At 46.8% G+C, this 116,735-nt stretch overlaps 8 protein-coding genes across 8 annotated transcripts; 2 read left to right on the forward strand and 6 right to left on the reverse strand.

Annotated features, from left to right (window-relative positions):
• Positions 1 to 1,116: 1,116 nt before the first annotated feature.
• LOC126028741 (histone-lysine N-methyltransferase PRDM9-like) lies at positions 1,117 to 11,519 on the reverse strand. The gene is given in 8 exon segments (XM_049787667.1): positions 1,117 to 1,238; positions 8,887 to 8,946; positions 9,099 to 9,304; positions 9,376 to 9,459; positions 9,544 to 9,622; positions 9,832 to 10,088; positions 10,422 to 10,512; positions 11,285 to 11,519. Coding segments are annotated over 8 exon segments (1,134 nt in total).
• A 21,620-nt stretch (positions 11,520 to 33,139) lies between these two features.
• Positions 33,140 to 34,066, reverse strand: LOC126028743 (olfactory receptor 10C1-like). The gene has a single exon (XM_049787668.1). The coding sequence runs from the start codon at positions 34,064 to 34,066 to the stop codon at positions 33,140 to 33,142; it is 927 nt and encodes a 308-aa protein (XP_049643625.1).
• Positions 34,067 to 36,060: 1,994 nt separating this feature from the next.
• LOC126028744 (ubiquitin-conjugating enzyme E2 variant 2-like) lies at positions 36,061 to 53,291 on the reverse strand. Its single transcript, XM_049787669.1, has 4 exons — positions 53,233 to 53,291; positions 42,492 to 42,913; positions 41,202 to 41,324; positions 36,061 to 36,110 (listed from the first exon to the last, which is right to left on the reverse strand). The coding sequence occupies exons 1-4, from the start codon at positions 53,289 to 53,291 to the stop codon at positions 36,061 to 36,063; spliced, it is 654 nt and encodes a 217-aa protein (XP_049643626.1).
• A 5,183-nt stretch (positions 53,292 to 58,474) lies between these two features.
• Positions 58,475 to 59,413, forward strand: LOC126028024 (olfactory receptor 5-like). The gene has a single exon (XM_049787066.1). It carries the CDS (start codon positions 58,475 to 58,477, stop codon positions 59,411 to 59,413), a length of 939 nt encoding a protein of 312 aa, XP_049643023.1.
• Positions 59,414 to 68,009: 8,596 nt separating this feature from the next.
• Positions 68,010 to 83,248, forward strand: LOC126028745 (olfactory receptor 5-like). The gene is made up of 6 exons (XM_049787670.1): positions 68,010 to 68,923; positions 75,338 to 75,381; positions 77,310 to 77,442; positions 78,075 to 78,177; positions 82,017 to 82,082; positions 83,183 to 83,248. Exons 1-6 carry the CDS (start codon positions 68,010 to 68,012, stop codon positions 83,246 to 83,248), a joined length of 1,326 nt encoding a protein of 441 aa, XP_049643627.1.
• On the reverse strand, positions 73,073 to 74,011 carry LOC126028025 (olfactory receptor 5-like). Its single transcript, XM_049787068.1, has one exon. It carries the CDS (start codon positions 74,009 to 74,011, stop codon positions 73,073 to 73,075), a length of 939 nt encoding a protein of 312 aa, XP_049643025.1.
• A 1,541-nt stretch (positions 83,249 to 84,789) lies between the features above and the next one.
• LOC126028746 (bifunctional phosphoribosylaminoimidazole carboxylase/phosphoribosylaminoimidazole succinocarboxamide synthetase-like) lies at positions 84,790 to 88,745 on the reverse strand. The gene is made up of 2 exons (XM_049787671.1): positions 88,539 to 88,745; positions 84,790 to 85,982 (listed from the first exon to the last, which is right to left on the reverse strand). The coding sequence occupies exons 1-2, from the start codon at positions 88,743 to 88,745 to the stop codon at positions 85,137 to 85,139; spliced, it is 1,053 nt and encodes a 350-aa protein (XP_049643628.1). The 3' UTR covers positions 84,790 to 85,136.
• Positions 88,746 to 91,543: 2,798 nt separating this feature from the next.
• SMIM17 (small integral membrane protein 17) lies at positions 91,544 to 93,732 on the reverse strand. The gene is made up of 3 exons (XM_049787117.1): positions 93,571 to 93,732; positions 93,082 to 93,185; positions 91,544 to 92,063 (listed from the first exon to the last, which is right to left on the reverse strand). Exons 1-3 carry the CDS (start codon positions 93,725 to 93,727, stop codon positions 91,953 to 91,955), a joined length of 372 nt encoding a protein of 123 aa, XP_049643074.1. The 5' UTR covers positions 93,728 to 93,732; the 3' UTR covers positions 91,544 to 91,952.
• Between the last annotated feature and the right edge of the window lie 23,003 nt (positions 93,733 to 116,735).

Below are 116,735 nucleotides of genomic sequence, written 5' to 3' on the forward strand. Positions count from 1 at the left end.
CCTCCCGTCGGTCGCAGTGCGCAGGCGCATCCTGCCCGGCTCGCCACTGCGCCTGCGCCCTGGGCCCGCAGCAGCTTCGCGCGAGCCTCCCCGTGGAGCTCAGTCCGGGAAGTGGAGCCGCCCAGGTGAGTGTCGCAGAATGTCGCAGCGGCCCTCAGGGCGCCATGTGATGGCGCCGCCCGCCGCGAGGGCCCCAGAAGCCGCGGCCGAAGGTGGAGCGACGCGGTTCTGAGGGAGCTGCGGCGGTTGGTCCCCCTCGCCCCGCACGGCCGCCATGGGCCCCAACATGGCCGCCGGAGCCGCCGCGTGCGTGCGCCGCCATCTTGAAGCTGGCCCCATTGGCCCTCGGCCGTGGTGGCCGCCTCCCTCGCGCGTCTCGTCTGGGCGCCTTGGCCCCGCCAGCCGGGCGGCCACCCCCGCAGCTGGCCTGGCACGCAGGGGAGCCTCCTGGCAGGCCTCCAGGCGCCACCAGGCTGGACGTCCGCTGCGTCGCAGCCCCCCAAGCCTGTGCCCCGTTTCCACACAGCAGGCGCCCTCAGCCAGGCGCACACCAGCCGCGTGGCTCCACCGGCCTCTCCTGGGACGCCGGCCCCTCGGGCTGCTCCTGGGCCGGGACCGTCGCCCTCGTCCGATGGCCCGCGTCTCGCCCATCCCGCTAGGCCGCTCCTCACAACTCCTGTCAGGCCCCTCAGCCCTCTCCGTTGCCCCTCTTGGCCTTCTCCTGTCGTAGGCCCTACCTGACTTCTCCTGCTTCTCTTGCGCCCCGACCCCACTCTCCACTTGCCTCGGGCCCTCCCAGCTGCTTGACCTGAGCTCAGGCAGGGGCCTCAAACTCAACTTACCTGGCAAAGTCGGGGGATCCTTGAGTGCAGAGTCAGTAGGAAGCCTGGAACGTTGGGGGGTGGACCCAGACAACTCAAACAAAACAAAAAAGATTGCTCTAGGGCAGGGCCACAAAACGTTGTGCGGGGGGCCGCGAGTTTGAGACCCCTGCCTGAGCTTCATTCGGGTCCGCTCCCTAGTCCTAGTACCTCGGCAAGCCCAGGACTGGCGAACCTGCTTTGGCAAGAAGAGACGCTTATGCTGCAGATGTGCAGGGCAGGCAGAAGCAGGTCTTCAATCGACTTTGCTGTCCCCGAGTCGTAGGAAATAGTGATGCAGGAAGAAGGGGGGATCTGAAACGTCTATCTTCGTTTTCTGAAAGTCGAAGTTCAGTTTTGGAACCAACAGCAAAGGGACTTTGAGGAAAAGCGACAGTTCTCGAGATATCCAGGATGATGTTGATGACAAACGGGATGCGTACTTATTTTTAAATTACAGTTGTATGTTGAGATGCCTGTCACTGGTTGAGAGTGAAAGGGAAGCAGGAAGGAAGGCATCTGTATGTGTGTGCAATCTATCTGTCTCTTTTTCCAACATCAAGTTGTACTGTAAAACACAAGCTATCGTTACTGCCATGTTTTGTTTTGTTTTTGTTTTTTTTTTTTTGGCCACACCGGTGGAGCTCAGTGGTTACTCCTGGTACTCCTGGCCGTATACTCCGTCATCGCTCCTGGCTTGGGGGACCATATGGGATGCCGGGGATCCAACCGCGGTCCATCCTATCAGCCTCGTGCAAGGCAAACGCTCTACTGCTGTGGCATGCTCTGGCCCCTACTGTAACGTTTTTAAACAAAGAACTGGGGATTGTTTGTTGTGATTTGGTGAGTTGGAGGGGTGAAAAAGCTGTTAATATTTGAAGTGTTTAAAAAGAGACCAAATGTTTCCTGAAATAATGTCAGTGGCGATAGGTTTCTTGATTTCAAAGTAGGAGGAAATTCCCAGAGAAATAGCCCTGGAACTCATTTGTTCCTGAAATGTTGCTGGGACTTACAGTGATTACAGGCTTCATACAATTATCAGGAAATTATGATTGTGGTCATGTACGTAAGCAATATTTCCTTTATGGAAGTATGGAAGTACGACTTCACTTCATATTACCCTGTAACTCCACTTATGTAACCTTATTTCCCCACAATTGTCTTCACCCAGTGACAGGAAGTATCCATGTGAGCTGTGTGAGGTGTGAGCATACATAGTTGTGCAGTTTAAGAAATGGGGGCTGGGCCTCCTGAGATGGTGGAAGACAACTAAATATAATGAATTTACCTTTTGAAATGAAATTCTTTTCAGATTCCTCAGATTATTTCATTCTAATATGTCGGAGTTAGTCTTTCTTCCCTTATGCCATTTCCGAACTACTTCTAGCTCAGGCCTTTGGGTTTCCAGACCTGGAAGTGTAACTAAGACACATCATAGGGAAAGATGGGGTATTTAGGCCTTTGTATGAGATGAGCCAATTTTTCTTGCTTCAGATGACTTTTGCCATCCTATCCAGTACTAACTGTGCAAGCCATTTGTTAGAATCTTGATGTTTCTTTTTCTGTATCATCTCTTCATCTGATATTGTTGTTTATCATCTTCTGTAACAGTGTGTCCTGGAGCAGTCTGCCTTGTATAGTGTCACCATTCTACAAGGCACTAAGCTGCAAAGATGCTAAACATAGCAGAGGTTTGGACTGTCTTAAGAAATCCCCAGTTCTTCTGTGCAAATGATGAAGAGAAGAACCCACAAGTAATCTAGAGGCTCCAAAATTTTCTCATCACAACTTTTCTAAAGCATTTTCAGTTCCTTTCAGTTACAGGGCCCCCCCAGTCTGTGGATCAAATCCAGGAGCTCTGCTGACTGTGGCTGCAGCCAGAAATCCTCACCAAGGAGCAGATCATAGAGCAACTGGTGATGGAGCAGTTTCTCAACTCCCTGCCTCAGCACGTTCGTGAGTTGGTTAGATCGAAACTACCCAAGAACAGCAAGGAGAATGGAATCCTGATGGTAGACTTGATCAAAGCATGTGCGATTGAAGGTGAGAGGAAGGAAACAATGGCTGTTATACTTACTGATAATTTTCTGTTTCTGACATACAATGGAAGCTGCATTAGAAGTCTTTAAAGAATGAACCAGTTTGATAAGCCTAATTTTGGGTGAGATAGAAGAAATATGGGATGTCGCATTTTCTGTTCATTATTTCTCTGAGAGAACCCCTTCTCTAATATTGTCCTCAAATCCTACATTTTAAAAAATTCATTCTAAACTTTAGTATTAATGTCATACAACACCAGTCCTTCAAAAAATAGTTTATAAAATGTGGGAATTAGGGGGCTTGCACATGTTTTTCTTCACCCTCTAAACCAGTTATTTTCTGTCATGCACCCCTAGGAAAAAGAAAACATTTTTTCATGCCCCTCCCAGCACGACTGTAAATAGTATCTTTATTAAAAAAAAACTTTAACCTGCAAAACAAAAATATATAAATAATTTGAGCTGATTTTTTAATCAGAGGTGATGTCTGGACTAATGGCTACAAGAGCACGTTTTGCAATGCATAGCTTTTCGAAGCAGGGTTTGAAGCAGGACACAGCAACTCTCAGCTCCAGAGACATAAACATGGGGCTTAGCTTGTTATGACAGTGTTTGCCGAGGTCAAACCCTTGCACCCCCTATTTGAGAAGCATTGCTTTAGACTCAGCCTCCTAATGCCAAGAGGCATGGAAATTTATCTATGCCAAAATGTTATTAATCGGGGCTGGGAAGGTGGCGCTAGAGGTAAGGTGTCTGCCTTGCAAGTGGACGGACCACGGTTCGATCCCCCGGTGTCCCATATGGTCCCCCCAAGCCAGGAGCGATTTCTGACTGCATAGCCAGGAGTAACCCCTGAGCGTCAAATGGGTGTGGCCCAAAAACCAAAAAAAAAATGTTATTAATCTTAAAAACTTGAGTTACTAGATTTGAACTAAGGAAATTTTAGTGACGAGGGAAGAGAGTAATGCATTTTTTAAACTTTATTTATTTATATTGATTGATTGGTTTTTGGGCCACTCCTGGCTGGGGGACCATATGGGTTGCCAGGATTCAAACTGGGTCCCTCCTGGGTCGGCCGCATGCAAGGCAAATGTCCCACCGCCGTGCCATCTCTCCGGCCCAAGAAAGTAATTCATAGTCCTTTGAATAAAAATGATACTGCAGATGGGCCGGAGCTATAGCACAGCAGTAGGACATTTGCCTTGCATGTAGCCGACCTGGGACGAACTTGGGTTCTATCCCTGGCATCCCATATGGTCCCCCAAGCCTGCCAGGAGTGATTTTTGAGTGCAGAACCAGAAATAACCCCTGAGCACCATCGGGTGTGGCCCAAAAAACAAAAAAAAATGATACTGCAAACAGCATTGTTTGAGTATATCTATGTATATACAGTAATCTTTATCTACATACAGATATATATGCACAAAATATATATAACAGTAAGGCAGAAAGATGAGAGAACAACAAATATGAATCAAAGCCCATAGTTCTTTCTGGAGAGAAGACAAATTTATGATAGATTTAAATATCTTGGAAGTGGGTAGTGAGTTCAGAGCTCTTAACTACACTTTAAAATGAAAATTAATAGGATATCTTAGCTTAATGGACTGAAGGGCTATGTTCAACCTCCTGGTATCACTTGATTCCTTGAGTACTACTTGGATTGACTTCAAACATTCTGCCAGAAATACCACCCAAGTAATGCTGAATAAGTCCTCCTCCCAATCGCCCAAATAAACAAATGAGTAAAAAACAAGATGGTCATGTATAAATCAATGTCAATAGCATAAATTAAAGAGTCTGAATAATCTAGTTCTAGTTCTTTTTTTTTTAATTTTGTTGCTCTTACATAGAATCTATTTATTTATTTATTTATTTATTTATTTTGGATTTTTGGGCCACACCCAGTGACTCCCAGGGGTTAATCCTGGCTATGCGCTCAGAAATCGCTCCTGGCTTGGGGAACCATATGGGACACTGGGGATCGAACTGAGGTCCATCCTGAGTCAGCCGAGTGCAAGGCAAATGCCATCCACTGCACCATTGCTTTGGCCCCCTAACTCAATACTTTTGAAATAGGTCTTTCTTTTATTCTATAGATAGGAGGCACATGAGGTTAAGGATTTTACCTCTGGTATAACAGTTAGTAATTGATCATCAGAACTGGGTAGCTGACTTCAGCAACTGTGCTCTCATTGTAGTAGTCTTCTGCCTCAGTAGTTCTAGAGGGGTTGAAAACTTAGTCAATGGCTCAGAGCTATTAATAGAGATGTGTAGAAAAACAGCCCTTAGGATGGCCTTGGATGGTGGATGGAGGCCTTTGACCTTAGGCCCCGGCCACGTGGCTCAATCCCCCATTAACTGGCGGGTCTGGGTTCAGGAAAGCGAGGGGTATTGAACTCACTCACAGGCAGGCTTCCAGAGAGATAACATCTTTATTGCCCTGGCCAACAGATGTGGCTGCTAACCATCTATGCATGCCATTCTTAGCTAGCCCTGCATCTTCTTTCATCCATGTCTCCTCCAACCTCCATCCTGGCAAGAGACCAAAAGCCCTTAATCCCCTGGGTCAAAGGCTTTATATAACCTTCCCAAGACCACTCCCAGGAATGGGAGGGTCTTGCATTACATAATTAAGGATGGGGCTGGATGGCGGTGGATGGCAATGGATTTCTTTCTGCCATTCCAGGCCACGTGGCTCAGCAGCCCCATCTAGCCAGCGAGTTCCAGGCCCAGGTAATCGGCGTAATCACTCACTCACAGGCAGGCGTCAGGAAGCAACAACTTTATTCATGCCCTATCCACCACATGTGTGTGGCCTACTCATAACCTTTCAAGCATTCAGTCATTCTTAACTCACTTCAGCCATCTTCAGGGCCAAAGGAAACGGCCAAAAAGCCCCGAATTCCCTCAGTCCCAGCCTTATCTAACTTTTCCAAGACCCCTCCCAGGAATGGGAGGGTCTTGCAGGTAAGGTTACACCTAATATTCAGTTCCCAAGACCCCTCCCAGAAATGGGTGGGTCTCAGGTACACTACAGGAGGGGTCTTGCAGGTAAGGTTACAAGTAATATCTGGTTCCCAAGACCCCTCCCAGGAATGAACGGGTCTCAGGTAGATACACCTAAATCCAGGGTGGAGTCACAGAGATGGACTTCAGAGGAAAAGAAAGAGAATACCCAGGAACAGGAGCAGTAGTATAAAAGGTAGTATGTTTGCCTTGCATGTGGCCAACTTTGGTTCAATCCTTGGCGACCCATATTGTCCCCTGTACATGCTAGGAGTGAGCAATGAGCCAGTAATAAGCCCTGAACACAACTGGGTGTGCCCCTCCCCCAAAGAAAATGCCCTAGGATAGAATAAATAAATGTGCTAAGGTTCAAGTTTCTCTAGAAAAGAAGGCTGTTGCCTTCTAGATCAGTGAATAAAAATAAATGTATGAGAGGTTTAATAACTCAAGTTACCATTATTTTTTTTTGTCAGCGAGGTTGGAAACCTCTGATATAATAGGAATTTGCGCTTTATTTAGAAAGTGGGGAGATCTTGAAATGACCAGAATGTTCTTCAGGAACATGCTTTGTTGAGCTAGTCTTTTTCTTAGGAAATGTAGGACTTCTGCTAATTCTCTTGATAGGATGGTGAATTCTGAGGGAAGCAGCCTGGACTCACCTGGCCATTCCTTTCTCTCTCTAGATTTCCCTATTCAGAACTTTACCCTTTCAGAAAACAGTAATATCCAGGAAGATGAAAGGGAGAGCACCAAGATGGCTGCAACTCTGCCTCCTGCCACATCCCCTGTGAGTTGGGTTGTCTTCTGACATGGGACCTTTACCGTCTTGATTTTTAGATCTTCTCAATCTAATTAAACTATGTCCTTATGTTTTTGACCATTCCCTAATTACCCTATTCTTTCTTCTGGATCTTGCTTTATTTTTCTGTTACATTTAACACTATCCCATATAAGATGGATATTTTCCTTTTGACTTGAATGAATCTTTGTTTAGTATCCCATTTTATCTCAACTCTTGGCTATTGAAACCCTCCCTCCTTTGGCTTGCTCTATTATGCTTGTTTTTATGTCTATAGTAAAGGATAATTACTATATGAGTATGAAACTCTTGTGCTCCTTATTCTTGTTTGAGCACATTTTGCAATATAAATGATAATTGTGAAATTCATTTTCTCTGTGTCCTTTAGAATCAGAAAAAAATTATTTGGGGAGACAATTAGGAAAAAATGTCTTAGGACCTCTGAAAGAAAAATTATGGGGTAAGAGGATGAGAAATACTGTATAGAAGATCTCCTAAGAATAGTTTTCTGTCCCTACAGAATCCATGTCAAGGGCTCCAGTCAGGTAACAGGAACAGGAATTCATGAATGGGTGGGTCTAACAGACTGCAGAGAGCCTGCTCCATCTAAGTAAGGGACAGTTGACTCCAGTTCACTCTGGTCCCCAAACCTTATGATTCGTTTTCCTTCCCATCCTTTCCCTTCCCCTTCTTTCCACTTCCCAGCCCAAAAGAGGCTGGGAAGATAGATAGTACAGTAGGAAGGTCACTTCCCTTGCAGGTTTGGTCCCCAGGACCACATATGATCTGAACCCTCCAGGAATGCTCCCTGATCACAGAGCCAGAAATAACCTCAGTGCACCATTGGATGTGTCCAAATCCCCACCCCAAAAGAAAGAAAACCAAAATCCCAAATCCAGTTAATAATATGAAACACCTGCATTTGGGAGCATTGGTAACTAATAGGAATTTTTTTTTTTTTTTGGTTTTTGGGCCACACCCGGCAGTGCTCAGGGGTTACTCCTGGCTGTTTGCTCAGAAATAGCTCCTGGCAGGCACGGGGGACCCTATGGGACACCGGGATTCAAACCAACCACCTTTGGTCCTGGATCGGCTGCTTGCAAGGCAAACACCACTGTGCTATCTCTTCGGGCCCCTCTCCTGTACTTCTTAAGGAGGCCTTGTAGGTTCATGTTTTATATAAGATTTAATAGGCCCCAATGAGACTTCCTGTTATTTTTTGTCAATTGAATAAGTATAGTATGTTGTCATTTTGATATGCATTTCTGTGTTTACTAAGAAGATAGACATGATTCTGTTTATCATCTCTTCGAGTTTTATAGATGACGCATGAATCTTAGTTGATTCAGACCTTTTTGTTTCTGATTTTTGCAGGGCTTAAGCCTGACTCTGCTTAGGAATCACTTCTGGTGGTACTTTAGGGGACCATCATTGGGACTGATTCTGGATCAGCCAGAAGCTGTACTGTCTGTGTCTCTGTTTCCTTTGAAAGTGGCATCAAAGACTTTCTCCTCCAGCCCAAATCTCTAGTAGTAGGTAGTTTGAACTATTTCAGGAACAATGCTGCTTCTCATAGGCTGCAAGACAAAGATGCATTGCTGGATCTCTGGATCCTCTAGATTTGATTACTTGGAGGTTTTCTGCCAGTGAACATTTACTTTTATGTTCATTCCTTTTATCTTTTGTTTTGGGGTGCTACATCCAACAGTTCTTTTTTTTTTCTGCCTAAGCCTAGGAATCAATTTATTAAGACTGTAACATGCTGATCAGAAATACTTAATCAGCGACACATTCTTTGTTTACAATTGTTGATAGTATGAGCATATCCACTACATTCAGGGGGAAGGAAATATTGTGGATGACAAATATACAGAGATAAAGTTTATTAGTGAATAAGGCAAAATATAAAGGTATTTCCTTTCGATTTCTCATACATGTCATGCTGTTGTGTTGGCTGATTAGTTATTTGTAGATGAAGATATGTGACTGTTCATTAGACATTTTTGCTTCAAACATAGGGATTCTCCAGTGTGACCTCTGGAATTTAGTCTGAAGCGTCTCTGAAACTCTCTGCAATCATGAGGTATCTCTCCAATATGTCTTCTCGAGTATGATGAGACTGAACCTCTCACTCCCCGCAAACATCTGGTTTCTCCTCTTGTGTGTGATGATACCTCACCTATCTGTGAAGCCTCGCCCAAACTCCCCACAAACATGGGGCTTCTCTCCTCTGTGTCCTCTGGTGTTGGATGAGACATGACGTTATCTCTGAAACCTCGCCCACACTCCCGACAAGCATGGGGCTTCTCTCCTGTGTGTATCTTTTGGTGTGTGATAAGACGTGCCTTGCGACGAAAGCCTCGCCCACATTTCCCACAAACATGGGCTTCTCCCCTGAATGTGTCCTCTGGTGTTTGATGAGACTTGACCTCTGACTGAAGCCTCAGCCACACTCCCCACAAACATGGGGCTTCTCTCCTGTGTGTATCCTTTGGTGTCTGATGAGACCTGACATATCTCTGAAACCTCGCCCACACTCCCGAAAAACATGGGGCTTCTCTCCTATGTGTATCCTTTGGTGTGTGATAAGATGTGACCTGCAACTAACGCATCGCCCACATGGGGCTTCTCTCCTGTGTGTATTCTTCAGTGTGTGATGAGACTTGACCTACGATTAAAGCCTCGCCCACATTCCCTACAAACATGGGGCTTCTCCCCTGTATGTGTCCTATGGTTTTTGATAAGACTTAAGCTATCTCTGAAGCTTCGCTCACACTCCCCACAAACATGGGGCATCTCTCCTGTATGTGTACTCTGGTGTGCGATGAGATTTGACATCTGACTATAGCCTCGCCCACATTCCCTACAAATATGGGGCTTCTCTCCTGTGTGTGTCCTCTGGTGTGTGATGAGACCTGAGCTATCCTCCAACCAGGAGATCAGCAAAGGTTTCACCTTGCAATGCCCTAAGGCCCGTAGATGCTCGTAGGTCTCCAGCATCACGTCCCTATAGAGCTTCCTCTGAGAGGCGTCCAGAAATGGCCACTCCTTGGGTCAAAACCTTGCCCACAATCCCCACAAACATGGGGATTCTCTGTATGTATCCTTTGGTGTGTGATGAGACTTGACCTCTGAGTAAATCCTCGCCCACATTCCTTACAAACATGGGGCATCTCTCCTGTATGTGTACTCTGGTGTGCGATGAGATTTGACCTCTGACTAAAGCCTCGTCCACATTCCCTACAAACATGGGGCTTCTCTCCTGTGTGTGTCCTCTGGTGTTTGGCAAGATTTGACTTGTGACTAAAGCCTCGCCCACACTCCCCACAAACATGGGGCTTCTCTCCTGTGTGTGTCCTCTGGTGTGTGATGAGACCTGAGCTATCTCTGAAGCCTTGCCCACACTCCCCACAAACATGAGGCTTCTCTGTATGTATCCTTTGGTGTGTGATGAGACTTGACCTCTGAGTAAATCCTCGCCCACATTTCCTACAAACATGAGGCTTCTCTCCTGTATGTGTCCTCTTGTGTCTGATGAGATTTGACTTCTGACTAAAGCCACGCCCACATTCCCTATAAATATGGGGCTTCTCTCCTGTGTGTATTCTTTGGTGTGTTATGAGAATTGACCTATGACTGAAGCCTCGCCCACATTCCCTACAAACATGGGGCATCTCTCCTGTATGTGTACTCTGGTGTGCGATGAGATTTGACCTCAGACTAAAGCCTCGCCCACATTCCCTACAAACATGGGGCTTCTCTCCTGTGTGTGTCCTCTGGTGTTTGGCGAGATTTGACCTCTGACTAAAGCCTCACCCACACTCCCCACAAACATGGGGCTTCTCTCCTGTGTGTGTCCTCTGGTGTGTGATGAGACCTGAGCTATCTCTGAAGCCTCGCCCACACTCCCCACAAACATGGGGCTTCTCTCCTCTGTGTATCCTTTGGTGTATGATGAGATTTGACCTATGACTGAAGCCTCGCCCACATTCCCTACAAACATGGGACTTCTCTACATTGTGTGTCTTCTGCTGTGTGATAAGTTTTAACTTTTGACTAAAGCCTTGCCCACACTCCCTCAAAACATGAGGCTTCTCTTCTGTGTGTGTCTTCTGGTGTATCACATTGGATACAAGAGTGAAATCTTTTCTAGGCCTCACATTCTTTTCTCTTAAAAATCTTTTTATTCCTAATCCTTGACCTACTTTACCTGTGTCCTCTGGATTTAATATATGCCAGGTGTTATTTTTTTCCACATTTGAATTCTCATGTTTATTAGAGCTCCCAATTTGACTGTAACATAATCTAGATAAGGCTGTTGAAATATTTTTATCTAAAGGTATGGAGCTTTCTTTGTGCTTTTGACTGTCAAGTATGTCATTTCTAGTTTTGTCATTGTAAGTATTAGAAGGTTTTTGCCATTGGTTCTGATGAAGCTTGCTCTCTTGGCAATGCTCCTGGGACTATCCAAGAGGGATGAATTGGGTTCATGTGATGATTAAGGAAGTTCTGATTGGAGAAAGTCCGTGACCAGAAGGGACATGGGTAGATTTTTGGCTTTGGTTCTGCAAACATGCCTCTTGGCAGCCTCTCCAGGATTCCATCCTCCAACCAGGAGATCAGCAAAGGTTTCACCTTGCAATGCCCCAAGGTCCGTAGATGCTCGTAGGTCTCCAGCATCACGTCCCTATAGAGCTTCCTCTGAGAGGCGTCCAGAAATGGCCACTCCTTGGGCGAAAACCTTATGACCACATCAGGGAAAGTCACTGTGTCCTGGGGACAGGACATCACACTTTGAGACTCCATCGTCATGGCCTGGATTATTTCAAAGAGCAGCAGCAAGGCACCTGGCACAATTCCTAGATCAATATCAGAGCCTGGCGAACCGCAGTCCGGGACGCTCAGCGGCGCCCCAAGACGGACGGTGGAGTGAACATCGTCCTTCCAGAACCCCTGCGCCCGAGAGGAACCCCGGAATTATTCAGTCTGGGCAGCGATAGCAGCGGATGGCGACGGATGGCGCTTCTCCCCTCATGGTACCGCCACGGAGAGAGGAAGATGGCGGTTGCGTGTCCATCCAACAGTTCTTATGGCTTAATCCTGCCTCTGCACTCAGGGACCATTCTCATCAGGGAGGATGGGGGACCATATGAGGAACAAGGTATGCGCTCTACCCACTGTACACTCTATTCAACCTCTTCATTTCTTTTTAATTGTCCTTTTCACCCCCTTCCTGAGGCAATTTCTGTACTTTGACCACTCAGAAGTATTTCTGTTTTTTAGGAGTTGTTGACTTTTGAGGACGTGGCTGTGAACTTCAGCTCAGAGGAATTAAAGTGCTTCAGTGCTTCACAGAGAAACCTATACCGGGAGGTGATGCTAGAGAACTACAGGAATCTGGTCTTTGTAGGTGAGTTGGCCTTCTGCGTCTGCCAGCCTAGTGGTTTCTGTGTTGTTAAGTCTGAACCTAGATCAGAAACAGTATCTTTATATCCATCTAACTCTTAGAACACAGCTAATATTTATGAATTGCTTAGTTTTTGTCAGACAACACATAGTATGTTTTACTTCCTTTCACCTTAGGTTTTACAGATGAGGAAACATGACTGCAGCTGGGCTTCAGTCACTAAATGAATACACCCCTATTCCCACCATCAGTGCTCCCTATCTCCCTTCTCCCATACCCCATGCCTGTATTCAAAACAGGCATTTTACTTCTCTCATTCATTAACATTGTGATGGTAGTTGATAGTGTATTATTTCTCTAACTGCACTCACCCCTCTTTGAGGTAAGTTACATGTCGTGAGCCAGTCCTTCCAACCTTCATCTCTGGGGATTATTTTAAGAATGTCTTTAATTTTTCTTAAAACCCATAGATGAGTGATACTATTCTGTGTCTATCTCTCTCCCTCTGACTTATTTTACTGAGCATAATAGTTTGTATGTCCATCCATGTATAGAAAAATATACATCTCTCCTGACAGCTACATAATATTCCATTGTTGTATATGTACCACAATTTCTTTAGCCATTTATTTGTTGAAGGGCATCTTGGTTATTTCCAGAGTCTTGCTATTGTAAATAGTGCTGTGATGAATAAAGGTGTGAGGAAGGGATTTTTATTGCATTTTTGGTGTTCCTAGGGAATATCCCTAGAAGTGGGTATAGCTGGATCAAATGATTTGCATCTCCCTGATAATTAGTGATGTGGAACATTTTTTCATGTGCCTTTTGGCCATTTGTATTTCTTCTTGGAGAAATTATCTGTTAATTTCTTCTCCCCATTTTTTTGATGGGGTTAGATTTTTTTTCTTGTTAAGTTCTGTCAGTAACTTATATATCTTAGATATTAGCCCTTGTCTGATGGGTGTTGGGTGAATAATTTCTCTCATTCTGTGGGTGGCTTTTGTATCCTAGGCACTACTTTTTTTATTTTTTGAGGTGCAGAAGCTTCTCAGTTTAATACAGTCCCATCTGTTTATCTCTGTTTCCACTTGTATGGAGAGTGCTGTTTCTGCCTTGAAGATTCCTTTCGTCTCCATGTCATGCAGTGTTTTTACGTACGTGTTGTTCGATATACCTTCTGGTTTCAGGTCTGATATCCAGATCCTTAATCCATTTGGATTTGACCTTTGTGCATGTTGTTAGATGGAGGTCTGAGTTCGCTTTTTTGCAAGCAGCTGACCAGTTGCCCCAACACCACTTGTTGAAGAGGCTCCGTTTTGCATTTCTTGCCCCTTTATCAAAGATTAATTGATTGTATGTCTGGGGAACATTTTCTGAAACTCAAGTCTATTACACTGGTCTGAGGGTCTGTCTTTATTCCAATAACATGCTGTTTTCATGATTATAGCGTTGTGGTACAGTTTTGGGAAAGGTGATGTCTCCCAACCCCATTCCCAAAAGTTGCGCTAGCTATTCGTGGGTGTTTATTGTTCAAAATGAAGTTCAGAAGTGTTTGATTCACTTCTTTGAAGAATGTCCTGGGTATCTTTAGAGGGGATTGCATTAAATCTGTACAATGCTTTGGGGAGTATTGCCATTTTAATTATGTTAATCCTGCCAATTCATGAGCAGGGTATGTGTCTCAATTTCCTTGTGTCTTCTTTTGTTTCTTGAAGCAGTGTTTTGTAGTTTTCTTTATGTAGGTCCTTAATGTCTTTAGTTAAGTTGACTCCAAGATATTTGAGTTTGTGTGACACTAATGTGGACGGGGTTGTTTTTTTTAATGTCCATTTCTTTTCTATCATTATTGTAGAAGAAGGCCATTGATTTTTTTGTGCATTAATTTTGTAGCCTGTCACTTTGCTATATGAATTTATTGTTTCTAGAAGCTTTTTGGTAGAATCTTTAGGGGTTTCTAGATAAATTACATCATCTGCAAACAGTGAGAGCTTGACTTCTTTCTTTCCTATCTGGATGCCCTGGATATCTTTTTCTTGCCTAATCGCTATGGCAAAAACCTTCAGCACTATGTTGAGTAGGAGTGGTGAGAGAGGGCAGCCTTGTCTTGTACCATATTTTAGAGGAAAAGCTTTTAATTTATCACCATTAATAATAATATTTGCCATTGGCTGTGGTAAATGGCCTTGACTATATTGAGAAAAGTTCCTTCCATTCCCATCTTGATGAGAATTTTTTTTATCAAGAATAGGTGTGGGACCTTATCAAATGCTTTCTCTGCATCTATTGACATGATCATATGGTTTTTATTTCTCTTTTTGTTGATATGGTGTATTATTTACTCATGTTAAATCATCCTTGCATTCCTGGAATGAATCCTACTTGGTCGTGGTGTATGATCTTCTTGAGGAGACATTGGATCCTATTTGCCAGAATTTTGTTGAGGATCTTTGCATCTGTGTTCATAAGGGATATTGGTCTGTAGTTTTCTTTTCTTGAAACATCTCTGTCTGGTTTTTGGTATCAGGGTGATGTTAGCTTCATAAAAACTATTAGGGAGTGTTCCTGATTTTTCAATTTCATAAAAGAGCCTGAAAAGCGTTGGTAGTAGTTTGTCTAGAAAGGTTTGAAAGAATTCGTTAGTGAATCCATCTTGGCTTGAGCTATTGTTTTTGGGAAGACTTTAGATTACTCTCTTAATTTCCTCATTAGTGATGGATCTACTTAGATATGCTAGATAATCCTGGTTTAACCGTGGAAGGTTGTAGGAGTCCAAGAATGTATTAATTTCTGCCTGGTTCTCGTGTTTTGTGGCATAGAGCTTCTCAAAGTAGTCTCTGATTACCTTTTCAATCTCTGCAGTATCTGTAGTGATCTCACCCTTTTGATTTCTAGTCCGATTTATTATGCTTCTCTATTTATTTGTGAGTTTTGTTGGTAGTTTATCAATCTTGTCTTTTTTTTCCAAAGAACCAACTTTTGCTTTTGTTCATCTTTTGAATTTTTTTATTTCCATTTCATTGATTTCTGCTCTAAGCTTTATTATTTCCTTCTGCCTATCTATTTTTGGCTTCTTTTGCTGGCAATTTTCTAATTTTAAATGTTTTATTAAGCTATTTGTGTAGGTCCCTTCTTCCTTTCTGATACGTGCTTGTAAAGCTATGAATTTTCCTCTTAGTACTGCTTTTGTTGTGTCCCATAAATTCTGATAGCTTGTGTCTTCATTGTTTCCAGAAATATTTTGATTTCCTCTTTGATTTCATCTCTGACACACTGGTTGTTCACCAGTGTGCTGTTTAATTTCCAGGTGTTAAAGTTTTTCTTCGATGACACTTTGTAGTTCACTTCTAATTGTGATCTGAGACGGTAGACTGTACAATTTCTATCCTCTTGACTTTATGGAGATATGTTTTATGGCCCAGCATGTGGTCTATCCTGGAGAATGACCCATGTGCATTGGAGAAGAATGTGTTCCAGGTTTCTGGGGATGGAATGCCCTATATATATTTACTAGCCCACTTTCTTCCATGTCTCTTTTCAGAGCTAGTATATTCTTGTTGGGTTTCACCTGGTTGAACTATCAAGGGGTTCCAGGGCAGTGTTGAGGTCTCCTACTATTATTGCTATTGATATCTTCTTTCAGATTTGTCAACAACTGTATTAAATATTTTGCTGGTCCCTCATAGGGTGTGTATATGTTTAGGAGAGTGATTTATTCCTGCTGTAAATATCCTTATTTAGTACATAATGACCATCTTTGTCCCTTATAACTTTTCCGAGTCTAAAGTTTGTGTCATCTGATATGGCCACTCCAGCTTTTGTTTTGTTTTGTTTTTGTTTTTGATCACACCCAGCGGTGCTCAGGGGTTACTCCTGGCTCTATGCTCAGAAATCACTCCTGGCATGCTTGGGGGACCATATGAGATGCCGGGATTCGAACCACTATCCTTCTGCATGCAAGGCAAATGCTTTACCTCCATGCTCTCTCTCCAGCCCCTAACACTCCAGCTTTTTTAAGGAAGTTGTTTGTTTGGATGATTTTCCTCTAGCCTTTTATTTTGAGTCTGCTTGTTCTGAATATTTAGATGTGTTTCTTGTAAACAGCAGAATGTTGGCTTCAGCTTTTTTTTATCCATTTTACCACTCTTTGTCTCTTAACTGGTACATTTAGTCCATTGACATTGAGAGAGATTAATAATCATGGGATTTGATGTCATCTTTGTATAGAAGTTTATTGTGTCTGTTGGTCTGTCTTGTCTTAAAGAAGACATTTCAGTTTTTCTTTTAAGACTGATTTTGAGTCTGAGCTGCTGTTTATCCATGAAACTATACTTTCTTCAAACCTGAAAGTGAGTCTGGATAGGTGCAGTGTTCATTTCATTGCATTCTGTCACTATATCCCACCACTTGCTTCTGGCCTTGAGGGTTTCTTCTGACAGGTCTGCTGTAAATCTTAAGGATGCTCCTTTGAATGTAATTTCCCCTTTTTGATCTTGTTGCTTTCAGTATTCTATCCCTATCTGTGGGATTTGTCATTGTGACACATTAGGATGTGTCACATCCTAATTAGGGTGCTTTTCTTTGGGTCTCTTTTAGCTCGTACTCTTCAGGCATGTAGGATTTGGTTGCATGCCATCTTTAGCTCGGGAGTTTCTCTGTAATGATGCCCTTAACTATTGATTCTACCTGGGGACTTTCCTCCTGAGTCTCTGAGACTCCAATGATTCTTAACATTTTTTTCTGGTGAACTTGTCAAGGACTTCTATTTTTATCTGTTCATATTTTTGAGTATTTTTCCATTTGTTTGATCATTTGCTTTAAGGTTCTTTTTCAGTCTCTTCTGCTGTATGGAGTTGCATCTCATCTTCCAGTTTGCTGATTCTGTCCTCAGCTGCTCTTACTCTGTTGGAGAGGCTTTCCATTTTAATTTCATCTACTGGGGTTCTCAGCTCTGTTATTTCACTTTGGAGTTTTCTGATTTCTATCTTTGTGCTCTGTTCAACTTGATCTATTCTTTCTTTGAGTTCTGTGAGCATCCTCCATTTTACTACTCTAAACTCCTTGTCTGAGAGCTAATTATGTGGTTGGTTCTTTCTGAGTCATCAGAGCTGCCATCTTCATTCTCTATGCATGCTGTTGTCCTGCGTTGTTTCCTCGTTGACACACTTGTAGTGTGGCTTTTACTGCATGTTGTGGTGGGGTTCGTGGACTAGGAGATGCATGCGGCTGTGTAGGGAAGTGGAACTGTTGCACTCCTCCCTGCTTCTCTGTTTCAGGGCTGGTGAACCTTGATGGGATTGAGTTCCCTGAGGTCTTCCTTCGCAGCCTCATGCAGAGGGTCAGGAAGCCAAGAGTGGAGGAATGCAGAGGAATGCTTTTAAAAGCACCGGGAAGGATTCTGGTACCATCCTATGGGCTGGGACTGTCTACCTGGCCAGTGAACCTTGATGGGATTAAGTTCACTGGGGTTTTCCTTAGCAGCCTCACGCAGGAGATCAGGAAGCCAAAATTTTTTTTATTTTTAAGTATATTTTTTATTCAAGTAACATGATTATAGTTGGGTTACAGTCATAACCAGAACACCCCCTTCACCAGTGCAACATTACCCCTCCCCCTTCCTATCCCCTGCCTGTATTTGAAACAGGCATTCTACTACAGTTATTTGTTTTTTTTTTTTTTTTTGGTTTTTGGGCCACACCCATTTCACGCTCAGGGGTTACTCCTGGCTATGCGCTCAGAAGTCGCTCCTGGCTTGGGGGACCATATGGGACACCGGGGGATCGAACCGCGGTCCGTCCTAGGCTAGTGCTGGCAAGGCAGACACCTTACCTTTAGCGCCACCGCCCGGCCCCACAGTTATTTGTTTTTAAGTTCAGTAAGTTGTATTTTTTTCTTTAAAGGATAAGAGTAAAAAAAATATAGTAAAGGTGTGATAGTGGCAATCGACATTGTTTGCATAGGTCCAGAAAAATGGGGAAAATGGAAAAAATTCTTGACCTGATTACAAAAAGGCCTCACCCCAGAAGTTTATTGGCATAAGACCGACTCTGGGTTCCAGGCATACCAGTCCGTCCAACCTGAGTCATTCTCCATGGTCCCGGTGAAACTTTTTCACACTTTAGCTATTGTTGGTATCAGATTCTTATATTTAAAGACTTTGGATTCTGTGCATTTCTTTCATCGATGTCAGGCTGATGTGGAGCATCCTCTAGTTTCAGCATACCATTAAATGCGGAGCGATCCACCCTACATGCAGACTGTTGCTGAGTCACCTGGGTGTTGGGAGCACTCTTTGGAGTAAGTCACTGCCAAAGCAGTGGTAGGTCTTCCTTGGTAGAGGCTTGGATCCTGGTAATTTTATAGACAATTGTGGTTGTTTCCATAGATGGTATCCATTGTTCAGGTGTGTGTGGGTGATGCCCATTCTTCTGAGGCCTAAGCCAAATCATTATGCCAATGTTCAGGGTAAGAGGCCTAATTACATTACCAAATTTGTGTTCCCATCTCTATTAGATAAGAACTTGTTTGCATATGTATTACTTTCCCATTTTAATGTGCCTATTCAAAAGAGAAGCAATGCCACAAGATATTGTTGGTACATCTGGGGGCTAACGAATAAAGTCCAACATTCCCCGTAACTTGGTTCAAACATGAAATCTCTACAGAGATTCTCTTCTAACAGTATTGCTTATAAAACAGATCTCAAAGGAGGAAAAGCAAACAATCAAATAACAAATTCAGTGGGCAAAATTGTCACTATATGAGGATGTTTGAAAAGAGTTATAGATGTTAAGGGAATACATCTGAGATATACAAAGGAGATACATGTGTCCCAATATTTACTGTGCCTGTGCAGGAGGGAGGAAAAAAGAAAGAAAAAGGCAAAAAGCACAATTTTTTTTATTTATTTATCTAGTTTTTGCCGATTTATTTGTTTTGGTGTGGTTAACGAAGTTGTTGTCTTTTCTTTTCTTCCTTTATGTGCTCTGCCAGGTTTTTTATCTCAAGACCATGGCCTTTAAGTAGTGCTTATCTTTATTGTTGAAGTGTTCACTGGATGTTTTATTTAACACTTCTTTTTGTACTGTTGTGGTGTTCTACCTCGAGAGCTTCCAGAAGGACTCTGCCCATTTTCGGCGTATTTGATTTTTCCCCCCAGTTTATTACTTTTCTCTTCTTCAGACAAAACCACATAACTTGAACACTCTAGTCCCGCCTCCCAAATAGAGCGGGAAATAAGGGAGGTACCAAGACCAAACAGGTGTAGGACTACTAAAGTAGTTAGCTAGGCACAGAGGGGACCACTTATTCTGGCAGCCCTGGGGGTGAGGGAGGAGGATATGGGAGGTAGGACGGGAACGGAGGTGGAGGGAGGACAATTTGGTGATGGGAATTCCCCTGATTTTATGTTAATATGTACCTAAAATATTATTGTCAATGCTATGTAGGCTACTATGATTAAAATAAAATTATATTAAAAAAAAAGAAATAGTCAAGAGGGAGGGGTGGTGTTTCCGAGACACCACTTTGGTCTGTGATCTGGACAAGAGAAGAGCACATGGAGCCATGTCCTCCCCTTGTTGCCTGCTGAAGAGGAAGCCAAAATTTTAAACATTTTGTCTAAAACCACACGACTCTCATGACAGATGGAATTTGGCCCTGAGTAGCTTGGCCCCCAAATTAGTTGCTTTAAATGCTGCTGTGCTTTTAATGGTTTTGACCTGGCTTGACTAGGAATGCCTGTAGGCTCTGACTGATGCTTTTGGAGCAGAGGAAGGAATTGCTAAACATTCCCAAAGCTCCACTGACTTCTTTCAGAGATTTACAATCTCTCTTGGTGCTGAGAGGCAGGGTTGTTTACCTAACCCCAAATCCTAAACCCTAATCCTAACCCTAACCCTAACCCTAAATCCAATGTTTTGTGCCAATTCCAGAATCCTCTGTTTAAGTGATGCTCAAAGTATGGAGAAGTCTCCTGGGAGACACAATCAAAACTAAACGCCCATTGTGCTGGTGGCCGTAAGCAGGAGCTCTTAATTTTGTTAATGCCAGAGTGGGCATGGTGAGATGGAAGCGCCTAAATGCCAGTCTGCTCCAGGATATGTGCTTTGAATTGTTCCAGGATATGTGCTTTGAATTGTCACTTTTATTGGTTATAAAGTACAATGGAGTGATTTTCACACCTGATGTCTTTTCAGTTACCTCACTGGTGACCCATAAAAGAATGAATAAACCAGTTTTATCTTTGAAGTGCTCAGAGTGACTGACAGCACTACTTTCTTCTTGTGAGCTCTTGACTGAAGGTTTGGGGTCAGTAGAGATCTTTTGTATTACCCATGACATTGTCTTCCCAAGTATGGAATGGGTGGGATTCATAGGAAGTCATTCTGGGGAAGCATGAAATGACAACCCTTCAGTTGGTGAACAAAACAATCTTCTCACATCTTCCAAACCTCCTGGTTATGTCAGTTTGGTGTCTAGCATGTTTCTGCGTCTCCCTGACACTCATTTTAGAAAGGAGAGAAAACACCAGGCTTTGAACCTTAAGAGAGAGAGCTCAAGCTAGCTGCCACTCAGTATCTCTCATAGCTGTTTTATCTATTGTGTTCCTCCATTAAGGTTAGTGCTTTCCTTTTTTAAATGATTATAGTTTCCATTTACATGGCTGATATAATGTGAATTTGAGTTAGAACATGATCTAAAGAAAACAAGTAATCCAGGATATAGCTCTCAGCACTTGCCTTGCATGTGTGAGTGCCTTGGGTTTGTTACCTGGCACCACAAAATAAAAAATTTTAAATTCTACTACAAATGGTACATAGATATGACCGAAATGTCAGTAGTTTTCATTAATTTTTCAGTGAACAATGTGCCAAGAGTAATAGTATAGGCACTTGGATTATAACTGAATAGGAAATTGCTCTTCTTGTGTGTTACTTTCTACTGAGGTAAAAAGACAATTACTAAGTAAGTTAAGATGTCGTACTGATCTGTTTCAACTGAGTCAACAGAAAACCATAGACTGGTAGCTTCTAACCACCAGAACTGTGTTTTCACAGTTTTGAAGACTAGAAATCCAACACGACAGTTCCAGTAGTGTCTGGTGTCATTTTTCAGGTCTCAGACTTTCCCTGTGTCCTCAAAGGCACAAAGGATAAGGGTGTCACTGGCATCCTTTAACAGAGCTGTCATTCCTGTCCAGGGAGATGTCAGTTGCATGACCAGAGCATCTTCCTAAGGCCCTGAATCCTCTGTGCATTGCATAGGCATACGGCTTTGAACATGGAGAAGGGGGAGCAAATAGTCAGAATGTAGAAATTTGGTGCAGACATTTGGGACATAGGAATTTAGAAAAGAAATATAAACATTTAACCATAGCAGGTAAGCACATGATTGAAATTTAGGAAACACTGAACTAAGGGAGGCAGGAAGCATTTTAAGACCAAAAAATGAAGTTTATCACAGTAAAGAAAAGAAATGTATGTTTTCCCTATTTGAGCAGCTCCAATATCAGGTCCTGCATGTTGAGGCAGAGAACTGGACTGCACCCAGTGTTTGCTTTCTCTCTCACTAAAGTGGGGCTTTCCCACTTCTGTTACTGATGTTTGTACCAAGTCATTCTTCATCATGTGGTCATCCTAGGGATAGACTATGGCAGCATCCACGACTACATTCTACCTTCCTCTGCAATGTGATGACCAAAAATGCCCCCAGATGGTATCCATTTCCCCAGGGGCAAAATAATTGGGATGAGGCTTTATTTTTCTCCAGTGTGAAATTGCATCTTATTATCTCAGACTTTTTAGGTCTCAGCTTGGGAGACACTGTGGGTGAGTGACAGAATCCCAAGTTAGGAGTGTTGTTTTCCCACAGGACACCAATTCCCGAAACCTGGCATTATCTCACAGCTGGAAGAGGAGGAGTCACATGTAATGGCGGGAGACAGTGATGAGGTGGCAGGTCAAGGTGAGTGGCCGGGAAGTCTCATGGAGTCGGGAGTCATGAGGGAGGGGGCACCAGGAGCTGTCTAGGAGAGGCCTGGCTGGTGTTCTCCTCAGGCGCACATAGCTTCTTATCCTTAGAACGTCTTTCCAGTCCTCTGCGAGGCTCCCCTTCTCTTGCACTTTCCTTCCTTGGAGGCTAGTTTCTTTCTCTCTAGCATATCATACATCACTTTCTCTAGCACCTTACCTCCTGCAACTACAAATCCCAGTTCTTCCCTATGAATGAAAGAAGCAAAACCTGTCCTTCTGATACTGTTTTTATTTCCACCTACTTCACATTTGCCTCAGACCAGCTTCTCTCAGTGCTTTTGTTATGGTACATACTGCCTGTATGCACACTTTGTTTTTATTTTTTATTTCTTTTTTTTATAAACATTGTGATTACAAACATTATTGTAGTTTGGTTTCAGTTATACAAAGAACACACCCCCTTCACCAGTGCAACATTCCTACCACCAATACCCCCACACTCCCTCCTCCCCTATCCCCTGCCTATATTCAAGACAGGCATTTTACTACTTCTCCTACTCATTAGCATTGTCATGTGTATTTTTCTAACTGCAGTCACCACTTTTTGTGGTATGCTTCATATCATGAGGCAGTCCTTCCAGCCCTCATCTCTGGTGATTATAACAATAATGTCTTTCTTTTTTTCTTAAAACCCATAGATCAATGAGATTATTATATGTCTCTTTCCCTCTGGCTTATTTCACTCAGCACCATGTACATCCCTGTATAGGAAAATTTCATGATTTTATTTCTCCTGACGACTGCATAATAGTCCATTGTGTATATGTACCACAGTTTCTTTAGCCATTCATCTATTGAAGGGCATCTCAGTTGTTTCCAGAGTCTGACTATTGTAAATAGTGCTGCAATGAATATATAGGTGTGAGGAAGGAATTTTTGTATTGCATCTTTGTGTTCCTAGAGTATATCCCTACGAGGAGTGGTATAGTTGGATCATATGGGAGCTCAATTTCCAGCTTTTTGAGGTATCTCCATACTGTTTTCCATAAAAGCTGGACTAGACGGCATTCCCACCAACAGTAAAAGAGAGTTCCTTTCTCCCCACATCTCCACCAGCACTTATTGTTCTTGTTCTTTGTGATGTGTGCCAGTCTCTGTGGCATGAGATGGTACCTCATTGTTGTTTTGATTTGCATCTCCCTGATGATTAGTGATGTGGAACATTTTTTCCTGTGCCTTTTAAAGGCCATTTGTATTTCTTCTTGGAGAAATTTTCTGCTTGTTTCTTTTCTGCATTTTTTGATGGGGTTAGATGATTTTTCTTAAGTTCTGTCAGTACCTTATATATTTTTTATATTAGCCCCTTGTCTGATGGGTTTTGGGTGAATAGTTTCTCCCATTCTGTGGCTATCCTAGGGACTATTTCCATAGATCTACAGAAGCTTCTCAGCTTGATATAGTTGCATCTGTTTATCTCTGCTTCCACTTGTTTGGAGAGTGCTGTTTCCTTCTTAAAGATTTAATGTACACTTTGAAATGTAGTCCTTTAATCATACCAGTCATATCGAAGCATTATGACTACTGAATTGGACAGCAAAATGTAAACATTTCCATTATCACAGGGTGTTCTGTTCGGAAACACTGTCCCAGGAAGATGGAGCTCTAGGGGGGTTGGAAAGATCAGGAGCTTACCCTGCACATAGCTGACTCCAGCTGTATTCCTGCATACACATTATAGATCCCCAAATACTGTCAGGTGTGGTTCAAAAAGAAAAAGGAAGAAAGGGGAGAGAGAGAAGAGAAGAGGAGACAGAGAAGAGATAGAGGAGGGGGGGGGGCACTCTTGGTAGGCCAGCAGAGAAACCAGTTATGAAACTATTAGAGTCCAACAAGCTAACAGTGAGATAATCTGACCATCTTTTGGTCAGGTTTGAGATACTCTCTGAAAATAGGACTGAAGAACAGGCTGAAACATCGGCCACAAGGCACTTGAAGGAAAACACAAACCAGTTAGGAGGACTGGGTTGTCTCCTAGTCTTCCATGCTGAGTCTTTCTTCTAAAATACCTAATCCGTTCTGGTAATCCAGTGGTCCATCTTCTTGGACCTATTCTGTCCCCTATGCTCTACTCATGGATTCTGTGAGTTGACCAAAGTGGTGGTCACTGTACTAATAAATATCTCTTCCAAATCACAATCTTATAGTTGATTTTGCTTGACTCCCATTTCTTTGCCACCCATGGAACTGATTTTGTAAAGCACAAACTTTTAACTTGCTACTACCTACACTTAAAATACAAATTTTCAGCAAACCATCTAAAGTCCTCCCTATTTGGTCTGAAATCTTTCACAGATACCCCAAATTAAAAAAAATGTGTTTCTAGAACTGGTTACTTTTACAGTTCATGTCTTTGCTCAGGTTGCTTTATAAATGTGACACTACCTTTTCACTTACTGAATCCAAATTCCATCCCCTTCCCTAAGCCTTTTCTTTTCCTTAAGTAGAATAGATTCTACCATTTCATCTCTGGTAGTCCTTTGTAGTATTATGTGCATACTTTACCAGTGATCCTCAAACTACGGCCCCTGGGCCACATATTGTACTTGTTCCCATTTTATTTCTTCACCTCAAAATAAGGCATATGCAGTGTGCATAGGAATTTCTTCAGTCCAACGGTCTGAGGGACAGTGAACTGACCCCTTGTTTAAAAAGTTTGAGGCCTGGGATGAAGAGATAGCATGGAGGTAAGGCGTTTGCCTTTCATGCAGAAGGATGGTGGTTCGAATCCTGGCATCCCATATGGTCCCCTGTGCCTGCCAGAGGTGATTTCTGAGCATAGAGCCAGGAGAACCCCTGAGGGCTGCCGGGTGCCAAAATACAAAAAAAAAAGTTTGAGGACCACTGTAGTTTATACAGTCACATTGACCATCTGCTTATATGATGCCTTGCACAAAATAGGCATTTATAAATGCTGCCATCTTAAATTGGGATATGATGAGAGACTGAGAACTAAGAAAAAATTAGGGTAATTTTCTTTTATATTGAGAAAGATGGTTTGTTGACTTAGAAATTGAAGACACATGTCAGTTGTGCCTTTGCCTTTGGGATCCAATATTCTTCTTATGGATTCTGAAGCATCCCAGAGAACCAAATCCTGCTTATAGCATTATCTAGGATTTCTGAAGTTCCATGACTATGGAACCCTTCTATGTCCACAGCTATTCTTTTTATAGAGTACCAGTGAACTACAGGTATGACCTTCTAGCTTTCTCTGATTTCCTCCTGATCATCCTCTCTGTTTTATGGTGTCAAGATGGTGTCTTTGCTGCCTCTACCTCACCAGTTCTTGCTTACTGTTCTTTGTTTTCATCCTTCATCGATTCTTTTCTTAGCTTCCTTAAAACTCTTAAGCCTCAGTAAAGTCTGCCCTGTTCTTTTTTGGTCTCATTTTTTCTGTTTATGCTATAATGATCCCTTTCAGAATGAAAACAGTAGATGAATTTCTACGTTTCTTTTAGATTGGGAGCAAAGGCCTGAACTCAGAGACCAACTATCAGAGATCCGAGGAAAGGCCTCCCAGGCTCACATTGTTACAGGAATGGGCACAGCCCCTCCACCAGTGAAGAACAAGCTATTTCTCCATGGTGAAAGGCACCACAGATGCGCATTTTGTGAAAGAACCTTTAATACTAGATATGCCTGTGAGAAACACAAGCAGGTCCACACTGGGAAAAAGTCCTTTGAGTGCAAACATTGCGGAGAAGCTTTCTACCTCATGCCGCACCTTATCAAACACCAGAAAGCCAGGTGCAGCCGGAACTTTCCTGGAGGCAGTGCACGTGGAAAGCAAGTAGGCCCCCGTGGCCCCAGAGGGATTCCCAGGAAGGAGAAGCACCACAATGAGCAGCTTGTTCAACATCTCAGAACCTGTGAGGCAGCTACAGCCCTCGTCCCAAGGCTGCCCCACAGCAATACTTATATCATTCGCTATACGCAGTCACACAACTATGTTGGCAGGAGAGCCTGCGAGTGTTGTCACTGCGGAAGAACCTTCACTCAGAAGTCCTACCTCATCCAGCACTACCGTGTTCACAGTCAGGAGAAGCCATCCCAGTGCCAGCTGTGTGGCAAATGCTACAGCCAGCCTTCACGCCTTTTGAAGCATTATCAGTTCCACTTCTCAAAGGAAACTTGATGAAACAGTGACTGTTCAAAAACCTCTCAGGACAGTTGGAGAGTGACAAAGCATTCATTTAGCATGTATGTCTCTTCGACTTCTCAGAATCCTTGAAGCAGCTGCAACGCATGTGCCAGGACTGCCCTGAAACAAGACACATTTCATTGTTCTCAGCCTTCTAATCTTATTCACAACTTGAAAAGTTCAGCTCAGGGTGGTGAGAAAATACCTGCAAGTGCGCACAAAAGACTTCGCCAAAGGAAATTCAGCTCCTGTGTGAGCCACATCAGTCAAAACCCCAACACAGAAGAATTTTGTTGCTAAGGAAAGAAACATAACAGATTTAGCCATCAGCATTCTGACATGCCTGGCAATTAGGCTCTAGATAAGTGTTCTGTTTTCTGAATTTTCAAAAATTTACACACAATATCTTCACCACCTAATGGTGTCAGCACAGTTGGTATAAAACAGTTTTTGAGATGTACCTATATTGATTCATACATGGTACCTCATAGTTGACAAAGCTGGGTGTATTATGTATTATTCTTGTGGATCCTTGAAGAAATGATCCATTGTACCTAGTGAGGATAATCTGATTTTGCAGGTAATAGTTATCAGTTGACCTGATTTAGGCTAGGAGCGATGAAGCAGGAACTAAAGCCTTATTTTGTATTCCTGCCTTCTTTCTGGAGGAAAGATACCATAGGCTCTTGTTTGCAGTTACCTTCCCTTTAATAATAGCAACGTTATTTCACATTAGATCAAGTCTCATAGTATCACATTCAGAAAGCATGCTCAGGAAGTGCCATTTCTTTTCAAATAGGAATTAGAGAACCCTTTTTGAGAGCTTAAAATCCTACATTTTTGCTACTAAACAATTTTCTTGAAAATGTTGGGCTAGTGTTATAGTACAGTGGATAAAATGCATGCGCGCCTAATAATGAGAATGTATGAGGGAAATGGAGAGCCTGTTTAGAGTACAGGCGGGGGTCGGGTGGGGAGGGGGGAGACTTGGGACATTGGTGATGGGAATGTTGCACTGGTGATGGGTGGTGTTCTTTACATGACTGAAACCCAAACACAATCATGTATGTAATCAAGGTGTTTAAATAAAAAAAAAAAGAAAAAGAAAAAAATGCATGCGTGCGCGTGCGTGCATTGTGTGTGTGTGTGTGTGTGTGTGTGTGTGTGTGTGTACCCAATCTGAATTTGCTCTTCTATACCATATATGGTCCCCTAAACCCTGCCAGGAGTAACCCCTGAGCGCAGAGCCAGGAGTAAGCTCTAAGAATCACCAGGTGTGGTTCTCTTCCCTAAACAACAGCAGCAACAACAAAAAATGTTCTTGAAAGTTCTAAGACTGTGAATGACCAAATCGATTTTGATGTTTTCTGTAGTTGTTTTTGAGGATCAGGGATTTTTTATTTCCCCCTTCCAGTTTTTCTTTTGAATTTTGGGGCCATATCCAATAAACTTAGGACTTACTCCTGGCTCTGTACTCAGGGATCACTCCTGAGTGGGCTCAGGGATCAAAACTGGGTCAGTCACATGGAAGATAACTGCCTGACCTGCTGACCTATCTCTCTGGCCCCTCTGCTCCCCTTTGACAAAAAATGCCATTTGAAAGCAATATTTCTTCTTTCTTTAAATGCTGGTAGAAGCACCATAGACAGTTTTACCTCAAAATCCTAATTCTCCACTGGGAACATTTACTCTTGACCCTTCATCAGGGGCTCTCTAGGAAGAGGCATGGCCAGGCCTTCAGGCTTCTCTCCTGCCTTGTAGATGTATCTAACTTGACTTTGTTCTTGTTATACTTCTGTGATGCTCCTGATAGCAGCCAGTGCACTGTGAATTCTGTCTGCAATCCCAGGGCAGTTTGGGACTTTTGTCATGTGCACAAGCCATGGCCTGTTTCAGAATATAATCTTGACTCACTGGCTTTCAGCTCTTACTTTTCCTACCACCGTCCTGGGGCCCTGGCCTAATGCTTAGCTCGTAGATGTTTCCTGCCCTTCCAAAAGCTGACAGATGGGCACTGCTCTAATAGGCCACTTAATTTTATATTTTTTTTGGGGGGGTGGTCACACCCAGCGTCGCTCAGGGGTTACTCCTGGCTCTATGCTCAGAAACTGCTCCTGGCAGGCATGGGGGGACCATATGGGATACCGGGATTCGAACCATCATCCTTCTGCATGAAAGGCTAACGCCTTACCGCCATGCTATCTCTCTGGCCCCAATCTTAACTTACAATTACACATGCTATAAACTTTGTGGTTATGTCGTTGAGAATTAGAAAATAATATGTTTCTAAATTTGTAGTTGGTCAGAACCCAGATGTTAGCATCGCTTTAGTAAGTGGGCAGTCCTCACTAAGCAGGTTGTATAGAGCATATTGATAGCGCTTTCGGGAAGCAGCTAAGTTTTAATAAAGTCCCATTCAGCCAGAACACAGAACGCAGTTCAGGAGTAGTGATGATTTGAAGCAGAAAAACCTGCAGCAGAGAAGGGAGCTATGAGTGCTTTGGAGCCAGGCCAGCCTGAAGTCAAATCTCAGACCCTCCGCAGAATCATCTGAAGCCTCATTTCCTTTGGGGTAATACCTCTGCCAGGAACCTGGTGATAAGCCCCTCCTGGTGAAAGACCTGATTGAGTCTTGGCCTCACTGACACTCAGTGATTTCCCTGTATTTTCGTTTACTTTAAAAAATGTTATTAGTGACAATTTATAAACTACATAAGTAGTTTATAAAACAAAACAACCACACCATCATTTGCTAATAGTCAAAAAATGAAGGTTTTCTACGTGAAGAGTTTTTTGATATGAAGGCTTAGCAGGACATTGGTGTTGTAATCACAGTTGTTTTCTTTTTTTTTTTTTTTGTGGTTTTTGGGTCACACCCGGCAGTGCTCAGGGGTTACTCCTGGCTCCATGCTCAGAAATTGCTCCTGGCAGGCACGGGGGACCATATGGGACGCTGGGATTCGAACCGATGACCTCTTGCATGAAAGGCAAACGCCTTACCTCCATGCTATCTCTCCAGCCCCCACAGTTGTTTTCTTCGGAGAGATTCCAGAAAGCAGTCACCAAGACGAGATAGGATAAGTCACAGTCACCAAGATGAGATAGGATAAGTCACAGTCACCAAGATGAGATAGGATAAGTATCTGTCACTCTCACAAGAGATTGCACTCTTGGTTTCTACAGGAGCCATTGCAGCCGAGAGAGGGCACTGGACATGAAGCAGGCGACAGACTATGCTCCCTCCTGGTTCACTTAGTCAGTTCCATGCCCTCTCGGCCACTGTTCTGAAGACAGCCCATGAGATCTTCATCCAGCTCTGCAGTAAACAGCCACACGGGACCCTGCTGGGCTAGGCACCTGTCTGCCATGTCTGGTACAGACCCTACCAGCGATTGACATTAAAAATCCCAGGGTATTATTCCAAGAGAACCACAGTGAAAATCGCATAAATTGGAGGAAAAGAAAGATCAGCCAGTAGGACAGACGTTAGATCACGATTGGATAGAAGTTGAGCAACACTGCCATAAACCAATTAAAAAGTGACTATTTGGGGCCCGGAGAGATAGCACATCGGCTTTTGCCTTGCAAGCAGCCGATCCAGGACCAAAGGTGGTTGGTTTGAATCCCGGTGTCCCATATGGTCCCCTGTGCCTGCCAGGAGCTTTTTCTGAGCAGACAGCCAGGAATAACCCCTGAGTACTGCCGGGTGTGGCCCAAAAACCAAAAAAACAAACAAAACAAAACAAAACAAAAGTGACTATTTGATACCCTCCCACAGGGTCTCTTGCTAATGACATTTTCTTATATGCTTTTAGATTTATTGTGTCACTAATGTTTTCATGTGCTTTTTTACTTATTTGTATGAACTCCTTTTTTTCCCCCTGTAATGTCTACATCTCTAAAGCATTTTTCTTATAGATAATGTGTTTATAAATGGAGAGTGAGGCAGGCAGGTCGATGGGGATGAGCTCTTGGGGCAAAATATAACCAAGATGGGATTTCAAGAAGTTAGTCCGTCATTCGCACTAAAGCAGCTCACTGCATTCTGGCCACCTGGAACATCGAGGTCTGATCACATTCCACTGGCATCAGCACAGGCCTAGAAAGACACTCCGGCAGAATCAAAGGCTTGAGATAAGGACTCGAAGGAGACACCAAATGTTCCCACCTCTACTCTCTGATGTTGTAGCAGTAGACTTGTGTCTAGGTAGAAAGCTCACTTGGAGACAGACAGCCTGGGAGAAACCTCAAAGACCAGTGCTGCTAAGACAAGACACTTCTCATTGTTCAGCGGGTGGCCTGTACCACTGCCTCGGATGTGGACTCTCAGTTTATACACCTCATGTTCTCTCTCCTTCCTCATATCTAAATAAAGCTGTTTCGCTTCCTATTCATCTCTGGAAATTCTTTCCTATGAGGGAGGGTGTCAAATCAAAAAATCAGTCAAAATAAAAAAATCTGGGTAAAATTTAGGACCAACGCAGGCCTCGATATACGCACAGTGAGGAGGACCCTTGCCTTGCACATGGCTGACCCGGGTTTTATCCTCGGCTTCCGATATGGATCCCCCCAAACCTGCCAGGTGTGAACTCTGAGCACATAGCCAGGAGTAACCCCTGGGAGTGGCCCCAAAACAAAGATTTAGGACTTTCTGTCCTCTAAAGAGAAATTTTGAACTCATCTTGGACTTCAACCTCCAAATGGGAGTGCAGGCATTCCTCTTAAGTCTGTTCCCAGCACCTGCAGTTAGTTGGCTGCAGCATGGACAGAACTGGAGCGGATCATATTAATAATCCGGGGAATAAGGCCTAGGAGGAGACAGCCTCACTGTCTTGTGTCTAGAGAAGCAGAGCAGGGGTGTAGACAGAGTCAAGTGGTGGCCAGACCCAGATGTGGACTCCAAACAGGTGACACAGTGGGGGCAGGTGGTCACCCCAGACACTGGGGGATGGTGCAGCTGTGGCGACAGAGACCATAGTCTCAATGTGAGCACAGTTGTGGCTGTATTGTCTCAGTTCAAAATCAGGAAAGGAAAGGCTGCGCCAGCTCCTGACTCGGTGTCCAGCACACCCTGACTCGCTCGCCTCTCAGAAGTAGGAGCAGGCAAGGCCCCTGGTGGCTTTTTCTGGAGCTCTGACTGGGCCTCTCTCTGTATGGGGCTGGTCAGGCAGGACTCCACAGCACTGCCAACTCGGAAGGATGAGCGGTCATGCTAGAAGAGTGCAGGGCCTCGAGCTGTGTGGTCTGAAACGAGACCGTGGGGTATTCCAGCAGGGCCCGGTCCTGCCAAAGTCACTCTGTGAAATGGGTTCCTGGTCCGAGTCTTTGGCTTTATGCTTTGGGGTCACTATGGTCTGCTCAGTGCCAACAGCAGCCTCCTCGTCTCCAGCCACCACCCCCAAGTGTCTTCCAACATTGCCTTGTGCCACCCCAGGACAGAAACCCCCCTCAGCTGAGATAGGAAGCCACTCGCTGCTTTTGGAGTGATGAGGCATGAGCCACGACCTGCGCTGTGTGACCGTGGTATGGCTTGCGGATAGGAGCACCTCTGGGTATACAGAAACTCGAAGACAAATGTCCCTTTTGGGGTTTCCCAGATGGTGCTCACCTGAGGTTCTGTGTGAGGACCTGAGCAATGGGGGTGGGGGGAAGGGGGCTCCAGGGTCCCCCACGCACCGGACGTGTTTGGCAGACCCTGTGCAGAATATCAAAGTGGGTGGGTGCCTCAGGCAAGGCCTGAGTGTGGTCTCAGAAAATGCTCTTTCAGTTGCATTTGTGGGGCTGCAGGGAGGAGACACCAAGGGGAGCAGGGCGTGAAGTCAGCTGCTGTCCTCAGGGCACTCACCTTGCGCCTCAGAGGACATACTGCCATGCTCTGGTGGAACCTCAGGCTTCCACCTGGCCTCCTCTTTCCCTCACTCCATGCACCTGGCATACAGGTGGGGTCCTAGGTGGCTTCCAGTCTGTCGGCCCAAATGTAGTGAAAGTGACTAAGACAAGTGGCCTGAGGGACAGAAGGGGGGGGCGATAGGAAATTAGCAATGAATTTTCTCCCTCTGAGGATGTTTTCAAGCATTTCCCAGCCTCTTCAAAGGCCAGTGGGGCCGTGTGACTGACTTCTAGCCAATGAGGTTACAGCAGAATTGAGGTATGCGACTCCCGGGTCACATGGATTTTATTTCTTGTCCTTGAGAGGCTACTCTCAACAGTGTTTGGGGCACTTGTGGCAGCGAGGGTCGAACCCAGGCTTCAGCCCTTGAAGAGTGTCCCTGGCCCAAGTTCTTGTCTTTAAAGGCAGATGGCTCGGCCCTACTCCCCTCCTTTCCCTGCTGGTCACCCCATACTGCAAGGAGGAGGAGGAGAGTCGTGGTCCCTGGGATGCTTTGTGGCACAGGGACGGCCAAATGGGCAGTCTGCCTTTGGCATCCTTGGAGCCATTGTTGGTCTCTGTGGCTGGGCCTAGCCACCTCAGCACCGTCTTGGGGGACTGTGGCAGAAAGGCCAGTCCCTTTGGGGTCCCTGCAGAGCAGACCACGGGCCGATGAGGACAGGCGCTCTGCCGGGCCATGCCAGCCAGGTCCTTCCTGGTGGGACAGACATGAAGAAGACCACCACGCTCCAGGACCTCACAAGAAGGCCATGGAAACTCGGGGGGAGCCAAGAGTCCGGGGGGGGTTTAGGCTGGGTTCCAGCTGTGGAATGGCTGTCCCCCATGTCTTCACCCCGAGCACGAGGCAACTGGCGGTGTCCACTGCTGAGGGTCATAGGACAACCGTGGGGCACGGCTCGTGCCCACTGCAGGGGCTCCCGGGGTCTTTGCCGGCTCTGCCCCCACCCCTCCTGGCTGCCAGGTCTAGGGGGGCAGCTGGAGGTAGAGCTTCCGCAGCGCACCCTGCACCTCCTTGTTCCGCAGGCTGTAGATGAGCGGGTTGAGCGTGGGGGTGAGCACGGAGTAGAAGACGGCGGCCAGGCGGCCCTGCAGCGGGGAGAAGCGGGCCATGGGCTGCATGTAGGCCGAGCTGCCCGTGCCGTAGAAGAGGAGCACGGTGGCCAGGTGCGAGGAGCAGGTGGAGAAGGCCTTGCGGCGGCCGGCGGCCGAGCGGATGCGCAGCACCGTGGCCAGGATGCGGCCGTAGGAGAGGACAGTGAGGGCAAAGCAGCTCATGATGACGCAGCCGCTGGCCACGAAGCCCAGGGCCTCGTGCGCCTCGGCGCCCGCGCAGGCCAGCCGCAGGAGCGGGGAGATGTCGCAGAAGAAGTGGTCCACGACGTTGGGGCCGCAGAAGGGCAGGGAGAAGGTGTTGGCTGTGTGGAAGGCCGAGAAGAGCAAGCCGCTGGCCCAGGCGGCCGCCACCAGCCCGGTGCAGGCCCGCGCGCTCATGGCCACCCCGTAGGCCAGCGGCCGGTAGATGGCCAGGCAGCGGTCGTAGGCCATGGACGTGAGAAGGAAGCACTCGGTGGCGCCCAGGCAGACGAAGGCAAAGAGCTGGGCGGCGCAGGCGGGCAGGGAAATCTCGCCCGAGCCGAGCGCAGCCGCCAGGAGGGCGCGGGGCAGCGTGGTGGACGTGGAGCACAGGTCCACCAGCGACAGGTGCTTGAGGAAGAAGTACATGGGCGTGTGCAGGCGCGCGTCCAGCGTCACGGCCGCCACCATGGCCGCGTTGCCCAGCAGGGCCAGCAGGTAGATGAGCAGGAAGGCGGCGGCACTGAGGGCCTGCAGCTCGGGCACTGCCGAGAAGCCGCGGAGGAGGAAGATGGACACAGCCGTGAGGTTGTCCATGCCGGGCAGAGAGCGGGACCTAGGGACAGAGGTGGGTGAGCGGAGGCCCGGCATAGCCAAGTACTTGGCGCAAGTCCCGACTTTGGAAAATACTGACATGCAAGCTGGAGCAATAACACAGCAGGCAGGGAGGGCGTTCGCCGGGCACGCGGCTGACCTTGTTTCGGCCGCCAGCATCCCACAGGGTCCCCCGAGCCTTCCAGGAGTGATTCCTGATCATGGAGCCAGGAGTAACCCCTGAGTGCTGCCAGATTTAGCCCAAAAGCAAAAAAGAAAAAGAAAAAAGAAAAGAAAAGAAAAGAACAGAGTTTATTTTGTCTGAGGCTTCCCAAGCAGTGTTTGGAGGACCTGGGGTCACTACTGGCCTTTCTTCCTCACAGGGCCCCTTGACGCAGGGCAGCTCGCCTGGGAGGACCATTCTGACTGTTTTCAGGAGACCACGGTGGTGGGGACCAATCCCAGATCAGCAACATCATGACTCCCCTCCACTGTCTTGGGACCCTGTGTCCTTGAAGTCACATCTCGGGAATCGGGAATTCCAGTGGGTTTTGTTTTTCTCTTTTTCTTGTGGAACCAGGGCTGGTGAGACAATTCAGGGGGCTGCAGCATGTGCTTTGAAAGGAGAAACTGGGGTTCCACCGTACATCATGGTCCCCCCAAGCTTCAGTGGGAGAGAGATTCGGTGGGACCTGATTCTTGTCAATAAAAGGGGTCTGAAGAAGGCAGGGGGCTCATTCTTCAGTCTTCTTCCTCTGAGCTGCGCTCCATCTTAGGAGCAGAAAATTTGGGTGGTTTGAATTCCTTGCTTGAGCACTGAATTTCCTGAATCTATTCTTGTACCCCCTCACTGTGTGAATTATTTCCTGCAGGTCTCTACAACTGGAACTGTTCCCCCTGTTCTAATCACACAGGGGAATGGGAACTGCCTTTCCTGTCCGGAATTCGTGGGAATCAGACCTCAACCAGTTTCCTAGAGAACATGACCCTTCACTGTCATGCCCAGCTGAAGCCACATGTGCACGGGTGCCAGGCTGGTGCACCTGCACACGCCAGCAGGGTAGGCAGCCGGAGACACAACAGAGAGATGAGCACGGGTAGGACTGGACACCCCTACCCCCCACTTCTCACGGGCAGCGTGAACCTCACTGCTTTCATACAGGCACCTGGTAACTATCCTGATACCACGGAGTTCTGGGTAGAAGAGCTGGGTAGGTCCTTACCCTACCTTGAGCACTTCGGGGTCTAGCTGAAGCCCTGATTTGGGGGAGTGGTGACCCTCCCTTCCCTCTTTTCTATAGGAGATACCTTATGTCTCCTGTCTCAGAGGAGAGAATGTCTTCTTTTTTTTTTTGCCACACCAGTGTTGCTCAGGGGTTATTCCTAGCTCTGTGCTCAGGGGTCACTCCTGGCAGTTTAGGGGGTCTCTATGGGATGCCAGGGATCCAACCCGGGCCGGCCACGTGCAAGGCAAATGCCCTCCCCTCTGTGCTATTGCTCTGGCCCCGGGGCCTTCTTGACTTGAAGGCCACCGCTCAAGCCCCTCTATCCACTCCTCAGTCCCCAAGTTCACAAAACAGCCTAAAGAGGTTCAACTCTGGGCCCCAGAACCTGCTGGTCTTGCAGGCAGGATGTATGTGCAGGAAAGGACAGGACCCCAATTTCCTGACTGGGCCCTCATCTCAGGGTCCCTGACAAGCAGGTGAGGGCAGAGCAGGGCTCGGAGATTGGGGGCACAGCAGCCTACAGAGGTGGCACGGCACAGTCCCGTGGAGCCCTAGGAAGCGGATTTGGTCTGACCCTGCCCTTCCGAGCCCCAACCCAGCTTAGCTGAGACCCTAGACTGGGTGGGGAGCCCCCTCCCCCATGAGTTGCCATGGGACCCAGTGAGGAGATTCAGGTGTTGAGATTGAGACCTGGGCAGGGGTGTTTCTGCTCTGAACTCCAGCATATGGGCAGGAGCGGGAGAGCTGGAGCTGAATCGGCCCATTCCCACCTCAGCCTCCCTGCAGAGGGAACCTGGTGGCCGCAGCCCTCTGCTCCAGACCTGGGGAAGGGCTTGGGTGGCATTAGGGGTAGCTGTGCTTGGCTTATAGGACACAGAGCAGCCAAGTTCCCCCATTCTTTCACCCGAGGAGGGGAGAGAGAGAGAGAGAGAGAGAGAGAGAGAGAGAGAGAGAGAGAGAGAGAGAGAGAGAGAGAGAGAGTGTGTGTGTGTGTGTGTGTGTGCATGCGCGCGCATTCAGGCCTGACTCCTGGCTCTGCGCTCAGGGATCCCTTCTGGCGGGTTCAGAGGACCATGTTGGAGTATTGAGGCTCGAACCCGGGTCAGGTCAGACAGGTGGCCTCCCAGCTGCACTCTGACCCCAAGAGGAACTGAGCTATGGGGAGCAGGCCGACTGCTGGTGGCTGTGGCCACATGGAGGCATCTGACCCCAGACCCAGCATTGCTCTGAGAGGGAGCAGGAGCTCAGAAGAGGGAGAGGAGTGAGGCTGCCTGCTGCTGGGGCTCCTCCTCCCTCTGCTCAGAGCACCCCGGCAGGGTGGGGAGGGGCTTGGAAAGCTGCAGTGTGGGCCCCTGAGAAGGCTCTTGCCTTCATGCAACCGCAACCGACCTGGGTCCGAGCTCCAGCATCCCACAGATTTCCCCTCCCCCAAGCATGGTCGGGAGTGACTCCAGTGCAGAGGAACAAGTCCTGAGAACTACTAGGTTGGCCCAATAACAAACAAACCAACCAACAAAGCCACAGACTCGCAGGGGTCTTCAAACTACGGACTGCGGGCCACATATTATATTTATTCCCATTTTGTTTCTTCACTTCTAAATAAGATATATGCAGTGTGCATAGAAATTTGTTCCTAATTTTTGTTTTTACTATAATCTGGCCCCCCAACAGTCTGAAGGACAGTGAACTGGCCCCCTGTTTAAAAAGTTTGAGGACCCCTGCCACACAGAGGATGACTGAGGCGCCTGGGCAGTGCCTCTCAGCCATGTTGCATGTGGACTGCCTCATCACAACCCTCAGAACCCCAACAGCCTCTCACCTACCTGGCTGAGCAGCCCAAAGATGTTTCTTCCCAGGGCTGAAAGTCAGTGATGTGTTCCGAGACGGAAGAGGCAGCTCCACTTATAACCCGGGTGCCACCACCTTCTCCCGACCTTGGCTCCCTGCCACTGCGTCTCCTCTGAGCTTCTGGGGAATTGGCCCCAGTCACCTCTGGGGACTCTCTGTCCCACCATGTGTCAAACTCAGAACAAGACTCTTGGGCAAGTATTAGCTGAGCCTCACTCCAAGTTTTTATAGAATCTTCTAGAGCCTTTGTAGGCCAGAGAAATACATGTCAGAGCATATTCTTTGTGCACTTTTCCTTTGAAACATTCCTTTGCATAGAGCCTCTGTGATCCTCAAGATCTCAGGCAGCTCTCCATCTTAGTTTTTTGTGAGGGATCTTAGTTCTTTTGTGTAGATATAAGACAATTTTCTGTGAGGGATCGCAGACAAGTTGGCTGTGAGAGATCTTAATTCTCTGTGAGGAATCTTAGTTCTGTTGTGAGGAATCTAAGACATCTCTGTGAATGACCTTAGACAGACTCTGAGGAATCTTAGTTCTGCTCTGAGGGATCTTGGTCAGTTCTGCTCTTGAAGATCTTAGTCATGCTGAATGGGCAAACACTGGGAAGGTCCAACTACTCCAGATTATCCAATGCCATAGAGGGAGTTTCCTTTGCCATCCCCATGTTGGTGGACTTTAGTTTGTTTTAGCCTTGCCCCCTCCTGACACAACAGAATTCTGTCCCTTGAACCCTATGTGACATTTTGTCTTTCAGAATGGTATTTTATTTTAAAATACTATTTTAAAAATAGTATTTTATTTTTACCAGGCACTTTTTCCACTGTTGATTTGAATGCTGGTGAATCAGATATAATTCTCCATGATATTCTCTGATAGTTTTTGCTGCTATTAACCACATGAATTCTTTTTGTTTATTTGTTTTGTTTTGGGGCCACACCCAGTGCTGCTCAGGGGTTACTCCTAGGTTGGCACTCAGAAATTGCTCCTGACAGGTTCGGGGGACTCTATGGGATGCTGAGGATCAAACCTGGGTCTGTCCCAGGTCAGCCACAAGCAAGGCAAACACCCTACCACTGCGCTTTTGCTCCAGCCCCACAGCGTGTGTTCTTGATCCCTGTTTCAATCCTGTAAAGTCTCTTTACAGGGGCTCCATTCACACCAGAGAACAGCTCTGTGGAGCTGTCATTGCTAAAACACACATTTTCGTTGTGGCCAGTGATGAGGCAATAGCATTCAGCAGATGGATACCACTGGACACACAGCAACCCTGTATATGAGTGCACCCAATGTTTACTTTTTGTCTTTTGACCAATGTGCTCATCTGATGGTCCACAAAGGATCTCCTGGGTTTCACTTACCTTTCTATCATTTCAGGAACAGCCTTCTCTTTTCATGTTTGGACAATTATTCTCACTCTCCTATAAAGTGTACATCCAATGTTTCCTACTAAAGTTTGATTTTCCTGTTGACTTAGGAATTTTTGAGGAACAGCGATCCATCTCAAGTTATATTAGTCTTTGAGTAGCTTTGCTTGTCTGATGTTGAAGTGCTTTGTTATTGATGCTATTGATTTGCCATTGCTTTGTGAAAATGTGTTAAAGTTGAACAAAGCCTGTTGTCAGGGGGGTGTGCATGCCCTGAGCTAAGGGGAGCAGGAGGGATGACCCAGTGATTATCATCTTCCTGGAATGATGGGATGGATCCTTTGACAGAAGAAAAGAAAAAATGCTAACTCAAATATGTTTTCAAATATGTTTTACTCATGAGCTGAAAAAGATAGTAGGAAAATTTGTAAACCAATAATTTTTGGGGGGGTTCCTAGATAAATGCCAAAAAGTGAGGATTCTGGGCTTTATGATAGTTCAATTATAGGTTTTTTAAGAAGTGTCCATATTGTTTCTCAGAGAGGCTGAATCAGTACACATTTTCACCAACAGAAGATTAAGATTCTTTTTTCTCCACTTCCACATCGCTACTGATACTTCTTTTTTTTTTTATTTATATGTGTGAACAAATCTCACTTGTGTGAGGTAATTGCTGATTCACTTATCAAATTAAGTGAAAGCATTTTTTTCATGTACTTTTGGCACATTTTTTGCAGTGCAATACTAGCTTATTTTTATTTTACTAGCTTCTTTTTTATATCTTTATTTAAAACCTTGATTACAAATATGATTGTAGTTGGGTTTCAGTCATGTAAAGAACACCCCCCTTCACCAGTGCAACATTCCCATCACCAATGTCCCAAATCTCCCTTCATCCCACCCCACCTGTACTCTACACAGGCTTTCTTTTTCCCTCATTCAGTCACATTGCTATGATATTTCTCAGTGTAGTTATTTCTCTAACTGCACTCACCACTCTTTGTGGTGAGCTTCATGTCGTGAGCTGGACCTACCAGCCCTCTTTGTCTCTGAGAATTATTGCAAAAATATCTTTTATTTTTCTTAAAACCCATAGATGAGGGAGACTATTCTGTGTCTATTTCTCTCCCTCTGACTTATTTCATTCAACATAATAGGTTCCATGTACATCCACGTATAGGAAAATTTTATGACTAGATCTCTCCTGATGGCTGCATAATATTCCATTGTGTATATGTACCACAGTTTATTTAGCCATTCATCTGGTGTATTTCTTTTGTTTGTTTGTTTTTGGTTTTTGGTTTTTGGATAACACCCGGCAACGCTCAAGGGTCTCCCCTGGCTCTATGCTCAGAAATCGCTCCTAGCAGGCTCAGGGGACCATATGGGATGCCGGGATTCAAACCACCGACCTCCATGTTATCTCTCCGGCCCCAGCCACTCATCTGTTGAAGGGCATCTTGGTTGTTTCCAGAATCTGGACATTGTAAATAGCACTGCAATGAATATAGGTGTGAGGAAGGGAGTTTTGTATTGTATTTTTGTGTTCCTAGGGTATATCCCTAGGAGTAAACCAAGAATTTGAGGACAATTCACTTTCTCGTGGTAGAGAAAATTCCAGAGAATTTCCTTTGTGCTGACATGATTCCCGAGTTCTGATTGCTCCATCAGTCCTGGTGGCTTTCACTAGACACACTACAAACGTGTCTGAGTGGGCATGGAGGTGGACAATTGTGCAGACACATGCACATAGGCATGCTTTGTGCACATGTGTGTGCACTGATACAAATGGCTGTATGAGTACACATGTTGGTGTTGGTGCCACTCTGTCCATGTTTCTCTGTGTCCATGTTCATACAGTAGAAGATGAGGCAGTTAATTGTAAGAACAGAGTAGTCACTTGACAACTATGTGTCTGTTAAGACCTGATGATTAGAGACTGGGCCGTGCCAGAGAGAGCCACAGAGACATAGACAGTGAAGAATTAACTTCCCATTGCCACATGTAAGAAGATGAAATTGGAACTGATCTCACACTGTCAAGTTCTAAGTGGATTAAAGAGCTCAAGATAAGCTAATGTCCAGGGAGATAGCGCAGCAGGGAAGGTGTTTGTCTTGCACATGGCCAACCTGAGTTCAATCTCCAGCATCCCATATGGTTCTCTGAGCCCACCAGAAATGATCCCTGAGCACAAAGCTAGGAGTAACCCCTGAGCACCACCAAGTGTGGCTCAAAAATCAAACAAAAAAATCTGGAGATTAAACCAGAACCCATTAAATACATGGGTTAAAACATGGACAGAACTCTCCAGTACATGGGCTTCAGAGGGGTCAATGATAACAAATTCAAAAATACCCAAACAACTGCACCAAATTAAAAGGCATCTGCACAGCAGAAGGATCCCAACTGATAATAAAAAGACACCCAATATATTGAATAGGTTAAAATATTGGCATATCATAGTCAGGTTAAGGGCTAATATTCAAGATCTATAAAGCACTAACAGAGCTCATAAAAAGTTCAATAACCCAATCCAAAATTGAGGAGAGTAGAAGAAGACATACACTCCAAGGAAGACATAGATAGCCAATAGGTTTATGAAAAAGTGCTTCTTGTCATTTTTAAAAATAATATCTTCATTTAAACTTCTTGTCATTCTCTTTAACAGGGAAATGCACATCTAAACAGCAGTGAAGTACCGCTCTGTAGACAGTCTGTGGGGATGGTTGTGGTGAAAGCGGAGCCTTCAGTCCTGCTGAAGGAAATTTGTGGGTCACAGCCTTTGACCTGCCTCTGGGTCTTTAGTGGACAGAAGCGAGTACCTGGGGAAAGTGTGAGGTGGAAGTGATGAATGCATGAAACTCTTGTCAACAGTGTATAAATCTGATCACCTCAATACTTCTATTTGTTTTGTTTGGGGACCACACCCTGTGGTGCCCCAACCTCTGTACTCAGGAATCATTCCTGAAGTGTTGGGTGACCCTATGGGATGCCAGGGAACGAATCCAGGTCTGCCACGTGCAAGGCAAACTCTGCTCTGCTGTGCTATCTCTCCAGCCCTCAATAAATACCTTTTTTGGATATGTTCCACATTTTTTTTACATTTCAAGACTAAATTTAATCTCAAATTCACATTGCCATACACCTGTTTCCTTTTTGTTGATTTTGCTTAAATTTATATGTATGTTTTGTCAGACTATAAACAAATATATACCATGTTTATTACATGTAACACACAAGAACAGCTTTTAACAGAAATTTATTGACCTCCCCATGAAATTTTTTAAAAATATAAACACAGGTATCAAAACAATTCTGAACTTACTTTTGATACTACTACTTATCAGCACCCACACTGCTTTAAAATTTAGCACAATTTGGGGCCGGAGAGATAGCATGGAAGTAGGGCATTTGCCTTTCATGCAAAAGGATGATGGTTCAAATCCCAGTATCCCATATGGTCCCCCGAGCCTGCCAGGAGCGAATTCTGATCGTAGAGCTAGGAGTAACCCCTGAGCGCTGCTGGATGTGACCAAACAAACAAACAAAAGAAACTCAACACAATTTGTGACAATATTCATTTTACCTGATATTTTAGACAATTTAAACTTAGCTTTCACTAAGATGGATAAAGTATGTCATTTCTGGTTTTCTTCTGGGGTGATTAACTTTTCAGAAACATACATGCTGCCACAGCCACCTGCCTCTTCTCAGCATGCTTTCATTTTGAAAATGAATCCTATTGTGCCTAAATAACAATGACTTAACAAGAGAAAAAAAAGTGCTGCATCTTTCCTCCTGTTACCTGAAAACATAGTGTTTGTATATATTCTTATAAATGTTCAGATCATGTTTTGCCAGTTGGAATTCTTTTACTTAGTGTGTGGGTATTTTCCATTGTGATATTAAATTGAGACATTAATGTGAGTAGAAGGTTGTTGATTTAAGACAAATTTGAGATCTATTAAAGTGAATTATTGTATGTTTGCCTGGTGGCTGTGGAAGCTTCATATTTTCTTTGGTCATGATTAGGCATCTTAACTCTTGAAGCACAGCTTTAATGCTATATGAATTTTGCCACTTTGCTAACACTGGTATACTTCGTGGATCGTCCATTCCACTGGAATTATTTCTATTCATATTAATTTTTGTTACGAATCTAACTGATGGAGAAGCTTCTGGATATTTAGATCCACATTCTCTTTTTAGGTTATATATTCTGTTTTCATAATTTGTCCTTGGTGGCCCAATAATCATGCCTGTCCTCCTTGTAAGTGTCATATCTTTATAGGCTTCAAAGCCCCAGCTAACTATACCATCACCTATTCCTTTTTGTCCTTCTTCAAGTTCTTTCAACAAGCAAAAATTTTGAAGAAACTTAACTCCTGTGGAGACTGTTATCTTCTGCAACCTGACATAGCCATATGTACATCATCTCATCACTTCCCAACACATACGCTTGGTTTTTGTTTGTTTTGGGGCCACACCCAATGACGCACAGGGGTCACTCCTGGCTCTACACTTAGAAATCACTTCTGGCTTGGGGGACCATATGGGATCCAACTGCGGTCCTGGAATGCCAGGCAAACGTCCAAACCGCTGTGCCACTGCTCTGCCCCCCAACAAATACTTTTTAAAGAAAGATCCTTCTGGACCCTCTTCAGTAACTGTGCTTGAGGTGCTGCCTTAGACAACCCCTTGAAGTGATTGTGCTGCTGAGGAACAGGCCCGTGGGAACAAAGCAAGTGGCTTCAAGCCAGTGTTATGTATGTGAAGGGGCCCAGGTTTGACAGGGAGAAGAAGCACATGAGTTCTGTACTTGGGGCAGGTGCAGGCGGCCATGTGCTGTCGATCCTGCTGGTGGGGACTGGGGACCCTCAGATCTACAGCCCCGAGTCCCTTGCTGGAGTCAGATCACAGGAGCTGGACCTGCAGTCTCCCTCCAGCTGGAAGATCAGGGAGAGTTTTTGATGGTCCCAGTGCTCGGGGACAGGGTGCAGTGAGGGGGAAAGGCTGAGGGAAAGAATAGATTTGGGGACACAGAGTACAGGTTCCACTGCACCCCATTAAGTGTGAAGTGGAAATGTGCAAACTAAAAAAATGAGTTAAGGGGAGATGCAGCATTAGGCCCTAGCTGGGGTTACACATCTGGGGAGCAGTTGGCATGTGGACCCCAAGAAAAGCCAGAGGTCTTCTCTCAAGAACAGCATGTCCGAAGCTCTGCGAAGGCCTGGGCAGAGGCCACCATCCGACAGTGACAAACTTTCACAAGCCCAGAGGTGCTGACTCCGCCCTCCCTTCCTGAACACCTGCTCTCCAGTGGGAAATGCCACCAGTCCCCGGTCAATTGAGCTCATCAACGCAACCCTTTACTCATTATTTCACAGCCAAGGAGAGCCTCATTAATTCTGTAACTCTTTGTGCTCCCCAAGGAGGGGCACTTAGCCGGCCCTGGGAGAGAGGAGCAGGGTCAGCCCAGAGGTAGAGGGGACCTGAGTAATTGGCCCCCATCTCCTCCCAGTACACCCCTAGAGACCAGGCCCCAAGCTCATTAGAACAGTATAGCCAAGACCAACCTGGGAATTGTTGCTCGAAAACTTTTTGACGTGCAGAGTTTGTTAATCCAGACACTGAGGATCCCAAAGTGGCTGCTGATTAGTGGGGGAATTCCAGCTCTGAGGGAAGTAATTTTCTCTTCACCAAGTGGGCAGAGATGAGCCTATACTTTGGCATGGTGCCCTTTGCAGCTTCAGTGCAAAAATAATGCTTTCTCCCTCTCCTTCCTTCCTTCCTTCCTTCCTTCCTTCCTTCCTTCCTTCCTTCCTTCCTTCCTTCCTTCCTTCCTTCCTTCCTTCCTTCCTTCCTTCCTTCCTCCCTCCCTCCCTCCCTCCCTCCCTCCCTCCCTTCCTTCCTTCCTTCTTTTTCTTTCCCACTTCCATCATCCCTCCTGCTCTCTTTCTCCCCCTCTCTCATCTTCTCTGTCTTCCCCCACCTCCACCCACCTGGACTGTATGGCACCACACCTGAACATGGCCAATCACTGACAAGTGCCCAGGCTCTCCCTGCACCATGGAATATTCAGGACTCCCTTTGCATTGTGAAATATTCAGAACTCTCTCTCTCTACACAGTGGAATATTCAGGACTCCCAACTCCGTGGAATATTTAGGACGCTCTTTGTATTATGAAATATTCAGGAGTCTCTCCCTGAACCATGGAATATTCAGGAATTCTCTGAACTGTGGAATATTCAGGACTCTCTCTGCATTGTGGAATTTTCAGGACTCTCTGCAGCATGGAATAATATTCAGGTCTCCCAGCTCTATGGAATATTCAGAAACTCTCTGAACCATGGAATATTCAAAACTCTCTCCCTGCACCATGGAATATTCAGAAATCTCTCCCTGCACTGTGGAATATTCAGGTCTCTCCCTGCACCATGGAATGTTGATGCATAGCCAAGCAGGCTCACTAAAGCAGCACCCAAGCCAGCCTCTGTGCTGAGCTCCGGGTGGGGGAGAGCAGGTCTGAGCTGCTCCCAGCTGGATCCTCTTAGCTGGAAGGAACTGAACAACGATATCAGTGAGAAGTCAAGGGGAACTGGAGACAAGCTCTGCAGGCAGGGGAACCCCAACTTAATCCACGAGCATTGAGCCATGAGTAGCCCCTGAGGACTTCTAAAGGTGACTCCAAAATAAAGCAACAAATAAAGAGAAAGCAGGGGCCCGGAGTGATAGCACAGTGGGGAGTACATTTGCCTTGTATGCCTCTAACCTGAGTTCAGTCCCTGGTATTCCATAGGATCCCCCAAGCCTGCCAAGAGTAATTTCTTTTTTTTTTTTTAATTTATTTATGGGGGTGGGTCACACCCGGCGGTGCTCAGGGTTACTCCTGGCTCTACGCTCAGGAATCACTCCTGGCAGGCTCAGGGGACAATAAGGGATGCCAGGATTCGAACCACTGTCTTTCTGCATTCAAGGCAAATGCCTTGTCTCCATGCTATCTCTCTGGCTCCAGGAGTAATTTCTTTCTTTCTTTCTTTTTTCTCTTTCTTCCTTCCTTCCTTCCTTCCTTCCTTCCTTCCTTCCTTCCTTCCTTCCTTCCTTCCTTCCTTCCTTCCTTCCTTCCTTCCTTCCTTCCTTCCTTCCTTCCTTCCTTCCTTCCTTTCTTTCTTTCTTTCTTTCTTTCTTTCTTCTTTTTTTTTGGGGGGGGGTCACACCCGGCAGTGCTCAGGGGTTACTTCTAGCTCTACGCTCAGAAATTGCTCCTGGCAGGCTTGGGGGACCATACGGGATGCTGGGATTCGAACCACCATCCTTCTGCATGCAAGGCAAACACCCTATCTCCATGTTATGTCTCCGGCCCAGGAGTAATTTCTGAATGCAGAGCCAGGAGTAATTCCTGAGCACTGCTGGGTGTGACCCCCCAAAAAAAACCAACAACAACAAAGACTGATTCTTTAGCAGCACAAGCTCTTCTCAATTTTTAAATAGATTTCTAATTGAACCACCATGAGATACACAGTTACAAAGTTGTTCGTGATTGAGTTTATTTCAGTCATACAATGTCCAACACCCTTCCCAGTGCAGATTTCCCTCCAATGTCCCCAGCACAAATTCTTCTGACTGGCAGAAAGAGGCAAGAAAAAATGGACCATGTCTTCTGGCCAAGAGTCTAGAAACCCCAATTCTAAAGCATTGCTTGATTCTTTCTTCACAGGATGGTTCTTGGATGAAAAAGTCTAGAAGAAGCTATTTCCCTACAAGGATCCCAAATCCATTTTCAGTAGCATCTCTTGGCAATGTCAATTGCAATGTCCATTGTCAATTGCAATGTCAACTCTTGGCAACATGAGGGAACTTGAGGTGAACAGCAGCGCATATTTTGAAAGAGATATGACTTACAGAGGGAATGTTGCCTTGCCCACGGTTGACCTGGGTTTAAACCCTGGCATCCTCTATGGTCCCCAAGCCTGCCAGGAATAATTTCAGAGTGATCAGCCAGGAGTAGTAACTCCTGAGCACCAGTGGGTATGGCTCCAAAACAAACAAATGAACAAACAGAAACCCAACTAACTTACCAAAAATTATCTTGAAGACCAGTTTTCATTGCAAGTAATTTTACCTCAAAAATAAAAAAACTGGCCGAAGAGATAGCACACAGCCAATCCAGGGCCCCGCTTCAAATCTCAGCATCCTATATGGTTCCTCGTGTCTGCCAGGAGCAATTTCTGAGCACAGAGCCAGGAGTAACCCCTGAGCACCACTGGTGTGACCCAAAAATCAAAAAAATAAAACAAACAAACAAACACACACACATCAAAACCCGAACTCAAATGGTGTGTGTACAAAATACTGGGAGAGAAATGATGACAGTGATTTTTTTTTAAATGAACTGGAAAAAGCATGCATTGATGGGTGGGTAGAGGACAATAAACACAAATCCAGCATGGAGGTTCAAGTTTTAGTTCCTTTGGCTAAGAGTAATGATAGATCTCGGAGAGTCAATGACTTGTGTTGGTTGCTGTTTGGAGTGAGAAATCCCCAGCTCTTATTTCTCATTGCTCTTCCCTCTTCTCTGTGCTTGTGATGCTGATGGCCCTCTCCTGAATGCCTGTCTCTCGCCCACAACTGCCTCACACCCCTCTGCTGGCCTAAATGCCTTCCAGGACCCAGTGGCAGGAAGTGCACAGCGTTACCTGCCTCACTCAGTAAGAACAAAGATTCTCCAGTAAGTTCAGTAAGGAACTCTAGACTAAGACGAGCTCAAACCCTAGTAAAGAGTACTTTTCCACTCCGAGCTGAAGGCAGAGAAAGAGTTAGCTCAGAAATAAAATCATGGAGCCTGAGCGATAGCACGACGGTAGTTGCATTTGTCTTGCATGTGGCCTACCCAGGACAGATCCAGAACCCGAGTGGTCCTCAAACTATGGCCCGCAGGCCACATATTGAATTTGTATCTGTTTTGTTTCTTCATTGCAAAATAAGATCTATGCAATAAGAATTCTATGCAATAAGAATAAGAATCTATGTGCATAAGAATTCGCTCATAAATTTTGTTTTTACTATAGTCAGACCCTCCAATGGTCTGAGGGACAGTGAACTGGACCCCTGTTTAAAAAGTTTGAGGACCCTATGGGACTCTCGAGCCTGCTGGGAGAGATTTCTGAGTGCAGAGCCAAGAGTAATCCCTGAGCACTGCTGGGTGTGGCCCCAAAACCTAAATAAATGGGTTTTCTTGTTGTTTGTTTTCTAAGAAAAAGAACCAAAGTTGGTGCCCTCCAGGAAAAAGGAACTAGAATTTGAGTGAGCTTGTTATGCTAACAGCCAGGATTCGAATCAGAGTATCCCTTGACAGCCAGGGTTTGAATCAGAGTATCTGGGGTCAGAGCAGTAGCACAGTGGTAGGGCGCTTGCCTTGCATGCAACTGACCCAGGACGGACCTCGGTTCAATTCCCTGAGTCCCATTATGGTCCCCCAAGACAGGAGCGATTTCTTTTCTTTTAAATAATATTATTTTATTATAATGAGCAATATTTCAATTAGTCGTTTTTTACCCCTCAATTTTGTTTTATTTTTTCTCTTTTTTTTGGTACTTTTTTTTTTTTTTTTTTGTGGTTTTTGGGTCACACCTGGCAGTGCTCAGGGGTTATTCCTGGCTCCATGCTCAGAAATTGCTCCTGGCAGGCACGGGGGACCATATGGGACGCTGGGATTCGAACGGATGACCTCCTGCATGAAAGGCAAATGCCTTACCTCCATGCTATCTCTCCAGCCCCTTTTTTTTTTTTTTTTTTTTTTGGTTTTTGGGCCACACCCGGTTACTACATAGCTCAGGGGTTACTCCTGGCTATGTGCTCAGAAGTTGCTCCTGGCTTGGGGGACCATATGGGACACCGGGGATTGAACCGCGGTTCGTCCAAGGCTAGCGCAGGCAAGGCAGGCACCTTTCCTTTAGCGACACCGCCCGGCCCCCCCTTTTTTTTGGTACTTTTTAATTTCTAAATATTTATTTAAGCACCACAATTATAAGCATGTTTGTAGTTGGGTTTCAGTCATAAACAGAATACCCCCCTTCACCAGTGCAACATTCCCACCACCAATCCCCCCCTTCTCAACCCCTGCCTGTATTTGCAACAGGCATTCTACTTCTTTAACATTGTCGTGCTAGCTGTTAGTGTAGTTATTTCCCTCACATGTTCATCACTCTTTGTGGTGAGCTTCAAATTGTAAGCCAATCCTTCCAGCCTTTCCAGCCCTTAACTCTACATTACATTACATTAATGTCTTTAATTTTTCTTAAAATCCATAGATGAGGGAGACTATTCTGTGTTATTTCTCTCCCTCTGACTTATTTCACTCAGCATAATAGAATCCATGTACATTCACGTATAAAAATTTCATGACTTTATCTCTCCTGACGGCTGCATAATATTCCATTGTGTATATGTACCACAGTTTCTTTAGCCATTCATCTGTTGAAGGGCATCTTAGTTATTTCCAGAGTCTGGTTATTGTAAATAGCACTGCAATACATATAGGTGTGAGGAAGGTATTTTTGTATTGCATTGTTGTGTTCCGAGGGTATATCCCTGGGAGTGGAATACCTGGATCATAGGAGCTCAATTTCCATTTTTTTTTTGAGGAATCTCCATATTGTTTTCCATAAGGGCTGGACTAGGCGGCATTCCTTCCCATAAGCAGTGAATTAGAATTCCTTTCTCTCCACATCCAAGCCAGCACTTATTGTTCTTGTTCTTTGTGACGTATGCTAGTCTCTGTGGTGTGAGATGGTCCGTCATTGTAGTTTTGACTTGCATATCCCTGATGATTAGTATTTGTATTTCTTCTTTGAGGAAGTGTCTGTTCATTTCTTCTCCCCATTTTTTGATGGGACTGTCAGTACCTTATATATTTTCAATATTAGTCCCTTGTCTGATGAGTATTGGGTGAATAGTTTCTCCCAGTCTGTGGGTGACTGTTGTATCATAGGCACTATTTCCTTTGAGGTGCAGAAACTTTTCAGCTTAATATAGTCCCACCTGTTTATCTCTGCTTCCACTTGTATAGAGAGTACTGTTTCCTCCTTGAAGATACCTTTAGTCTCAATGTCATAGGTGTTTTACTTATGTGTATTCTATATACCTTATGGTTTCAGGCCTGATATCAAGGTCTTGAATCCATTCAGTAGTCAGAGAATGTTCCCCAGACATACAAATAACTAATTTTTGATAAAGGGGCAAGGAATCCAAAATGGAGCAAGGAAAGCCTCTTCAACAAGTAGTGTTGGCACAACTGATTATTAGCCACTTGCAATAAAGCGAACTCAGCCCACCCCCATCTAACACCATGCACAATGATCAAATACAAATGGATTAAAGACCTGGATATCAGGAGCGATTTCTGAGCACAGAGTCAGGAGTAACCCCTGAGCTTCACTGGGTGTGGCCAAAAACCAAAACAAAACAAAACAGAGTATCCCTAGACAACCAAAGTTGAGCCAGAAAAATCTGATTAATTAAGACATATATACAATGAAATGATTGGACTGTTACTGTTTGTGATTTCTATACAAACTGCTTGAAGATTTGACTCGAGGTCCTTGCCAATACTCCCCATTTGGATGAGTTTTGCTAAATAAACTCCCTTTTGCACTTTGCATTATTGAAGGGGGTCTTTGACTCTCAGAGCCAGCATGGGTATCAACTTGAACCCTAACAACTCTTGCTTCTGGTCCTCCTGGATGTAATCAATCCTACAGCAATCCCCCCTCTCAAACAGCAAGACCTCCCCACCCCAACCCAGAACCTCTCTACTAAGTTCGGGAACATTCCATATACTTCTAATCCTCCTCCAGAGGACAATGAGGAATCTTCAAATCCCATGGAAGCTGATAATAGTGCAGAGGACCCTTCTGCTACCCCAAAGCATCACCTTCAATCCTCAGCTTCCTCCTGGGGACTCAGTCCCAGGACCCAGCTCTGCCTTGAAGCACCTGCACTGCATACCTATGGCCTGTTTTCTCCAAAGCCAGTCCTTGTGGTTCTGGAGACATTCTCCTCGAACATCATCCCATTGCCTGGCCAGGCAGCCAAGGGAGGTTGTGTCATCTCTGCCCCAACCAGCCAGAATCAGAAGGATGGATAAAGCACACATAACCAGACAGTCTCAGCAATCAGCATCAGACAGACTGATTCAGAGTCTGTGTCATCCTCATTCAACTGGGGCCGTAGACTGATTCAGAGCAGGTAACGTCAGGCTCAGCCAATCAGGATCAGAGGGACACATTCAGTCTCAGCCAATCAGCAGCAGACAGGCTGATTCAGAGCCTGTGGCATTAACCCCATCTAATTAGGGCCACAAACTGACTGAGAGGATGTGGCATCAACCTCAACCAATCAGAATCAGAAACTGATTCGGGCTAATCAGTCAGTGGCCTCAAATCTATGGGTTCTCTCTGAGGATTCTACTCTTCATGTGGCCACGTGGGATCTGAGCAAGAAGACACTTATGTGTAGTGTGTGTGTGTGTGAGTGCATGTGATAAAGTGTGCATATGTGGAATTATGTGGTTGTGTGTGAAGATGTGAGGTTGTGTTTGTGATTATGTGTCTCTGTATGTGAACATGTGAGGGGTGTGCATGCGTGTGACTATGTGTAAGTGTCTATTCTGTGAGTGTGAGGTATTGAGTAGACATGTATGTTACATGTGAGTGAATATGGGAGGAGTGCGCTTGTGTGTTATGTGGATGATTGTATTAGATGTGCCTAGTGTTTGTGAGGGTGAGTGTGTGATGTGTGTGAATGTGCATCCATATTGTTTCTTTCCATTATAGGGGGACAACAAGGGGAGACCTGGATATGAAAGAGTTTTAAGGACACCATCAAATTGAGCTGGAGCCAGGCCAGCGCTGACTCTGAGTTGCAGAGGCTGCAGCTGGAGAGGGGTCTTGAGGTCAGGTTGGAGTTAGGGTCAGGCCACAGTGAGTTGCAGGCTCTCCTTACAGCTGAGCGGGACTCCGTTGTGCATCTGGATCAGTTTCTTCTAACAGAATCTATTCCTTACTCCAATCGACTTCTGTCACTTTCAGATCTTGGCTACTCAAAATATCTTTCCAACTTGTAGTGGGCCCTGCGGTTACGGATCAGAAAGCAAACCTCTGGGTCATGCTCTCAAACTCTCGGGAAGCACCGTCCTCAATTTTGTGTGTGTGTGTGACCACCACCACGTTCTTTTTTTTTTTAACTGTGCTACATCCAAATTTTAATTATTTTATTTTTTAAAAATAATATCTTTATTTAGGGGCCAGAGAGATAGCATGGAGGAAGGCGTTTGCCTTGCATGCAGACGTTCGATGGTTCAAATCCCGGCATTCCATATGGTCCCCTGAGCCTGTCAGGAGCGATTTCTGAGCATAGAGCTAGGAGGAACCCCTGAGTGCTGCCAGGTGTGACCCAAAGACCAAAATAATAATAATAATAATAATATCTTTATTTAATCACCATAATTGCAAACATGATTGTGGTTGGGTTTCGGTCATACAAAGAACACCGCCCTTCACCAGTGCAACCTTCCCACCACCAAAGCCCCCATCTCCCTCCTCCCCAACCCCTGCCTGTATTCCAGGCAAGTCTTCTACTTCTCTCACTCATTAACACTGTCATGATAGTTATTAGTGCAGTCATTTCTCTAATGCATTCACCACTTTTTTAAATATTTTATTTAAACACCTTGATTACAAAAATGATTGTGCTTGGGTTTCTGTCATATAAAGAACACCCCCATCACCAGTGCAGCATTCCCATCACCAATGTCCCAAATCTCCCTCCTCCCCACCCAGTCCCTGTCTGTACTCTACACAGGCTTTCTATTTCCCTCATACATTCTCATTGTTAGGATAGTTCTCAATGTAGTTATTTCTCTAACTAAGCTCATCGCTCTTTGTGGTGAGATTCATGAGGTGAGCTGGAACTTCCATCCTCTCTTTTGTCTCTAAAAATTATTGTAAAAATGTCTTTCATTTTTCTTAAAGCCCATAAATGAGTGAGACCATTCTGCATCTTTCTCTCTTTCTCTCTGACTTATTTAACTCAGCATAATAGATTCCATGTACATCCATGTATAGGAAAATTTCATAACTTCATCTCTTCTGATGGCTGCATAATATTCCATTGTGTATATATACCATAGTTTCTTTAGCCATTCATCTGTTGAGGGGCATCTTGCTTGTTTCCAGATTTTTGCTATAGTAAATAGTGTTGCAATGAATATATGCATTCACCACTCTTTATGGTGAGCTTCATATCGTGAGCCAGTCCTTCCAGCCCTCATCTCGATTGTCTCTGGGCAATATTACACTCGTCTCTAAACTGTTCTTCATCTGCTGAACCTAAAACATCCACAGCAAAAAAAAGATATCTAAACTCAACAATGTTTTATCTGATGTATATAAACTTAATTATGTTAAACCTAAATTAAAGATAAATTTACCTGTGATATACCAAAGGAAGCAAAATGTAAATAGTGAATTACTTTAAAGACACTGTTACAATGTTTGTATAAAGGTTTTGTACATTTTTATACGTACTATATCAAAGTCAACCATTAAAATAAAATTATAGTTTTCATTACTATTTAAATCCTATTGATTTTGTTTCTCTGAAAAGTCTGGTTAAAAAAATAAATAAATAAAACATCCACAGCAATGGTGGTTAAGGCGCCTCCTCCTCACTGCCAGCACTGTTGCCTCATGCTGCTCTCGCTGGGGTGAGACCACTTCTCCACCTGCATGTCTCACCTGGCAATGGTGGCATCTTCTACTCGGCCACACTCTTCATCTACACATCGATGCCATGAGCCTCCACAAGGTACTGCCGGTTGTGTACAAGGTGCTCAAGCCCATGTGCATCCCTGTCATCGTCTACTGTCTGAGGAAAAGGAGGTGCACAAAGCCCAGCGGAAAACCTGCCACTAGCCTTGATCTATGTCTGGGGATCTGAGTCTTCACCTTCTGGTAATCATCACTTTGTATCTCAAATACTCATGTCATTCTACCCAATAGACAATGAGTTGCACTAATCCATAACAAAATGCGGTAACTCTGCAACAACAACAACAACAACAACAAGGCATGCCTTGTTGAATGGTGGGTTGTGTGTTCCAAAATCCCCAGAGAGGAAAAGAGATTCCCATGCCCCCTGTCCAGGTAGGACAAGAGATGCAGGTCCAGCAGCAACTCCGACACAGGAAAGAATCCACACACAGTTAGGAAGGAATAGCAGACCAGAAAACTAACTGCATGTTGTTCACCAACAAGTCAGTCACTCTACCATGTGAAACCACAAGCCAAGATGTCAGCTGCCCCTCCAGGCCTCCAAAGAAGCCTTTATTTGGGAAAAACAAAGCCCATCCCCAAGGGGAGGAGTAAAAGCCAGATGAGGAGGCAATGGGGAAACTTATCTTTTTAACAGGAAAACCAAAGGAACCAATTGAGAGACAGCTAGTTAGATGGCAATATGAGGACTAATCCAAAGGCCTCTACCAACAATGTCTGAAAAGGCCAGACCTCCAGAAGAAATTTAATAAATGATGGATCATCTCATCAAAATATTTTAATTTTAGGGGCTGGAGTGGTGGTGCAAGTGGTAGGGCATTTGCTTAGCTCGCGCTAACCTAGGACAGACTGCGGTTTGATCCCCTGGCATTCCATATGATCCCCCAAGCCTGGAGCTATTTCTGAGCTCATAGCCAGGAGAAACCCCTGAGCATCACTTGGTGTGGCCCAGAAAGCCAAAAAAAAATTTTTTTTTTCATTTTACTATAAATCAGGACATGGAAATTGGGTAGAGGCCGGAGTGGTAGCACAGTGGTAGGGCATTTGCCTTGATGAGTCTGACCCAGGACAGATGAGGGTTCGATCCCTGGCATCCCATATGGTCCCCCGAGCCAGGAATGATTTGTGAGCGCAGAACCAGAAATAACCCCTGAGTGCCGTTGGGTGTGGCCCTCCCCCCTCCAAAAAAAGAAGAAAATTGGGTTCGAGAAATAGTACATTGCAGAAGGAGATTCTCCTTCATGTACTTAACCTGGATTCACTTGCTGGCATCACATTATCTTCCCCTGTGCTCTGCCAGGCAAGATCCCTGTGTGTAGAGCCAGGTTAAATCCAGAGTACCTCTGGGTGTGGCCCCAAAACAAAAATAAATTTAGGAAATAAACTATAAATGGAGACTTAGCAATCATAAGACTTTATTCCAGAAGATTCACACACTTATTAGTTTACATGGTCCTTCTAATAAAGATAATGTCCAAAGATATTTTATTGTTTCTTTTTTGTTTTGGGGGGGGCTACACCTAGTGGTGCTCAGGGGTTACTCTTGACTGTGCTCAGAAATTACTCTGGCAGGCTCAGAGGACCATATGGGATGCTTGAGATGGAACCCGGGTCAGCTGTGTGCCGAGCCAGCTGTGTGCAAGGTAAATGCCCTTCCTACTGTGGTATTGTTCCAGCCCCTTTATTGTATTTTTGAATGTAATAAAAAATGTCAGGGACTGGAGATACAATATAGTGGGCAGGTTTGTTTTTGCTTATGTTTTTGGGCCACATCTGGTGATTCTCAGGGTTACTCTTGGCTCTATGCTCATAAATTACTCCTGGATGTGCTCAGAGGACCATATGGGATGCTGGAAGTTGAATTCAGACCAGCAGCATGCAAGGCAAACACAACCCCACTATGCTTTGGCTCTGACCCCCGGGCTTTTGCCTGGCATGCATCCAACCTGGGTTTTATCCCTGGCTCACCATATGCTCTCATCTACTGAGCCCAGCAGGAGTGATTCCTGGTTGCAGAACCAGGAGTGAGCTAGGGTCAGCAAGGTGAGATCCAAAAAACTATGTGCAAAATCTTTTTGGTTAAAGGATTGATTAGACAATACATTTACACTTTGATATAGTGAGAGATGGAAAAGAAATCTATAGATTTGTTTTGTTGTTGTTGTTGTTGTTGTTGTTTGAGAATCTATATATTTGTATCTGATATCTAAGACATAGAGATTGGCCCCGATGCATGTTTAATAAAATATCAAGTCACGGGGCCGAAGAGATAGCACGGAGGTAGAGCGTTTGCCTTTCATGCAGAAGGTCGGTGGTTCAAATCCCAGCATCCTATATGGTCCCCTGAGCCTGCCAGGAGTGATTTCTGAGCATAGAGCCAGAAGGAACCCCTGAGCGCTGCCAGGTGTGAGCCAAAAACAAAACAAAACAAAACAAAAAAAATCAAGCCACTACATTAACCAGGTTTTGAGTTTTTAGTTAATTGTAATTTTTCCTCTCATTCCAAAAAGACCAGAATCTGCAGGAGACCCCAGACCTTCCCATCTCGTCCACCTGGACTGACCACTCTGATGTTTCCCTCCATCAGCTCCATCCCAGGCCCACCTGCCAGCACTCTCTCTGCAGGAGAGGGAAGCACATTTGCACTTACCCTGAGACTAAGGAGCCACTCAGGAAACCTTGGGGAGAAATCTGAAGTGTGGGTGACCCTGAACTTCCTGGCCCCGCCTTTCCCTTGGCCTCTGCCACTGCATACTTGCCCACACCCTCATCTTTCAGTTCATGAAGCCAGGGCAGTCTCTAGGGTCCCCAGCACCCATTTAACCCTCCTTCCTCCTCTCACTGCCAATATCGTCCACTGGGCAGCTCAGAACACTGAGCGCAGAGCCAGGACCTATTGGAGTGATGCTACATTGAGAACGGGGAGTGGCTGCTTCCAGCCTGCAAGGGACTGAGACTTCCTGAGCTCAGACCCAAGCACACTCTCCTCCCGCCGCAAGGCTAAATCGCCTCCTCACAGTTACCTCCCGATGCCAGCAGTCCTCAAGCAGCTCACCTGAGGTGAAGACCAGAAATGAGCAAGAGCGAGAGAAACTGTCTTCACTAGAACACCTGAGGCAACCAGGTATGGGTCTCAATGCCCCTGAACCCCGAGCACATCCAAACCCTCTCTCTTAGTGACCGGCACATTGGACATTCATTCTCTGGCATGTAGAGCAGAGAGCAATCTTGAGCTGTTATTATGGTGCAGAGTCGTCCTGTCACATGGGTCTTTCTAAGTCAGAGCCCTTGTCTTAGTGTCATGGGGTCTGTGTTTTTTGTTTGTTTGTTTGTTTTGTTTTGTTTTGTTTTTGGATTTGGGGTCACACCCAGCAGCACTCAAGGGTTACTCCTGGTTCTATGCTCAGAAATGGCTCCTGGCAGGCTCGGGGGACCATATGGGATGCCGGGATTCGAACCAACAACCTTCTGCACGTGAGGCAAACACCGGACCTCCATGCTATCTCTTCGGCCCCTGGGGTCTGTGTTTTAAAGCAGGTCTTATAGGCAGGAAGTCACTGCTGTGGGGAATAGACTGAGGGACAAACACTTGCCACTACATTACTACATTTCAGTCAACACGGACCACAGACATGCACTTGTGTCTTTCCTACCTCTAGAAACTCTCAGGCTCATGGAGGCTAAGACCCAGCTCACTTAAGGACAGGCCCCATCCCTGTAATGCCATATTTGCACCAAGTCAGCACTTGTGAGATGGAGGAAAACGAGCGGCCATTGAAAACATCCACTAGCCCCTATCAGTCTGTTTCTTTCTCCTTCCCTCCATCTCTTCCTTCCTTCCCTTTTTACCTTCCTTCCTTCCTTCCTCCCTCTCTCCCTCTCTTCTTCCCTTCCTTCTTTCCTTTCTCATTTTTATTTTTTGGGTAGCCAAACGCAGCAGTGCTCAGGGCATATTACTCCTGGCTCTGCACTCAAAAAATTACTCAGGGGCCTGTATGAAATGCTGAGGATCAAACCCGAGTAGACCAAATGCCCTCTCCTCTATCCTATCAGTCAGCACGCTCCTCCCAATCTGTTTTCTAACAAGAGAAACTTTGAATTCCAGCCCAGTCACAGGGACTCCAAGTGTTCTGAGTCAAGCTTTCACTCTCTCCCAGAGCCATGGGATGCCCTATTGCGACCCATGTCACAGAGATGAGATCAGATTAAGTGGCATGTTGAAGGCAACACACATATACATATCCCATTTCCTCCAGGAAGCAGGAAGACAGTCACACTTACCATCACTTTTCCTTGAACCTGGCACTGTGATCGACAGACAAGTCTGGATGCCAATGTCTTAGAGATTCAAAGGCTCATGCATGCTTGAGGTCTGGAGTTTAGGAGTCCCAATTTTATTCCTTTGTTGGGTTTGCTTGGTTGGGTTGGCTTTTGCATAGATGTTCCATGGAGAGTAGGAGTGCAAGAGATGTCTGTCCTTCTTTAGGAAGGGTAACTTATAAAGGCTTCTTGAAAAACACAAGTACATGTGGAAGGAAGAGTAACAAAGTTCGGGGGCAGAAGGGAGGGAGTTGAATGCATGCGATATGCAATGTTGCATGAGACATGGAGGGGAATCAGCTCTTGTTTGAGGGGCAGAGAGAGCACCTAGGACCATCCCAGGGGCACCACACTCGGTGACTCTCAGTGACTAGATTAGGTGCTGGAGCAATAGTACAGTGGATAAGGCATTCAGCTTGAGCACGGTGATCCTGGTTCAACACCCAGAAACTCAGCTGCTTTCCTGAGCACTGCCAGCAGTAATCCCTAAGCATCTTTGGGAGTCTCCCAAATTCATTAGATTTTGTGTCCCTATTAGCAGTCTCCTCTGTGAACTTTAGTGCCCTCCAACATATCATAAGAATGTGTCTGTGTGTGTCAGTGATAATACAGGAATTACTCTGGAAGCTGCTTAGGAAACTATATGAAAGGCTGGGATCAAACCAGCGTGGGTCACATGCAAGGCAAATGCCCTCCCTGCTACACAATCACTCTGGCTCTAAGTGCCTAGTATCTTAATACATTAAGACTCATGGTTGTTGCATCATTCTGTGTCTTATAGAAAACAAAAGGTCAACAACCATTATTTGCCTTGTTATAGATGGACAGGCCCTTCAAGATGGCCAACATGACCCGGGTGCAGGAGTTCCTCCTGCTGGGCCTGTCCACAAGCCCAGACCTAAGGAACATCCTGTTCGTGGTCTTCCTGGCGCTCTACCTGCTGACGCTCCTGGAGAATGTGCTCATCGTCTACCTGGTCTGCAGCCACAGCGAGCTCCACAGGCCCATGTACTTCTTCCTGGGCAACCTCAGCTGCCTGGAGATGAGCTACGTGTCTGTCATCGTGCCCAGCCTGCTCGTGGGGCTGTGGACGGGCCCCTACCGCGTCCCCTTTACCTCCTGCATGACCCAGCTCTTCTTCTTCATCGTCCTCATCTGCACCGAGTGCTCCCTGCTGGCCTCCATGGCCTATGACCGCTACGTGGCCATCTGCCGGCCCCTGCACTACCCTCTGCTCTTGCGGCCCCGAGTCTGTCTGGGTCTGGCCCTGGGCTCATGGCTGAGCGGCCTGTTGGTGTCGGTCGCCAAGACCTCGTGCATCGCCACCTTGTCCTACTGCGGCCCCAATGTCCTCAACCACTTCTTCTGTGACGTGTCCCCCCTGCTCAACCTGTCCTGCACCCATGTGGCCCTCACGGAGCTGGTGGACTTCATCTCAGCCATTGTCATCTTCTGTGGAACCCTGTCTGTTGCCCTGGGGTCGTATGCGGCCATCGGCAGGACAGTGCTTCGAATGCCATCAGTAGCCGCCCGGCGCAAGGCCTTCTCCACCTGTGCATCCCACCTGGTCGTGGTGGGCATCTTCTACTCCGCAGCTCTCTTCATTTACTGCCGCCCCAGCCGCATAGAAGCGGCAGACCTCAACAAGGTGCTGTCGGTCATCTACACTGTGCTCACACCCATGTGCAACCCAGTCATCTACTGCCTGAGGAACAAAGAGGTGCACACGGCCCTGAAGAAAACCCTGCTCTGGCCCTGATCCATGTCTGGGGACCTGCTTCTCCACCTCCTGGTGACCATCTCTGCGTAACCCAAGCACCTGAATTATATGAAAACAAAAGGAATTCATAATAGACTGTGAGTTGCACTAAGCCATAACCAAATGTGAAAGCCCTGCATGTATGGAAAGGCTGATCCTCCCAGAGAAGGTCAATAAATGATGGATCATTTCATAATAACATGTTCACTTTATTAATAAATTAAGACATGGAGGCTTAGCAACCAGACTGTTTTAGTGCAGAAGACTTACAGGTCTTTTCTCATTATATTGACACATCCCTATTACTCTAAACAAATAATAGATACATGAATACTTATTGCAATTTGTTTGTAATCAAAAATCTCAGAAAAAAGATGTATATGTCTGTTCAAGGGCATTGATTAAATATATAATTGCATCATATGCTAAATAGTGGGGGATTTTTTAAATATATAGATTTGTATGTTCACATCTATGAAATAATCATTTGTCCAAAATATGTTTAATGTTGAATAAAAATCAGGTTAACACTTTAACAACATTTTTGGTTTTGCTAACTTTACATAGAATTTCATATGTTTAAAAATATTTCAGGGCCCGGAGAGATAGCACAGCGGTGTTTGCCTTGCAAGCAGCCGATCCAGGACCAAAGGTGATTGGTTCGAATCATATGTCCCATATGGTCCCCTGTGCCTGCCAGGAGCTATTTCTGAGCAGACAGCCAGGAGTAACCCCTGAGCACTGCCGGGTGTGGCCCAAAAACCAAAAAAAAAAAAAAATTTTTTTTTCAGGTAGGGCCAGAGCCGTAGTGCAAGTGGTAGGGCGTTTGCCTTGCACATGACTGACCCAGGACGGACAGACTTCAGTTCATTCCCTGGCTTCCTATATGGTCCCCCAAGCCAGAAGCGATTTCTGAGTAACCCCTGAGCATCACCGGATGTGGCCCCAAAACCAAATTGGGGCCTGGAGCAATAGCACAGCAGGGAGGTCATCCAACCCAGATATTCAATCTGGACATCTCATATGGTTCCCCGAACCTGTCAGGAGTAATTTCTGTGCACAGAGCCAAAAATAACCCAAGTGCCACTGGGTATGCCCCAAAACAAAGAAAACAAACAAACAAAAATTGTAAGTCTATCTACCTCTCCTATTCACTTAGAATATTACTGTATTTGTTTGGTTCTTCCTCCTTGTCCCACATTCTCTCTAGGGAAGATCAGGCACTTTCTCACTTGCCTTCTCAAGACTCACTTGCCACTGTCACTCTGTCTCACAAAGTCCCCTGCACCCAGACAGAGATCGCTCAAGAACTGCCATTGACAGGCTTGCTGGAGTCACGATGAGTCACCAGGTGTCACTCCAGTCAGGTGGGCCTTCTCCTTTTGCTCTTTGCACCAGACCCCACTGTAGTGACTGGCACTCTGTCCACTCCCAGGTCCCATGGCCCTGGTGCATCCTGCCCAAGTGGCCCGTCAGGACTATGTGTCCCTGACAGTACCAACAGGATAGAACCCAGCTTCCTGGGAGAGATTTCTTTTTTTTTAATTACCTTTATTTAAACACCGTGATTACAAATATAATTGTAGTTGTATGATTACAGTCATGTAAAGAACACCCCCCTTCACCAGTGCAGGATTCCCACCACCAATTTCCCAGATCTACCTACTCCTTATATGAAGCAACAACTCAGTGAATCCCATGTTTTTGTAATGACTAAGTATTCTGTATACATCAGTCATTTCTTCTGAGCAAAAGTGCACAATTGAGGGAAATAATGGATGTGTGTGTGTGTAATTCTGCCCTACTGCACATCTAAGCAGTGACATAATTTCACACCAGTGAGTTCAGAAAGCCAATGGACGTGAAGGGTATAAAACTAGCATTCTTAGGAAGGGAGATAGTTAGGGATTCCTAGTACTACATATTCCCTTGAGTACCAGTGGGTAAACTGAGGCACTATCACCATAGAATCTAAGTAGCACCACATCCTCTGGGCCCTGCATTGAACCACTGGTCCAGTTGGCTGAAAATTACCTATACATAGTGGGAGTCCTAGACCTCCTGAACCCCACTTGTGAGGCACAGAAAGATGAGATGAAATGATGAGATGTTGAGGTGAGATGAGGAGAGGACATGATGAGGAAACATGGGATGATGAGATGAGATGATGAGATGGGAGATGAGATGGGGTGACCCAAGGTAAGATAAGGTGAGGTAAGATAGGGTGAGACCAGTGGAGGTTAGATAGAATGAGCTGACGTGAGGTGAGATTGTATTCAAGGCAATTTTACCCTATGATCATTGGTTCATATGTAAGGAGCTCTGTGTTTCTGTTGGTCAGTCCATCCCACTTTATCCTATAGATTCATTCTTCAGCCCAGGAAAAGACAAGGACTTAGAAGAACTTAGAAGAACAAGCAAACCCAGAAAGCTGTTAGATAGCCTGAGTAAAGAATGATGGCATTGTGGGTTCCCAGGGACCTGAGTCCCTCAGTCACCTGCCTCCACAGCACATCCCTTTCCCACCTCTTTGGCATCGGGCATCCCTTAGGGTCCAGGATTGAGCACTCTGAAGTTAAAGAGGAAACACTGGGGCACGGGGCCAGAGTTGGAGGGAGCCCCTTGAGATTGGAAGGAAGGTGGGTGTGGGTGAGAGTCTACACTGCCTGGCACCGCAGTAGAGCCCAGGCAGAGCTGTCATCTCTCTCAGTTTCTGATGCGCCAGAGTCACATCTGTGCTCTGGGAATAGTCTTGGAGCAGGAAATTCCTCCTCCGCTCTGCGTCACCACGGTCACATTTGGCACCAACACAGGCATCTGGGAGAGGAACCCACAGGACACGAGAGATAACTGGAGCAGCATCGCCTCTGCCCCACCTCCCCCTATGCACCTGGACCCTCGAGGCTGACCAGGCCCGGCCCTGGCAGGTCCAACTCTGGGGCTTAAGGGCCCCTCCTGCTGCTGGCTGTGAGCACTGGATTGGGGGTGAGGAGCGGAAGCAGATCACAGCTACTGCTGAGCCCAGAAGCCACAGCTGAGCCTCGCTGGGTGCTGGACAGAAGCGGGGTCTGTGGCTCCCACGATCACTGCTGCCTGGGAATTTGGGCAGGTGTCACTTTGGCTAGAAGGTGGGAAAGCGCAACATCTGGGTTTGGGGATGGGGAACAGAAAGGACCCCAGAGCTTTGGGGGAGTTTGGGGTTGAGTTTCCATGGGGAACAAAGAAAGGAGAGGGAGAATGATCAGAGATCAATGGAGGACGTTGGGAGATCTAGGAGGGAGGACAGTGGGAGATTGTAGTGGGAGGACCGAGGGAGATGTGGAGCCCAGGTCTCCTCCATGTGAGTGACCATGGGGAGTTCATAAAATCCAGGTGCCAGGTGGTCCTGGCCCAGGAGAGTCAGAGCTGGGGCCGAAGGGGAGCTGGAGAGTAAGTCCCAGCCCTGGTATGTGGCACAGTGTGATGTGGGGTGCACAGGGCCTGGGGCATGGGAAAGACAGGCCAGGGACCCTTTGTGATTGGGTGGGAAGGCTCGAGGGTTTGGCCTGGAACCTCTGGTCTCTGTGGACATGGACTAGATGGAAACTGCTTTGCTCCTGCTGGGGGGAGGGAGGGAAGGAGAGAGAGAGAGAGACAGAGAGAGAGAGAGACAGAGAGAGAGAGACAGAGAGACAGAGACAGAGAGACAGAGACAGAGAGACAGAGACAGAGAGACAGAGACAGAGAGACAGAGACAGAGAAAGACAGAGACAGAGAAAGACAGAGACAGAGAGAGACAGAGACAGAGAGAGACAGAGAGAGAGAGACAGAGACAGAGAGAGAATGGAGTGGGAGGAGACAGACAGACAGACAGACAAGCCTGTTGAGCCAGGCAGGCAACAGACAGGGGTGATGGACAGTATCCTGGCCTCTCGCCCCTCTAAGTCCCACAGAGCTGGATTCTACTGGACTTAAAACAATCCACCTTGGGGGAGTCCAGAGCGTCACATCTCTTAAACCCTCTGCCAGCACCCCACTCGGGAAGAGGCTAGGGACACTATGTGGGTTCACCTGAGTTGGGCCCCCATCGTTTCCGACACTGAGGGGGACGCAAGGCCTTGTGGGAGGCGGAGCCCGGAGGGGAAGGGGCCTGGCCAGCCGCAAGAGAATCCGCTTCGGATCCTAGATTCCTTCCTAGTTGATTCCGGCCGTGATTCTCAGCAGCATCGGCCCTGGGTTCCTGCGCACTGTTGTCCCCCACGTCCCCAGCCAAGCCCCAGAGTCTGCCTCCCTCCCAACCCCGCTGCCTCCATTCTCTCTCTTCGGCAAACTGTTCTGGTTTGGAGGGCTCATTCCTGGCTCAGTGCTCTGTGATCATTCCAGGCTGTGCTTGGGGTACAACATACAAGATACAACATACAACATACAAATGCCTTCCTCCTGTACCATCTTCCTTCCAGCCCCAGAAAACTGTGTTTTAAAAATTGTTCTAGTTAGGTCACATGTTTACAATAGTGTTAATGCTATGGCTTTGATTTTCACTTGCATTTCATTAATGAGCTTTTGAAGTTCAGTTACATGAAATGGACCTTTTCGGTTTGATTGTTTGTTTGTTTGTGCCACTCCTGGCAGTGCTCAGAGCTTACTCCTGGCTCCTGTACTCAGGAATCAATCCTAACAGTGCTCTGAGCCAAAGATCAAACCCGGGTCGGCTGCATGCAAGGAAACTGCCTTTCCCACTGTGCTACCAGGCTAGCCTCCTCAAAAGGACTTTTTATGTGTATTGTGTGGATTTTAACACACATAGAAACTACTTTGATCGATAGTTTTGTTTTTTTTTTTTTTTGGTTTTTGGGCCACACCCGGCATTGCTCAGGGGTTACTCCTGGCTGTCTGCTCAGAAATACCTCCTGGCAGGCACGGGGGACCATATGGGACACCGGGATTCGAACCAGCCACCTTTGGTCCTGGGTCGGCTGCTTGCAAGGCAAACACCGCTGTGCTATCTCTCCGGGCCCTGATCGATAGTTTTATCAAGAATTAACAGGAGAGGGGCCGGAGAGATAGCATGGAGGTAAGGCGTTTGCCTTTCATGCAGGAGGTCATCGGTTCGAATCCCGGCGCCCCATATGGTCCCCTGTGCCTGCCAGGAGCAATTTCTGAGCCTGGAGCCAGGAATAACCCCTGAGCACTGCCAGGTGTGACCCAAAAACCAAAAAAAAAAAAAAAAAAAGAATTAACAGGAGAGATGAAGCCATCTATCTATCAGAAAATAGAAAAAAATATCATTTGGTATCCAGGCCCAGACCCTGAAGGCTCCCCCTAAGTCCTTCTCCTTAGGAGGAAATCTTTTGTTCGTTTGTTTTGGGCCACACCTGGTGGTGCTCAGGCATTACTTCTGCTCTTCGGGGTCATTCCTGGCAATGCTGCGAGGAGCATATGGGATGCTGAGGATCGAACCCAAGTCAGCCGCATGCAAGGCAAACACCCTATCCAAAATCTTATCTCTCTGGCCCTTTAGGAGGAAATCTTGAAGTGTGTTGGGGATGGAGGTAAAATTGTTCCCTTTTTTCTTTTGTTTTGTTATTGTTTGGGGGCCACACCTGGTGATGGTCAAGGCTTATTCCAGGCTCTGCACTCAGGCATCAGTCCTGGCAGGGCTCAGACCTCGAACCCTGACAAATAGTGTAAGACAAACACACCCCCCCCTACTGAATGCTCCACCTATTTTTATTTGCTCTAAAACTATGTTTCCCTAAGCAGTAGAATTTTTAAACCCTTTTGCAGCTTGTTTTCACATCAATGAAATCATAATTTTTTGCAAATTTTCAAAATATTCATCTTTCCTTCCTTCCTTTTTTTTCTTTCTTTCTTTCTTTCTTTCTTTCTTTCTTTCTTTCTTTCTTTCTTTCTTTCTTTCTTTCTTTCTTTCTTTCTTTCTTTCTTTCTTCTTTCTTTTCTTTCTTTCTTTCTTCCCTTCCTTTCTTCCCTCCTTCCTTCCTTCCTTCCTTCCTTCCTTCCTTCCTTCCTTTTCCTTTTCCTTCCTTCCTTTCCTTCTCTTTTCTCCATTTTTTTTTCTTACAATCACCTAAAGTTTCTAGATAACGCCAGGCTATTTTCTGGACCATTCCAGCCAGTTTAGACCCCACAGTGGTGTATGGACAATTTCCTTGTTAGATAATACTCAGATGTGTGTGTGTGTGTGTGTGTGTGTGTGTGTGTGTGTGTGTGTGTGTGTGTGTGTGAGATTCTCAGAGTGCGAAATGTGTCTAATTCTGGTTTGAATGTTCATTACCTTCATTCTTGGAGATGAATAGATGCTCATGTTTTGAACCTATGATTATTTTGATTACTTTCTTATATGATCCCATTCATTTCTTTGATTAACTTCCCTATTTTACATATTAATTCACCCATGTCTTGTGTACTTTGAGGACTACAAATATATATGTATATATATATACATATATATTTGTAGTGAGAGGCCATAGCAATAGCACAGTGAGTTGGATTGTCTTGTATATGGCAGACCTGGGTACGATCCCCAGCATCCCATGCGGTCCCCCAAGTCTACCAGAAGAGATTCCTGAGCACAGAGCCAGGAGTCAGCCTTGAGCACCATGGGGTATGGTGCAAAACCTCCCAAAATTATAGTGTATTCTTTGGATCTCTCGCTTCATGTACATCAACCCTGCATGCTAACTCCGTGTTGGTTCTGAGTTAATCTGAGGTGGCTTCCCCCACCCCACATCCATCAAGTCCTGTCAGGCCCCACATCCCCGTTTCAGTCTGCACAGTGGTTTATTTGAGCTGTCACAGGTGATGGGGAGATGCTCCAAGGACTGAACATGCAGGGAGACCCAGCTTTGTCTGGCACCATGTGATTCCCAGGTATCCCCAAGCGTCACCATAGAGCATTGAGCTGGGATTAGCCTCTGAATCTGCTATGTGACCCCCAAACTCACCCTAATGCAAGCAGGTCCTGGGTCCAGGCTGTTTCTGGATTTGGGGGAGGGGCCACACCCAGCAGTGCTCAGGGTTTACTCCTGACTCTGTGCTCGGGCATCACTCCTAGCAGTGCTCGGTGGATGCCAGGAATTGAGCCCGGGCCAGCCATATGCAAGGCAAATGGCTTCCTCACTGACCTATCGCTCTGGCCCCTATGCTAGCCTTTTTATTTTGGGGGGGGGCTTGGAGGACCATATGAGATGCTGGGAGATCGAATCATGGTCCATCCTGGGTCAGCGCATGCAAGGCAAATGCCCTACCACTACACCACCACTCCAGGCCCCTATGCTAACTTTTATTTCATGTAGAGTCCAGTCCTGAGACGTGGTTTCCCGGGTTTTGCTCACAGAGGAGAGCAGGCGTGTCCCTGACTCACCCTCACAGCCACACCATCAAATCTCTCTCGTTCACCGGCTGCTTCACCCTTCCCCTCTTTCCTCTTCACAGCCTCTGGGAGCAGCTGCTTCTTTCTCGTGGATCAGAAATAACTGCCTACAGAGGCATTGCCCTGCCCCAGAGTGGCCCAGACAGCCCGGCCGGGACTGTCCCCTCAGCTCAGCTGTGTCTGCATGGGCTGGCCCTGCTCTCCCTGCTACAGCTCTGGGCCAAATCAGACACTGCCACAGATAGGCCTGTTCCTGGTCACACTTTCAACAGGTGACCCCTCAGCATAGGGTATGTGCATCTCAGCTCCTGGAAACCCAGCCTGAGCCCCAGTACAATGAGAAGAGAGGAACCTGCTTCTAGAAACCTGTCCTCTGAGTGAACTGTACTGGTGAACCCAGTACCAGAGACAGAGAAATCAAGTGATTTGTCTCTTGTGTGCTGGAGTCAGGCTGAGGTGCTCAGGGGTTACTCCTGGCTCTGCATTCAGGGATCACTCCAATAGGGTTCCAGAGATCAAATCCAAACTGGTTGTATACAAGGCAAGTACCTTCTACCTGTGTTCTCTGTCTGATCCCAAACTCATTAGCTCCCATGGCTGTGGGTAGAAGCAGGACCAAGAGTGGCCAGTATTTCCCTGGAAGGGGACGCCCTGGCAGATAACCCGAAAACCTTCTTTGTTCTTTCTGGGGATGCTGCCCCTTTTCTCCAAAGCCCAGTCAAGATCAAAACCCAGCACCAAAGAGGGGGGATTGGGAGTTTTCCTCTGCTCAGAACAGAGCAGGATACAGAGGCTGAAGTGATAGCACAGCAGAGAGGAACTTTGCCTAGCATGCGGTCTACCCGAGTTCCATCCCCAGCATCCCATAAGATCCCCCAAGTCTGCCAGGAGTGATTCCTAAGCACCGAGCCAAAAGTAAACCCGAGTGCCACCGGGTGTGGAACCCAAATCTCCAAAACCCAACTCCCCCCAAAAATCAAAATAGTTTTGAAAATCAGAGCTGGCAGCAACAAGCCTTGGGTAATATTTCTGAAGAACTGTGGTCTTGAACGGGATTAGAACACGACTCCATCTTGTTGACAAGCTCCCTGGGGTTCAAGGTATTTTTGGGGGTGGGGGATCTGAGTGTTTTGCCCCGCAGCAACCTCCCCTTCTCCACTGAACTGGGACCATCGGCTTCTCTTCTTCCTTATCTCCCGGCTGCCTGTCCCTTCCCTCATGCCCATGGAGCGACCCCTGGAAGGGGCCAACTTCACCCGGGTCCAGGAGTTCATCCTGCTGGGCCTGACCTCAGGGCAGGGTCCAAGGGCCACCCTGTTCATGGTCTTCCTGGCGCTTTACCTGCTGACGCTCCTAGAGAATGTGCTTATCGTCTACCTGATCTGCAGCCACAGCGAGCTCCACAGGCCCATGTACTTCTTCCTGGGCAACCTCAGCTGCCTCGAGATTAGTTACGTTTCTGTGACTGTGCCCAGCCTGCTCGTGGGGCTGTGGACGGGCCCCTACCGTGTCCCCTTCACTGCCTGTATGACCCAGCTCTTCTTCTTCGCCTCCTTCATAGGCACTAAGTGCTCCCTGCTAGCCTCCATGGCCTATGACCGCTACGTGGCCATCTGCCGGCCCCTGCACTACCCTCTGCTCTTGCGGCCCCGAGTCTGTCTGGGTCTGGCCCTGGGCTCATGGCTGAGCGGCCTGTTGGTGTCGGTCGCCAAGACCTCGTGCATCGCCACCTTGTCCTACTGCGGCCCCAATGTCCTCAACCACTTCTTCTGTGACGTGTCCCCCCTGCTCAACCTGTCCTGCACCCACGTGGCCCTCATGGAGCTGGTGGACTTTATCTCAGCCATCGTCATCTTCTGTGGAACCCTGACCATTGCCCTGGGGTCGTATGCAGCCATCAGCAGGACAGTGCTACAAATGCCATCAGCAGCCGCCCGGCGCAAGGCCTTCTCCACCTGTGCATCCCACCTGGTCGTGGTGGGCATCTTCTACTCGGCCACGATCTTCATCTATGCCCGGCCCCGCCGCATAGACACTGCGGACCTCAACAAGGAGCTCTCGGTCATCTACACTGTGCTCACGCCCATGTGTAGCCCCGTCATCTACTGCCTAAGGAATAAGGATGTGCGGGCAGCCCTGTGGGGAGCCTGTCCCCATGCCCGGCATCCTCGGCCCCAGCTGGTGCTTCCCTCAAGCACAACCATGAGCTTCAAGTAAGAGCCCAGAGGGAGACCCGGGCTGCACAGCATGAGGGTGGTGGGATGATCCTAAGGGAAGTGGCAGGAGCAGAGAAGCTACTGAAGGGACAGTGGAGTGGGAACAGTCGTGGGCTGTGTGTGGCGAGACAACTGGTGACTCAAGAAAGGCTGCTTTCTTCCCCTGGGAGACAGAAACTCACTCCTCTGTCTGGAGCCCCAAAACAAAAACACGAATTCTCTCCTTTGTGTTGCTGCATGCATGAGTATCACACGGGATGGGCGCTTCTCGCTGCAATGCTAATACAAAGGCCTTCGGATGAAACTGGGGACATTGGTGATGGGAAATGTGTACTGGGGGTGAATGTGGGTCATGGTATGACTGAAACTCAGCCGTGAACAACTTTGTGTCTGGGTATGGAAACCGTATTATGAACAACCTTGTAACCATGGTGATCAAATAAGGTAATAAATAATTAACATTGAAATTAATACACTATAGCCATGTTACCTTCTGGCAGTTGGGCTTGAACAACACTTGGATATCCCCACTTGGCAGCTGGACTTAGACACGTCCCTTGGATTCCCTTACTATAATGACTGTTGAACCTGTGCATGCCTCTTAGATACACCCCCTTGTCATGCAGATATAAAAAGGGAAACTTGATGGGGCTGGAGAGATAGCACAAGGTAGGGCATTTGTTTTGCGCACGGTCAACATAGGACAGACGGTGGTTCGATTTCCAGCATCCCGTATGGTCCCCGAGCCTGCCAGGAGCAATTTCTGAGCTCAGAGCCAGGAGTAGCTCCTGAACGCCTCCAGGTATTACCTAAAAACGAGAGAGAGAGAGAGAGAGAGAGAGAGAGAGAGAGAGAGAGAAAGAGAGAGAGGAGGAGAGAAGTGGGAGAGAGAAGAGAGAGAGAAAGAAAGGAGAAAGAAACTTTTGGGGGGGTTTGGGCCACACCCATTTGATGCTCAGGGGTTATTCCTGGCTAAGCACTCAGAAATTGCCCCTGGCTTGGGGGGACCATATGGGACGCTGGGGGATCGAACCATGGTCCTTCCTTGGCTAGCACTTGCAAGGCAAACACCTTACCTCTAGCGCCACCTCGCCGGTCTCAAGAGAGAGAAACTTTAACTGTTTGTGTGGAGCCCAGAGCAGTGCCTGCTGGCTCGTGGGGGATCAGAGATAAAGCATCGGAGAACTGCTGCCTGCTTTGCATCTATTTGCTTTTCTATCTTCTTTGAACTCGGGCCTCCCCTGGTCACCTCTGCTTGGTGCATTTCCAGCTAACTCTCCTCTTCTCTCTCTCTCTCTCTCTCTCTCTCTCTCTCTCTCTCTCTCTCTCTCTCTCTCTCTCCTCTCTCTCTCTCTCTCTCTCTCTCTCTCTCTTTCTCTCCCTCTTTCCCTCCCCCCCTCTCTTCTCCCCCCACAGGCCAGACGGTTGCTACATTACTTCAAATGTTTTGGCCACAGCAGGTGGTGCTCAGGGGTTACTCCTGCATTCAGGAATCACTCCTAGCAGCGCTTAGGGGACTATATAGGATGCCAGGGATTGAACCATGATTGGACATCTTCAAAGCAAATGCCCTCTCCACTGTGACAAATAAAAACTACAGCCAAATAAAAAAATGTAATGATGTTAAAAAAAAAAAAAAAGACCTTTGGAGCAAAGGCTATTTGGCTGGGAATGACTGACAGTGTCCACCATGACACACACAGTGGGCCTGCCACACTGGGGAGCCACACGTGTCCGGGAGAGACCCAGCCTGCATCTTCTGATGCAGAAGGGCAGAAGGAAGAGTTCGTCAAAGAAAAATGTCTGACCCCCACCCCAGAAGCTAACACTGATGGAAAAAGGAGCAGTCCCTGAAGAAGCCCAGAACCCACTGGATTGTGGGGTCTCCCAGGACCACACAGAAAATACCCCCAGGGTTAAACCTTTGTCTGGCTTTACTTTATTTTATTTTATTTAGGGGCACACCCAGCACTACTCAGGCTTACCTCCTGGCTCTACCTTCAAGGACACTCCTGGCAAACTCAAGGGGTCCTACGGAGTGCTGGGGCTCAACCGAAGATCAGCTGTGTGCAGGACAAATGCCCTCCCTTTTGTGCTTTCTCCAGACCCTCTTGTCTTGCCTTTCTTTGTCAAGGTTATGACCAATTTCCACTGCTGGACTCATCTGATTTGAGCCTTAATTTTCATTTTCTCTAGTGCAGGTGACACAGTGACTGTGCCCCGTCCCCTTCTGTCTGCTCTCGTTGGTGATGGGTTTTGTACTCCAAGACCACTGGCCTGTGATGTCTCTTGTGTGTGTGTGTGTGTGTGCGTGTGCGTGTGTGTGTGTGTGCGCGTGTGCGTGTGTGTGTGTGTGTGTGTGTGTGTGTGTGTGTGTGTGTGTTTAGATCACACCTGGAAGTGCTCAGGAATCATTTCTGGCAGGCTCAGGGGACTCTATGGAATGCTGGGGACTGAACCCAGGTTAATCGTGTGCAAGGCAAAAGCCCTCCCCATTGTATTGTGGCCCCAGCCCCTTGATCTATCTTAGCCATATCTGCCCTACTCTGCCCTGCCTGCCTGACTCAGCTCACTGGCTCCACCCACAATGTATGGAGCGATCTGTCTCATCTTTTCTGCAGTTGTGGTAGATCTTTTTCGCCCCCAATCTTTACTATTGCTGAGAGGAAGGGGGCAGGGTCGGTTGCTTTTTCTCCCCAATCCAGCTCAAGGTTACACCCAGAGGGTCTCAGACCCCTTTTTTCTTAGCAATATTCCCTTTCCTTTCAAAGGGCCAGAGCGACAGCACAGCGGGGAGGGTGTTTGCCATGCACACCAACGACCCTGGCGTCCCATAGGGTTCCCTGAGCTTGCCAGGAGCGATTCTTGAGTGCAGGAGTCACCCCCGAGAAGAGCCAGGTGTGGCCCTAAAACAAATAACAGCAACAACAAGGATGATTTACTTATTTAGAGTTAGTTTCCTTTCTCTTTCTAGTCATATTTTTGCTTTTGGAGCCATACCCAGCAGTGCTCATGGGCTACTCCTGGCTCAGTGCTCAGGGACCCCTGGGTTCTGGGAACTAAATCAGGGGTCCCAGCAGGCAGACCTGAGCCCTCTATGGACCTGGACTTCTTTGTCTCTGAGTTGGGCTGGCAGTACTGGAAGGATGTTGGGGAAGGACCTCGGACCCTCTGCTGGTGCCTGCCCTGAGGATCAGACAGTAAATTGTGCTAATGTGAAATAAAACTAGTCTCATTCTTTCTCTCCTTCCTTTCTATTATCTAGGGACTCTGGGGTCACACCAGGCAGTGCCCAAGAGCTGGTTATTCAGAAGCAATCCCTAGCAGTGCTCTGGGATTCACTTTATCCCTTGTCCAATTGCTCCAGCCCTCACAGAGAAATGGTTACTTAAAATGTATTTGGTTGTTGGCCACACCCGGTGGTTCTCAAGGCTTCCTCCTGACTACACTCAGGAACTGTTCTCCTGGCTGTACCTAGGGGATTTGCATGTGACTCCTGGGCACTGCCAAGTGTGTATCATTTCAAAAAAAAAAAAAAGACAAGAAAATTTTCGAGAATAACTCACTTATAAATTTACCTGTTGACAACTGACCCTGACCTTGCTTAATTAGGGAGCTGAAAGCTTTGGTGACACTTGATAGCTCTTAAAAAATCTATCATCTGACCAACACATTTACATCTAGGGATGTTCCCAAGATACAGAGGATTATATTTCCACAGACAAAGATGTACAAAATGTAGTCAGACCAGATAGACAGCAATGGAAGAGAAGGAAAGGGACACCAGTCCTGTTTCATACAGGTGCTAAGACCATGATTTGCCCATAAACCCAGAAGCAAAATCCAAGGCCTCGGCCCCATGTCTAAACAGCAAGATCAGGGCAGACAATGCAACAGTCACACAGTGGCCAGTTATGGGATTTCAGTTCCACAAGCAGTCTAGAAGACACACCAAGGATCATGGAAGGAAGAGGCCTAGCTCCTTGGGGTGAACTGCACATTCCTTTACTGTTGACCAAGTAGGCCCCGAAGAAGGTCTGAACAGGCGCCCCTGGAAGAGAGTGCTTGGGCTCAGGAGCAGAGCAGGGTTTTCCGCAGGGCTGCGTGCACCTCCTTGTTCCTCAGGCAGTAGATGACTGGGTTGCACATGGGTGTGAGCACAGTGTAGATGACCGACAGCACCTTGTTGAGGTCCGCGGCATCGATGCGGCGGGGCCGGGCATAGATGAAGATCGTGGCCGAGTAGAAGATGCCCACCACGACCAGGTGGGATGCGCAGGTGGAGAAGGCCTTGCGCCGAGCGGCTGCTGATGGCATTCGCAGCACTGTCCTGCCGATGGCTGCATACGACCCCAGGGCCACGAGGAGGGACCCCCAGAGGATGACGATGGCTGAGATGAAGTCCACCAGCTCCGTGAGGGCCACGTGGGTGCAGGACAGGTTGAGCAGGGGGGACACGTCACAGAAGAAGTGGTTGAGGACATTGGGGCCGCAGTAGGACAAGGTGGCGATGCACGAGGTCTTGGCGACCGACACCAACAGGCCGCTCAGCCATGAGCCCAGGGCCAGACCCAGACAGACTCGGGGCCGCAAGAGCAGAGGGTAGTGCAGGGGCCGGCAGATGGCCACGTAGCGGTCATAGGCCATGGAGGCCAGCAGGGAGCACTCGGTGCAGATGAGGACGATGAAGAAGAAGAGCTGGGTCATGCAGGAGGTAAAGGGGACGTGGTAGGGGCCCGTCCACAGCCCCACGAGCAGGCTGGGCATGATGACAGACACGTAGCTCATCTCCAGGCAGCTGAGGTTGCCCAGGAAGAAGTACATGGGCCTGTGGAGCTCGCTGTGGCTGCAGACCAGGTAGACGATGAGCACATTCTCCAGGAGCGTCAGCAGGTAGAGCGCCAGGAAGACCACGAACAGGATGTTCCTTAGGTCTGGGCTTGTGGACAGGCCCAGCAGGAGGAACTCCTGCACCCGGGTCAGGTTAGCCCCTTGCAGAGGTGGCTTCATCTGAGAGCAAAGCATATCAGCAAGGCTGTGGTCGGGGTGGCCCTTTTTTCTCCAGCTGCAGCTTCACTTTTCTGCTATTGGCTATGACTGGAGCTCTAGTGTGTACCTGGCCACCAGAGCCGCCCCTACCATAAGGTCAGAGGCATGGCTAGAACCTGCCCTCCGCCCAGCCAACTCTCTGGCTCTGAACTTCCCTGAGGATGCACAGACTGTCCCTGAGGGATCTCATCATAGGGCATTTCCCCCTCATATCTTTCAGACTGGACCCAGAGTTTGGAAGGAAAACTCAGGACCTTCCCTTTGCCTCTGGGGACCTGTTTTCAGGTTTTAATTTCCTCCACTATCCACCTTTCAAATCCCCATGGATTCCCTTTTTCATCCTCAAATGCCACCTAGGGCTTCAGCCTTAGGAAGGGACTCCACTTGAACAGCCCTGGCATTCCTGGGACACCCCAATGTATCTCATTCAGAGATCAGAGTCCATCAGGCATGGTTGGTACATGGTTCCTCCACATCACCCCACATCATCCCACATCACCCTAAATGACATACCAGCTCCCTTCCCTTCTGTCTTCTGCCCATCGAAATGAGCACAGGTGCCCTCACTGGGCCTGATGATGCGACTCCCAGTCACTGGCCTGTGAACCTCAAGTCTGACCAGGATTTAGGTACAAACACTGACCCTCACCACAACAGAATCTGTACTTCAGAATTACCCTCAGGTGTGACTCATGCACTTTGGGGCTTGAGGTCACCCAGGAAGGGGAACAAGGAATGTTCTCAGCAAGTCAGGAAAATCTCTGGGTCAGGCCTTTAGTCTGTGTAAAAAGAGACTGAAAATTGGAAGGGCCAGAGCAATAGCACAGCAGGGAGAGCATTTGCCTTGCATGCAGCCTACTTGGATTTGATCCCTGGCATCCCATATGAACGCTGCCAAGAGTAATTCCTGAGCACAGAGTCAGGAGTATTGCCTGAGCACTGCTGGATGTGGCCCAAAACCAAAATATAAATAAATAGACAAAAAGATAAGCCAATGGGAAGTGATTGTTCTGCACTTGGGAGCCTGGCCAAAGAAACCCAGAACAACAGAAAATGGATCTACCAAGGGTCTGCAGCATGTCAGAGATTTGCCAGTTGAATTAAATCTTTAATGTATATAAAGGTTTTGAAAAAATTATCCATTTATCATTGCTTTATAATTTTGTGAAATTTCAAGAATTGAGCTTTCATCGGTATATATATGTTTCACCTCCACAGGCTAGAAGAGTGAGCTTTACCTGGTTTGTGGGATTTAAAGAGATAAGAAAGAACAGTCCTTGATCAAAGGCATCAGAGCTTACACGTGAAGGGTGACCAGGAAGGCCAGTGGGGTACTAGCTAGTGGAAGCCGTCTCTGATGCTGGGATGATGACAAGAGTAATTAACTGTACTGAAAATCCCAGTACTTCCATTTAAATGCTATAAAATCCTTTACAAACAATATTAGATAAATGGGGCCAGAGCAATAGACAACAGAGAGGGCATTTGCCTTGTATGTGGCCAACTCGGGTTTAATCCCCAGCAGCCCATAGGATTGCCAGGAGTGATTTTTGAGTGCAGAGCCAGGAGAAAGCCCCGAGCATCGCTGGATATGGCTCCCTCAAAACACAACAGAACAATATCAGATACAACAAAAGGAAAAGAAAAAAGAAATATTGAAATGGATCCCAACTATTGTCCTCAAACTTCATCCACCAAGCCAAAAGGGAAGCAGTGGCTGAGCCAATGGAGTGGAATTGGGGACACAAATCCCACTTTCAGGACAGACCCTCTGATCTGCAGGTGTTTAAGATGGAGCAAGGAAAGTCTCTTCAATGAACAGTGCTGGGAAAACCAGACCATGTATTCCTAAAAAATGAGCTAATATCTCAGAGTGATAGCACCGTGGGGAGGGCATTTGCCTTGCATGTGGCTGACCTAGGTTCAATCCCCAGCATCCCATACAGTCCCATGAGCCTTTCAGGAGTAATTTCAGAGATCAGAGTCAAGAGTAACCCCTGAGCACCACTGTGTAAGGTCCAAGAACAAAAAATACAAACAAGCTAAAAATATTTTTAACTGAATGACAGAAAATTTTTGTTCACCATAAGTACATGAATATTAGATACAAAGATCTAATATCCATGATAGATAAAGAACTCACAAACTTCAACAACAGATAAATAATTATCCAAAAATGGAGAGAGGAGATGAACAGATATTTTCCCCAAAGGCACTAAGACCACCAAACAGAAAAGGACAAAGTGCTCATGGATGCGGATTAGCAGGAAAATGCCCGTTGCAGTGACTTTGTGCCACTGTATACTAGTGAGAACCATTTACTTCGCAAAGTCTGGCTGGGATGCAGGAAAGGAGATGTTCATTGTTTGTGAGACTCTAGGGGTCAGCATCTGTGACAGCGGGAGCAGGGCAACTTTCTAGCTTCCCATACTAGCCAAGGCTTGAGCTCCTTGGCATCTGCCTCAAGAACACAACACACACACACACACACACACACACACACACACACACACACACACACACAATTCATCCAAAAATATATATGCTTGGGAATTGAAGGGTAAAATTTTCTCCTTTCTGGGAAAATATGTTGGCTAACTAGTAAAAAAAAAATAAAAGAGGAAGGAAGGAAGGAAGAAAGGAAGGAAGGAAGGAAGGAAGGAAGGAAGGAAGGAAGGAAGGAAGGAAGGAAGGAAGGAAGAAAAGAAGGAAAGAGGGAAGAAAAGAGGGAAGGAAGGGGGAAGGAAGGAGGGTAGGAAGGAGAGAAAAAGAAAGAAAGAAAGAAAGAAAGAAAGAAAGAAGAGAGAAAGAATGAAAGAAAGAAAGAGAAAGAAGAAAGAAAGAAAGAAAGAAGAGAGAAAGAATGAAAGAAAGAAAGAGAAAGAAGAAAGAAAGATAAAAGAAAAGAGAAAGAAAGAAAGAGAGAGAAGAAAGAAAGAAAGAAAGAAAGAAAGAAAGAAAGAAAGAAAGAAAGAAAGAAGAGAAAGAAAGAAAGAAAGAAAGAAAGAAAGAAAGAAAGAAAGAAAGAAAGAAAGAAAGAAAGAAAGAAAGAAAGAAGAGACTAAACAGATAATACAGGTATAAGTAAGGCCCCTTAACTGAGTCAAGTTCCATACTGGACCTCAGAGCACAGAGCTAGGAGTGATTCCTTGGCACAGAGCTAGAAGTAATCCTTGAGCACAGAACCAGGAATCAGTCCTGAGCTCTGCTGGGTGTAGCCCCCAAAGCAACCTCCAGTAAAGCCCTCTGTCTCTGGGAGGAAAGGTTGGCGCTTCAAGAGCCTTTAAGAGCGTCTTTGGCTCCATCCCTTGGTTCATCCAGCAGGGCAGAGGCGCTGACCAGGGCTGGCTGGTCAACCAGATCGGGGTCAGCCTCCTCAGACTCCCCAGTTGGTCAGAGACAGACGGTTCTGGAGTGTCTGCTCAGTGGGAAGGGGAGCCAAGGGATCCTGTTTATCTCGCCTCCGGGTGTCCTCTGCACTCTGAGAGGTGAAATAGAGCCACAGAGTTTCCTGTTTTTCTGCCAGCAGCTGCAGAGGTCACAGAACTAAAACTAAGGGCTCACACCCACGGGAGCAGCCCACGCGTTGGGCCTGAACAGGGCTGGGGGGCTCTGACTCCAGCTGGCCCCTCTCTGCCTCCTTTCTTCGTTTGTCTCTGGTCTTGCCCCACTCTGAGATCTGCGTTCCCTGCATCTGTCTGTATTTCCTCTTGAGTCTGTCCATGTTTCCTCCCAGCTCCTGCCCCAGACTTACAGCGTCTCCATCAGTCTCTCACCACCAGACCTTATACCTCAAGCAATGTTTTTGCTTCTTCCTTGTAAGAACTGATCCATTCTGGCAGCCAGAGAGACAGCACAGTGGGGAGTGCGATTGCCTTGCACACAGCTCACCCATATTTGATCCCTGGCACTGTATAGGGTCCCCTGAACCCTGTCAGGAGTGACTCTCAGCCCAGAGGCAAATCAACAGGGTCCTGGGACAGGCTGAGATTAGCCCCCCTGGACCCCTTCTCTCCCTCTGCAGCCCCATCCTTCTGTCCTCCTGCTCTCAGCTGTCCTTTTCCTTCTGCTTCCCCAAGAGGACCCCTCAGTCTCCTCACCTGGCCAGCTCTGCCCGGGGAACACTGGTACCTACTCTTCCTCTTCACCCAGGGAGATGTCAGCTGAGCAGCCACCCAGGGAAAGAATCTTCCAGAATGGAGCCAAAGGGCTCAGTGGGCAGGGGACAGGAACCCACTGGGCTGCACAGCACAGGAACAGCCTTGTCACCTCTGAGCAGCTCCCAACCAGCACAGTCTTAAAGCACAGTGAGGTCCTGGGGGACCGGGCAGCAGAAGAGAAGTTTGTGGGTTCCCTGAGTCCCTATTGTGCTGCAGGGAAAGGGCAGAACTAACCCTGAACTTTCATGGATAAGATCCTCTCCCCCCCCCCAAAAAAAAAAAAACATGGACAGAGGAGCAGGGCGGGGTGAGGTCAATGTGGAGAAGGCATCTTAGCAGGAGAATATAGACCTGAGCTCTAGAAGATTCTGGAAGGTTCTGGAAGCATCTGAGATGCCCTTCCTGCAGCCCAGCCAGACTCTCCACAGGCATGCAGGCTTCTCTCTCCTTTCCTTAGCAGGAATCACTGTGTGTGTCATAGAGTGACACTGTGAGCGGCGTCAGGTCCGCCTGGACTCAGCTATTGTCCATGTGGCCTTGCCTTCACACATCTACTTTCTCAGTGACCCCACACACGTACATATGTAAGCACACATGTGTGTACGTGCTCAGACATGCATACACACATGCATGGAATCTGCATGCATGAAGGAATCTGCCCCCTTCGGAGATTGCTTAGCCTATTTGGGGGTTCTCCAGTGGGGATGGGGGTCCCTGGTGATAATGGCTGCAGACGAGGCCCCAGGATACATCTAGTGATCTCGTCAGTGCTGGGGACCATCGAGGCTACTCCTCTGTGTTGGAGGGTCTCCAGGCCCAACCTGGTGGTGCTTGGGGGTGTCCTGAGGTATGCACCCAATCCCTGCACCATCTCCCAGTCCCTGGTTATTCTCATGAGTAAAATTCCTCAGCATCAATAATGGGGGACAGGGGCCAAAGGAACGTGGGTGGAAGGTTGTGTTAAGAAAGGATGGGGGCTGTTGGAGCAATATCACAGCAGGGAGAGCATTCGCCTTACACATGGCTGGCTCAGGTTCAATCCCCAGCATCCCATAGGTTCCCCGAAGTCTACCAAGAGTGAGTTTGAGCACAGAGCCGGGAGTAATCCCTTAAGCACTGCTGAGTGTGAACCAAATAAAATAAAATAATGAAACGGCATCCAAGAGCCCACCTAAAGATGATAGAAATTGGGAGAGAGGGTAGATATTTTTACAAAAATACAGATTTCTATAGATCATGCAAGTTTAAGGACACACATTTCCCTAAGGCTTGTTACACATGACTAATGTGTTGTTATCCACAGGATAGGCTGTGCCCAGCATTGACCTGATGGAAGCTGGTGCCAGACCAGAGTTTTCTGGGGTCATTCAGTCTCCTCCCTTGGGGGTTCATCTCCAGCATAACACCTCCATGACCCAATAGCCAGGTCCTGTGAATTACTCTGACTTTGGTGTGAAAAGGCAGCAAAAGAAACCGCAGGTCAGTAAAATTAATGACGGTGGTAAAATAAAAGAGAAATGACCCTGGGCTACCCGACTGGACCCCAAAAGCAACCTCAGGGTGGCAGGAGGGTGAGCGAGAAAGAGAACAGTAGGGACATTTGCACCACTATGCAGGTGGAGGCTGGTCCTTCCCCTGGGGCCTTTGGACAGATGGTCTCTTTGGACCCTGGGATTGAGTTTGGGGAACCTGGTTGGACGTTTAGTCCCAGAATTTTGCGGTTGAATGTTTGTGCTGTGCCCAGAGAATTCTGCAAGTGCCCATAGGGAAGTGATGAAAAAATGGGGGCTCCATGGGAAAGGTCTCAAAGCCAAGCCTGGAGCTTCCATGGGACCCAGAGATTCCACCTCCAGCATCTGTCACTAGGAAATGCCCAATGTTCCTCTGCAGGAGTGTAATGCACATGGCTTATACAGTGCTTGGTACAATAGCCAGGGCTGTCCCGTGACACATCAGGAGGCTGTGGGGTACTGGAGGGAACTGGCCTTACACACAGCTGAGGAAGGAAGGAAGGCGGGATGAAAGGGAGAAAAAAAGGAGGGAGGAAGAGGAGGAAGGGAGGACTTAAGGGAGGGGGGAGGAGGAAAGGGAAAAAGAAAGAAGAGGGAGAAAAGGAAAAGAATGGGGCCCGGAGAGATAGCACAGCGGCGTTTGCCTTGCAAGCAGCCGATCCAGGACCAAAGGTGGTTGGTTCGAATCCCGGTGTCCCATATAGTCCCCCGTGCCTGCCAGGAGCTATTTCTGAGCGGACAGCCAGGAATAACCGCTGAGCATGCCGGGTGTGGCCCCAAAACAAAAGAAAAACAAACAAAAAAAAAAAGAATGAGGAGAGGAGAAAGGGGAAGGGAGGGGAGAAAGCAAAGAAAAAAGGAAAGATGGAGGAAGGGAGAAAGGAAAAAAGGAAAGGAGGGAGGGAGGGAAGAAATGGAGAAAAGAAGGGAGGGAGGGAGAAAGAAAGGGAAGGGAGGAGGAGGGGAGGAAGAGGGAGGGCATTGAAAGAAAGAAGAAAGGAAAGATGGAGGGAGGGAGGGAGGGAGGGGGAGAGAGAAGAAAGGGAGAAAGGGGAACCTGAGAGATAGATGGAGGTAAGGCATTTGCTTTACATGCAGAAGGTTGGTGGTTCGAATCCCGGCATCCCATATGGTCCCCTGAGCCTTCCAGGAGCGGTTTCTAAGCATAGAGCCAGGAGTAACCCCTGAGCACTGCCGAGTGTGACCCAAAAAACAAACACAAAAAAAAAGAAAGAAAGAAAGAAAGAAAGAAAGAAAGAAAGAAAGAAAGAAAGAAAGAAAGAAAGAAAGAAAGAAAGAAAGAAAGAAAGAAAGAAAGAAAGGAAAGAAGGGAGAGAGAAAGAAAGAAGGAAGGAAGGGAGAGAAAGAAAGAAGGAAGGAAGGAAGAGAGAAAGAAGAAAAAGAAAGAAATTAAGAAAGAAAGAAAGAAAGAAAGAAAGAAAGAAAAAGAAAGAAAGAAAGAAAGAAAGAAAGAAAGAAAGAAAAGAAAGAAAGAGAGAGAGGAGGGAGGAAATGAAGGAAAGAAAGTAGGAAGGGAGAGAGGGAAGAAAGGGTGGAAGGAAGGAATGAAGGAAGGGAGGGAGGGGGAAGGAGGAGGGACAAGAAGGGGAGGGAGGAGGAAGGAGGGAAGGAGGAAGGAGGGAGGGAGAAAGGAGGGAAGCTCAGACGTGTGGCCTTTCTTTCTCTGGACTTGGAGGAACCAGAGCACATGAGCCAAGTGGGTCCTACCTAGGGCCAGGACAGTCACTGTGTGTGTGTGGGTGGGGGGGGGGGGGGGATCCTCAAGTCTGTCTTTCTTGCCCAACCTCCTGAGTGTGTGTGTGTGTGTGTGTGTGTGTGTGTGTGTGTGTGTGTGTGTCGGTGGGGGGGAGGGGTCCTCAAGTCTGTCTTTCTTGCCCAACCTCCTGACAGTTTCACTCTGTTTCCCCCCTGGAGTTTCCAGACCTCTACTCTAGGTCAGGGAGAAGCCAGGGCTCCTCCCAGGCCCCTGCTGCCTCTCCCACTGCATCACTTGCCAAAGTGGAGCCTTAGTACAGTTGTGGAGGCTGGAGTGATAGCACAGCAGGAAGGCGTTCGCCTTGCATATGGCGACCTGGGTTCAATCTCTGGCATCCCATAGGGTCCTCTGAGCCTGCCGGGAGTAAGCCCTGAGCAACAAAACAAAACAAAACAAAAACAAAAAACCAACCAAACAAAAAAGCAGTTTTGTGCTAATAAGGCCAAGAGGAGCCCATGCAGGAAAGCCCATGACATGCACTACCTTGGTGCTGTGTTTCTGTTCCTGATCTTGTTCAGGATCCTTGGCGGCTCAAGGCTCCTGGAAAGGATGTGCGAGTCTCTGGAGAAGCTTCTGGAACATGTGTGAGCTGAACCTTCTTCTGCCAGGCCATACCTGACCCCAGTTCCCTCTGTAGGAAGCTGTTCTTTCGACAATGTCCAGGGGACCGTGCCCTGGCCCCTGATGCCTGTATCTGCAGCTCTGGGTGTTTTGTCTCTCCAGGGTAAACTGAGGCTCACACACTAGGGGCCTCAGAGGCTGCAGGGGCTGCTGGGGTGGCCACACAAACCCTAGAGATCAGCTTTGGCTTCCGACAAACCCAAGTGCTCAGCAGTGGAGCCCGGGGCCTCGCTGTCAGGCGCCTCCACCCTCTAGAACCAAACTCTGGGTCCTTCCCAGAGTCGCCATTAAGCGGGGACCAGGGCTGGGCCAGGTCGGAAACTCCATCCACAGCCAGTTTCCCAGCTTGATGAAGCCTGATCTGACAACGATGTTCCGGGTCCCTCTTTCATCTGCTGCCAGGATGTGCCAAGGGCTCCACAAACTCCATGAATGGCGCTTTTCATTTGATCTGATTTATTTGATTTGGGGGGAGTCTCACTCTGTAGTGCTCGGGCTGACTCCTGGCTTCATGCTCAGGGCTTAGTTAGTCCTGGCGGGGCTATGGGGACCAGAGGGGTACAGGGAGTGGAACCCCAGGAGTGCTATACACAGGCTGAGTGCTAGCACAGTGAAGAGGGTGCTTGTGTTGGACATGATCAGCCCAGCTTTGATCCTTGGCAGCCTATTGGTCCCTCTGAGCACTGCCATGAATGATTCCTGAGTGCAGAGCCAGGAGTAACCCCTAAGCAACATCGGGTGTCGCCCCAAAAGCCAAAATAAAGGAAGAACGAGAACGAAAGGAAACTGCAAACCTGGGGTATGGGCTGAAGTTCCAGAAGGCAGCCGGGAAACTTTGGGGTCTTTCATGCTCCTCCTGGGGTCCCCACAGTGGAACAGACAGGATTCAACCGGAAGAGGCCTGCAGAGTGCTCTGGAGCTGTTATGGTTTCTTTCCATTGATTCGTTTTCTCTGCCAAGTTGGGGGCAGGCCAGAGGACGCTGCTTGGGCTTGGTGTTTATGGGGAGCCCGGCCCACCCAGCAGCCTGAACTGGGGCTCTGTGCCTCAGTTTTCCCCTTCAGGCTCTGGAGGGCAACACCCCACCGTCACTGCTGCTCCAGCCTGTCCCCTCAGGAGGAGCTGCCTAGGGACTGAAGAGGAGGCAGGGGGAGGACAGGGAAGGCAGCAGGAGGTGGGGTCAGGGGAACGGGGAAGCTGGAGGCAGGGGCACCTGTGAGGGGGTGTGTGTGAGAAGGTCTGTGTGAACTTGTGATATGTGTGAGTGTGTGAAATGTGGGAATGCGAGTAAGAGCATGTGTCATGAGTGTACATACACGAGGGAGAATGTCTGTATGCGTCTGCGTGTGAGTGTGAGCGTCATTGTGAGCGTATATTTTTTTATTTTGGGTGTGGGTGTACCTATTTAAGACCCTAGACCCACCCATCTCGGGGAGGGGTCTTGGAAACCGGATAGTAGGTGTAACCTTACCTGCTAGACCCTCCCATTCCTGGGAGGGGTCTGGGAAATGTTATATAAGGCTTGGACCAAGGGAATTCGGGCCTTTTGGCTTTTTGCCTTTTTGGCTCTTTGCCCGTTTTGCGCTGCTGGGCGCTCTGGCTTTTGGGTTTCTGTGTTTGACGTGGGGGCAGGCTTGTAGTCCCAGCAACCTGATCCTGGTGGTTTGTACTAATTCGATTTCTGATGAGGCGTAAAGGGACCCAAAATTTCTTAGAGGGGTTGTCATTTGTACCAACATATGCATATCCCCTTCCTCTCAGAAGAAGATATCCAGTGATCCATTTTTCATCCTCTTTGATCCAAACCGGTATATGTGATGTTTCTTGTCTCTGAATATCTTCTTTAAAATGTCTTTCCCCAGCAGTGTAACTTTCCCCTTGGGGTAAATTTAGGTAATTTAGTGTAAGAAGAGTCAAAGATAACAGCTCAGTAGGTGCTAAACCTCTTTTTCTATTCTTTTGTAATTGAGTTTTTAGCGTCCTGTGCGCTCTTTCCACAATGGCCTGTCCTTGGCAATTATAGGGGATTCCTTTCAGATGTTTTATCTGCCATTCTTTACAAAAGAATTCAAAAGTTTTGCTGATATAGGCGGGTCCATTATCAGTTTTAATGGAATACGGAACACCCATAACTGAAAAGCATTGTAAAAGAAAACTGCAAACTGCCTTAGACTTTTGGGAAGACATAGGGATTGCCCAAATAAATCGAGAATAAGTGTCCAATATGATCCCCTCTGATGTCCATCAGGAGTGATCCCTTAGTGTAGAGCCAGGAGAATCCCTGGGTACAGTCTTATGTGGTCACAAAACCAAAACACATACCACCACATATTGAAGAGGAAAAAACCAACATCATCTCTACTTACCTAGAACTAAATACTTATCTTTATATGATACGAAGTGTAGATAACCATATACTCAGCATTTGTTGATTTTTTTTTGGGTCACACCCAAAATGCTCTGGTCTGTTCCTCAGCACTTGAAAGTTATTAGGAAGAAAAGAATATATTGGAGGTTAGAGCGGTGGAGCTAGAGGTAAGGCATCTGCCTTGCACGGGCTAGCCTAGGACGGACCACGGTTCGATCCCCCAATGTCCTATATGGTCTCCCAAGCCAGGAGTAACCCGAGTGTCACCAGATGTGCCCCCCCCAAATATATTGCTCTTATTACCTTTACATATAATAAATTCATAGGTTTAGCTAGTTTAAGTATTAATTTTAGTACTTGATGGTTATTAGCATTTAAGAAGTGTTTTAAATTGTTACCCAATATTCAGTTTTAGATAGGAACTAATTAACATGTCTGTATAGTAATTCACTTTTATAAAGAAATAGTGATAAATATGTAGTTTATTAATCCAGGGAGCTTTTTATACCATGTTTTAAAAAGCATTCATTCACTAACATTTATTTTCTGACTTAGAACCACCTTTATATCTTGATTTTTCTTCTTTAGCTAAATTAGAAATTTTGTTTTACTCTTAAAATTTGCAATGCAAAATGCAGTAGTGTTCACTTTTATAGATTGCCTTCTCTGATTTTTTGGTCAGCCTGCTTTAAGGAAATCCATGTGTTCAATATACTTGCTCGCAGTCTGGCCCATACCAAATGATTGTTCAATCCGAATATTTGAGCAGCAAACTGAGCTGATCCTTCTGGAGAAAGTACTGTCGAGCAGCCAAGACCACTGGGCAGTCGAAGAGAAGACCACACATCCTGAGCTCCCCAGTCAGGAGTGAGAGGAGGGCAGCTGATAACAGGATATGCAGTGTTACCAGACAGCACTGGTCCTAATCCATTGCTTCTCCCTGCCACTGCCACAAATACCGTAGGAATGCCATCCCCTTCATACTGAGCTTTAATTCTCAGAGTTTCATCTGGTCCTTTGTGAGCAGATGTTACTCGAAGTTCACATGGAATGCCAAGATTTCCACATGCCTTCCTGATTTTTTCACAGTGACCAAGATCAGAAGTTGAGCCCATCAATACTACAACCCTGCACTGACTTTCTGATTTTAGAAGCAACTCTACTCTTTCTGCAACCCACTCAAAATTTTTCTTGACCATTTGGAGCCCTTCAGGAGTAACTTCTTTGAGATCACGGTATGACTGTTTGTCTTTTTGCTGGCTTCGATCTCCTGATGGCCAAAGTCTCCATGAATCATTATCAATGACATCAGCAAGAACAATTTCTTTGGTGGTTACATCAACACCAAATTCAATCTTCATGTCAACCAGTGTACAATTCTGTGGCATCCAGGACTTTTCCAGTATCTCAAAAATGGCCTGTGTAGCATGACTCATAATGTCCACTTCAGTTTGGCCTATAACAAGTCCAGCAAAGCAAAGCCACGTGGCTGGGGCCTAAGCACAAAGGCCTCCATCCACCGCCATCCAGCCCCATCGTTAATTATTTAATACTACATCTGGCGCTCCGAACTTTGACCTGAATCCTGAACCCAACAAAACAGCGAAAATGGTGAGATTTCTGCTCTTCTGTTTCATTTTGGCTCTTTTCGGGTGCACTGAGCTCAAAACCCTGGGCCACGTGCAACAATGTTCAAAAATGGCCAACACCCCATCTGGGGGTTCAAAGGCCATTGAAACTAGAGAGGTGGAAGCTTGCATCACCTCCAGCCCAGGCCCAGGCCCAGAACTGAAACTTTGTTACAAGAAACAAAAACCTGGGTCTCTTCAAATACTTATTAAAAGTCTAAATTGGAAAAGGAGGAAAAAAAAGACTATTAAAAATGGACTGATTTTCTGAAAATGACCTGCGGCTTGAATTTGGATTTCGACTTTGGAAATTTCGAACTGAACTTTTAGTTTAAATCACTTGGAACTCTGAACATCCAAAGTGCGCCCGGAGGAAAAAAGCGGCGAAAAGCTCCAAGCGGCTCGGCTGGGCTGGGCTCAGCTTTGCCCGGAAAAGCGAAAAACCTGGAATCCACGCTCCAGATCACAAACCGGCAGCGGAGCCTGAAACTACGGAAGAAAGCCACGTGGTAAGATCAGCGTGGAACAAACCAACATCTGAACTTTAAAAGTTTACAAAAGCCACGTGGTGAGATCAGCGTGGGACAAATTAATCTAAACTATGGTTTTAGGTGTAGAAAATTAGTGGGTAGTAATATTTTACTCATAGTTGGTAATGTAATAAGTTTTAGTTAGTTAGTGGTTAAAAAATAAAAATAAAAGGGAAGTAGTTCTGTTTAAATCATTTAAACATCTAATTTCTAACCACCTGCATCTTTGTCTTAGTCATTTTCTTTATGATTTAAATGTGTTTTGTTGTCTTTCATAGTTAATATTTTCTATTGCAAAATGTTTTACTGTGTATTTCAATGTACTTAGCCTGTTTTTAAAATGTATGTTATGCATGTATGCTGCAGTACTTGTGTATAGAATAGGTATAGGAACATGAAGTTCCCCCAATATAGTTTAAAAGTATAGGAACATGAAAGTTCCAAAATAGTGCTTGGTAAAAAAGCATTAATAGAATTTTAGGTTACAGGTGTAAAGTATATTTTGCAAAAATATGTTTTTGAAAAGGGCTGGTATATTAATTTTCACTATTACGTTGGTGCATAAAAATATTAAGAAAAGGAGGAAATGTGGGTGTACCTATTTAAGACCCTAGACCCACCCATCTCGGGGAGGGGTCTTGGAAACCGGATAATAGGTGTAACCTTACCTGCTAGACCCTCCCATTCCTGGGAGGGGTCTGGGAAATGTTATATAAGGCTTGGACCAAGGGAATTCGGGCCTTTTGGCTTTTTGCCTTTTTGGCTCTTTGCCCGTTCTGCGCTGCTGGGCGCTCTGGCTTTTGGGTTTCTGTGTTCTGGTCTTTGACCAGCATGGAGCCCAAAGGGAAGATGGCTGAAAGGAGTTTAGATGCAGGGCCAAGAATAACTAGTGCTTAAAAGGTTATGAGATAGGCCACACACATGTGGTGAATAGGGCATGAATAAAGTTAATGCTTCCTGAAGCCTGCCTGTGAGTGAGTCTTAATTACGCCGATTACCTGGGCCTGAAATCCGCCAGCTGAATGGGGATAAAGCCACGTGGCTGGGGCCTAAGCACAAAGGCCTCCATCCATCGCCATCCAGCCCCATCGTTAATTATTTAATGCAACATTTGGGCCCCACCCATTGACGCAAAGGGATCACTCCTGGCTCTGTGTTCAGAAATGGCTCCTGGCTCAGGGAACCATATGGGATGCCAGGAATCGAACCAAGGTCCATCCTGGGTCAGCCACGTGCAAGGCAAACACCCTACTGCTGTGCCATCGCTCAGGCCCCGGGAGAGAGTGCTTTTAATTATTGTTACTTTGGTTTGGGGCTAGACCCTGTGCTTCTCTGGGTTTACTCCTGACTGTGCTCAGGGATCACTCCTGGAGTGGTTCAGGGTATTTTATGGGATGCCAGGATCGAACCTGAGTTGGCGTGTGCAAGGCAAGCATCCTCGTATGGTTCCAGCCTCTGTGTAAGGTGTGAGAATATGTATATGAGAGTGCCTGTGAGATTTGAGAGTGTGAGGTGAGTGTCTGTGGGGTGTGAGAATGTGTGTGAGATGTGAGCGTGTGTGTGTGTCTGTGTGTGTTGCGTGTGAGAGATAAGGGGTTCCGGAGGGAGGGAATCGGGTTCTACGAGAGGACCAAGGACAAAGGAGCAGAAGAGTGGAAACCCAGAGGTCAGAAGTGTGCCCCAAATTGCATCCCCGCAGACTGTGGGGTACCTCACTGTCTGTCCCCCAGGACTGGGCAGGAGCCAGTGACTGGGATGAGTCTGGTTTGTGGGATTTTGTGCTGGTGGCGCTGTGGGCCGAGCTCCTGGGCGCCTCGGGGGTCACTGTGCGGGGCAACAGAGCACTGGTGGTGCTGGATCAGAGGCCACTGGACCTGGCGCTGCCGGACACCACCTCCACGAGCAACAAGCTAGCACACAGGAGCGTGAGGCCTGGACCACACTGGGCAGCAACAAGGCCCCGGATCTCCACCTGGCTGTGCACCCTCCCCAACACTGGGCACCTGTGCCAGGAATATGCACCCGGAGCCTCAGCGCTGCTGCAGGAGGATCTGCCCACACCCTGCCATAGGCCACGAGCGAGTCTCTTGCTAGGGGCCATCTTGCACCAGAAGGACGTGCTTCTTCTCTTTCCACCCGCTCAAGAGGCAAGAGGCAGTGAGGCGGCACAAGGGGCACGGGGGAAGGAAGGGAGGAAGGGAGGGAGGGAGGGAGGGAGGGAGGGAGGGAGGAAGGAAGGAAGGAAGGAAGGAAGGAAGGAAGGAAGGAAGGAAGGAAGGAAGGAAGGAAGGAAGGAAGTACAGAACACAAGATGCCAGTATATAAAAATGTATCCAATATATTATTAACATACAGCGTAGGCAGATGCAATATGTGATGCATATCATTTCTTCTTTATTTCCTTGCTGCTTGCTTCCTTTTGGTTTTGGGGCCACACCTGGCTGTACTCAGGGGTTACTCCTGACTCTGAATCACTACCGCAGGCTCCGGGGACCCTATGAGGTATCGCCTCCCCCCACTATACCCCCACCCCAGCCTGTCTCCATGGCAGAAGCTTCTCTCTCTCCCTTTTCTCCTTGTCGCCGTGCTTTGCAATACTTTTACTGGAGGGGTATCATGCAGATCACTTTCCCCCATTACAGCACCCAGTTCTTGTCCAGAGTGATCCCTTCCAACTCTCACTGTCATAGTGGACCCTTCTCTGCTCCAACTGCAATCCCCATCATTTCTATTGTCTTGGGATCTTATTCTCAAATTATGGGGTGGTGTTCCTTTTAATATCCCACAGATGGCCTAAATCATTCTATATCTGCCCCTCTTCCTCTGGTTTTCTTCCTCCCAAGCCTGATGAGGAGGCAGCAGTGGGGTGGGGGGAGTAGTTGTGTTAGACCCCAGACAATGAGGCTATAACTAATCTTAATGAGTAATAAGCCTATAGCAGCTTGAAAGTTTACTCAGTCCCTTCCCCTCCCAGATAATCCTCCTTCTCACATTCCCAGGCCAAATTCTGAGGAAATGAAGTACCAGCTTGTACCATAGAGTGGTCAAGGCCTCCTTGTTCTAAAGGTCGTTTTGTTTTTCAGCCCAAATGGTATCAGACCAGATAAGGGGCCGTAGGAGGCAGGAGTTAGGACTGGGAGAAGTAAGAACCAATTATGTATACTGCGGAAGTTAAACTGTTTTAACCAATGAAATATTTAGCGTGCTAAAGCCTGTTAACTATCTAAACTGCTTGTTAGTGTCACTTGGGGCCTTTGTCTTTTCACGAGACTGGGCCTGGCTAGCCACATAAACTCCCTTTTGCAGTTGACATTATCAGAGGCGGTCTTTGACTCTCAGCACTGGTTGCATGGTCTCCTTGAACCCTTACAGTTGGAAAAAGCCTGGAAAGGGGAAGAGACCTAAGGATGGGACCCAGAGCCCAGATTCAGGGTGCCCGGAGCACCCCCAGAGAGGATGGCGAATCACTGGAAGTCATGCAGGAAGGAAGCCACATGGAGGGGCCATGCTGCCTTCCTGCTACCCCACAGACTCCCCACAGCATCCCATTCTCAAATCTAGAAATGAGGCAGCAAATGTAGCTAGCCCCGATGGTATCCAAACTTCAGGCACTGGTGGTGCCAATGACTATATTGGACAAAGGATTCCACACTTTGGGGCTGGAGCGAGAGCACACTGGGGAAAGCATTTGCCTTAAAAGTGGTCCATCTGGGTTGGATTCCTGGAAGCCCATAAGTTTCCTCCAGGCACCACCAGGAGCAACTCCTGAGTGCAGAGCCAGGAGTAAACCCTGAAAGCTGCCGGGTGTGACAAAAAACAAACAAACAAAAAAAGATTCCAGATTAGATTTTAATGACATTTATTGAATAATTAAGTGCTGATGGTAAGTCTAGTTTTGAGTTTGGTGTTTTTATACAAGTGGACGGCCAAAGTATAACAATGCTGGATTGTATGCATCAGATCACACAGTTGCTGAATACATGAAGCAAATATTATTTTTAAACAGAATGGCCAACACAGTCGTACTAACAGGTGTTCACACAACACCACCGGTTTTTGACAGAGAGGGTAGAACAAAGTAAAGATTGTGAATCTGAGCAATGTAAGTGATCAGGCCAATTGACTGGTAGCACGTAGTTTTTATTCTACTGAAAGAAAATATATGTTCATCTTAATTATCTGTGAAATGTAAACAAACATTGGACATGAACTAACCACAATTAAAGCGTTCAAAGGCAGCTTATGGGCCATATAATGGCACAATACAGAAATCAAGGGAATAAAGTATTTTTTTTAAGTATAGCCAACGACTGAATTTCAGGACACATTTTTAGAAACACTATAATATTTAAATAACAGAAATTAGAACATAGATTAACAAATTTTAAAGTGTCCAAAGCTATAACCAAGGGTACTATGGTAGCAAATCATTTTGTAGAAAAGAATATAAACAAAGTGCTCAACCTAAGTTCTGATGCAAAGCATATAAAATTTTTAAAAATAACAAAGCATATTCATGAAAAATTACAAGCTGGAGGTAAAATTGAATATAAATAAATCTAACTCTGAATTCTTTGGAAAAGCAATAGTAAACAACTACAATTTTGAAAAATGCTGTTACTAGCACATCAAAAATGGAAGTCAGAAGGCAGAAAGAACAGCTCAGGGGAAGAGCTTTGCTAAACGATAAAATTTTAGTGTCATTAAACTTTGGCAGTTCCAAACCTCAGTGGAGTGATGCATTTTCTAAGAGGACAAGAGAAGACAATAAATTGCGACAAGTCATGAAGTGGACAGACTGACCCTCAACAGGGCAGAGAGGCTGTGGAGAATCTGCCCTATTCACTGTGGAGTCTCCCAAACAAGGCAGTAACCGCGCAAAGTTCTCCAATGGGCACACAGAGTCAAAACTGGGCAAAGATGGGGCCCATCTTCCCTTGCAAGGCAGAAACGCAAGAGCTCTGTCTAACAACAGCAAGAAAGTGTGTTGTTCCACCCATGAAAACCCAGGTCCATCCACCACCACTTGAGAACCAGACATGCCTTGGCATAAAGACAACAGATGGCAGGCAGAAATGTTCCAGCCCCTTCCTGAAGCCAGGATGGAACTGCCTGTTGGTGACATCTCTTTGCTAAGTCACTCTCCAACATCCCCCTGCAGAGGTACATGAAATACCACAGGCCTCAAGTTCAGAGAAACACAGTGATGCCACACATCACGTCAGAAGATTCCAATTTTTTGAATCACCTAAGTGGTGTGTGTAGGGCCCTGAACCGCTCCAGCCCATCTCCGGGGAGAGGACATGTCCTAGAAGACCAGCATCATGGGCATCCCGGTCAGGACCAGGAAGAGGAAGAGCACACACACAGCGAGCACCAGGGGCATGTGCTGTGGCGACCGCGGCCACTCCACCAGCGCCTGCAACAGATGGGGATGTTCCAGGTCAGGTCAGGGCAAGCAGCCACTGTGGTCCCCGCAGTCACGAGCAACTCAGGGTACAGTTGCCAAATGGGGTCTCAATGGGGAAAGTCACGAAGATTTGTAGGGTCCAACTAGTCACTGCCTAAACACTTGCAGGGGGTGGAGCCTGAGTAAAAGCACATCGAGGATGGCGGGTTTTTTTTTTTTTTAATCACACCCAGCAGCACTCAGGGGTTCCTCCTGGCTCTATGCTCAGAAATCACTCCTGGCAGGGTCGGGGAACCATATGGGATGCTGGTATTTGAACCACTGTTCTTCTGCATCTAAGGCAAATGCTTTAGTGCTGTGCTATCTCTCTGGCCCCGAGGATGGCGTTTGCCTTGTACACAGCTGACCCAGGTTTCATCCTTGGCATGCCCTAGGGCCCTGAGCCTGCCAGGAATGATTCCTGAGTGCAAAGCCAGGAGGAACCCCCGAGCACTGCTGGTTGGGACCAAAACCAAACACTTAATTAATTAAAAAAAGACTAGGCGGGGGAAAATGTGTCACAGAGTAATTATACCCCATGTGGTGGTCATACTGGTCTCGAGGGAGTGACACGGGCTTAGGCATGGCTTGTAGGCAGCCTGAGGTCACTGCTGCATTTGGGGCCCCAGACCAGATCCAGGGTGCTAGAATGAGTTCCTGAAGGCACATGGGGAGGCGCAAGCAAAGCAAAGACCCTGCACTCAGAGGCATTACTTCCTCCCACCGCCCGGTGCCTGGGAGGCTCCCAGTACCCAAAGACCTTTATGTGCCAGGGAAATTCCAAGCACCGGAGACTCCAAGAGGAGCAGGAGCAATAGCACAGCAGAGAGGGCCTTTGCCTTGAATAGCCAAACTGGGTTCAATCCCTGACATCCTATAGGGTCCCCATAGCCTGCCAGGAGAGATTTCTGAGCACAGAACCAGAAGTAACACCCCAAAACCCGCCAAGAGCTGGGGGATGCCTAGAGAAAAAGGGGACCCGACTCACCTGGGGGTCCTCTGCCTCCTCGTCCTCTTCGTCTTCGTAGTCCTCCTCCTCCTCCACAGGGCCCCACTCCTGGGAGAGACCCACCTCGGCCCGAGATGTGAGCTCTGGGGGGGAGGGAAAGGGGGCATAAGAAGAAAAGGACAGGTGGTCCAGAGAGATAGTACAGTGGTAGGGTGTTTGCCTTGCACACATCCGATCTAGGATGAATGGTGGTTTGAATCCTGGCATTCCATATGGTCCCCCATGCCTGCCAGGAATGATTTCTGAGCACAGAACCAGGAGTAACCCCTGAGCACTGCCAGGTGAGACCCTCCCCACAAAAAGAAATAAAATAAAAATATAAAAGAAGAGGTGGGCAGGGGCCCCCATCCATGGTTCACTCTCACAGTTACACAAATGGCAGCTTCCTCCAGAAATGCCTCCAACAACAGCTCTGACCCCCAAGCTCTGACCTCTCCAGGCTCTATCCCCCCAAGTCCTGGCCCTCACCTCTGTCCTCACTGTCGCTGGCGCCCACCTCCACGGCCACCCAGTCTTTGCCGAAGGCTCCGCGTTGCCCCCAGGCCCTGCTCTCCCGAGGCAGAAGTGTCTGGGTCCTCTCCAGCTCCAGCAGCCCCCGGAAGTGCTCGGGCCTCAGGCTCTGCATCTCCCTGGACTCAGGCTCCGGCTCAGTCTCACCAGTCTGGGCCCTGCAGAACCTGCAGGTGACAGATACCAATTCAGTCATTCTTCAGCCCTGAGGCCCAACAGCAGGGTTCCAGCAGAAATACAAAGAGGCACAAAGAGCAATAGAGGGAGGGAACATGGGACTGGAGTGAGGAGGGCTTTTGCCTTGCACGTGACCAACCAGTCCTCGGCATCCCATTTGATTCCTCAAGCCCACCAGGAGTATTTTTTGAGCACAGAACCAGAAGTATCTCTGTGCATTGCCAGTGTGTGCCCCCAAAAAGAGAGAGAATAAGAGTTCGATGGTAGGGCCAGAGGCAAGTTCACGTCCAGGTAAACATAAAAAACACACATGTGCTAACACAGACATGCACGTACATAAATATATATGTGCTAATACAGAGATATGTGCACATACATCTAAATATGCACACACATGAGCAGACATGTGTACAAACACACACAAAGATAAGAGGTTGGGGGTGCTCAGAGGGCTATGGTGAACACTTCGCACAAGAAAGGTTTGACCCTGTCATCACACAACCTCAGAGTTCCTGAGTGCTGCCAGGTGTGGCCTGAAGCAAACATAACAGAAAATAAAGCATGCGATCCCGCTTAGACACAATCCAGCCCTAGAACAAGGAGGATGCTTTTGAACACCAACATGCTGCGCCCAGTACTGCCATTTGCACCATGGAGCCCATGGGGCCATAACCAGTGAACACAGAACATGGTCACTAAAGAGTCTGTCCACTGCAGTCCTGAGAGTCCAGGATAGCACAGAGGTTAGGATACTAACCAATCACCCAACTGGCTCGGCTCACTTCATCATCGTGAGGGCCTCAAGCATCACTGAGTGCAGCCCCAGATATCCTAGCCCCAGATATTCTAGCACAGGGTGGAGCAAGGGGCACCTGGGGGGTGTGGGGATCTTCAGCCCTTGTCGTATCCCTTTATTTTGTGGTAACCAGAGTAAAGAGTCAGGGCAGGAGTTTCATGGCCAAACACAAAAGCTGCCTCTGTGTTACTCAGTTCTATGCCCCACTTTCCCATTCTGTTTGATGGGAATAATTGTCTTTTTAAATCACACCAAGAAGTACTCAGAGCTAACTCCTAGCTCTGTGCTCTGGAATTGCTCCTAGCAGGGCTCAGTGGAATGCTAGGGACTGAACCTGGGTCAGTTGTGCAAGGTAAGTGGCCTCCCTGCTGTCCCCAGAGACAGACTTTAAACTGAGGGAGAGAGTTATTATGCATAGCAGAGACAGAGGTTTGGTAGCAGAGTGGGGACCTGGAGGAAAGACAGGGGTCTGCAGGGTCTGAGAAGCAACCCCTGGTGTAAATAGAGGTCACCCAAAGATGCCCATGTCTGGGACGGACACAACCTCACCTTGCACCAGCCCAGCTGCTCAGTGAAACAGGGAGAAGCGAAGGTGGTCTGAGCTGCTACTAGATAGGGAGAAGTACACAGAGTGGGGACAAATGAGACACCTGGGTGTGAGGACCCTGGGACACGCAGGGGCGTGAAAAGAAACCACAGAACAGTGTCCAGTAAAGATGCTGCGCACTGGCCCAAAGGGTTGTCCTTTGGGGGTCAGTATGGGGGTCTCTGGGTCTAAGGACAAGGAACTGGGGCTAAGCCAGCTGCAAAAACTACATAAGCCACTTGGAGAAGCTTCAGCAAACTGTCCTCAGTTTGGCTCTGTCCACTGCGCTGAACTAGTCACAGCTTCGCCTGAAGATCAGCTCCTGGTCCCTGTCCGTTGTGCTGAACCCTACCACCATCTGGCACGGCACCTTCGCTGGCTCTGTCCACGGTGTTGAAATGGCCGCTGCCATTAAGATGCCGTCTCTGTTTCTGTCTATGCTGCTGCCTTTTTTGGGGGGTGGGGGCCACACCCGGCGGTGCTCAGGGGTTACTCCTGGCTGTCTGCTCAGAAATAGCTCCTGGCAGGCACGGGGGACCATATGGGACACCGGGATTCGAACCAACCACCTTAGGTCCTGGATCGGCTGTTTGCAAGACAAACATGGCTGTACTATCTCTCCGGGCCCCCCCACCTTTTTTTTTTTTTTTTTTGCCACTGGTCCGTGTGGTGCTGTCGTTGCCCTGTCCGCAACGAAGCCGAATCTTGGTTTTGTCCATGGTGCTGATCCCATGCCTGTACAGGTTCCTGGTGGGGAAACTGTCTCCATGGGGGGGGGGGGGGGTTCTTGGGGCTTGGTGTCCCTGTCCATGGTCCTGACTCCTTAGATCCTTATCCACATGTCTCTCCAGGGCCCTGCCTGTGCCCTGGACCCTTTTCTGCTGTGGTACGAGGGCAGAGAGACAATCTTGATTTCCTGTTACTCTGTCTTTTGTTCATTTTTTTTTTCTTTTTGGTTGTTGGGCCACACCCGGCGGTGCTCGGGGGTTACTCCTGGCTGTCTGCTCAGAAATAGCTCCTGGCAGGCACGGGGGACCATATGGGACACCGGGATTCGAACCAACCACCTTTGGTCCTGGATCAGCTGCTTGCAAGGCAAACGCCGCTGTGCTATCTCTCCGGGCTCTTTTGTTCATTTTTTAAGGTCACATCTGGACTGGAATGATAGCACCGAGGTAATGGTGTGTGCCTTACACATAGCCAACTGGGGTTTGATCCCCGGCATCTCATGTGCCCACCAGAAGTGCTCCATGAGCACAGAGCCAAAAGTAGTCCCTGAACACTTCCAGGTGTGGCCCCAAAAATTAAAGAACATATTTTCCTGGGAGAAGATCCTACTGTTTCCTAGAGACAAAGCTCCCTGGCATGAAAGCAAAGGGGGACAGATCCAGGAACAGTATGCTCTGTTTATGCCTGCCTGAGACTGCCATCATGTGGTTTCAGCACAGACAGACAGAAGGGAAAGTATGAGAGATGATGGTAGTGGTAGGACTGGGGAAACAAGGGAACAAACGGGGGTATTGTGCAGGTCTTTGTGAATTATTGGCAAAGTTGGGTTTCATGTGTTGGTGGAGAGTCTTTGGGGCAGTGATGAATGATTTCTGGCTGTGTTCTCAAGGGCTACTCCGAGTGGTGCTCCCAAAATCATACATTGCAAGGATCAAATCTGTGTCTCTCACTCAGATGTGCTCAGCCCATTGAGCTATAGCCCAAGACCAATTGCCCTAGTTTTCATGTAGCAAGGTGGGAAGTCACAGGAAGAATATTATTATAGATTTCTACAAATATATCTTAGCTATATTTTGTGCTAACTTGAATTATGATCATGTAAACTGTGAATTTGGTGGCATTTTTCTGGGATTTACAGGAATTTCTGATCTTGTAAAGTGATTAAAGTGAGATTTAAATATTATTTTAGATGTGGCTGGAGTGATAACACAGCGCATAGGGCACATGCCTTACATGCATTCAACCTGAGTTTTATCCTTGAACCTTGGTTCCCCCAAGCACTTTGAGGAGTGATCTGGGTACAGAGCCAGGAGAAAAGCCCTGAGCATTACTGGGTGTGGTTTAAAACCAAAATAAATTTACTTTAGAATGCACAGTTTCGGGCCGGAGAGATAGTGGCGTTTGCCTTGCAAACAGCCGATCGAGGACCAAAGGTGGTTGGTTCAAATTCCGGAAATAGCCAGGAGCTATTTCTGAGCAGACAGCCAGGAGTAAGCCCTGAGCACCGCCGGGTGTGGCCCAAAAACCAAAAAAAAAAAAAAAAAAAAAAAAAAAGAATGCACAGTTTCTAATATAATTAACTGTATATATTGATAACTGTTTACTTTAGCTGATAAATCAACATGCCAGACACTTTTTAAAATTTAGAACCAGTCTTGCCTTGTGTGCATAGTATTCAAGAAGGAGGCACTGATACAAAATCCAACCATGCTGAAGAAAGTACAAGGGTTAAGGCTCTTACCCTGCATGTAGCAGACTCAAGCTCAATCCCTGGCACCCCATATGGTCCCTGAGCCCCTTCAGAAGTCATCCCTGAGCAGAGCCAGGAGTGATCCCTGAGCATTGTGGGGTGTAGACCCAACTTTGGGATCAGTCATTGAATGAATTAGTAACAAAGCTTGCTTTCTCCAGAGTATGATGAGCAAGCTGCCTCCAAGAATTCAGTAGTCATTTAGAAAACACCTACTATGTGCTGTATATTCTAGGGAGTTTTCTGAGGCATGGCATTCCCCCACCCAATAGGAACAGCTTCCACACTCTAAGGGACAGAGAGCTTTTCAACTCTGATTCTCTAGAGCCATTGCGAGTGGATTCTGGTGCCTTAGGAAAAACTAGAACTCAACTGCTTTATTATTTTTTGACTATTATCTATATTGCTTGTCATGTAGGCTTTGTGATGGCAGGGAGAGCTTCAGCTTTATCTATAAGCCTTCCTCCCCCAGAACATTTCTCAGCAAATTGGAGAGATGTTTTGTGAAGTTCACTATTCTTTTGGGAGTCGATAGATGAAAGTGATGTCGAATATATATATTTTAATATATATATATTTTAATATATATCCATGGAGCTGGAGTGATAGAACAGAAAGGAGAGTGTTTGCCTTGCACACAGCTGACCTGAGTTCGATCTCTGGCATCCTGTAGGGTCCCCTGAGCCTGCCAAGAGTGATTTCTGAGCACAGAATCAGGAGTAACCTCTGTGAGTTTTAGGTATGGCCCTACCAAAAAAGTGGAGACCATATGGAGCCCTTGGGAGGAGATGAGAGCCAGCCTGTAAATGGCAGTGAGAACTGAGTCCAGAATCTTCTGCACTCTGCTCCTGAAATTTTGTCCATTTATTCAGTCAGGGGGAAAAACTGTGATACTGGAGGTGAAAATAAAATTCAGTGTTACCTAAAACCTTGAGGCATTCAGGGTCTGAGTGGAATCATGAGATCCGAGTCTGTGTAGAGAGACACGTGTCCTCTCCCCCACCCTTCTCCCCCACCCTTCTCAAGGGGCTTTTCCACACATCTATGTGGACACATCTTAATAAATTCAGTAACATGTACTGAGAACTTGCATTCCCACCAAGATGCATCCGTAAATATCATATTCTCATTCTACTAAAAAAAAAACAAACAAAAACAAAAACAAAAACAAAACGACCTCTGTAGACTGATCTGGAAAAATCTCAAAGACACATCATTGAATGGGGGGAGGTGGATGTTTAAGACCTGGAAATCACTGATAGAGCCTGACGTCACTTAGATCAAACCCAACATGTATGACGACGTGTCAGACATTTTCCACAGGTGCTAAAATGCGTGTGCTAATGGCTTGCTAGACGAAAAGCACACAAGGTGTTCTTTAAAAGTATGTTCACCATAGGACCAAAGTCCTCTTCTGTTCTTGAGTAGTGGAAGCCCCACAATTTTAGGCAGTGACCATTACGGCCAGATATTTCATATCTCTATGGCAACATGGCAAAAACTCAGGGATAAAATTGGCTTTGCTGTGGATTTCTAGCTTACAGGAAGTGGTTGATTCTTGGGTGGGAGGGGAACCAGAACGAAAGAGAGGAAACCCTATTACAGCTGTCTGCCACCTCATTTATTGCAGCACAGGATCATTGTGACCATTTTGCTCCTATGTGTATTTGCTTATTATCCTTCCAACTATGGAAAACTCTTATATTGGACACGGAAAAATAAAACAGAAAAGATGCAAATACATGGCCATCACTACAGAGATGCTAGCCTGTACAAAGCCAAAACCAGTACTCATGGACATGAATGGAACGCAATACGAGGACCTGACTATCAAAATCTACCCAGCCACAATCGTGCGTAATTCCTGGCACTGGCAGGCATGGCCAATGCACAAGGGAGACGCTCAGCCTGGCTGGCTCATTCTACGAATGAGAAAAAGGCTCCGAAGCTGCGTGTAGCCATCAACAGATGCACACTCGAGTCACTGCCTCGATAGTGTCATACCGAGACAGGATGGAAAAGGGAAACAGATGCTCCCCCACCCCAAACACACCCAAAGCCATAGTCACTCACCGCTGGGCAGGGAGTCTCACCAGGGTCAGCGCGTCCTGGCGTTGGCAGGCAATGCACGCTCAGTTGTAAAGGGTCGGGAATGAAATAAAGCGATTTCTGAAGAGGCTGCGGGACCGAGAGCCCTCTGCGTCGCAGGACCCCGTGATCGTGCCCCCTTCTGCGTCCCAGCGCCAGGGATGGCCGGTACCAGGGCCCGGCTCCAGGCTCCAGGCTCCAGGCGCACCTGACCCTCTGCCTCTGCAGCAGGGACGCGGGTGGGTGCGGGGTGCGGTGGCCGCGCAGACTCTCCTGCCGGAACCCGGATCCGGATCCGGATCCACCCCCAGCAGTACCCCAGCACCCGTTCCCGGGCAGCCAACCTGCCTTTTCTTCCCCCGGTGCGGAAGGGCCGGTTGCCATGGAGACCCACAAGCCCTCGGCGGGGGAAGGAGCCGGCGACTCTGCGCCCGCGGTGAAGGCTTTGTGCGGGGGCGTGCTCGCGTGTACTGCGTGTTGCTCGCGTGTCGACGTTCCCATGGACTGTGCACATACGTGTGCCTGAGGGCATCGCTCGAAAACGTGCACAGAAATCGACAGCCGTGGCTGCGCGGAGGAAGCCGATTCAATTCTCTTTCAAAGAAATAGTTTGCACGGCGGGGGGAGAGGGACTTGCTCAGCACGCGGCCTGCCAGGGTTCGAGCCCCAACAGCCCGTCCGGGCCCCCGAGGTGGCAGGAGTGCTTTCTGAGCCCCTGAGCATCGCCGGCATGGCCCCAAGCAGAACGAGCCGAGAAGGATCTTCTCTTTTTCCCTTGCGGGCTTGGGTCTGGCCGCAGCTCAGGCTGGCTAGAGCCCGTCCAGGAGAGCCCGAGCACCGTGGGGGGACGCGGGGACCACAGAGCCGCCTTCTCCCTGCGGGGCCTCCGCCGCCCTCCCACGCCCCCCTCGCACCCCATCCCGCCGGGCCAGACGCCGGCTCCTCGCCTGGCCCGAACCAGCGCCCGCTCGCGGCCCCGGGCGCTTTCCGGCCGTGTTCTCCCCCAGCACGTCCTGGCTGGTCCGGGAGACCCGCGGGCTCCGGAGTCGGGCTCAGAGCACAGGCCCGAGCAGCGTGGACGCCGGGGCCGGGGCGCGGGAGTGCGGCCGTCCCGGGGCGAGGGCCCAGCAGGGTCGGGGAGGGGAGGATGCCCAGGCCCGGAGGCGGCACGGAGTCACCGAGGGGAAGGAAGCCTTCCCGGGTCCCGCCGGGCTCAGCCCCTTCCTCTGCTCCCCTCCCTCCTCCCGGCCTCGTTCCCCTCCCTCCCCGCCTCCCTCCTCCTCCTCGCAGCTCCGAGCCCCCTTCTCTCCAGCCCGCGGCCGGAGGGAGGGAGGGAGGCGTCCCCAGCCCGCTGCTCTGCGTCCGGCTCGACCCGCGCCCTTCGCCCGGGGTGGGACCGGCGGGGGCGGACGCGGACGGGCGCCGCACTGCTTCCCGCTGGTCCGCGTTTGGGCTGAGGAAGGTCGCAAGGCCCGCGGGACACTTCGGCTGTGCGCGCGCGGGACGGCACCGCGGGAGGGGTGTTCTCGCGCGTCGTCGGCCGGTTCGACCCCGGCATCCCCGGCCCCCCGAGCGCGCCAGGAGCCGCTTCTGAGGCAGAGCCTGGAGCGGCCCGAGCAGAACGAGTGAGACGAAGCGGAGGCGTCCTCGCCAGCCGGCCCAGCCGCCCGTGGCTTCGGCCCGCCGTGAGCAGTGGCTGGGCCCGGCAGGCTGGCCGAGCAGTTTGGCCCCACTCTCCTCCCCCTTGGCCACCAAGGAAACAGCCGCCCGCGTCCCTCCCACTCGGAGCCGGTCACGCCGAGCGCCGAGCCCCAGCGGGAGGCCACGCCGAAGGGCCGCACTCGGAGCAGCCCTGCGGCCGCCTCCCGACACCCAGGTCCGGGGCGCCTGCCCGGCCCCGCTGCCTCCACCGTCGGGCTCGGGTCCGGGACGAGAGAGAAGAAAGAGCCTTACGGGCTTCTTGGGACGGTGGCAGAGGCCGAGGCCAGAAAGCCGGGCGGAGAGGGAGCTGCAGGGCCGTGGGAGCGCGCCAGGCGTGGGTCTCCGCCGCCTCGGGGCTCCGGGCACTTCCTGCCAGCCTGGCCCCAGACGCCCCCAACGCTCACCCCACCGCCCGGGCTCCGTCACTGGGTTGTGTCGCCTGCCCAACGCCAGCAGGGAAGGTTGGGGTGCTGCATCCCCCTTCTCTCTGCGGGGGCCTTCTCACTCGCCCCAGCCCCGGGGACTCCCAGTGCTGCCAGTCTTGGCCGGTAATGTTTGTTACCTCTCCGTGGAGGTCCCCCAAGTCAGTCTCGGGGCCCCCTCGCCGCTCCCTCTGCCTGAGTCCTCTGTCTTTTGCAGCATCTCCTCCGGAAAGCTCTTACCCAACAGCCTGACGAGTTCCTCGCGAACACAGACACCCCAGTGGAGGAGAACTAGAGCAGGGCCCAGCGAGGGCACAGCACTGAGGGAATGGCGCTGACTTAGCACCCGCCACCTACTTCAAAGACCCTCCAGGACTGATCTCTGAGCACTGAGCCTGAAGTCAGCCTTGAGCAAGGCCAGCTGTGGCCCAACACAAGAAGCCAGGAAGCAGCTATGAGGACCTCGATTCTCAAGGGAGTCCAAAAGATGTTTTCAGAGCTGGAGCAATAGCACAGCCTTGCACATAGTCGACCAGGGTTTGATCCCCGACATCTCATCTAGTCTCCTGAGCCTGTCAGGAATGATTTCTGAGCACAGACACAGGAGTAACCCGAGAACCGCCAGGTGTGCCCAAAACAAAACAAGCAACAACAAAAAATGTTCTTGTGAGACCGGCCCATGTCCTCTGGAGTATCCTGTGATCCCTACGTATCCCCTGCACTCCCAGAACATATCTACTCTTCCGAGTATCCCTATCCCCTGCAGTGCCTCTATCCTCCCTGGACTAACCCCTGCCCCCTGGACATAGGGACAGTGTGTGCCGGACACAAGAGGATTTGTGTCTTGCTAGGGATGAAGCCAAATCGACTGCATGAAAGGCAGCACCTAAACCCTCTGCCGCCACGAGCTCTCTCATTCTTCCTAATGTGCTTCATGTAATCAGACTCCTTTTCTCCTTTTTGCGGGGAGCATCTTTCCAGGAGGGTAGTGCTTGGGATGGAACCAGGGCAGCAAATACTCTGCCCCGTGTCCCCCCACCTCCACCCCCTGGGTCACCTCCTGACCCTTGATCCCAACTGTTGGATCCACAAAGTCAACAGTCACATGAGTTCCAGTTCAGCTGGAAGTTCTTTTTTCTTTTTTGGGGGGAGAGGGGGTCACACCCAGCAGCACTCAGGGGTTCCTCCTGGCTCTATGCTCAGAAATAGCTCCTGGCAGGCTCAGGGGACCATATGGGATGCCCGGATTCGAACCACTGTCTCTCTGCATGCAAGGCAAATGCCTTGCCTCCATGCTATCTCTCTGGCCCCAGTAGTAATTTCTTTCTTTCTTTTGGTTTTTGGGTCACACCTGGCAGCGCTCAGGGGTTCCTCCTGGCTCTACGCTCAGAAATCACTCCTGGCAGGCTCGGGGGACCATATGGGATGCCGGGATTCAAACCACCGTCCTTCTGCATGCAAGGCAATCGCCCTACCTCCATGCTATCTCTCCGGCCCCATATTTTGGAGGTTCTGACTATTCTGAGCGCTGCCCTTCTGCATCTTCCCAGGGATAGCAGCCCTCACCCAGCGAGACTAGGTTCTGCAAGTTCTCCAGCATCACATCCCTGTGCAGGTCCCTTTGGGCAGGGCGCAGCTGCTGCCACTCCTCCTGGGTGAAGTCCAGGGTCACAACCCTAAAGGTCACATTCCTATGAGGAAATGCACAACCACTTGATGAACAGGGCTTGGCTAACAGCCTGTGCAACCAAAGGGATTTCAGAGGGCTGCAGAGGGCATGGTGATGATACTCAGGGCTGATCAAAGGAGAAAACATGGAGCAGCTGAGGGCCCAAAGCCAGAGTTCGGAAAACAGGGAGGACAAGTCAGTGGGCCACCTTCTTTCACCTGCCCCGGTAAGCAGCTATCACTTATGTCCCTTGTGTACTCTCACACCCGGAAGTGGAGGGTCACCTGAACCACCTGAAGTTTGGGATGGAACTGGGCAGGACACACAGATGATCTCCCAACTCCTTGAAAATCACCCTTTGGGGGGCAGGGGATTTGGGGCTAGCCTGGGCTGTGCTCAAGCTTACTCCTGGTTTTGCTCCCAGGGTCACCCCCTGGTGGGGCTCAAGGGGTGCCAAGGGTTGAACCTGAGTTGGCTGTGTTTATAGGGCAAGCATTTCCCCACTGTACACTCTCTGTTCCCCTTCCCCCAAATATTTTTTTAAAGTTCAGACTCAGCAACACTGTGAACTGATCATGCGGTCAGAACCAATGATGGCTATCAAAGTATCAAAGGTGGGGGTATCCTTTTAAGACCACTGGACAGGGATTTAAAAAATATCATGCTCTGATATTGGTTTCTTTTCAGAATCAGCCTCCAGAACAGACTAGTGAAAGTAAAAACACCTCATGCATCAGGCTGGGGGTGGGGACAGTGCCCCCATATTGCCAGTTGGCACAGCTACAAATCCTAAGGCCTGTGTGAGTCACATTCTCCTGTTAAGTATTTATGACACCAAGAACGCTTAGGAAAAGACCACAACAGCCACATGGGTGTGTGTGTATGTGCACGCACACAACTGGCATAGCCATCACTTCCCAGGTGTGTGCGTGTGTGTGTGCGTGCGCGCGCAACTGGCATAGCCATCACTTCCCAGGAACCCACCCAGATCCCTAAGAGCCTGGGATGCTCTGAGCTACTCTGTCCCCAGAAGTTTGAGAGGAAGGCGTGGAAGAACAGAACCTCTGGGAGCCCTGGAAACTCCTCAGGGCTGGGGCTGCAGGTCAGGGAGTCCGAGGATGGAAGCCCCACATTCAGTAGGACTCACTAGGGCCTTAACAGCAGTTCCATAGAAACAGTCCCACTAAGGCTGGAGGGAGAGAGAGATTGGGAGCGGTCAGCTGCACAGACATGTGGACCCCCAAATATATGTGTTCATGTCGCAACACACGTGCAAGATGATGTGCTTTCCTGAAAGGATCAACTTCTCCCTGCTTCAACAACCCATGAGGAAGGCACAACCCTTACACTGTGTCACAGATGAAGAAACTGGTAGGAGAGGCTGCAGGAGTAAGGAGTGGAGATGGGGGCTCTGGATGCTTGGAGGAATAAAACTATAGGCACACCTGATATGGAACCTCACAAACATGCACACGCAACTGCACAGACCCGGAGAACATGTACGCCTGCAGATACACACATACCGCACTGATACAAATTCCCCCCCCCCCACACACACACACACTCACCCTCTCCAACAGACACTCACACACCACGACAAAGTGGCACCCCCTCCCCGGGGTCAGTCTGCGGGGGTCCTGCCCCTCCCCACCAGCCCGCACCCTTCACCTGGACCAGGCCCTGGATCCCAGCAGGTGTCGCGCCACACAGCCCAGGACGACCTGGGCCGCCAAGCCCGGACATGAACTACACTTCCCAGAAGTCCGAACGCCTCCCGGGAACGCGCCAATCTTGCTGTAAGGAGCGGGGCTGGTTGAGGGAAGAGGACCCGGGCAGGAGGAAGGAGCAGGGATGGTGGAAAGAGGAAAAGGGGACGGAGGCCGGGAAGCCCAGAGGTGGGATGAGAGGGACGGAAAGAGCTGGAGGGCAGTAGGGGCTTAAGTAGCGTGCAGCTGCCCCGGCTCAGTGCCCAGCACCGCAAGGGTCCCCGAGCTCTGGATGTGGCCCTTCTCCACCTGAGTGCCCAGGTGGACACTCCTCAGATGGTAACTCTCCCACCCCAAATAAGCCAACAAAACCTCAAGTCCTGTTAAAATCTCAATCTCTCTCTCTCTCTCTCTCTCTCTCTCTCTCTCTCTCTCTCTCTCTCTCTCTCTCTCTCTCTATATATATATATATATATATATATATATATATATATATGTACACACACACACACATATATATATCTCACCCTAGCAGAAGCAGAAGTTGTTTAATGGTGTTACCTCAAGGCTGTATAAGCTCCTTTTCAAAAGGTACTTTTAAACGGGTTTTACAAAATGAATTTAAAACATATTAAATAGATATGCTGAAATATTTAGGTGTACTACAGAAATTATGTCAATGGCAGAGTGTGTGCTTTACATGCTGGCAGCCCTGTTTCAGTCAGCACGAAATCTGTTGAGCATGTAGTCCAGCCCAGGGATGGACACAGTGATGAATGCCTGCCTTGAAGGCACAAAAATGTATGAGTTTGAACTTCATCTGTGGCACCACCCCATACTGCCAAAGCAAGGTCCCTAGACCCTCTGTTGGGATCTCTCCCTCCACAGTTGTGAGATCTCTTGTGTACTTTGAAAAAACAACCCCAGGCTCAAAGGGTCAAGGAATGCTTTGCATAAGGTTGCCCTGACCTCAATCCCTCACCCCAAAAGAGAAGGAAAGGGGAGAAATGTACCAGTCTAGCCAGAACACACAGTCATGGTATTAGTCAGCTATCAGCAGTTAATATAGACTGTTAGGCCAAAACAGTAAAAGGCTACTTCTCACCTTTAGGAGAAGTCCAAGATAAGCTGCTAGTTCAGTTTCTGAACTGCCTCTCTGCCTAGTTTAGGAATGGCACTTTCCTGCAGTAGCCTCACGTGGTCTTTCCTCTGCAATTTTATTCCTATGGCCTGGGAACAGCAAAAGAATTTTTTCAACACTAACACACAAAGTCCATTGATTGAAAAAAAAAAAAATATATATATATATATATATATATATATATATATATATATATATATATATATATATATATATGTGTGTGTGTGTGTGTGTTTTCTGATGCAAGAAGCTCTACATCCGAATCTCAAGTTAGAAAATAGATTCAGGGGCTGGAACAATACTACAGTGGATAGTTATTTGTCTTGCATACACCTGAAGTAGGTTTCATCCCTGGCACCCCGTATTGTCCTCTGAAGCCCACCAGGTGTGATCCCTTAACACTGAGTCAAGTATGGCTCCAAAATAAATAATTTAAAAATATATATAGCACCGGATCCGGAGTGATGACAAACGCCAGGGCGTTTGCCTTGTACGCGGCTGACCCATGACGGACTGTGGTTCCATCCCCAGCTTCCCAGATAGTCTCCCAGCCAGGAGCGATTTCTGAGCGCATAGCCAGCAGTAACCTGAGCGTCACCGGTGTGGCCCAAAAAATAAAATAAAATAGCACTATACACTCTTTGTACTTGGCATTTCCTTTCCTCTTTTAATTATTATCTAGAACAGGGGTCCTCAAACTTTTTAAACAGGGGGCCAGTTCATTGTCCCTCAGACCATTGGAGGGTCTGACTATAGTAAAAACAAAACTTATGAACAAATTCTTATGCACATTGCATATATCTTATTTTGCAATGAAGAAACAAAACAGATACAAATACAATATGTGGCCTGCGGGTCATAGTTTGAGGACCACTGATCTAGAACCTTAGAGCTCTATATTCATTTTAGATGACTACACACGGCTATCTGTCCACTGCTCTTAAATCAGAAAATATAGTGTCTGGGAAGGGACAATAGTACAGTATCTAAGGCACTTGCCTTGCATGTTGCCAAAACAGGTTCTACCCCCACCACCCTATATGGGTCTCCTGACCCCACCAGGAATGATTCCTAGCACAGAACCAGGAGTAAAACCTGAGCACTGCTGGCTGTGACCCCCCCCCCCAAAGAAAAGAAACAGAAACCTTACTTGCCCCAACTCACACAAACCCAACTTAGAACACCTCCATTTTTTCAAAGATTCTATTGTCAATGTTCATAACAAATTTTACATTTTCTTTAATGCAAGGAAAATTAGCAACGCAAGCTGAAAGTGAAATATTGGCTATATAAATTGAGTAACAAGGAATTATAACCTTAGCAAACACAAAAGTCAGCTTAAACTCCTAAAATCACTCAGGAGAACACCATTAGTCCTTCAGAGCTGCTATTCAGTGATACAGATCCAGCAGCTTTCACAAACATCAAAGAGGATCTGACTAGATAGGAGCATCAGATGGCAGGGTATGATCAGTTTCTCTGGAAAAATAAAGTGATGACTTCATTGTAAAAAGTTAAAAAAAAAACAGGCAAAGAAAAACATAAACGTCGTGTTTTATTTCTGATGTAACAATAGTGAATTAGAATACAGCTCTGAAAAAAACTTCATTTAGTACAGCATAGCTATTTTATGGCTATATACAATCCTGTTCAACTGCTGCATGCAATCAAATAAATTCACCCTAAAGACTTCCACGTGGATTAGCACTGCAGTTTGTGTTCTGTCATACATTTACCAGTCTTTGGACTGTAACAATGGGTGTACACATGCAGCCATTTCGGCACTTCCTAGCTCCTATTAAAGGTTCATTTCTCATCATGGTTGATAACATACCCTATTAGTTCAACTTCCGTCTCTCCCATTAGACCTTTGAGGGTAACCGTCCAATACATTTTTATAGGATACAGCCTGGCAATGCTTGGGTCATTGATGTGGTACTAAGGACAAGCAATGCTCTCGGGCAGCAAGGATATACTCAGCAATGCTTGGGAGAGGGACTCCAGAGGTACCAAGGATCAAATTAAGGTGCTGCATATATGTGTTCTATCACTAAATCATACCTTACCTCCAAATACATATATATTGCCATATGTATTATATTATATAGTAATATTATATATTAATTGTATATTATAATCAATATATTACAGTAATGTACTAGGATTTTTATTGGGATAGTGAACTTACAAGGGAGAAACGTCTTTACTAGACTGAATTTTACTCAGATATCTAGTTCCCTTAAAAATATTTAAGGACAGGCCAGAAAAATAATATAGTAAGACATTTTCCCTTGTATGCGGCTGACCCGGTATCTTATATGGTACCCTATATAGTCCCCCAGCACTGCCAGCAGTAACCCCTGAGCACCCCTAACCAATGGCAAGGCTCCAAAATAAAACAAAAGTTAATGGCTGGGGCCAGCGACGTGGTGCTAGTGGTAAGGTGTCTGCCTTGCAAGCACTAGCCAAGGAAGGACCACGGTTCGATCCCCTGGCATCCCATATGGTCCCCCCAAGCCAGGGGGCAATTTCTGAGTGCTTAGACAGGAGTAACCCCTGAGCAGCAAATGGGTGTGGCCCGAAAACAAAACAAAAGTGAAAGGCTAAAGAAATAATACAGTAGGCAAGGTATACTTTGCACAAGAGTGACTCAGGTTTTGAGACTCAGAAATACATTTTGTCCTCCAAGCGCCATCAGAAATAAGCCCAGAGAATGGTCACTTATAGTTCCCTCAAAATAAATAAATATGGAGTTGCATATTCACAAGAGAATTACATGCTTTTTTCTCTTTTGGCATAACTATAAATCTTGCAAGCCTTATATAAGACATGAATATTTACTGTTCTCCGAATGTTTTCAGCCCTTTATAGTAAGGGCTGGCATTTGTCTGAGCACGTTTGTAGACAATTAATCAACACTGTGGCACAAAAGTTAATTCTCAACCCTTTTATGCCTATAGACATGCATGAGCATAAAACAGCTGATGGAGCTGGAGCAGTGGTTCAGGCTGTAAGGTGTGTCTGCCTTGCACTCGCTAGCCTAGGACGGACTGCAGTTAGATCCCGGTGTCCCATATGGCCCCTCAAGCCAGGAACGATTTGTGAGCCCATGTTGTGTATGTAAATATTTTGGGGGATTACTATGTTGCTCACCCTAATCTGATTAGGTGATTGTGCCCTACCCTAGGGTGTGACCTGGCATTCTGCCCCCACCCTAGGGTAGGACCTGATTCTGCTTCCACCATTGGTTGGTATCTGATCCCACCATTGGGTGGGACCTGACTCTGGACTATAAGAGCAAGGGTCTGTGGAAGGCGAGAGGCTTTTGGCTGGCTGGAACTGAATCGGAGTCTTTGGACTTCAGTTTTGTCCATCCGAATAAAGCAAATATTTCCACGAGCCTGATTGTCTGCGAGCTGTTTACCCGCCGTTTCACCTCAGAACCGTGGGCTAGACAGGGTGGCAGACACGTGCTACGAGCTGGAAGAAAAGGGCCTCATTCTCCATCCCTCCATCAGTCAACCTCTTCAGGGGCTGTCCTGCTACATAATGACGCCCGGACAGGGACCTGAACCCTGGACCCTCAGAACTGTAAGTGAAATATTTCATTGGAAATTTCCTATGCTGACCATCAAATGGTTTCTGTGGTTAGTCATGTGGATTTTACCACCCTTAGTCTTACGCATTGGTGCTCTAGTATACAAGTGGATCATTCCATTTTGTTTAAAACTAATTGGTTTTGATCTAAGGACAATCACTGCAGTTGGATGGTTGTGGTCTATATTTCAAATGAAAAGTGTAGTGTCTCTAGCCATCATAGTTTGTGGAATTTCTGTGTTGACTAACGTTATTATTATGAGCATAGTTATTTGCTGTTATTTCTATTTAGGAAATAGAAAGTGTAGAAATGGTGAGGCTAAAACCAGTATAGATAATAATGAAATTTATCTGACGAAAACTCAGACCAAGGTGCAGGCTGACGAATCCAGCCCCACCATCAACAATATAGAAATTTTTGCTGGAAGAAAAACAACTCAGAATGTTAAGCCTGATTCTAGTGAATTGCTTGACAGTAGTGACTCAGATAATGATCTACCTCCAGTGCTAACTCCACGAAGTATGCCTCCTTCTAGTCACAAAATTGAATCGCAGAGCAGAGCAGATTCAAAAAATGAACCACATGCTCAGTCTCAGAGCTCTATTCAGAGTAATTTTGCTAATCAGGCTTTATCCCCTATAGACGGGGTAAATGTTTCTAACTATGTACCCTATCAGATGGAAGAATTAGATCGGTTTAAAAGATCATGTAAAGAAAATGGGCCAAAATCGCCATACAGTGTGGAGTTATTAAGACTTTGGAGTCATAACTCATCTTGGACTTTGTATGATTTTAAAAGAATCGCTGAAATATGCCTGTCATCTAAACAGCGAACTGAATGGGAAATGTACTATTCAGAAGGCGTAAAAGCTAAATTATATAGTCCGGATGGTATGAAAAAGCAAGTGGCAGGTGTTACTCTATCGTATGAATTATTGATGGCAGAAAATCAATTTGCAAATATTCAGACACAAGCAGCTTTACCTAAGGAAATCTTAAATTTAATCAGGGAGATTGCATTGTCAGCATGGGAAAAAATTGATTCTAACAGCATTGGTAGAGGAAACTTTTTAAAAATTACCCAAGGCCCTTATGAGTCATTTGCAGAGTTTGTAGGTAAGATTAAAGATGCTCTGAAGTTACAGGTGGAAGATGAGGAGATTAGAAACTTCCTAGTAAAATCTGTGGCCTATCATAATGCAAATTCAGCCTGTAGATTAGTATTGAATACATTAAATGAAAAGTCAGATCTGAATGATTACCTTTATGCCTGCCGGAATGTCTATGTGGAACCCCAACCCCCACCCCACTCAGACTCAGTACAAACCTTCCCAGTTACCAAGGGAACAATGTCTTACTCCCCTCGGGGACAGAACACTTTCCGGAAACCAGGTCTTTGCCCAAAATGCAAAAGGGGTCGCCACTGGGCGAAAGATTGCAGATCCAGAAACCTCATTAATAATAACCTAAGTAGAGGTTTCAACACAGTCCCCAGGAGGCAAATCGCCTGCTACCATTGTGGAAAACAGGGACATATCAAAAGAAATTGTCGTCTCCTTATAAATTCAGCTCCCCAAGAACACACATACAAGATGCAGGGAAACGCCCACAGGGCCTCCCCCCAGGCCCTTCCAAATCAGGGGCAAAGTTCACAGACAATAATCCTTCCAAGCCCAGCCCAAGAAAATTCATCACGATAAGGGAATTAATCCACTCTACTTCAGGGAGTGCCGGATTAGACATATTATGCCCAGAGGACATTACAATTTACCCAGGAGCATGCCCTTACATGTTAGAAACTGGCATTGTAGGCCCGCCACCCCCAGATACCATGGGTTTGATTCTTGGCAGAAGTTCCCTCAACATAAAGGGTATATCAGTAATCACTGGTGTCATTGACTCAGATTCCATGGGAGAAATCATTGTAGTTATTACTGTACCAGTTACATGGACCTTTAAAAAAGGAGAAGCGATTGCCCAGATAGTAATAGTGCCTTATGTCAAATTTGGGACTTCAGATAAGACTAGAATTGGAGGTTTTGGAAGCACAGATCCGGGTGCTGCTCAAAACCCAATCGTGGCTCTGGTTACTAAATGTAAAGATGAACACCCAATGATCAAACTTCACTTGGAAGGCAAACCCTTTGATGGAATGATAGATACGGGTGCTCAGGTTACCGTAATTTCTGATAAAGAATGGCCAGAAAATTGGCCTCTTCAGGAAATCCCGTATTCCCTAGAAGGAATAGGAGGCCTGAGTTCCTGTCTGTTGAGTACGAGGACTATACTATTTTACGGCCCAGAAAATCAAAAAGCAATAATCAGACCTCACGTGGGCCCATTTTCACCATCCCTGTGGGGCCGTGACCTACACAAACAGTGGAAAGCAGAATTCCACATCCCATTAGCTCCAGAAGAGTCCGAACCTTCTTTTGATTTAAAAACCCAAAATTTTTAGTGGGGGCCACTACCGTAAAAACACCAGCACCAATAAAAATAAAATGGAAATCTGATGAACCAATTTGGACAGGTCAGTGGCCCCTTAAAACTGATAAATTAAAGGTGCTGACAGAATTAGTGGAGGAACAGCTAAGTTTAGGACATATTGAACCATCTTTTTCTCAATGGAATTCACCTATATTCACTATAAAAAAGAAATCCGGTAAATGGAGACTTTTGATGGATCTTAGAGCTATAAATTTATCCATGATACCTATGGGCAAATTGCAGACTGGTTTACCATCACCTGTAGTTATTCCAAAGGAATGGCCACTAATTATAATTGATCTGAAAGACTGCTTCTACCATATTCCTATCCACCCAGATGATAAAAAACGTTTTGCATTCTCAGTTCCTTCTCTCAATAATACCCATCCCTGCAGACGTTTCCAATGGACTGTTCTCCCCCAAGGCATGCTGAATTCCCCAACCATGTGTCAGTTTTTTGTAGATAAGGTTTTGAGCCCTGCTCGTGAAAAATTTCCTCAAGCCATGATATTTCATTATACAGATGATATCTTGCTCACAATGAACAACGAAACAGATTTACAGGAATTATACTCTTATGTTACTGACTGTTTACAAACATCAGGACTGAAAATAGCTTTAGAAAAAATACAGATAATGCCACCGTATCAATATTTGGGTTTTATTTTGGACCGGACGTCTATACGTCCACAAAAATTTTCTATCAAAAAAGAAAACCTCAGAACGCTTAATGATTTTCAGAGACTTTTAGGTGACGTAAATTGGCTCCGCCCTGCACTAGGAATCCCAAATGCAGAGTTATCTAATCTGTTTAAAACGTTGGAGGGTGATCCTGCTTTAGATAGCCCGAGAAATTTAACAACAGCTGCCAAAAATGAATTGAACATCTTCTTGAGCAGATTACAAAAATCGTTTCTCTCAAGATTCATCCCAGGAGAAAAGGTATTACTGTTAATCTTCCCTACTATAGAAACCCCCACAGGGGCCTTGATGCAACAGTCAGGACCTTTGGAATGGGTGTATTTACATAACAAACAACCTCGCTCAGTTGTCCCCTACTTACAACTGATTTCAGAGATTATTATCAAGGCAAGACTCAGATCTATATCTTTACTAGGTTTTGATCCAGATATAATAGTTTTGCCAGTACCAAAAAAGGAAATTGAGTCAATATTGCCAATTAATGAATCTCTACAAAGGGCCCTCTCAGATTTCACAGGAGAAATATCCTCCCATTATCCAGCAGGAAAAATTTGGGACTTTTTAAAGAAAACTCAGTTTGTTATTTCTTCAATTGTTCGGGATTCCCCTATTCCCAATGCCAAGGTTTTTTACATTGATGGATCCCAAAATGGAAAAGGAGGAATAACTGGAGACAACATTAATATGACCATAGATACCAAATATAAATCTGCACAGAAAGTTGAATTAGCAACGTTAATTTACCTATTAGAAAATGTATCTGAAGCCATGAATATAGTTTCTGATTCTTTGTATGTGGTAAATTTATGTCATGTGATAGCCACTGCATCCCTTAATGCTAATAACCCGATCATACAGGACTTACTTAAACAATTACAGCAGCTTCTTCAAAAACGAACTGAGCCCATCTTCATCACACATATTAGAGCCCACTCAGGTCTTCCAGGACCTATGGCTCAAGGAAATAAAACTGCTGACTTGCTAGCAATGCCTATATTTAAATCACCTATAGAGGAACATTCAGCCCTACACACAAATGCTCGCCGTTTACATGTGAATTACCAAATTCCATGGAGGCAAGCTAGAGAAATCGTAGAAAACTGCAACGTATGTGCACCGTTAACAAAAAAGACTCACATAGCAGGAGCAAACCCAAGAGGCTTACAGTCTAACGAACTTTGGCAAATGGATATAACTCAAACAGATTTATTTCCAAGGAAACCTTATCTTCATGTTGTGGTGGACACTTATTCTCGGTTTATGTGGGCAATTCCCATGTCTTCTCAAAAATCTAAGGCTGCTTGTAGTTTTCTTTTACAATGTTTCTCTGTGATGGGTATTCCATATTCTATAAAAACTGATAATGGGCCAGCCTATGTTAGCAAAACTTTTGAATTTTTTTGTAAGGAATGGCAGATAAGACATCTCAGAGGAATTCCTTACAATTGTAGGGGACAGGCCATTGTAGAAAGGACTCACAGAACCTTAAAAACTCAATTGCAAAAAAATAGAAAAAGAGGTTTACCACCAACGGATTTGCTGTCTTTGACTCTTATCACACTAAATTACTTTAACTTACCCCAAGGGGAAAGCTACACTGCAGCGGAAAGACATTTTAAAGAAGATATTCAGAGACAAGAAACAACCCATAAACCTATTTGGATCAAGGAGGATGAAAAATGGATAGCTGGCTATCTTCTCCTAAGAGGAAGGGGTTATGCCTATGTTTCTATAAATGATGACCCTCCCAAAAAATTTTGGGTTCCATTACGTCTTGTTAGAAATCGGGCTAGCACAAATGATCAGGTTCAGACTACAAACTCCCCTTCAGAGAAAAAACAGAATACTTCAGACACTAACAGCAGTAATATTACTAAGGTCTCTGGGGCAGGGAACGATTTAGCTGTCACACACCATACAATGAGTGAGACTGATGGTAGTGATAAACCCTTACACTCCGAGATGCAAAAGGAAAGACAGGAACCTGTCTTAACTGGGCTCCAAAATATAGGAAACTCTTGCTACATGAACTCAATATTGCAATGCTTGTATAATATTTCAGACTTAACTCAGTATTTTTATAAAGATCATTATAAAAAGGATATTAACAAGAAAAATCCGATGGGGCATGAAGGTAAATTAGCCGAAGAATTTGGTCGGCTCATCAAAACCATGGGAAATGGATTTCATAGATATATTAACCCTGAAAGCTTCAAAGTAACAATTGGTTTACTTAATGACCAGTTTGCTGGACACAATCAGCAGGATCCTCACGAACTACTGATGTTCCTAATAGAGGGATTACATCAGGACTTGCTTACTGTAAATCTAATGACAGACAAAACTACACATCTCATGGGAAATGAAAATTATGAACAATTTAGTCCAGAACACCAAAAGGCTCATAAATCTATTATTTATGATCTCTTTCAAGGACAATTCAAATCTATACTCCAGTGTCTCACTTGCCACCAAAAGTCTGAGGTTTATGAGACATTTGTTCATTTGTCTTTGGCTGTTACATCTACAGATAAATGTACATTACAGGAATGCCTCTCTGAATTTTTTAAAGAAGAAGAATTAAGAAATGACAACAAAGTTCTGTGCAACAGTTGCAAAAATAGAAGGGATTTTTCAAAGAAAACGTACTTATGGAAACTGCCACCAGTACTTATAATACACTTGAAACGTTTTGCTTTTGATGGCAAACAAATAAAAAAATTGCATACTTATGTAGATTTTCCTTTAGAAGACCTCAATTTAGAGGAATTCACTTCAGAGAATAAAAGCAAGATTAAGAAATACAACTTATCATCGGTGTCAAACCATTATGGTAAAGTTCACTATGGACACTGTACTTCATACTGTAAAATTGCTGCAAAACAACACTGGATCAATTTTGATGACAAGAAGATCAAAAAAGTCCCTAATACATTGGTGAAATCCACAGCAGCATACATCCTGTTTTATACTTCTTAGAGATCTACAATGAACACCAGATAATCATTTTACTTCCTTATCAGTTGCTATTAATGCTCTAGGATTCTTTCCACAGGCATGATCAATGAATATAGATTGAAAATCATGAATCCCCAATGTGTTTCCTTGTAGGATGGATTTATGTCTTAATTTCATTATTGCTCTAGGTCTCAGTTAATCATGAAATTTTACAAATTAATTTAGTCAAGGTTCACCTGAAAGAGAAATTTCTCATCATATTAATGTTGTTTTTCTTTCTAGGTATACTCATTTAACGACTTTCACTCTTTTTATTTTAACATCATTGCTTTATTTCCCTCAATTTAGGTTTTAAGACGCTTACATAATGATAATTTTAGGTGGACTTTCTTCACAGTGCTTCTTGCCTATGATTGATTATCATAAAGTTACTGTTATACAATAACTTTGTATATATACTGATATACACGTATAGTAGAGTTGTCCATGTTTGTATTATGCATGAAATTCTCTTTCAGATCTGCTAGGCAAAACCATAAAAAAAAAAAAATTTTTTTTTGTGAATTTGAAATGATTTATCTAAACAATTGCCGGCTATTACATTTTAAGGAGC

The sequence above is a fragment of the Suncus etruscus genome, chromosome 14 (assembly GCF_024139225.1).
Source record: "Suncus etruscus isolate mSunEtr1 chromosome 14, mSunEtr1.pri.cur, whole genome shotgun sequence".
In the NCBI taxonomy this organism is placed as follows: Eukaryota; Metazoa; Chordata; class Mammalia; order Eulipotyphla; family Soricidae; genus Suncus; species Suncus etruscus.

Excerpts from the sequence above, each read along its gene's own strand:
- LOC126028025 (XM_049787068.1), bottom strand. The coding sequence starts at position 74,011 with ATGAAGCCACCTCTGCAAGGGGCTAACCTGACCCGGGTGCAGGAGTTC.
- LOC126028745 (XM_049787670.1), top strand. The coding sequence starts at position 68,010 with ATGGAGCGACCCCTGGAAGGGGCCAACTTCACCCGGGTCCAGGAGTTC. Across the intron at positions 68,924-75,337 it reads AAGGATGTGCGGGCAGCCCT|GCATCAGAGCTTACACGTGA; the intron begins GTGGGGAGCCTG and ends CCTTGATCAAAG. Across the intron at positions 78,178-82,016 it reads GCTCTGCCCGGGGAACACTG|GATCCTTGGCGGCTCAAGGC; the intron begins GTACCTACTCTT and ends GATCTTGTTCAG.
- SMIM17 (XM_049787117.1), bottom strand. The coding sequence starts at position 93,727 with ATGCAGAGCCTGAGGCCCGAGCACTTCCGGGGGCTGCTGGAGCTGGAG. Across the intron at positions 93,186-93,570 it reads CAGCGACAGTGAGGACAGAG|AGCTCACATCTCGGGCCGAG; the intron begins GTGAGGGCCAGG and ends CCTCCCCCCCAG. Across the intron at positions 92,064-93,081 it reads AGGAGGCAGAGGACCCCCAG|GCGCTGGTGGAGTGGCCGCG; the intron begins GTGAGTCGGGTC and ends CATCTGTTGCAG.
- LOC126028743 (XM_049787668.1), bottom strand. The coding sequence starts at position 34,066 with ATGGACAACCTCACGGCTGTGTCCATCTTCCTCCTCCGCGGCTTCTCG.
- LOC126028024 (XM_049787066.1), top strand. The coding sequence starts at position 58,475 with ATGGACAGGCCCTTCAAGATGGCCAACATGACCCGGGTGCAGGAGTTC.
- LOC126028746 (XM_049787671.1), bottom strand. The coding sequence starts at position 88,745 with ATGGCCCCTAGCAAGAGACTCGCTCGTGGCCTATGGCAGGGTGTGGGC. Across the intron at positions 85,983-88,538 it reads CTAGCTTGTTGCTCGTGGAG|GCCCCAGCCACGTGGCTTTG; the intron begins GTGGTGTCCGGC and ends CTTTGTGCTTAG.
- LOC126028744 (XM_049787669.1), bottom strand. The coding sequence starts at position 53,291 with ATGCAGGTGGAGAAGTGGTCTCACCCCAGCGAGAGCAGCATGAGGCAA. Across the intron at positions 42,914-53,232 it reads ATGAGGCAACAGTGCTGGCA|GTTGCAGAAGATAACAGTCT; the intron begins GTGAGGAGGAGG and ends TGGCTATGTCAG. Across the intron at positions 36,111-41,201 it reads CACAGACTGTCTACAGAGCG|GTCTGGAGCAGAGGGCTGCG; the intron begins GTACTTCACTGC and ends GCCCTTCCCCAG.